General features: G+C 28.7%; 1 protein-coding gene across 2 annotated transcripts; it reads left to right on the top strand.

Annotated features, from left to right (window-relative positions):
• Positions 1–64,557: 64,557 nt before the first annotated feature.
• Positions 64,558–128,108, top strand: LOC107453364 (uncharacterized). 2 transcript variants are annotated; one of them, XM_087168927.1, is made up of 8 exons: positions 64,558–64,714; positions 72,970–73,077; positions 79,720–79,938; positions 84,731–84,997; positions 102,399–102,468; positions 116,335–116,402; positions 119,244–119,338; positions 127,784–128,108. In XM_087168927.1, exons 1-8 carry the CDS (start codon positions 64,688–64,690, stop codon positions 128,070–128,072), a joined length of 1,143 nt encoding a protein of 380 aa, XP_087025053.1. In that variant the 5' UTR covers positions 64,558–64,687; the 3' UTR covers positions 128,073–128,108. The 2 variants fall into 2 exon arrangements, with proteins under 2 accessions (XP_087025053.1, XP_042896471.2); XM_043040537.3 differs by lacking the exon at positions 127,784–128,108 and having other exon boundaries at positions 119,244–119,342.
• The last annotated feature ends 12,641 nt before the right edge of the window (positions 128,109–140,749 follow it).

Below are 140,749 nucleotides of genomic sequence, written 5' to 3'. Positions count from 1 at the left end.
AAATAACATTTTAGTATTTTAATAATGTTTTTATGAATAAACTTTTTTGTATTAATTTTAGTTTAACGAATATTTGTTTGAAATATGTTTATAAATTAATTTCAAAACTGACTCAAGTCGATTTCATTATAAAATTAGCATTTTGAGCATTTATGATGAAAGGAACGATTCAATTTTTTTAACAATGCTTTATTTTATTGTAATTTTTCACCAAAATTTGGTATTAACCCTGGATATATTTTAAATTTAAGCGAAGATGTAAAATAAAAAAAAAGGAATTAGTTAGGACAATTTTTTTTAAATCTAAAATGCTTCATAGATTCCACTATATCTCAGACTTACACTTACTGAAAATTTGATCGATATGGCGAAATGCAATGTATGAAATGGAACACCTAAAACAACGTATAAAAAATTGATTATTTGTTTTTTAATATATTTTCTTAAATTTATAAATTTTTGAAAAAAAGTATCGCTTCGTAAAAAATGACGCAAATATATTTAATTTCTCTTTACGTCAAACAACAAATCAGGGTCTTTAATGATCAATTGAGGATAAAGACAGTTCATATCTATATTAATACTTTTTTTTTACTTGAAATAGTTTTCATGAAGAAAACTATCTTAGAACTTCGTTGACTCTTTTATATATATATATATATATATATATATATATATATATATATATATATATATATATATATATATATATATATATATATATATATATATATATATATATATATATATATATATATATATATATATATATATATATATATATATATATATATATATATATATATATATATATATATATATATATACATATATATATACATATATATATATATATATATATATATATATATATATATATATATATATATATATATATATATATATATATATATATATATATATATATATATATATATATATATATATATATAAAAGTATATATAATAAAAAGTATATAGTAAAAGTATATAAAGAGTATATAGTATAATTTCTAAAACTCGAGTCGAAACGGAAGACGTTTCTTTAAACGAAAATAGGTGAGCACTTTTTTTAATACTTTTTTTTTAAATTCATCATTTTTTCTTAAAAAAAGTAGTATAATACAATAAAAAAGTAAGGTAAATGTAGCTGATTTTCATCTATCCACAAATTAGGTTTTTGAAGGATAAACTTTGGTGAAAGGCAGTTCATATCAAGATTAATTAAAATATTTTAATTTGCATAAAAATATTTTTATGCAGCAAACTATCGAAACACTTGACAGTTTTTTTTATAGAACTGCAGCATATTGTCTAAAAATTAGATAGAATCGGAAGGAACCAAGAGTCAAATATAATTAGTTTTTTCTTGTTTGAAAAATTAAAATCCCTTGAATAAGCAAAAGTTACATTTATCTCTCCTTTTCATGAAAAATATCTGATATACTTTAGTCTTAATAGAGTTTTAAAAAAAGGGTAAAATAATAAAACCAAACATGTATAAATAGTCACCACATAATGTTTAAAAAAACAGAATTGTGGAAGTAACTGTCTCAATATCTTTATAAGTAAAACATTAATTAATTAAATAATCTCATTAAATTATTAAAATAATTTGAAAATAATTAGAGGAATAAAACTAATTTTGTAATAAAATGACAATGTTAAGGGCTGGTTATTTCTCGTAGAAATTCTTACATGCAATAATATTTAATACAAATTTTAATTTTTAAACGGAAATTTTTAAAATTTAAATTTTTTATTATTGTTTTCTTACTATTAAATCCCAGTACTTATCTTTATTTGATAACTATTATAATTTCCTGCTCAATTTTCAAGTTTGATGTAGTAAAGTGCTGGATGCTGGTTTTTAATTATTATACATTTTAGGAAGTTAAATGATAGTTTCAATACTCAAATTTAGATAAGTACCTATTTAAATAATCAATTACCAATACAATTTATTAATTAATTACCTCTACAATTAATTAATTAATTACACTACAATTAATAAATTAATTACCTATATTTCAGGCAATAGAGGAGGTAAGTAATTGAGTTTTAAATTAATTTAAAACTAAATTAATTAACCCTTTATTACCTAAAATTTAGGTAATAGGGAGGGGGGCCCAGTGAGGACATGGAGCTAGAACAACATCTTGAATAACTTTTTAATTTATAGGTCAAATTTCCTGTGTGAGATATCGTAGATTGGCTTCATCAATATACATTTATAATTGTAGTTGCATTATCACCCTGTAAATTCTTTAAAAGAAATTTGTAAAAGAAGGTTTTAAAGGTGCAAAAGTAGCTTTAAAATTATCTCCTTACTCTTTTAACTGCATATTTTTTTCAGAGTTTCAACAAAAGGTGATAACGTGTTATGAAACATACGGTTTTTCACCTAGTTTGATAATAACTTTTGCTCTGTGTAGTTTCAATTAAACAGGATTAGGCATAATCAAACAGATATCTACGTAAAACTAGTGTAAACACATAGTGGTGGAGCTTGTGTGGATATGTTTACACTACACCATTCAGCGTCCAATAAAAGAAATATAAATTGCTTATGAATTTAGCGCATCATTTGATATCATTTATTTTCTAAATAAATTTTATTTTCTAGAATAATATATCTTTATCTATAGTGATTTCAATCTCTAGTAGCAAAAATTACCACAAAACATTTATATTAATACTTTTTTAAAAGATTTTAAGAAAGTTTAAAGAGTGGATATTATATGATGAATTAACGAAGTAAACTAAAGCATTAAACTAAAATAAAACGTCACTGAATGTTCCCGTCTTCTTTCTTGAAACGTGCTCCTATTGCTTCTAGGAAGATGAAGTTACATTTCTCCAGAATTGTCCACTTAAACCATTTCATCATCAACTTAAAAATAGGGTTATAAAAATTGACTCAACTTAATTATTTATGTACTTTAAAACAATACAAATTGAATTTGATTTTCAAATACACTGATTTGCTTTCAACATGTCTTCCTTAATATAGCAAAATGCTCTTTTACAAATTAGTATTTTAACTCAAATAGATCAATGAATAGATATTGAAATTAACTTCATTATAGCCTTAAATATACCTTTAAGATTTATAATAAACGACTACTTAATAAGTTATCAAATCTATCTACACTAGCTTCATAGCTTGCCCACATTAACCCCAAAATTCCAGATTTAAATGCAAGTAAATATCCAAATTATTGTTAAAAAATATTTCATGAGTTAAAAATAAAATTAAATATAGTTTTTTTTTGGCAAATTTGCCAGAAATGTCTACAGTAGCCACTCTTTCCCCTATTAGTATATTAAATCCAACCTTCGAGTTAGATATCTTACTTAAGCTTTTTAAGTTTTCGAGGAAATATTGCATATTTTCTTGCTTTAATTTTGTGTTTATGGTTAATAAACATTTGAGAATTGTATTCATTATACATAAACTACATTCACCAATGTATTATTCGATATTCATTGTACGATAATGTTCCATTAATTTTAATATTTTTCTAATGCACTCATCTTTTACTTTTCAAAAATAATATTATAAAAAGACATTTTATTTAATGTAGAATAAGACAGAAATAGCAAATATCTAATCAAATATTTTTATAATGATGTCCCTCTTTCTCCTAACAGTTACTTGAATCTAAACTTCGAGTTTGATATTGGAAATCTAAAACTTAAGTTCTTTAAATTTTCGAAAAAATATAGCACATTCTCTTGCTTTAGTTTTCCGTTTATGGTTTATAAATATTTGAGAATCATATTCGTTATACGTAAACTACATTCGCCAAGGTATCATTCAATATTCAATGTACGATAATAATCCATTAATTTTAATATTTTCTAATCCATTCATTTTTTTTTCCTTTGCAAAATAATATGTTAAAAAAGGCATCTTTCTAACGTAGAATAAGAAAGAAGGAGTAAGTATCTAAACAAATAGTTTTATAATAATGTCATTTATACAGAAAAACAAGTTACTTTTGAAACAAGTTTACTTTCCTTAAAACTGTAACATAAAATGCGAATATGATTACAGTTTCTATTTCGTTGTCTCCCTTAAAAAAGTTTAAAAAAAAAACACACACACACACAACAAAACGCACACACCAAGCAAAACGTTCCCTCTGAAAAGTCTAGAATAAACAACTGCTTTTAAAAAGCATTTGATCATAAGGCAACGAAACTAAGTTTTAAAATCTTTCTGGTTGAAGGAATGTTGAAGAAGGAAAAAAAAAGATAAAAATCTGGAGAAAAAATTGGATGTCAAGTAAGAAACTAAGATGATTTAGTAGAGAGGGCACGAGCTACCATTATGAAACACGATAAAGTCTAATGGTCTTTTCGTCTTTAGAAGTATTACAGGGGAGGAGGGGATCTCGTTGGAATTTTCTAGATGGAACCAGATTTCTTGCTCTACCCTTAGGCTTATTTTGCATGTTCTTTAATCTCCGGACCCCCTTTACCCTGAAGAAGAACAATTACTGGTCAATCGATGGCAACAGTCTCGAGTGGGGACTACGCGCGCGACATCTGGGGACGGCCATTGGAATTTTTTTCTTTTTTTTCCTTTTTAAGATTCTCTCTTTTTTACATTTCTTATGGTATTTCATTCGCCGTCCCCTCTTTTGACTTTTCTTTAAATAACGGCGTTTCATCTTCTTTTCCAATCTCGGTTTCGCCCCTCCCCCATGAAAAAAAAATTTTTTAGTCTCATTTTATTTTACCCTGGACAAATGAGAGCGAGTTTGAAAATTGCATTTCTTTCATTTCGTCGTTTTTCATTTCATTTCTCTTGAAACGTTTCACTTAAATTTTTATTTTTTTTATCCTTTCTATTATTAATTTTATTTCTTTTTCATTACGTAGCGGTTTTATTTTAATGGTAAATGCATTTTTTTTGCCATCCGTTTTGAGTTATTTTTCGTTTTATGCTTCTTTTTTTTACTGTGAGGGGAAGCAACCATTAGCTTTTGTTATTTAAATGTTGCAAGGATATGAGATGAATTCATTCCATTTTCTGAATATTCTAATGAACCTAATATGGATATTGTTTAAATCCCTTCCAGTTGATATCTTTTTTTCTTCTACCATAAATATGATTTGAATTTCTTCATATGCTGATGAAACTTTTTTGCATTTTTATTTTTTGATGCCTTCATCTATTTTGCATTATTTAGCTGAATTGCAAAAATATTTTTCTTGCTTTCTGAGATTCAAGCTATTATGTAATCCTTATTTTGCAATAAAAACTCTAACCCCGTCCATAAATTTTTATCGATTTCAAAGCATAGACTTGCTTTTGTGAAACCTTTTGAATAAATATCTCCAGTAGCATTCATATACAAACTTATATGTCTTAATACTTCAACATAATAAAAAATAAAAGTTTCTGATAATTGCTTTACTTATATTACAAAAGTAAAAATTTCAAGAATAAAATTAGTCTTAAGAGTTCTTATTTTTGCATAACTACTGCTTTTGATAATTTAAAAGAAATTAACTATTCATACTTAGTTTTTAAATACTAAATCATGCGATTTTATACAATTAAGCGTAGAATTAAAAATTTAATAATTGATGTAATGATTCGACTTCTATTTCAATATACATCGTGGTATGTTTAATATACATCGTATGTTTAATATGCGTCATAGAACTTGAAATGCTTGAGTTCTGTTTATTATACATTCCAGAAATGTGAGAGAATTTTATCCCATGTAAAAATAGTCCATATTCCTGATATTTTATCGTATGTAAAATAGTCTACGTAGTTTTACGTAAGCAGTTTTATCTCTTTATTAAAAACTCGTAATCGGCCGGACCGAGTTTTGATTTGTCTACCATACGATACATTTTGTTTTACTTCCCGAAAACTAAAAGATTTCAGAAAATGAAATACCGAAATTACGTTTAAAAGTGTACTTTACTGTACTGTAATCTCCACTCTAATCACCAGTATGATGAAATATTAACAGCTAACATTCAACAGTTGGTTCAACTGTTAAACTTGTTGTAAAAAATATTATTCGGCTCGTTTTGCAGATCATAGAAATTTAACTACAGAGTTGAAATGTGAAGAAGTAAAAGGGCCAATTTTATTTCTAACGTGAGTTTTTTTCTTCCAAAATTCCAATTTGCTTGAAAATTGTTGCAAGTGGTCCTTTCGTGAATTTTTTCCCACTTTTGCCTTTTAAAGAATGAGTTCGTATAAATTGTTATAAGAAAGTTTATTTATCTTTCTCCAGATCTTTATTTTAAAGGCATTCAATTAAAAAAAAGTAAAGGAGTTCATATCAAATGTAATAAGTAAGAGAAAGATGAAACGATATTTGATCTTGAAAGGTATGAATCTTAACATTTATAAATGCAACTTTAAAAAATGCAAAAATTTATTGCAAAGAAAAAAAAAATTTCTATTTGATCTGTAAAAGTCTAGTTAACAAGTAAAACTGCATCTTATTAATTCTTTATTATTATAAAAAATAGTTTTTATTCATAAGTTTAATTTTTTTTGAAGTTCAGTTTAATATTTCTCTAATTATTAAAATTGTTCATTTCGATAAGATATGAAATTAATTATAAGAAAAAAATTAATTAAGATAATTAATTATATATTTTACTAACAAAATTTAATTTGCTTTTGGAGAAAATATTGATATAAGAAAAAATACGCGAATGAGAAGTCATCATAGGGACTGGTGAAATCAGCCTCTTAGCTTTTCCTTTATTTCACTTTATTTTTTTCTTTAATTATTGCATTACTTCTGATTTGGTGTACATTACAAGATAGGGAGTTTTTGAAGTTTTTAGTCGTTGATGATTTATAAGTTTTTTAATCCTTAGTTTCAAAACTCAAAGTAAGTAAATTGTTTTAAGCTATATTAGTAAATCCTTTTAATCAAGTAGGGAATTTAAGCATTTTCTTAAATCAATTCAGTAGCTTCTCTGAAAAATATCACTAATTTTAACCATTTCAGCAATAGTGCTGACCCTCTTTGCTTGAGTTACAGAATATTGGCATTTTTAGATTTCAGAAATCAAAGAATAAGGGTTTGAGAATCTCAAAAAGCTTTTTTGTGCATTTTAAACTAAAATTGCCATGCTCCATTTTCTACGATTCTGCATTCTATGCAACAGTTTGTTTAGCGTGTGTGTACTCATAAAAATAATATTCCTCCCAATAATATTATATAAATCCTCCCAATAATATTAATCTCGTTTTATAGTTTAAAATGCAAAATGTGAAGTGATTTACTATAAAAAATGTGCAATGATTAAATTGCATGGGTCATATTTTATGGTTATGTGTGCAACCATATTTTGATGATCTAAAACTGCTTAAATATAAAAAAGTTTTTTTTTTGTTTATAACGAATAGAAATTGCGACTATTTTGTCAATTATAAGTTTAACTATTTCATACTTATTGCAAGAAGATTCCTTAAAAGTGCTTGAACGTGATTTTGGAGATTGAAATTTACCAAAATTGTCTTAGAAATCATTTTTACTTTTTTTTTTTATCAAAAACAATCTTTGTTTCTCCTGGAGATTTACATTAAAAGGCCTATTTTTTTTAAAAAATAATAGTAATAATTATTTTTACTTGTATAATCCACGATTGAAAAAATTAATGAATCTAAGAATAAATTATAGAATATTAATCTTAATTCTTATTGAGCTATGTCTGCAATCATTGCTGTTAAATAATTTATCGTTTTCGCTTTCGTCGCAATTTGAACGTGTTTTATTGTCTAGCTGATAAAATAAATATTATAACATTCTTCGAAAATACTTGCCTGTACTTACATTTACTATTGCTATTTAAATTTTTTTTAAATTAAGGAGCATTTATTTATTAATTATTTAAAGATAGAATATGATTGATAATTCCATGAAATAAGTATAATTCTAGTTCTTATCTGCATATTGCGCCATCTACCGGACAAACCATCGTGGTGAATCTGCTTGAGACGTCTAGGGTTAAAGAAAAACTCCCATCAATCATTTGAGGTTCTCAGATCTGGCTTGCATATGCTCAACCACATGCAAATCAACGATGGCTGGTGCTCTATCAAACTGAAACGTGCACTGACAGAACATCTTGTTTAACCTGACTTTCAAAAGCTTTACTGAGATAGAAGAGTTTTTTATTGCTCCGTCCGCCATTGGGTTTCCTGCATGTTCCGTTCCTTATGCCGAAGTTGAAGTAGTAGTGCTTTTTTCCTCTTTTTCCCTCATGTCGTCGTTTTTAAGTTTATTTTTCTTCTTCTTGCTATATCAATTTTATTCCGACGACAGGAAAGCTCGATAAAAGTGAAGTGAAGTGGTTTAAAATGGCAGAAAGTTTATCGGCATTTTAGGCGCGTTTAACTGTGACTGAATGCGAAAATAAATTCCGATACATTGACTTCGCCTATCGGCTATTCAAAAACGTATTTATACTTGGCCATGATCCCTGTTTCCGTTAGAGGAGTATGCATAGGCAAATATTTAGGGTAAATGCCGTGTGAAAAAGTGAAAACGATATCTGTAGTTTAATATGATGGCATCATGAAACAAAGTGTTATATTAGATAAAATGGGTGAACGACATCAATGAGTTATAAGACTTTATCCATTGTTTCGCTTGAAAAGGGTTTATTGTTCTGATTCTTCCTTTTCAGAAATGAGTTTTTATTCCTAGATATATGAAACTAAAACACTAAAAATATTGGAATCTTATATTATTACATTATTACGAATCTTCAAAGTGTTTGGGGGAAAATTACTAAGCGAAAAATAAAATGAAACTTTGAACATCAAGATTCAATATACCGCTTTCGAATGCAAATCATCGCTACGTGATTTACGGTAAAAAGAGAGCTATCAAAAAATTGATTCACTGTTGAAATATGATGTAATAGAGTCATGATACTGTTAAAATGCAGAAATCATGATACCGTTAAAGTGCAGAAATCACGATACCGTTATAGTGCAGAAATCATTTTGAAGATTATTTAGGAAAAGAGCAGATTAACTAACCAGGGTGATCATTTTAAGTATTTCTCAACATATCTGGGCAATATGAACATTACCTAGATAATCTCGCTCGTAAAATTAAAAGTTTAATCTTTGCTTTAACAGCAGTAAAGTTTGCTTTAACAGCAGCAGTTTCCAAATGCTTTAATTAACGTAATGTAATTTGTTTATTTTAATGTTCTGATATCCGAAGAATCTAGTTAATACAATCGAACAATCAACAAATCATAACAAATATATAAAATACAACAAACAACTTTTCGAACTTTAGTGATACGGCAGCTGTTAATATGCGCTTTACCTAGAAAAAAAAGCGTTACACTCCTTATTCGCTCTTTAACGCAGCTTCAAAAAACAGTTAATTTAAAGATCAGATGGGTAATGTGCATATTAAAAGCTTTCGAACTTGAATGGTAACATATACTTTAAAATTTAACAAGTTTCAAATTCTTTTCAACTTTAATAACGTGTTAAATTGAGTTATGCTTTTGTTTAAAATACAAGAAGTGTCATAACATTGTTTAACTTAGAGCCATGCTAGCGTTATTATGGTTCTAAGCATAGAGCAGAATCGAACGGTATAATAGTTCAACATTCTACGGTATTTGAAACAGAGCAGCGTTAAAAAAAATTAGATTAACAATTTATTAGATTAACACAGATTTAGATTAACACAGATTAGCAATTATGTGAATACTATTACTATTACAGCTTAGTTTATCTGCAGATTAGCTTGGTAATATGAATATTACAAACTTTCGAGCTCATGCTACAGCTCATGTGCAGTATTACTTTAATCCGAAACTTGTTAGTCCTTGTAACTTTTGTTATTTAAATTTTTTATTTATCCCTTTCTTTTGATTCTGAGAAGGAAAACTACTTACCTCAGAAATCTTAAAACAAAGCAACGCCTTCCACGTTTTAATATTTTCTTAGTCTTCTTTTAACACCGTTTTCGACTTATTTTCTTTCATAAAATTTCGTATTTTAATAATTTTTTCACTATTTTGTGCTATTATCATTTTACCTTTCATAGCTCTTATCCCAAACATATTTTATCCATAAATATACGACAGTCAGCTTTTATAATTTATTATTGGCAGAATTTGACCATTATAATGTTTTGTAATGCGTTAATTTTGTTCAGATTGTGAGTTATATGGGAAATTATATGCCCAATTTTCTTTACAATTGAAGAAATATGTTTTGTCTTTAGATAGATAACTTGTGTAATCAATTGTCCCATCAATTTAATGATATTAATATTAGAAATATAAATATTATTCTAACAAAATTCATAACTTAATTATAATCAGAGATTAAATAATTTACATATTTCCTTACACAAATATATTTATCTTATATACATTATCTTATATACAATTTATTATTATATACATTTTTAATCTCCTACTATTTTTATTCAGAAAAAATTTTATATGTTATTTTTCCTGTTTTTAAGGAGTACAATTTATTCATTAATCAAAGGCTGTTGGTTTTACCTTACGACTTTGTTCGTTTGTTTGTTTTTAATTTTTTTATGCATGTTATAACCGAGACAACGTCGTAGGAAAATTATCATGACAAATTACTCCGAAAAAATTCCCAAATTGAATTCTAAACAGTTTCCAATATGAAACGCATGCAGCATTTGAACGCGGTTAAAAAATGGAGTGAAGTTTTTCAAAATCTCAATTTAAACTTATAAATACTATTCAAACAATGTTAAAAAATAGAAATATCACTGATTGAAATGTGTAAATAATTAACTAAGTATAAAAGTAATGTTTTTAATAAGATTTAAAATGAATATTGCAGATAAAAGTCCTTATAATTTTAGTATAAATTTGATATTGGCATTACCCTCTCAAATACTAATAAAAACCAGAATTTTTTCTGATTTTCCTTCTGATTAAAGAAAATCAGAATAATAAGTAATAATAGTAAGTATAAAATTAGTGTTTTTTAGCAAGATTTTAAATGAATATTATGGATAAAATTCTCATAAATTTAGTTTAAATTTGATAATAGCATTACTCTCCTAAATACTGAAGAAGAAAAAAACAGAAATTTTTCTGATTTTACTTTTGATTTAACAAGATCAGAATAATACGTAAGACTCTTTCTTGGAAAAAAAAATATTCACCAAGGAAATCCTATCCTAAAAACAAACTTTTAACCATTTTTTTTCTTGCTAAATTTGTAAATGCCCTCTGGCTAAATATATTACCTCATAAATCAGGAGCGTTTCAAAAAATATATAATCATTATTCCTCACAGGAAAAAAAAAACTTAACCAGTTTTATGCTGACTAAAAAAATAGCTTGCTTCTTTCCATCTTTAGCCGCCATTAAATCGTTGAAGCACGTGGGGCTATAAATTCTTTTACAGATGGGCCTCGGTGTTCGATCACAAGCTGATTGTTTCTCTCTTATGTTGAGATCGGGTGCTGTATGTAACCTCCCACCCTTACTTCAACTATGCTCTTGTGCATACTTCAAACGAACTACCCCCACCCCCTCTGCTTACTAACTTCGATATATAGGCTTGGTCACCGGGCATTTAGTTTTTATAGTCTTCGGTTGCCCACCTTCTTCCCCGTGTATACGTTTTAGGGATACACACAATTTTCTGAATCTATGGAAATGCTTTCGACACAGCTGGACTCTTGAGTGTGGGGAACGGCATATTAAATAAATTGTGTGTTTGTAGATAGTTTGTGCATGGGCTGGCCCCTTGGCGTTTACTTTCGTTAGATTTTGTTGTAATAATTTGTCTATTCTGAGTGTTTAGGGATACATACACTGTAAAAAATGGATACTTAAATATCGCAAAATTTTCTTCGTTTTTGAAGAAACTGATTCCTGGTATATTCCCCAATCAAACATTTCATCAAAGAAACGCGAAAACTATCGTCACTTCTTCGAAGAAACAAAATTCGTCAAATTAAAGAAATATTTTGCCATTCCATTTTTTTTCAAAAAAAACAAAAAAAACAACAACAACAATCTCAAAGTGTATGTAATGCATGTATTAATGCATCTAACGTTTCTAATAATCACTTTCGTCATGGGCATTATATAAGTGTCACAACACAACAAATACAGATGGAACAGACAGATAAATTGCACCCATGGCCGAAGCGGCATTCAAACCCCGCACACCAGTCATATACTCCGAGCAACATTTCATAAAGGGGACGAGCTAACTATCGTTACTTCTTAGAGAAAACGAATTTCGTCAAAATTAAAGAAATATTTTGCCATTCCATTTTTTTTTCAAAAAAAAATCAAAAAAACCCTCAAAGTGTAAGTAATATATGTATTAATGTACCGTAAACCGGGGCGTGTCTACCCATTTTTTCAGTTTGTCAACTTTCAAGTGGTCAAACTTTTGTAAATATTAAAGAAAAAAGGCTTTTAATAGGTGTTTCGGAATCGCTATTTATCCAGCTGTGAAATCGATTTCAGAAAATATTAACAGTTACGCTGTTACTGTATATTTTTATAGAACTGCTGACAAATCTCTCGTATGGGGCGAGTCTACCCATTCTACTAAAATGAATGTTAACATTGTAAAGAATCAAATTTTACTATTAAATTGTTATTTTAGTTACTATATAGGATATTTATGAAGTAAAATTCATAACTTTATTATATATTCCATTTTTTTATTCATAAAATAACACAAATTGAGTATTTGATCGATTATCACATTTTGATCACAGTTTTGTTTTTATAATCATTAACATTATAAAATAACATTTTTTTCTGATTATTGTTGATAAAAATAAATTAAAATTAATATTGTTATTGTTTGGCTTTTATCCTTTGGATAGCTTTTTCCATCTCAGGTGGCATTTTTTTGTAACATTTAAATCCATTTGTTTTGCGAATATAATTTCGAACCATCTGTAATAATAAATAATAATTTATTTAACTTGCATTAAATAAAAAAAGTTAATTCTGTAATATAAAAATTTAAAAAATAGGTAAAATAAACATATTTTATATTTACATTTATATTTAACCTGTAAATTTTCTTATTAATTATAAATTTATCAATGCAGAATTAAAATAATATACTCAAATTAATTTAAAATGACTTAATTTTAATATAAACAAAGTTCTAAATTATATTATTATGCTTTATTAAAACTAAATACGAATGGGTAGACTCGCCCCGCGAATTCTGGCTTTTTGTTTACAACAGCAAAACTTATATTCTTTTTGTTTTTTTTTCATATAAAATTAATGTAATCTTAGTCTTAGATAAGTTTATCACTTAACCAAAGTGAAAATAGTAATAATAATAATATACTTACGGAGCACCAACTAAAAGTTTGCTGATTTTCAATACAAATCTCTCAAAAGACGTTTGAACAGGTCGGTTAAAAAGACACAAAATAAATAAAAACGGATCAAACTACTACAGCGCCATCTTCCTTAGAGTCTGAACTAAGTCCTCCGTCGGTAAAATTTTTTTTATTTGCAATTTAAAATAGTGAAAATTAAATAAAACTAAAATGGGTAGACTCGCCCCGGTTTACGGTACATAATATTTCTAATAATCACATTGCCATGGGCATTATATAAGTGGCCCAACAACAGAAGTGCACATAGAACATAGAGATAAATTACGCCCATGCATGTAGCGGGATTTAAACCCCGCAAGCCTGGCATATACTCCGAGCAAACATTTCACAAAGGGGACGAAATAGCTATCGTTACTTCTTGAAGGAAACGAATTTCGTCGAAGAAATATTTTTCCCTTCTATTTTCCCCCAAAAAACCTCAAAGAGTCCTAATGTAGCTAACTTTAATAATAATCACTTTGACGGTGGCACTATATAAGAAGCGCAAAACAACAGGTGAAAATAGAACATTCAGATAAATGACACCCATGGCCGAAGTCTTAATATTGTATGTGCTCTTGTAAATCAATTACATAAATATAATTTAAATGTAGTAAAAATGATGGGTGACCACTAACGATGTTGAACTCGCATGACAGAAGAAGTATGAGAGTAGTCCTCATTTTCACCAGGTCTTAATATTGAATGCGTTCTTGTAAGTCAATTACATAAATATAATGTTTTTTTAATTTTTTATTTCCAATGCAGCAGGCGATACAGACATTATCCTAACACCGTACAGAGATCAAAAGAAAAGAGAAATACAAATACAGAAAGAGATGAAATATACAAAATACAAAATCAAAACATCAAACAAAAAAATGAAATCATGAATTGAAATTGAACAAAAGGTCTCTGGCCTCCCAGTATCGGGAGTAGATACAGTTCTTTGTGAGAACTGAACAGTTTAGGAGATGCTCAGCATTCATCGTTGCATCACTGCGGCAGAGGGGACAGGCAGGATTATCCATTATTTTAAGACGAAAAAGATGAGCGTATCGTGCTTGGTAGCAACACGAAAGACAGCACTGCTTCTTGGGCAATCGGGGAGCTTAAGGATGCCATTTCTCCACGATTTTTCTATTGTCCGTTCTTTTAGCAATGATATATGCGTTGTCTTAATTGCATGATGTGGAAGTGGACTTATAGCTAACCAAGTTACTTGGGGCTTGATGAACAAAGCAACCTTTTTTGGCCAGTGCATCCGCTTTTTCACATAAATATAATATAAATGTAGTAAAAATGGTGGGTGACCACTAACGTTGTAGGACTCGCATGTGAGAAGAAGTATGAGAGTAGTCCTCACTTTGACCAGGTCTCAATATTGCATGCGCTCTTGTAAATCAATTATGGAAAGCACAAAACTCAAAGTCGGAAGCTGAAATTACCAATGACTCTTTTCAATCTTCAATATCTGTAACGTCTGAAATGAGACACGAGATTCAATTAAATTTTTCATTTATGCTTAATTCGATTAAACAGTCCTTTTCATTTTCTTGCCTTTCATCATGTTCTTGTGCGAAAAGAAATGTCTGCTACTTAACTGTATAACAAGAGACACCCCATTTTCTACTCAAAATATGACAAAGAATCTCTCCTTTTATCTTTACGTACTTTAAAAAAATTAATGCAATTAATGGAAGTATGTAAACGTGGTGTGTAAATAAAAATGAGAGACAGATAAAAAAAAAGGAGAAATAATCTTAAAAGTTTTATGTAATTTCTCCGCCAGATAAATCCGTTTGCAATGTTTCTTCTTCTTCTGCTAATTGTGTTAAATTTACCACCTCAGTAAGTCTATAAATTGTCGCAATTGATCTTCGGAATCAAGCATCAAGAGGCCAAAAATAATTGCATTGCATTTAAATACTACCTTACCAGTCTAAATAGTAGTACAGTAAACTTAGTATACCAGTCTAAGTCATCTAATTGCAGCCTCTGAAATGGTCAGCTTGCATGAGATTTCATTGTTTGTTTCCTAAATTAAACCAGTTTAGCTTATCACCATAATAGCATGTTTAATGGTCTAAATTAACTCCGATAATCAAACGTCAAACTGATGAAAAGCAATTTCATCATCGCTCTATATTATCTACACCAGTTTGAATTTTTTATCAAATTGGAAGATAATTAGCGATCAACTTATTCTGGTTCTATTGTTTTCACCTGCATTTAAATTTCACAAGGCCGAGGATTTATTATTATTACATTACTGAACCTTGTGAACATCATCATAATAATAATTGCTTTAATAGCTATCAAAATATCACATGCTAAACGATTTTATATTTTTAGATCCTCACCATTAATGCGATAATTTTAATTGCTACTAATGATACTTATTTCGGGCACGTTTCCATGAGATAAGGTCAAAAATATTTATAGCATTCAGTAAACTAACCAAACCAATCTCTTTAAAATTTATTCCAGATATATTTAGAAATATCTTTTTCCTTATCTAAAAAGATACCTCTATTACTATTTTGAAGATTCTCTCTTTTAGAAAACTTATTTAAGACAATCACACAAAACGATAACGATAAGCGAAAATCCTGGAACTTGCCGTCTCGAGGTCTGGAATGGCTTTTTAAAGATAAACTCACTTACTGTGCAGCCAACCAAATTACCATAGAATCCCTAGAGAAAGCTGATTTGTACCAAAAGGAAAATCCCCCGAAATAGCATTTTAATATCTAATCTAAAATAGACGGGAGCCATAAAAACAATAAGAAGAAAAAAAAACTGTTTTCCATCGCCTTGCCCATATTTAATCTCTATTGCATCCCTACACCCTCCTAAGAACAAAAACTCAAAAGAACAGAAATCGAAATAGTGGCAATAATAAGAACTCCTTTTCAAAATACAGTGCTTTTCAATATATCTATATACAGAAATAAAAACAAAGCACAAAAATTAAGGAAAAAAAGAGGGGGAGGGCATCAGCACTTCATACCCCTCATACTATTTCATGTTCCTGTAGATTTTCTAAATTCGTGCTTGACTTTATTCTGGGGTACCCTTCTTTACTAACGGCTACCAAACAAGAAGAATGCCAATAACAAAAGAGAGCCAATTGATAGAGAAAATATATGGGGAGCAATAGGAGAGGCGCGTAAAAATGCTCCCATGTACAAAATTGAACTATAAAACACTACAGTCGCACCTCCCCCATACCCCTGTCTCAAAGGCAGTTTCCTCATTTCTTTTATCCCCCTTCCACCTCCCCTTTATCCCCAACATATTCCAAACTCTAAGCATATTCTAAGTTGTATTAAAAAACAACGAAGCGTTAGAGCTAGTTTTCCATCTCTTGCTTTAGATTTTTCTTTTACTTTGAGTTTATTATTTCATTTGTTGAATGTTATTTGATAAGGATTCTATATGATTATTCTACGAGGCATATTTATAGAAATGGAAAGCAAGTTGTTTTTTTTTTAATTATTGGAGTATTTGAATTATGTTAAAATTGAAGCTTCATATATGCTAATGATAAGAATAAAATGTATTTTCCTGATCTTTTTCAAGTTTTGTTTCATCTCTTTTGAGTGCCATGTCATTGAATTCATTACATATTTCTTAGCTATTTCATGTTTCTTAAATTTCTGTATAACTCTCTAATTATTTACTCAATAAAAATGAAAATGTCATCTTTTCAACAGAAACAATATTTTAGTAACTGCTAAAAGAGTGAAGTAAAGATTTAAGACCGATATGGGATTATCGAAATTTGTAACGTAATTTAAAATTTACCTATCGGAAGTAATTTCATTTTTGCAGTCCTTTTTCAAAGCGTGATTTTTTTTTAAATTTCCAAATGATGTCTACATGCTGTCAGTGGCGACTGCTTTTTTAATAGTCTTAGTTTCCTTAGTCGCAAGGATTCTTTGTCGCAAGGATTCTTTGTCTCTTATGACCTGTTTCATGTAATGCACTGTGGGCCAGAAGACCATGATCTTTGGCCATAAGTCAAAATCAAATTTTTGACTAAAACATGTGTAGGCAGTTTTAATATCTCCCAAATCAAGTATTCATATTCATTCCAAACATTACAATTTACTTTTTGGACCGACAAGAGTACAATGTAGTGAAAAATATGCTTAAAATTTTTTTTTAAAATGTAACATTTAAATTTATATTTCTGAAATATATGTAGGAATTTCACCTTTCTGTTACATTTTTATTAGAGTAATTAGTCTGAAATTATAGTACAATTTTTCAATTTGTTGGATTAGTTAATACTCTTGACAAACTTATAGTTTATATCTTATCATTTGACATTTTACAATGTTTGAATGACTTTCGAAACTTAGTTCCAAAAAGTTCCACTAGGTAATAAGCGAAACTTTTTTTTTGTTGTCTTCTTTGATGTTTCTTCTTTCGAAAAACCTGCACCATTTTGCTCATATTGCAAAGGTGAACTAAATATACCGAAAAACAAAGATTATGTTCTTTTTTCATGTTTTCGCGTTATTTTGTAATTAATTTGCTTTATTTTGTAATATTACTTCGGAATTATAATTTGCGTTTCATTTTTAATATAAAATTGCGAAAATTATTATATTTTCATTGCTATATTTGCTTATTTAAACGTACTATATATATATATATATATATATATATATATATATATATATATATATATATATATATATATATATATATATATATATATATATATATATATATATATATATATATATATATATATATATATATATATATATATATATATATATATATATATATATATATATATATATATATATATATATATATATATATATATATATTTTCCCTCACCATATTTCAGACGCCATTTTTTTTGTTGGTATTTTTAGTGTATTTCAAAATTTCAACTATGAATTCAATTTACCTGCACATAAAAACCCTAAATAACCCCCCCCCCCCAAATTTTGAAACAAATTTTATCGAAATACTAATTTCGGCCACGCAACCTTGGATGCTGGCCCACTGTGTAATGATGTTATTTGCAACAAAAATTTCAATTAAAAAGTGTATTTTTTGTCAATTTTTCATGCTTAAAAAAGTAAGATATATCTTTGTTCATCAGCAAAGCCTCCTGGAATAATATTGATTTCGAAAAAACTATATTAAGGATGATTTTTGAAAGTAATTTAATGTAACGGTATGTTCTCTATCAGCGTTTTGGTCCAAAACTTGATTAAAAGATAATTTTTACTGACAAAACTATCATTATATTGAGTTTTACTAAGATTACTAAAACATCAGTCGAAATAAAGCAATAGTTCTCTTAGTTTAATTAATAAATACAATAAAAACACGGTAATTTAAAAAAAGTATCGAGCATTTATTTTTGACATTCCGTATAAATGTGAACAAATTACATGTCCGTATAATTAACCTAATAACATAGCATAAAGCAGCTGTATCAGTACACATAGTTATAATCTAAAAATGCTCTAATAAGCATAAAATGTCAGCATTCCAACCCTTTTTTCTACATTTAAGACATGTTAAGTGTAATTTAAAAATATTTCGCAAAAAATTTTGAGTTTTGATTACTTTAAAGCTGAATGACAGCAACAAAATGGACAACAACTAAGTTCTTTAACAGTTTAACGAAATAGTTTAACACTTTTAGAGGATTTTAGAGTAAATGTCTCCAATTGCGTTGTCCAATTAATATCAAAACTACTTGGTGATTTTAAGAACACTTTCATTGCAGCGAAATTAGAAGAGTAAAAGTGCATCACCTTAAAATTGAGCTTAAAAAATAATCCCTTACTTTATTCAATGAACGAAAATTCTTAAAGACAATCCACGCTGATGTCATCTCAACGTTTTTCTAAAAGTTTCTCCTCGCCCAATGAAGGCGCCCTCTAGAAACAATAAAAGGGACTGATTAGTTGAAACTGTAAATTTTAATAGTTCACACTTTATTACTTATAATGAGTTGAATTTGTTATTCTTCTATCTTTTTGTGCTTCTGTGCAGTTTTATCACAAAAGAATGAAATTACTTTGTGTGTAATTTAAAGAAGTTTTTTTTCTTACTTCATTCTATTAAAAGTTATTGTAAAAAAGACTTCGTGAATTTATGTCAGTATTTTGAAATTTCTTCACACTATAAATTTCTTTACAATAATGCATGGAAATAAAATAAAACAAATAAGCTAGCTATAACAGAAAATTTCTCAATTTCAATTAAAATTATGAAAGAGGTGATAAATTCATTAATATTGTAAGTAGTTAAGTTTTTTATCGTAATGTGTTTGCTAAAACTATTTGATCCAGTGTTGGCATTTTACCAACAATTGAAAGAAATGTGTCACTGTTTTATATGCTGTAACATCGGAATAGAAACGCTTTATATGTTTCATATATATGGATGGCATCTCAGATCCGAATAAGTGTTTTTAAAGTTTAAGTGTTTAATTTGTTTATAGTTGCACTTTTGAAACTTTTTTCCATAAAATGAAATTTAAAATCAATTGTAGAATTAAAAATAAAACTAAGTTCTGTTCTAAAAACAAAATTCATGTAGAAAAGGAACTTATTTCTTTCTTGGGTAAGAAAAAATAACTCACTGTATTATTATTGGTACCATTTGCACTTAATTTTAAAAATAGGAACTACTATTATTGTAGTAGTTGTTGCAGTTTCAATGTATACCAACTATGTTAAAAAGACTTAATGTCGGTACCAAAGTATTTAAGATAGCTACTGTGCACAGTACCTAAAATAGCTTAAAAATATTAAATGTTTACCCATGTACAAATAAATATGGGCAATGGTAGTTGTGCGCTTTAAGTTTAATCATAAACAAATATTTATTTTGATTAAATGAGATTTCTAAATAACATCTTATGTAACTCTATTTCTGAGATGAGGGATTGTTTTCTTTCTCTTGGGCACTAAAACTTCACCTCTTGTAAGAAAATGTACTTAAAATATAGTAGTATCTTAAAATCTAACAACTGTTTAAGAAGAATATTGAGTATCAAGTGGTTCCGTGAAATTTGTAATGCAGGAAACCTAAGAAGAGCAAAACAGAAACCGATTAATTTTGAAATTAAAAAGCGTAAATGGAAATGGATTGGTCATGTTCTACGCAATCCTGAAAAATTTAAAGTAAAACAATTTTTTGATTGGAACCCTTTGGACAATATAAAAAGAGGGAAGACCGACCCAAGAATACTTGTCGCAGGAAGATTGTAAAAGAATTGAAAGCAATGGGAATGACATGGAGAAAGGCAAAAGAGCCACAATAGAGTGACCACAAATAGAGTGAGATGGAGAGATATGATAGATTGCTTCAATTTGGTGTAAAAAGGAATATGCATGTATATGCTTAAATTCTAGAGTCAAGACACAGAAGCGTCCATTTTTTTAATACAATATTTGTATAAAGGCTTTTGATGTATGCAACAGCGTTGTGTCCAATAATACTGAAGGAAGTTAGCCATTATTTTGATAAAATGGACTTCTGAAAAGGTATAAAAGGTATTTATTTAACATAATAACCAAAAATAAAATAGCGTAATAAGGCCACCGAGAGGAGCAAATTAAAAACTCTAAATTATTCTTGTTTTATTATTTGTATGACTTTCAATTTCATGCACAGCCTTGATTAATACCAATTTATTACTTGCTGTTTTTCCGCGTTTGAAATATGGGTATTGAGTTATTAAGTTCGTAAACACCAATGATTTCGACTTTTAACGTGTTACATTGTAGTGATATACCACAATGCCTCATACCTTTGAATATTTCCTTTTTATTATGCAAACTTGCTATTTCGAATTTCTGTTATAAAAGTTCATAAAAAAAACCATGTTTTCGCTTTTAAAATTTACCTTCACACTCAGGCGATTTTTCAGATATAAGCGTTACTTCTAAATCCTTAACTTAAAGAAAAAAAATTGTAAAATATTAAAAGTCATACAAGAGTTAGGCGATGTATCGTCAGGGGAAAATTGTCCATCAAGCTCCGCCCTTGTTTTCTATTCGAGAACTTTTTATTAAAAGTAAACTTCTGCCACGAATCTTAAGCCTGAGTTATGAAGGGATTATTGAGGCCCATCATAACATTTTGCAACGAAAACCTTTTACTTTTTCCATCCCTTTTTACAGCAGCAGACGAAGAGGGATGATACCTTAGGGGGTCATAAGACAACCCTAGACCCCCTTGATTTACAGCTAGTCGAAGGGTTCAACATTGATCCTTCTTTGCTTGCATATGTGAAGATTACAATAAGCTTTTTGCCGTGGCGCATTTAGACACGTTAAGGTTGCGTTACACCTGCGCGCAAGGTGCTTGAATTTAAGATGGTATTGGGATTGGGGATGCTCTGGGGCTGCAACCACTTTTCGCTATCCCTTAACCCTTGCTTTATTTTTTTTCGCCCCACCCTCTAAAAACAGTTCGTGATGCATAACCGTTAAAAATATCTGTGATGCAGTGAAAATGTGGGATGCTTCTTTTCCGAAATGGATACATTAAAAAAAATCTTGATGGTCGCCCAGTTCCGGAGGGAAAGAGGAAAGGAAATTCTGGGAAAGGGAAGAGCGATTTTACGAGAGAATATTGGAAAAGTGATAATGAGCCAACTTTTTCCATTTATTTATTTAGGTTTTTGTTTGTATTTATTTTTACAACATGATAAACAAATTTGTCATTTTAGAATTTGCAAAATGAATACACTAATTTTGCTTGCATAGTTTACTAATATGTTGATTGTTCTGGGGAACAAAATTTTTATTGCATTTATACAAATACCTGATATTTTCCAATTCGTACGTTTTAAATCTAAAATAAGGTTTGTTCTTAAAGTTGCAGATTTTTTTTAAAATAATATTTTTAGATTATTTTTTGTCAGAATCTGCAAGCTTAAAAACGTAATGTATAACATAGAGTTGTTTAAATGTTGTGACAAACTTCAAGAGGAGTAGGTGCATGTTATCAGGATTAAAAATGCATAGGAATCTATACCCAGAAATGTAGTTGTACGCGACTAGGGGCGTTTCCCTATTATGAACTGTTTAGAAGCACATGAGGAAACCGTTTGTACATTTCGGCAGAAGATAAACTAACAATACCCTTTAATAAAATCTGTTGCTTGAAACCAGATTTGAAATCAGAGATGCAAAAGTATTTATGATATATTAAAAAATTTCATACAAAAAAAAATTGTTCCTCCGCGTTATTAGTTAATAGTTCATAAGAATCTGTTAATTACTATATAGTGTATTAGTTAAAAGGCCTATGATTTAATATATTTAAGGAACTTTTGTTTAATAAAAAATTTATGCATACTGCAATTATTTTAATCAACTTTATTTATTATGAAACTATTGCAGTAGTTTAGTGTTTTCCACACACAGACATGGAAGTGACGCAGCAGTTAAAATTGCGCATTTGAATGTTAGTATCAGATTCATTTTCTGATAAAAATAAAGAAAACTTTGATAATGATATTTCGTTAAAGTTGCTACAAAATTAATATTACTAACTTTTAAAATTTTTCTTGAGTCAATTTAACAACCAGTTATATGAACTTTAGAATTACTTATATTTTGCAATGCGGGATTCAATTGAAACTTGCTTCATATTAAAAAGGGAGAGTCATTTTATTTCAAAACAACCATATATATCAAGGGATATACATAAAAAAAAACTTGTAAATGGGGCCGGGATAGCCTGGTTGGTAGGGCACTGGGCCCAAGTCCAAGAGGTCGTGGGTTCGATCCCTGCCGGCCAAAAACTCCCCGTGTAGTAATTGGTGACTGATGCACGATAAATATGTCGAGTCTCAAAGTCCTCCTTCTTCCCATAACAAATCAATACCTCTGGGGGTACTGAATTCGAGATTGATCGCTCCTTGATTTAGGTCAAACTTACGATTTGTGGATGAATGAATGGGTCCGCCCTGTAAACGGGTGCGAAATATAGGTGTGGCAGAAGTCGAATTATCGGCCATAGATGGCGCCACTGGAAAACAAAAACAATCCCACCCCCTCTGCCGTAATGGCATACGTCAACAACAACAACAACGAACTTGTAAATCGAATTTGTTTTGTCCGAGAACCGAATTGCAAAGATTTTATATATACATTGAGTTGGAAAATTTGTGAATATTTTTTTATTTCCTAATGGAATTCCTTTGAAACTGGTTTCATATGAAAATGTTATCGTAATTTTGTTAGAAAACACCCATATGTTTAAAGCAATATTTCCAGAAAACTTTTTAAAAAATTTTATTCTGAAAACCGCTAAATAAAATATATGTATATCGTTATTAATGATGGCTATGGTTTAGTCCAAAAATCATCAGATAAAGCATGTTATATCACTTACATATGGAAAAGAAACTCACTAAAACCTTGAAAATCCTGGAAATTCTATTGGTTCCAAAATTCGGAAAACGTTTTATAAACGTTGTCCCTTGTTAGCAGCATTAGTTCCTCACCGCAATTACATAGGGCGCAGAAATACATTTTACCTTGATTCTCCCCTCTCACCCACAGTGATATTCCTAGTTCAGTTTCTTCATCTTTATTTTTGTCCCGCAGTGGTCTGATCGTTAAGACACGGTTCTCAGCAGATCACCGAAGTCAAGCATCACTGGCTACGGTCAGTGTGCGGGTGGGTGACCACTTGGATCAGTCTGTGTAGGGACCGAGGGTGTGCGGTATTGGTCCTCCTTAAACTGTGCTACCGTGAAGTGCTCGACTTCGCGCGCAGGTCGTCTGGCTACCAAAGCGGGGGTGCCATCCCCTCCGCTGAGGATCAAAATTGTGATGGCATGTCTTCGGATCATCCTCCGGGATGTTTCCCAGACCGTCGCCAATAGCCCATTGTGCAGCTCTAGTGCGACGTAAATTAACAACATCAGCAATCATCTTTATTTTTGTTTCACACTCGGCTACGGCGGTTTCAGGCTTTGTTTTTCAGCTTTATTTGGTGAGGTTTCTGTGGCAACTTTACGATTTATATATTTCAAATCACTTTTATATCTTATTTTATTCACGCTTGGAAAGTCTTGATGAGAATGGGTGCCTTTTTTTAACCCTTGAAATTGATTTTCTTCCGATTTATATTTTTGAGACCAATTAAGTTTCCTAATCAAGTAATAAATGACCACTTTACCTTCTTAGGATTACTTATTTAATCTAAAGTTTAATGTTTTTCTGAAATATATTGAGGAAAAATCTCCTACAAAATAATAAAACATTGTAATGAAACAGTTCCATTAACGGAATCAATTATATTCTATTACTTAGAGTTTCAAAATTTTAGCTGGTTTTAAAATTTTACAAATTTCTGGTTTTCAAATAGAAGAAATTTTATTATACTCAACATATGTTATTCTCTTCCAGCAAATAAAATCCTTAAATTTAGTACGAATCCTTTGAAAATATGAAGTTCTCAAGTAGTTTTTGCGTTTTTCCATTGTATTTAAAAAGGCATGATTATAATTGTTTTTTCCAAGAACTTTAATTATTTATTTGAATAAGTATGTTTTGAAAGTTAAAAATGACAGTCGCACCAAACACCCAGAATCAATTTCAATTCGAGCAAAATAATTATTTTGCGTTTTCCTACGTACTGTTAAAAATTCCCCCCCCCGTAAAAAACAGTTAAATGTCTAATTTAATTGTTATTTTACCAGAATCAAACAAAACAGTCAAATAATCGTAAATAGGGAGGTATTTAAATTATTAACTGTGAGAAAAACCGTTTATTTACTGCTGTGACCTAATACGATTAAGCAACTAGAGTTTTATCGCACTAAACTAAAGGGCTTCACTAGACCCAACTAATGAAGCCCTTTAGTTCATTGTAGAAGGGTACATATTGCAACCAAGAGGTCCAATTTGTCAATCTCATGACCGACAGAACGGGAGGTAGAGTCCCAGCGTTGACACCACAATATTTCCTATATTTTCTTCAACTCATAAAGAGTTTTCAGTGTTTTGCATTCCCTAATTTGTGACCCTGGACTATATTGGAATATGATACACTTATTCACGCATAGATGGCAGCACCATAAAGCTGCTAAACTATGCCCAGTAAAATGTCTTTTTTACGGTTTTGAAACCATGCTAGTTATGAATTGTTAAGAAATCGTACAGTTTTTTAATCATGATTTTTGAACCATACTAGTTGCAAATGGTTTAAAAATTTTAAAGGTAAAAAATTTTCGTTACCTTAAACTTTACGGTTAATTGGATGGACAGACTTCTGCCAGTTTTTTTTAATCATAATTTTAGAATGAAAATTTTAAGTAAGTGGGTTTTACTTCATAAAATTAATACCATTAAACTGAATGAATCTGTAATCATTTAAAGCGAATACTCTGAAACTAAAACCATTAAATTAAATCAAAAGATGAAGTCATTAAATTAAATCAAAGGATAAAGCTATTAAATTAAATCAAAAGATAAAGCTATAAATTAAATAAAAGGATGAAGCCATTAAATTAAATTGAAGTCATTTGAAACAGATCCATGGATAGTATTGAATAAATGATATGATGGCCAGTGATTTATCATTAAATTATAAGTTAGAATTACTTATCTCTGTAATTATTTTCTTATAGAAAAATAAAACCATTTCCTTGAAATCAAATTTTCTATCAAAATATCATAGTCACAGAGTTGAACTATGAATAGAAGAGAAAAAAAATCGAATATTCTATAAGATTTTTCGAAATCTGGGTAAATATATTTTGAATAATACTAAACTATATAGCTATTTCTTCTATATAAAAAATTGAGCCATTAAATTGAATCAGAATCCTCCGAAAAATAGTAAATCATGGCAATGAAATAAAAGTAGTTGCGAATCATCATTCACAAATCCTTCTTTTCCAGATCTTGGACTGTTTATTTAAAAATTCTACTCCTTAGTGTATTCCCTGGGGGGGTGACCCTCTCCATCAGTTTTCGAATATTTTCCTCTCTAAATGATAGTGGGATTTTGATGGGGACCCCCTGAGGGACGTTTTTGAAGAAGAAGAGTATCAAATGATGTCTAAAATATATGAAATATGGTCTGAGTCATTGAGATTTAAATTTTGGGGCAAAATTCATTTATATGAGATATTTGGAAACTGCAGATTTAATATGGAATCTTAAAGTTTAACTTTTAAAAATAAACCAAATTATATTTTGAAATAGTTTTTCATGGTAATTTAATTTATATGGATATAAATTTTAGCTGCCTGAATTATTGCTGTATGAGTTACTTGTCTTGTATTTAATTAGTGAATAAGCAATAACTTTCGTTTTTTAAATCTTACATACTATTTACACTGAAATTTCGTGAAATGTAAACTAGGTAATTTAAAATATATTTTATTCGAATGCGAATCTTTTATACGATTCTCTCTTAAATAAAAGAACTTAATTGTCATGTTCAGTTCATTTATTCAGAAATCCGAATACCAGTTATTTCACCTTTATCTAACATAAATTATGCTTATTATGAAAATGGCGAAATTCCGCAATATTAAAAAAGTCTTGTATTTAACGCAAACAAAAAGAATTTATTATCTACGATTCTGAAAAATTATCTCCACTCATTATTTATTTACTTATTTATTCATTTGTGCTCATAAGATGTATTGATCTTGATGAATTTTCATCAAGAGCCGAAACTGACAGTTCTTAAAAAAGTTTTATTTTTACTTAATAAGTCAGCTATTTATCTTTCATCTGCTTTAATCATGTTCCATTGCTTACATTTACGATAATAGCTTTAATTTCGTATAAAACTATTCTTTATCTTATTTTAGTAGATTTTGCGAAATTTCTCTCTTTGGGGTAAATAATCTCCATAATTGAAGTCAAAATCAAGCATCCGAATATGCAAAAGTAATCTTGATACAATCCATACGCAGATGGCAAAAACCTGATGGCAAACATTGTATTAGCGGTTTTTCCAAATTGACACAATACAATCATAATGATCATTATCCCTATGAAGCAAAAACGCTACAATGGCAATATTCTTTTCTTTTTTTTTTTTTTTGAGATTGTATAATGCCACGCATAAACTCTAAATTATTTATTATATGTTGGATGGCAACAGCTAGATGAATAAAATAGAACAGCAACGGTGAAATAAATACTTGCTAACCTTCTGAATAAGTCTGTCTTGTATTAAGGCGATAAAACAACACTTCAAGTTTTTATTGCATACCTTATTTTTACACTTAATATTCCTTTGTATCCTAAGGTTCCAAACGCAACATTTTTTTAATAATTCTGATTAGTGTTCATGGATTCAATCTCCATATTAAAGGTGTGTTGAAGCAAGCTTAATGCATGCCTCATTGCTCGTCCCAACTAGTATAATTAAACTTAACCTTATTTCAAGCTTTCATGGTTTATTTGGTAATCATGAATAAATCTTGTTGAGGTTAAGTTCATTCATTTCGAATTTTAGCCTATAAGGCGTAGATTGGTAAATAGTTTAGTACAATAACTGCCTTTTTATGCGAGTGAGATCAGACTTGAAATATCTTGTGACCTATTTGAGACATTTACTTAATAGCTGTCTAAGTCTTGTCTGAGTTTGCGAAGTTATAGTCTAGGAAAATGTTTTGGAAGAAAGATTCTGTTCAAAGGAAATCGTTTTGAAATCATGATTTTCAACATTTAGAGACGTTATGAAACACTGTTAAAAAAAGTCCATATCAAATTATAATTAAAAATACAGGCATTCAGAGTGCCGATAGTTTTTTATATAGTAAAATCCATTTTACCGGATTCTTTCTAAGTCTTACCATAGAAAATATCTTATGAAATCAGGATAACCAACTCTTGTGAGCTATTATTTGTGTAGAAGTTACGTTTTGAGCTTAAGTTCTGAGGACACATTCTTGGTAAAAAGCTTGAAAAAAATTTTAAAAAAGTTAAATCACTCCCTATAACCAGGAAGCATTGTTTCAGACATAAAAAAAAAATTTAAACGAAAAAGCTTGTAATTTGAAAATTATATAAAAAATTCCTTTAATGCTTTTTTTTATGTTGCTCAAATTTTTCTGAATTTCTGGTGTTTTCTTCTCATTCAATTATCTTATTTGAATTCAGTAGACAATGTAAGAAACCAAATTTGTAATTAAAAAGTTTAGTTAATTTTTTTCTATTGTGATTAACTGTTGATTTAAAACGTTTATAATCACTCAATTTATAATTTTGTTATTCAACTTATTTCTTCAATGAAAATTATCTTGAAATTAAAAAATTAGCCCTGAGAAATACTCATTTAAAAATCGCATAAAATACATACTAATACATGCAATAAAAATGGCGTATTACGTGATATTTCTACTCAACATAAAGCTACTCAACATTTTTATAAAGCCGAGAAAGTGTCAAAATATATTTTTGCTAAAACAGACGTATAATTAATTCTATATGAAAAATTCTATATAATTTTTTTTAAGACGCAAAAACGCACTTAAAAATGCAAACTGGCTGCATTGGAATATCGAAAAGAACTCTCTTTAAATTTCTAATTCCAAAATAGTCTTTTTAACACGTCAAAGGCAAACACGAATTTTTAATGAAGATACGTGATAACTATTATAGTATAAAGTTAATTGACTTTAATAAATAGTAGTGTAGAGTTAGCTGTTATCGACAATGTTAGCTGTTATCGTCAATGAAAAGGTACGCCAACATAGAATTCGATAAACGGATACAACTAGTTGATTCATTGCTGTTTTGAGAGAAGCCGGGTGAGCTGTATTGAGATGACCGTACTTTTTGAATGCTGATCGTGAGAGCTAATTAAGTTCACTGTCATGGTCTCTGTTGCCTTTAGCATTCGAGTGTGTAAGTTGTGTGAGAACGAGACTGAGTGGCAACAGCGTGAGGAGGTGGATAATGTCGCAGTCACAAGAAGCAAGTCAACTGCTCAATGTTAACAATCCATCGAAGTAGGCGTGTTTCGATCGAAGTGGGCGTTACTGTCAAGATAGGCGTGTTCATATCGAAGTGGGAGTTTCTGTTAAGGTAGGCATGTTCACATCACGTCCGAAGGTCACCAATGTGGGGAGAGTAAATATTGACAATGTCAAACTTCATCTATGAAAAGGTACCCCAACATAGAATTGAGTTATTATGTCTTATACAACAGTGAACTGGAATTATATTTTTGTAGTGGTAGATACACTCAAGTTAGATAACAAACACAATATTTAAAGATTAAAAATAATAGTTTGTACTAATTATTACTGATAAAAAAATTAAAAATTGCATTATTCCGTTTCATTTTAAAAGGGGGCAAAGCAGAGAGACGTATTTACAATAAAAAGATAGAGATAACGCGTTCGCCTTCGAATGAGTTGAACTGGATTCGAATCTCATCGGTGGCTGGTGGATACTAAATCCGCATCCTGCTTACACCGACCACAGTGCTGACGTAAAAATACCTTCAGTGGTAAACGGATCATGAGTCCTCTTGCCATCAGGCAAACCATGGGAGGTTTTCGTTTTTTTCCTTTTCATGTAACGCAAATACAGATAAGTTCCAATGAAAGGTCCTCCATTAAGGCAAATTTCCTCCAATACTTGATCCAGGACTTCTCTTGTCTTCCGGATTGGGTACAAAATAACAAGGCAGAGATGTTGAACATTAGGAGTCACAAACTCAATAAATTGCGTCGATTGTTTTACGACGGTTGTAAAATAAAATATTTACCTTTAAAATTAATTTTTTTACAATGATTCCAAACAGTGAAATATGTTGTTGTTGTTGTAGGCCATTAAGGAAAGGGATGTGATTGTTCTTGTTTTCCAGTGGCGCTATCTATGGCCAAGAATTCGACTTCTGCCACATCAATACGCCACACCCGTTCATAGGATGGACCCCTTTATACTTCCATTCATTCAACCACAAACCGTAATTTTGACCTGAACCATCGAATGACCAATCTCCAATTCAGTATCCACAGAGGTATAATTTGTTATGGGATAATGGAGCACTTGGTGACCCGACAGATTTAAAGTGCATCAGCAGTCACCATTTACAATACGGAGAGTCTTTTGTGGTCTGCTGGATTCGAACTCCCGTTCTCATGAACGTGAGCTTCCAACCAGGCTATTCCGGCCGGCGAATTTTGTCCGTGGTTTGAGCTTGGCGTTCTCAATTTTGAGTTAGAAAGAAATTTTCCAAAAATGAGAAGCTTGCATTTGAATGGATGGGACAATGAATATTTGTAAACCAGATCAGCTGAAAAATTGCAAAATAGACATGTAAACTGAAATGGATGAAGTTTTATTTAAAAAATATATATATAGAAGTGCATTATTGCTCAATTAAAAATGAAATATACTTTAAGGGAAAAGTGTAAGTCATAGATAGATTTGTCATACTATCATAGATATGACATAATTTTATAGATAGATATGATAAAAATAGATATGTCGTAAGATTATTTTAAGACGACTACTATATAAAGCTAAGCAATTACTATTATAACACAGCAAGTATATTGTAAAACATCTGAGTTTCGCCTTATACAGTGAAAAATTGAGCAATTTATTTTCTAAAAACAATTTTTTATTAAAAAAATGACTCGTTTTTCGTTTAATAATTTATGTTTTTAAAACAATTTTCAAATATATGACTTTTTTCTTATTCTAGTGCAGAAATCAACATAAAACGTAAACATGCATGAGTAGAAAAATTTTGATCTACTAACAAATGCAACAAAATAATGCCAATTTTTGTCTTTAGAGTATTACCGAAGTTCAAAAATTCAGTTCGTTTACGAACCAAGCAGAAATCGCATTTCTCAAGAGAAAGAAACATAACGAATTATTTTCAGCAAAGGCTAAAATGAAATCTTGGAAATGAAAGAATGCAAATCTCCGAGCAAAAAAAAAAAAAAAGCTACTAAAAACGCGTAGGAAGTGAAATTTAATTTTTCGCCAACAAGTTTCCTTATATAATATTCACGTTTCAAATATTCAGAGATTTCATTTCATTTTTCGAACGAAAGAAAAAAAATTCTCGCATTTCGAACTAGTGCAAGAAAGACAATAACTTAAACAAAAAAAACTGAATTCTTGCTTTGCATTGATGCATAAAGAATGCATCTTGGGAACCATCTTAACAAGATCCCTCTCAGAAAGTCTGAAATTTTAGTCGTGCGTGCATATTTGAAGCTATTTGCATTAAAGTAGAACAAAAAATCGTCCCATGTCAATTTACCCTTAGTCCTCATCGGGGGTAAAAGGCGCGACGCCTATATGAGAGTCGCATATATGAAACCGTAGCGCTCTTGTTAGAGAACGAAATGTCGTAGGGGGTGGGGGCGAATAACGGCAAGAAATTTCGCTTGAGACAAAAGGACAGACAGCCAAATGAAAGGCATAGACTTGTACAACCGTTATAAGTTCGCGCGCGCATGCAAATGCTGATTCCTATTTTCCCCCTGACCCCCCCTACAAAACACTCCTCCAATCCAACTCAGGTGGAAAAAAATATAAAAAAAAGGGATAAGAAAAGGTGAATAATAAGGCAGAGAAAAGTCGAAGTGCGTTGTCAGGAAAGAAGCTCATTCCATTTGCAAATACAAATGGGGTTGCAGTACGCGCGTCTTGCATTCTGGCACGACCACTTTGGAACCTCCATCCTACCCAGTCCCCCGACTCTCCCGACATAGCACCCCTTTTTCCTTACTTTTCTTTTAGGCAGAAAAGAGAAATAGGAAAAGAGATAGGGAGAGGGGTAGTAAAAAAAAAGAAAAGCAACAAAATGGTTGCTTAGAAAATGCACGGACGAAAACGTAGCCTGAGTGAAAAATCAGAAAGAAAAAGTAGAAAAAGAATTGACGTTGAAATAAATGCAATGATTTTTTTTTTTTGTTCTTTTTTTTGTGCTTTTTAGTGGTGACCATAGTAACAATGCTGCTGCAAGTGAGAGTGCTCTAACGTTTCCTATTCTCATTTTCTTAACGTGACAAATTTCTTGAAGTGTGAGAGGGTGAAATTCTATCTTTTATCCTCCTTGTCCGATTTTGGGTGAAATAAATTGGATCGAAAGTACGGGGGGTATTGATCCGAATTTCGCATTAATGTATTCAGCCTGAAGAAAAGGGACGTTAAAGATATGCTTTAAGTAAGGGAATTCTTGAGAAAAATTCTGGCAGGAAGTAACAAGAAATTAAGTTCTTTTTAACGTATTAGGTTCTAATGTTCCCAATGAGGGAACACATGTCTTTTTTATTTGTAAGAAAATAAAGATTGATTATTCAACTATTTAAATATTATATATATATATATATATATATATATATATATATATATATATATATATATATATATATATATATATATATATATATATATATATATATATATATATATATATAAAATCTTAATTATCAGTTTTACTTCTTACTTTCGTGTATCAATTGGTTATATTAGACGATATATAGTATTATTTCGACGATTGAATAATTTAGACGATATATTTTATAAATATAGAATATTTATTATATCAGGTATTTTATTAATATATTATAATAATTAGACCTAATTATTAGGCATATAGTTTTTTTGATAATTACATGTTTCGTGCGAGTTTATATGCAGTACTTTTCTATCTTAACATTCATGTAATGGGTTTTTATACAGGAGATTTTTAGATTTTTTATATACTTCCTATTTGTATTTATTTTTAACGTATTGTCTTACAATGTTAACCAATTGATATACAAGCGTAAATAAGTGAAAACCGATTTCAGCCGCTTATAAACTATACAGCTGTATAGTATCACTTGATAATTAAGATCCAACATAGAATCTTATAGTGCGTCTAATAATTTGACCAGGAACTGATATACATAACTTACTTGGATTGAAAATTATAAAATTGGGATTCTTTTATAAATTAAAGTCTAAGCTATAACTGAAAATATATTCACTTTGCTTATTTGTTTTTCATACCACTTTTCGAAGGAAGTTACTTTCTTTACTGCAATAAAACGACGGATTTCCCCCTACATGACAGGTAATGGGTTTATTAAGGGAATCTTAAATGAGTATGTCATTAGTTGATGAATCATAATTGATAAATTAAAAATGATTATGTCATAACAATAATGATTGAATCGTAAATGAGTACATCACTAATTGGTTAATCATAATTGGTTGAATCAAAATTATTATGTCGTAACAGTAACGATTAAATCTTAATTGGGACATGCCATTAATTGATTACTCATAATTGATTAAATAAAAATGATTATGTTATAAGAATAATGATTAAGTAAGAATTATTAAGTCGTAAGAATAATGATTAAATTTCTAATGAGTATGTCATTAACTGATTAATGATAATTAATTGAATCAAAATGATTATGTCATAATATAATGATTAAATCTTAAATGACTATGTCATTAATTTTCATAACATTCTTTTCCACTCTATATTTAAACGTATATAATTCATATTTAGTTAAAACTATATCTTTACCGGACATTTAACTATGAAATTAAATCAAAATGTTCAGAAAATAAAAATGACAGTAACAATAAGTATCAATAATGATTAAATTTCTAATGAGTATGTCATTAACTGATTAATGATAATTAATTAAATCAAAATGATTATGTCATAATATAATGATTAAATCTTAAATGACTATGTCATTAATTTTCATAACATTCTTTTCCACTCTATATTTAAACGTATATAATTCATATTTAGTTAAAATTATTTCTTTACCAGACATTTAACTATGAAATTAAATCAAAATGTTCAGAAAATAGAAATAACAGTCACAAGAAGTATCAATAATTAAAAATAATTAGGAATTTTCTTTTTCATTATTCTAATGAAAAGAAATTTTAGTTAATTTCTTCTTTTAAATATTTTGGGGGGAAAGTTTTACCGTCATTAAATATTAAGAAAATTCAGTAGAACATAAAAAAACGAAATTGAAATTTTAAAAAGCATGAAATTTTCTTGTTAGAGGTTAATCTATTCGGAATATGTCTATAAAGATGAAAAAGATCTTAAGTTTTTTTCTTTCCTTAATTTTTCTGTTCATATGGTACCGTTATTACGTGGAATTTTGATTTTCAAAGTTTTTATTGCCTAATATTTTGTAAGAAATACGAAACTGAAATGCAAATTTAACCGAATAAATAAATTTTATGCCACGCTCTAAGGATACACTAACAAAGAGATTACATTTTATCAAGTAGTTAACTTAAGATAAAATATTTCTATTTATTTTGAATGGTGCCACTTAAAATTATTAAATGGAACAGTTATCCTTCAAGCAATAAACTTGAAGTAAAATGTCTATATTTTTTTAAATAATGCAAAAATACACAAGCAAAACAATTAAATTTTATAGACGTTCATTGAAAAATTATCATATTAAGAAAGACAGTATTTTTCTCTATTGCTTTCGAAATTCAAGCTCCATATTATGCAAACAAAAGAATTACATTTTTTTTTCAAGTTTTTAACTTATTATAAAAATTTATAATCCTGAGGAAAAATAAGATATTTCGCAGTATTTTTAAAATATGCATACATTATTTAAAATCGAGAATAGAAATTTTTTCAGCCACAATTGTTTTTCTTTCTAATTTTTAATAAAATATTAACATATGGACAATAAAAAAATGTAGAAGCATAAATTACCAATAAAAAGATTTGAAATATTATATTAGCATTATACGATAATAATAAGGATTAAAAATATGCTTAAATTTATTTTAATTTCTTAATATTTAAAATAAATTTCTTTCAAATAATGTAAATAAATATATTTAAATCCAAAATTAAAAAGCTCTCTAAGCTTTAATTTATTTTATTTTGAATTGCATACGTCCTTTAGCAAGCCAACTGGACAGTATCGCTGTCAGGGAGATGACCTCACGTCAGAAAGGTTCCAGGTTCAAATTCGGGATAAGACATTGATGTTTCTTCCTACTCTTCTCTGCAATAAATATCTATTTTACTGTGGAAGCAATGTTAGACCACCTAATATGGTTTCCCTGAGAGATTGGTCTAACCATTTTGCCCTTCTGATACCCGAACGACGAATGTCAATATCCGTGAGGGAATTGGATTATTTTTGCGAAATGACTGGAAATTGAAATTTAAGATAACTCAATTTTCTCGTTCTGATTCTGTGCAAATTTAAATTTTTCTTATCTAGTGAAATTTTAAATATTTTTGCAATTATTACAATTCCGAAAAATTTTTACAAATTATTTGAGTTTGAAGACATAGAGATTACTACAGAGATACAGTGAGCAAGAGGTGGCTGAGTTGATAGAGCATTCGCCTTCTAATGAAGTGAACTGGGTTCAAATCCCAGCGATAGCTGGTCGATACGAATTCCGCATCCAGCTAGCACCGACCGCAGTGTTGACGTAAAATATATTCAGAAGTTGAAGGATCATGGGTTAGAGCCCCCTTGTCGTAAGGCTAATAGTGGGAGGTTTCAATGGTTTTCCTCTCCATGTAACGCAAATGTGTGATAGTTCCATCAAAAATCCTCAACGAAGGCAAAATTTCTCCCAATACTGATGCAAGAGTTCTTTATATTCTGGAGTAGATTCAAAATTACAAGGCTATGGAGTTGAACACTGCTAGTCGTAAATCCAAAATTGGGTGGGTTGTTCAACGATGGTTATAAAATATACAATATGCCAGAAAAATTTAAACTAACACAAAAATTTTCTATAAATTCTAAATTTTAAGATACAAAACAATACGTAAAACATTAAAACAGAAAAAAATACTCACCTTTTGACCAATTTTAACTGCCATAAAAGTTTAAGTTCAAATGACAATATTTATTTCACACTTTTTTAGAGCAACTAACACCGCATCTAAATTTCACTGTTTTCTCATCGATACATAGCATATTCATCGATTCAAAGCCATATGATATGTACTTGCAAGTTTAATTTAGTCACGCTTGTTTATGACTCATTTTAACTCAAGGAATTCAGTCCAACTTCCGACTTCTGTTGTATCTAGCCTTATGAGATTGTCTAAGAATGAGATTTTTTGAAAAATATGGCCCATTTAATTTTTGATCTTTCAATTAATGACAATTGAAAGATTTTGGTTTGTCGATTTTTGAATTTTTCTATCTTTGCTATAATTCGTGTTTTGTGGTTTTTAACATCATAATTATGGTTTGCAATTCTTACCATGGACTGAAATGAAATTCTGAATGTAACTCAGTTTGAGTGATTTATTTAAACTAAGATTCATGAAAACTTATTTTCAAAATTTAGTCCCCGAATTCCGGAATTTCTTCGTGCGCGAACTGCTTTGACTTTCGCATTGTGAGTAAAATTTAAAATGACCCCCAAGCAAATAATGTTATGACTTAATGACAGCTAAAAATGTTAAAACTTTCCTATTTGACGATATTTGTTAAATATTTGAATTTATGCAGTCCTGTGTTTAAACTTTTGGAGCAAGTAAAATTTCAATTTATTTTGTTTTGTTTAAATTTTAGCCCATTATTTTTCCTTTACTTCGAATTTTTTCGTGTATGTTTTAAAACTCTTGCGATAAAAGAAATTGGGAAGAGTTATTTTCAAATTTATAGATGTAACTGTGCCTGAACTAAGTGTGCCTAAACTTTTTCGGCGTACTGTGTTCGGCATATTTATCCCATCGAACCGTTTTCAAATTTGTGCCCTGCACATCTTTAATGTTTCTTTTCCAGCGAACAAAGTTTTTTTCGTATATTGCAGAATTGTAAACGTTCAACAAAAATCAGGATTTAGCAGCTCTGTGATTAGAAATTGGAAAAATGATTAAAAATGTACAATTAAAGCTGAATTAGCGAAATACGTTTCATGAGAAGTTTTTTATTAAACAGGTTTAAAAGTTTAAAAAAATTCAATAGAATTCGAGAAAATATCTTAGTATTAGAAATATTACGAATAATTAACGAGATAAATTAAACGAAAGTTTATTTTATTCTTACTCATACCGACATAAAAAGTGCTCAATGAATTGCAACTTTATATGAGTTTGAACTTTTAATTTTAAAAACATTTTTTCAAAAGTGCATGGTTAAAAAAAATTTTCCGGAAAATTTACATTCATGTGACCCAGTCAAAAAAAAATTAAAGCAATTATTTAGACAACATCAAAAATCCACAAAATTCATAATTTTTTTTTAAAAAATTCAGATTTTCATTCACAGTTTTTAATACAATATGTAACAAATGTTTTGTCAATAAAGGAAAAACAATTTTGAAAATTAAGTATTGGATGGTTAGCACAGGTACTGCAAATAATTGGTTTGCAAACAGTTTTTTATTTATTTTTTATTTTTCATGTTTTTTAAAAAACTGATCTGCCCATTCAATGAAAAGCCCTATCTGTTCCTTCATTTACTGAATCACAGATTTATTGATTAACTGATAATATGATTGGCTGATTCATTAATTCGTTGCCTTTCTTCCCTCAGCCTTATTCATTTACTCTTCATTAAAGCTCTCAGTCATTAACTTTATATTTCAAACGGAAAATATGAAATAATATTTTCTAAATAAAAATATTTAAAATAAAAATATTTAAAATAAAAATATTTAAAATAAAAATATTTAAAATAAAAATTTTTTAAACAAAAATATTTAAAATAAAAATATTTAAAATAAAAATATTTAAAATAAGAATATTTAAAATAAAAATTGAATCATCTTCATAATAATCATCTCCATATTGAATGATCTTCATAATAATCAGCTCCATATTGAATGATCTTCATAATAATCATCTCCATATTGAATAATCTTCATAATAACTGTATATGGGAAGGTAAATTATCCGATTAACGATTGGAAAAACTCTAAAAATTTTAAATAAATACATTAAAAGAAACAGATAGTTCTTTTAGTTTAAAATGTACTTTAAAAGACTCATTTCATTTAGTGATATTTGTTAGAGTCATAATCTTATCCAAAATTAACATAATTATGTAAGACTTTAATAATCGCAGTTTCACAAAACATAAATTTAATGATTTCAATTAAGAATGCTAAAATATTTACTAGACATTAAATTATACGAATTAATGAGGAAAATTATTACTGAAAGTTAATAATAAATAGTTAATAATTTGCTTACAGTAAATTTTGTTTGAGATATTATTTATCAAATCAATTTTTTTGAATAACAATAATAAATTAAATTACAAATTAAAATATATAATTATTAATTTTTTTCTATAATATATACACCAATGGATGCTTGACCCACGTTTGAGAAAATTAGATTTCCTCTTTTGAATTCAAAATAAATCTCCAGTATTTTTTCTATTTGAATGTGTTTTAATTAACTCGCGCTGTGTGTTGCAATAAAGTCTTTATAATTTCGATCACAATTGCTAATTCTTGTTACAGCATTCTGATTTCTACTGGAGCCAATGCAAGTTTTAATCACTTCCTTATTGATATTAAAAGAACTTATAGCAAAATTATTGCCAAAACAAGTTTATTGTCACTCAAAAAACCTAAACCCTAGCTTGAACACTCAATGGAACTATATTCCGGATTTAAAAAAAATAAGCATAAATCGTTTTCTGACTGTTGATAGCAAAACATTCCACAATATTACTGCCAAATAATGTGTATCATCTCATGTGTATCACAATTACTACTTCAAGACTGTCTTGAACACTAAAATTTTGACTTATGCTCCTTGCTGAATTGCCTCACGTGTTTAAATCGTTTTGTGGCCACTATAAGGAAAACTTTATTGTCCTGTTATCACCAATCAGAAATTATCATTAATAGAAATTTCAATAATTTTTCGACTGTTAAAGTGAACAAATTTTAACTTGAATTTAATATCTAAGGACAATGTCTGCTTTATTGGATATCTGACTATTACAAACATAACAGTGGTAAAAAAAGTTTTTGTTGTTCTCATACAAATACACTGCTCAAAAAAATTAAAGAATTTGAGAATGTGGGATGATCTTGGAACTAAAGAATGGTTTGGATGATTGATACATTATCGACAGATATAGTAGATTATGTGAGGTAAAAAATGGCATTTTTGGGCAGAAAAAAATGCGTTTTATTGAGTATTTGGGTACAAAAGGGAACAAAAACAATTTGTATATATATGAAAAGCAGATTTAAAAAAATATTTCCTTACAAGAAAATAGTTTTCAGTAGAGGGTATGGTTTCCCCGGACGACCATCAACGTAGAACACCTTTGAGGCATCGAGTCTATGAGGTTATTAATGAAAGGCTGGGGTATTGTCCCCCACTCTTCCAGAAGAGCTATTTCCAGCTCCTAGAGAGTTTGTGGGGTGGTAGGCACCCAGCAATATGTCTGCCTAGCATCTCTCAAATATTCTCTATTAGGTTCATGTCCGAAGAATGCGCTGGGCAATACATTCGTATGATTCCTTCCTCCAAAAGGAAACCATGTTAGCATGATGAGGTTTGCAATTTTCGTAAATTAACATGAAGTCATCTCCAATTTCTGCAGTACTTGGTACTACAATATGTTTCAGGATCTCATCCCAATATCGCCAGTCTGTCAGAGCTCCATTTCGAATGATAAGGAGATCGGTGCGCACGTCAATGGATATGCCGGCATAAACCATCACCCCCTCACCACCAAATCTTACACTTTCGTCCTCAAACGCAAAATTGTTTCTAGTGACACGTTCCCTCCAGATGAAAATACGCCTATTATCAGGATGAGCAGAAAAACGGGAATAGTCAGAGAAAAGAATATCACACCATTCATTTCTCCTCCAGTTCACATGCTCTCTTGCCCACTCCCTCTGAGCGAGAGGGTGCCTTGCTGTTAAAGTGACACACACCATTGGTCGGCGAGCATGCAGACCTACAGCGGAAAGGCAGTTTCGGGCAGTCAGTGTCGAAACTGTGGTGCCAGTAGCCAAGCGAAGGTGTTGTTGAAGAAGAGTGGCATTCATATCTGCCGTGCCTCCGGACCGTCTTCATTGGGCACTGTTTCACGTCTACGCCCTTTCCCTGACCTTCGATCAGCATTTCCAGTCACCATAAAAAGCAGTTCCAGATCCTGAGAATTCCACTTTGCGAAACTCCAATGACTTCTGCTACTTTGGCTTGTGTTTGACTCTCTTCCAACAGGCCAACAACTCTACGAGCTTCTAATTCAGTTAAAGGACTTCGTTGAGACATCGCGCTCAACGAAACGATATGCTTATTGAATGTCGATCATTCTTACGTTAAGTCGAAAGCCAAATCAAATTCGCTGCCGCTAAAGCGTCTTCTTCTACATCAAACTCAAAATTTGCATACTGCTAAGTTTGAAAATAAGTGTAAAAATTTAAAAACGTTATATATAACTTGGTTATATATATATATAATAGGTTATAGTATATAATTCTATATAATTATAACTGTAAATATAACGACAAACTTTTAGGAAAGCTAAAACACATTATCAGACACACACAAAAATTCCTTTTTTTATATCTAGACTAGCTGAATGCCCGATCTACGCACAGGGTGAATTAAAAATAAGTAAAAAATCAACAAGCTAAAATAAAGAATCAATTTTTTATATTTAATATGTTGCCTTTTTCGGTGGCTTTACTTAATTGAGGAAACAAAACTTTTTGTTTGTTGTTCATCCCATTAGAGCAAAATATATTTATCATCACTTGGCATGATGCTATTACTCGCAGCCAACTCATAATACTAGAAATTTACCACCATCGCGTAATTTACACCGGTACATATTCCTTCCGAGGGGCCGTAAAACACTTATCTCCAAAGTATCGGTATTAAAACTCCTTAGTATCGGTGATGTTGCAATAGTCACCAAATATATCAATATAATATTTTTTGGCCTAAATTAGAATATTTGGTACTTATTAAGCAGTACTTCAACTTTTGAGTTTTGAGAAAAATACAGCCAGTGACAGTCAATTAATGCCGATTTTTTTTAAAAAATTATTAGAACTTTATTATTATTATTAGAACTTTATTATTATTATTATTAGAACTTTATTTTTATTAGAACTTTATTATTATTATTAAAAATTTATTATTATTACTATTATTAGATTTTTATTATTATTATTAGAGCTTTATTATTATTATAACTTTATTATTATTATTAAAACTTTATTATTATTATAAGACTTTCTTATCATTATTAAAACTTTATTATTTATTATTATTATTATAACTTTATTATTATTATAAGAACTTTCTTATTATTATTATAACTTTATTATTTATTATTATTATTATAACTTTATTATTTATTATTATTATTATAACTTTATTATTTATTATTATTATTATTATAACTTTATTATTTATTATTATTATTATAACTTTATTATTTATTATTATTATTATAACTTTATTATTTATTATTATTATTATAACTTTATTATTATTATTATCATAATTTTATTATTTATTATTATTATTATAACTTTATTATTATTATTGTAACTTTATTATTTATTATTATTATTATAACTTTATTATTATTAGAACTTTATTATTATTATTATTATTATTATTATTGCTATTAGGACATTAGAAGAATTTTGGAGCATGACCGTTTCTCTATCTGACCATTAATTTAGCGTTATAATATTTATAAGTTGTGGAGGAACATAGTTCTTATAATTATAAATCATTATTATATTAATACATCATCTTTGCTACTACTGTTATATTAAAACACTATACTAAAATATTACACTAATATATTTTCTAAATACTACAGAAAACCAGTTGTTGAATTCGTATCAAAACTGTATCAATTATCATTATACCAGTAGTACTGTGCGCCAAAACAAATGACTACCCTCAATAACTTTTGAGCTAATGATCAGATATCCAAGTTCTCAATCTCAATGGCTCCAGAGGATGACCTCAAAAATATTGATTAATTAGTGCAGACAATATTTTAAATTACGAAATCAGACAAAAAAAGTCACCTTCTCTGAATAAACACACCTTTGTTCAACGGAATCGAATTTCTGACACCAGCAGTATAAGGGGCAGCAGCAATCTGGAAAAGATGGCCCCAATATTTTGGTCTGAAAGCTCTCCTAAGTTTGAACCTCTTAATGCTAATTTTACTTTTTGCCTTTTTCGCTATATCTCGAGAACTTCAAATGAGTCAGATACTTAAAAAATCAATTTCTCAGGAACTATTCGACCGACTTGACTCAAAATTTGTATTTTGCCATGCTTTAAAATGATGAAAACACTGTATGCCTTAAAATTAAAATTTTTTTGATCACTCTAAAATAAATAATAATAAATATTTACTATATGTTATTTTTTTGCATGGAATTATCTTTGGATAAACAAATTTTATACCTGTGCAAAAAAAAAATTTCGATTCGCTTAAAAAGTTCTTGAAACATGGCAAAATAGGCAAAAAATAAAATTAGCAATTAGGTGTCCTAATTTTAGAGCACCTTCCTCCTTTCCCAGATTGCGGCTATCTTCTATATTTTAGAGGTACGAAATCTGAATACATTGAAAAAAAGGTGTGTTTTTTAGAGAAAATACGTTTTTGTGTCTTTTTTCGTAACTTGAAATATTGTCTGCACTTATTAATTAGCATTTTTGAGGGATGTCACCCCCTTGATTTATTAAGATTGAGTTCTAAATAGAAAATATCCGGCTATTAGATCAAAAAGTTATCAAGTTAATCAGTTTCTTTTTTCTTTTTTTTCTTTTTTTCTTCTTTTTTTTTCGCTCACCATACATATTAGTACATATTAGTTGAGCGTCATCTCTGAATGGAGATTTTCTACGGTTGTTAAAATTTCCTGTTAATTTTTTTTTACTTTGTAACACATAGCTCATTTTATTTTATTTAAATCAATATACATAATCAATATTAATAAAGCATTAGTGTCAGTAATAATATGGCCATATTTAGGGCTTCTGAAAATTAATAAGTATCTTTTCTACGTAATTTTTGGTTTCTCGCACAAAAGTTCCTTATTTATACCAATTAACGTATTACCAACATTAATTAAGCATCATTGTCGTCAATGATTGTATGGCGATTTCTTACGGTTCTTCTAGACAAATAAATATCTTTTACTCCATTACTTTCGATTTTTAGTACATAGCTTATTTTTTTATTTCAATATGCTTATATTACCTAAATTAATTAAGCATCATTGGTGTCAGAAATAATATGGCGAATTTTTACGTTTTTTCTAAGCGAATGAGTATAAATAAATGATATTTTAGAAACACGTTTTAAGAGAAATATTATTATAAAAAAAAAGCGCTTCATAGTCATATCAGACAACTTTAAAAGTATAAATTTGTGGACGTTAGACCATGCGTGCTACCACATAATGTTGTTCATTAAATTTATCTGAATATAGAATAATTTAATTACTTAACTACGTGCAATAAATAATTTTTTTTTTATCAAACAGAGTTATAAGCTAGAAATTATCACTGATTTTCTCTTTAAAATATATGAAAAATTGAATTGTCTTACAGTTAAATCTTAAAAAATGGCTAATATTTTACCAATCAGAAAATTCCATTTCACTTTTAACTCATCCCACTCGAACTGTTCGTCGTAGAATGTTCCAATATCGATAGTGACTTTCCCCGTGCTTCAAACTATCTGTATTGCAAGTTTCATCGAACTCGGTTGGATGGTTAAGGAGTCTATATATGTATATATATATATATATATGTATATATATATATATATATATATATATATATATTAATATATATATATATATATATATATATATATATATATATATATATATATATATATATATATATATATATATATATATATATATATATATATATATATATATATATATATATATATATATATATATATATATATATATATATATATATATATATATATATATATATATATATATATATATTAAAGAATGTAATTTTGCATGGCAAAATTGAACTGAATCCAGAAAACTATTTCTTGTGAAATCAATTTTTAGATATGTGACTTTTTTTTAAATTTAATTAATCAGAAACTACTTGAACGATTGCTCTCAAATTTTATATTTTGCCATTCAAAATTATATTCTTTAAAATGATACCAAAATGTTTAAGTCTAATAATTCAAAATGTTGTATACTACTATTAAATAGAATAATAAATAATTATAAAATGTGTTTTTCCAAGGATAATTCCATGAAAATGATATATTGATAATTATTAAGCTTTTGATGTGATTAAGATTTTTATAATTGTGTTACAATTTTTTGATGTGCTTAAAAAATACATGAGATATGGCGAAGCACACAAAAATTATAATAAAGCTAACTTTAAGGGTTCTAAACTTTCGACCGTTCTTCTGCCTATTGGGATCATATATATCAGATTACGGCTACCCCCCCCCCACTCTATATTTCAAGGGGTCAGCTGTAGTTATTCAGAAAATTAACGTTTACATGTCTCATTTCGTAATTTAAAACATCGCCAGCAATTACCACTAATTAATTAGTATGTGTGAATTAATTTGCGGCAAAACTAATTATTTAGCATTAGAACTTCTGCAAACAATTATGATATAATCTCTAATAGAGTCCTGAATGAGAGAAATAATATGATATAGTTCGAGCAATATGATGTAAATTATTTATTTTAATAAGATGAAAGTTATTCTTATTAGTTTATGTCATTATTCTGTAAACTTCTATCTTTATTTACAGTTTTTATTTATTTCCTCTTTAGAACTTTTCTATTTATAGTTTTAAATTGTTTGATACAGTTATGCAAATTTACAAATTATTGATCACTGTGTTTGTCATATTTTATTTTAATTTAAAATCGTGTGAAAATGCTCTTTACGAATAATTGGCGTTAATTTTAACTCGTTTAACTTCGGAAAAGGATTCCTAATGAGGTAGCACTGCCATCTGTTATTGATATATTGTACTAAAATTCGATATGAGTAGTGTTTATAAAAATTCTCTATCCGATTTTATCGCATTTAATACCAAAAACTACTATACATGCCCATATAAAAGTGCTTATTTTTTTTTAATTTTTAAATTTTTGTATAAGTTAGATCACATCTCCATTAGACATTAAAGGGCAATATTTTAAAATCTCACGGTGTACGTGTTTTGTACTTCACTTCTTTCTTTTAAATAATAGCAAAATTTCAACTCAAAAAAATTTAGAGATATGAATTACTATTAAAATTTTGACAATAGTAACGTATCTTCTGATTGTTGGTGTACAATTTAGCTTTTAAAATATATGTTGAATGAAGATTCAGATTTTATACTAAGATTTTTGTTTCCACCTTTGCACAATAGATGGCAGTACCATATAGATTGTAAATTCTCAAAGTTCCAGGAAGGTAAATATTTCTTCTTTTCCTGGCTTTTCCTGGCTGCTAATTAAAGCTCTTCGTTCTTTTCAATAACTAAGAATTCAAAACGGAAAAGTATGCAGGTTACTTTTACTGGAAATATAAAATTACCATTTTATGAAGATATTTAGTTATATACGCGGATTAAATCATGGAATTATTTTTTTAACTTCTATGTTTAATGTTATAAAATTTGGATATGTGGAAAAATAAAATGTTTAACTGATGAATAAATAAGAGGATAGACTGATGAAAAAAAATGTTTGCTGAAATTCTGTTTCTTCATCAAAAATCCTACTATTGTTGTGAATTTTTAGGAAGTAAAAAAAAAAGAAAGTTGCTATGTCATTGTTTTTATGCAGTTAAAAATTATCTTTCTTTAATGTCATTTTCTATGCAGTTAAAAATTATCTTTCTTTAAAATCAACCTATATATTCTAAATAATTTTAGAAATTAAATTTTTCGCGAGCTTTAAATTAATTATTATTTAAAAAGATCCTTGGTTTTTCAGTTTAAAAAGTTTAAAAGTTTAGTTTAAAAATTTAAAAAGTATTTATTTAAAAAGCTCTCTATTTTATTCTAAAAATAGTGCGAAAGTTGTCTTTCTTGAATCTATCTACCCAATTAAAGCTCCCTAAATTTAGTAAACAAATAATTAGTTTTAAATATATTTAATTTTTATTAAAAAATATATTTAATTTCATTATTAGATATATTTTTCTCACTAACTGAAATAAAATTAGCAGATGAAATTTAGAATCTATGCATTTTTGGCAAATTACTGTAATTTACATCTGGCAAAAAAAAAAAAAAAAAAAAAAAAAAAAAATTAAGGAAATTTATATTTATGATTATGAATTTCTTTTTTAAATAAAATAAAAAGGAAGCGATAATGCAATTTTAATTTTAAAATTTTTAGAAATGTTTTTAAAAATAAAAAATGGCAAATAATGATGCGCATAATTGTTATTTTTATTCATAATTATGAATTTCAAAATATATATTCAGTTAAACTGAAAATTAAGAAACTCAAGTTATAAAAGTTTAAATTGTTTAATTTTTTTTAAAAAATAAAATAGGAAAAAACTTCGAGCATTTTTATTTTCTTGTGCGGTATTACTAATTTATATAATCATTTGATTTTATAAAAGAGCCTCTATCTTTCTCTAAATAAAAATAAAATTCCATGGAATATGTCAGTAACCCCTTAGTCTGTTACTTAAAAAAAATATTTAATTTATTTAGATCTTTGTTATCTTAGAAATTATTTTGATTTGTTCTTATATTTTGTTGCTATGGATTGTATACTTCAAGAAAAAGAATTTTATTGAAACCTTTTAAACAGTTTTCAATTTAAAGTTGTTGTTTTTTTTCGCAACTTTTTACCTGTTTTCTCTATTTATACGTGAAAAACCAATCACTTTTTTCCAAATCTGGAAAAAAAAAATAAGAGAAAAACAATTATAAAGTCTCAATTGTATAATTTCAATTATAAAGTAAATAAATATAAAGCACGTATAATTTTTAACCTTTTTCCTGTAAATTTATAACAATTTCGTAAACGTTATGTAGGTCATTTAATGCTATGATATAATGTCAATCAAAAATATGCTTAATATATTTTCCATAATTTAAAAACTAAATAAAATAAATAAAAATCATTAAAATGATTGGTAATCTTTTTATACTACAACCTTGAATTGAATGCAGAAAAAAATCCAATTATATTAATAACCAATTTTATTATCTTTAATTTTTTTATGCCACTATCTTGAATTGACTGCTAAATAAAATCTGTCCAATTATATATTCTTTAATCTTTTTATACCAGAACCGTAAATTGAGTGCAGAGTAAAATCTAATTGTTTTAATGACCAATTATATTAACTTTAATCTTTTTATACCACAACCGTAAATTGAGTGCAGAATAAAATGTAATTGTTTTAATGACCAATTATATTAACGTTAATCTTTTTATACCACAACCGTAAATTGAGTGCAGAATAAAATGTAATTGTTTTAAAGACCAATTATATTAACTTTAATCTTTTTATACCACAACCGTAAATTGAGTGCAGAATAAAATGTAATTGTTTTAATGACCAATTATATTAACTTTAATCTTTTTGTATCACAACCGTAAATTGAGTGCAGAATGAAATGTAATTGTTTTAATGACCAATTATATTAACGTTAATCTTTTTATACCACAACCGTAAATTGAGTGTAAAATAAAATCTAATTACATTAATGACCAATTATATTATCTCTTATCTTTTAATCTTTTTTATACCACAACCATGAATAGAGTGCAGAATAAATTCTAACTACATTATTGACCAATTTTATTAATGATTTATTACAAAGGATTAAATGAGATAATTATTCAGTTTTTAAATGATAGGAAATATGCTATGTATATTTTTACATGACAAACCTATTAAATAAATAATCTACTATTTAACATTTTCAGATCAATCTTAAAATTTTTAAATTCCTTACGAAACTACTGAATAGTTCCGAAAACAGGTAATAGCCATAGGGAGTAGACAGCGGTGTCCTCTCCTGAATGCATTGACTCAATATTCTGATATTCGAATTATCTCGCTTCAGAGTTTCTTTCACTGCAAACAAAATAAATTAAAAATTGAGAAAATCGATCACCTCTACCATAAGAATTTTTTTTTTACCTTTCATAAGTTAAATTCTTATTTATAAAATAATTAATGCAGTTAATAGAGCAGAAAATTTATCATTTTTAACATTAAACAATCTTGCATTTTAAAGCTTGCAAACCTACCTAGTGCAAATATTTGAATAGAAATATTCAACCTCAAATTCAGCAGATAAAATTTAAGTATTTCTCGTTTCTAAAAATCAATGCAAATGTTTTTGCTATTGAGATTATGATCCTATTATATTATAGAAGCAATTAATAAGTAAGGTACTTAAACATTTTGAATTAGGCACACAGGTCTAGTATAATAAAAAATTCTGACGTTTTTGTTTGCTATGTAAGCAAAACATTTATAGAAGAACTATTCATTCTTTTTTTCCCATAATTATCCTCAATAATTAAATACTTAGAGAAGCAAAACCATTCAAACTATAATATTTTTCCATAAAGTACGAAAAATTAGCTTATCGTACAAATGATTAAAGAATTATCCTTCCCACAGATTAAATTAACAACTTTAGAACTATTAAGAAACAGAAATCCATTATACTTTGACCATTAACTTCACCCGAAGCATTATTTCTGAACTAACAAACTCATAATCATAAAAAAAACCTGAAAGAACGAGAACTTCCTCGTAAAATCGCTTTTCACCACAAAGAATTAATGTTTGGTCATAAATACAACTCATCTCATTTCGAAAATAATCATAATAATAATAAAACGTGACGAAAAAGTTAAAAAAAAAAACGTAAAAGTTGAATAGGGAAAAGGGTAGCCCTGACTGAAATGCTCACCACTCAACCCCAAGCTATAACTCACACTCCAATGGATAAAACCGAAGAGGCAAAAATTTTCTCCACTTTCTGTATAGTACAGGTAATCAACAATTACAACAGATGACATAAATTTTATCCAGGGCTCTTATGTGAATTGCATATCTGACGTTTTTAAAAAGATCCTTCAGCAAAAGGTATGGATAAAAATGTATGGATAAAAAATAAATTTATTAAATATGATAAAATTATATAAAGATAGATCTATAAGGATAAAAATATGCTTATTATTATTTTTTTCATCAATACCAACATTGTGAGTGATTGTTTTTTTAATTGTTTTTACTCTTAAATGAACTCTTAAGTGTGTATTAAGCCTTTGATACAGATGGGACACCGGTGACCTTTTCATACATTATTTTCGGATGCCCTAATACAAGCAAAAATATATTTTGATATTTGTTTTTAAAAAGATCCTTCAGCAAATGGATAAAATTTCTATGGATAAAAATATATTTATAAAGATGGATCTAAAATGATAAAAATATGTTTATTATTATTTTTTTATCAATACCACCATTGTGAGTGATTGTTTTTCAAATTGTTTATACTCTTAAATTAACTCTTAAGTGTGTATTAAGCCTTTGATACAGATGGGACAACAGTGACCTTTTCATACATTTTTTTGGATGCTCTAATTACAAGCAAAAATATGTTTTGATATTTGTTTTTAAAAAGATCCTTCAGCAAAAAGGATAAAATTTGTATGGATAAAAATATATTTATAAAGATAGATCTAAAAGGATAAAAATATGTTTATTATTACTTTTCATCAATACAACCATTGTGAATGATTGTTTATTTAAATTATTTCCACTCTTAAATTAACTCTTAAGTGTGTATTAAGCCTTTGACACAGATGGGACACCGGTGACCTTTTCATACATTTTTTTCTGATGCTCTAATTACAAGCAAAAATATATTTTGTTATTTTTAATTATATAAAAAAACAGTCTAATAGGTCTTAAAACAATTAATGGACTTTGCAATTAATTTTACAATTACTTAAAACAATTAATGGATTTTGTACTAAAGTATAAAAAGAAGTTTGAAAAAAGACTTTTTTTCATTCATATTCCAGAATTTATCAATAATTGATTTCATAAATTAAAGAATTCCATTCTCTTAGCTCTAAATAATTTTGAAAATTTAATGTTTGGAAGCGAGCCGTGGTTGGAATATTTAACATTTAACGCGGGAAAGACACCGACATTTCATGCTGTGGTTCATAACCATAAACTATTAAAATTGTAATTGTAATATTTTTAACATATTTTTATCTAAGTAGATACAAAATAAGGGAAAATATGTTTGATAAAAATTCTGCTTCAAATGGTTAAAATGAAAAAAATAGTATATTACGTTATTATCAACTATTCCACTAATTTAGTTTTGATCTGATATGATCCAACTAAATGATCCAATATTTATAATTAATCAAGAACTATTTATATTATTTGTGTTACGTGACGTTATTTATTTCTTCATAATACAACAACCTTTGTGACGTCTGTTTTCATTTCAGTGGCAAAGGTTGTTGCATTGTGCGACGTCTGTATTAATATTTCAGCCGAGATTTCTCAGAGATTTGAACTCAAAGTTTGCTTCTTAAAAATAATTTTATGCATTAACTAGTTAAGCCTCACATTTAAAACATGTATAGGATTTTTATATAGAAGTTAAAATACAACTGAAAAGAATCATTGCAATCATGAGAGGTTTTCATATTTTTCCCGTTTTTTCCTACAATTGCGGGTAGATTTTGCAATAATATCCTTCCTGAAAAGTAGGTTATCCTACTACAAAATTAGGCGTTCTCTTGTCTTATGAGTTTAGATAAAATTTACGAAATTAATGAAGACAACATTATTAATGGCGCACTTGATAGAAAGGTACCATTTATGCTCATTAAAGAATATAAAAATAAAAATACATATCAAAAATGTCATATGGAATTAAGTCATTGCCATTAGAATTTTTCCTAAAATTTTGCAAGCTATACAAAGTAAATTTAATATACGGTCCCTTAAAAAGTCTTTTGTAGGAGAAACTCATAACTGGATATTTTTGATGTTTAAGATGGCTAGATTTGCGAGTTGGGTCCTTTTCTGAAATTTCATTGCTATCCCCCACTTCATTGACCAATGGGGTGTAAATACTACAGAAGCCACACAAACGGACCAATGAGCAACGAGCGCTAATTCCTAGACCAGTTTCCACTCCATAGACCAAACAAGTGAGGCTATAAGTGCTGACAGTTCAAGTTATGCGATTAGCACTACCATTGCAAACATCTGTTACAGTACCTTAGGTATACTTTATGTCTCTCTGAGTGCCTCAGTTATCCCACCCGGCACCCCCCTCATCTCACAATTTCCAACGATGCTACCCTCTTTATTGATCAGCCAGTTAAAGAAAATGTCTTATTTTACTAAGCAAAATGATCTTAAAACTTTTTTCATTTTCAACAGTTAAGAGAAATTGTGATTTATAACTGTTAGTTTTTTCTCTGTATCAAGAAAGAAAATCTTTTTTTCATATTTTAATTCTTTCAATTTTTGAAATATTATATAGTAAGGTATAATTATTGTGAAAATTTGAAAAATTTAATTGAATTGAATTTAAAAAAATTTACAATATCCATTATATTAACATGAGTCAATCATTTATCAATCAAAAAATGAGTGCTCCATGCTACAAAGATTATAGAAAACTATTAGTTTTTACTCTGTATCAAGAATGAAAATGATTTTTTTTCATATTTTAATTCTTTCAATTTTTAAAATATTATATGGTAAGGTATAATTAATGTAAGGAAGAAATTGAATTTAAAAAAGTTACAACATTCAGCTTATTAACATGAGTCAAACATGTGTAAAATTTTATTTTCCATTTTCTTAAAATAAAAAATGAGTGCTGTATTATCTGCATGCTACAAAGATTATAGAAAACTATTACTTTTTACTCTGTATCAAGAAGGAAAATAAATTTTTTTTCATATTTCAATTCCTTCAATTTTTAAAATATTATATGGTAAGGTATAATTATTGTAAGGAAGAAATTGAATTTTAAAAAAAATCCAGGTTATTAACATGAGTCAATCATTTGTAAAATTTTATTTTCAATTTTCTTAGAACAAGAAAATATCTATGCTACAAAGATTACAGAAAAAAATTCCTCAAAAAAAAACTCACTTTTTTTAGTTTCAAAGAATTAAAATTTGTATAAAGAATATTTGCTTAGACTATACAAAATAAGTTTTATAAAATTTAAAAATTTTCGTTTTTTCGTTCGCTTAAAAACGTTTTGAATTAACGATATAAATTGAGTTTTTTTCTAATTTCCCAACCTACCGATAATATTGAATTAGCTTTAATTTCGTTTACCATTTTTTTATCAGATTTATTTTTTTGTAAACTTTCATTTCCTTTTTCTTATAATGAAAATTAGTACTGTTGAGTTTTAACTCCCTGCAATAAAAATTATCTAAAAAAATTTTTTCAAAAAAGCTAATTTATTTTCAGTTGAAAAGAATTAAAACTTCTATAGAGAAAATTTATAAGTAATTTGTAAATAACTTTTTTGTTTTATGCATTTTTTTTATTTCATACATTATTAATTTTATGCATTTTTCTTCTTTTACTTCAATTCCCACGTTTTGAATATTCTATATTAGTTGCAATTTTTTTTATTTTAATTTCCTACATTGCTTAAAATATTGAATTAGACTGAAATACAGTTCAATATCTCAAAAAGCAAACTGGATTGCGCAGCACCAAATTGCACAATTTCAAATTAAACGAGGTAGCTAAATTTTGACGTAAGAGAAAATAAGGAAAACAAAAGCAAAAAATACCTGAGTCTACTACCGACTATATGCCACAAGACTATACCATAGCATACTATAGAACCGCACCACAGTATACTGAACCAAACGACCTGAACAACATTCGGGATCCGTGCACCTTTCCCTTCAAAAAATTACAAGAACAAGATAAATTTCTCCTTTTAATTTTTTTCATTAACAATATAAAAAATCATTATTATTTGGAAACCTCGGAAGTTCTAGCCTAAATCAACCTATCATATTGAAAAAAATAAGTAATAAAAAAAAGGAATAATTATTTGAAATTTTCATATAATATATAATATTAATCAGTTTTAAAAAATATTACCTTAACTTTTTATTTTTTTTAGCTATCATATTCTGTCACATCGATTAAATTTATTTAAAGGAAAACATTTTGACTTTATATAACAATAATTAAGGATTTAAAAAAAATTTTAATCAGTATTTAAATCAAAATTGAAATAACTTGTATTAGATTTTTTTCAATTATAAATAAAAAAATAATTAACAAATTTATCTTTTTATTTAACATTTGGAGTTATTCAAATATTTTTTGAAAATCATATTTTAATACTCATTAAAATCCATTAATTTTTCTCATATAAGTATTTACTCATTTACTAATTTTACTTACAAGTATTTACTAATTTACTCACTTATGCACGCTTACTTTTCTGATATTAATTACAATTAGCACATATTTTGCATCACTTTTTAATTTTTTAATACAAGATTTGATAAAAAGAAAATTCTGTAAACCTGCTTTTCTTCGGAGGAAAATAATAGGAATAATAACCTTATGGAAAATAATAGGAATAATAGGAATAATAATAGGAAATAATATCAACGCATAGTAAACATAAACATAAAAAAATCAACCACTTACAAACGTTGAAGAGAAAATGTAAATTCCTGTAAAACTGTTTCTCTGCCCTGTAAAAACCGAAGCAGTGAAGTCAACTTTTTCCCTAACAGCTGTGTTAAAAGGTTTCAGAAGAATTCTTCGATTTTAGTATCCATGAACAGACTAAGCATTATTAAGATAATTATTCCAAAAATATTTAAATAATTTGTGATATTAGATAATTAATAATTGCACCAATTATTAACTTGATAATTAATTGAAATAATATATAATTAATTTGCAATGTAAAATAGTTTTTTTTTTATTACTTATAATTAATTGTGTATTATTCTATAAAATTTGTAAAGCATTCAATCGCAATCAAACAATGCCAAAGAATTTTTCTTTATATTGTTTGGAGAAACTACTGCTTTACGATTATTTGTATTTTTCTATTTATTTTATTTATTTGCTAATTCATTTATATCTACCTAATTTGCCTAATTCATCTAATAATACCCCTTATTCCCATATAAAATTGAGGAAAATTTAAGTTAGTTTTATTTTGTGTTATAAATATTCACAAAAAGATGTCTAAGAATTCTATAGTGAAATCAATGTTACCTGCGGTATATTCCTAGATATAATTTTAATTAATCTCATCTGTGTAACCATAAAAGGCAAAATTGAATAAAAAATTGTTAAAAAAATTTCGTTCGGAGTCTTTTTTTTTTTGGAAATAATAATTTCCCACCGACATGAACCAAAGTTTAAATTAAATTAAACTTTAATTTTACGTCAAAATTTTGCTTAATTTCTATTGAGTTAAATTTTAAGAAACTTTTGTTTGGGGAATTCAATTATTCAATCAATCAATTCTCTTTATTCTCTTCTCAATATAAAATTATTTTTAAAAAATCAAAAACGTTTGGAAGAACTATTTGAAGAACTATTTTGAATGCTCATAAAAATATTGAAATTACGGTACTGCTGACTTAGACGACATATATTTTTCAATCAGTGAGGTACTACCGCCATCTATGAAAATCAGTTGTAACTAAACATTTTAAAAGTTGACAATAAACGCAAAAGTGACAAGCATTTAGTTAATGAGTAATAATCTTTGTAAGGTTTCATATTGATAATTTAATAAATGTTATTATTTTTTCAAACACTACTCACGCAAATATTAGTAAGAAAGCAGAAAAAAGGTGATATTTACGTTTTAACATGTTAAAAAAGCACTTCCATTGTTTTAAACCTACCTGTATTTTAAAAAAAAAATTTTTTTTCGTTTGTCACAAACTTTCATATCTATTTTTTCAACAAGCAAGATGATCAGAAATTAAAAAAATATTTATCAAAAACTCAAGAATACTTATTTTGTAAAAAGAATTTAAAATAAAAAAAACTTTAATTTTCGTTTCATGCTCAGAAAAAAGCGTATCATATTTATTTTAGGTAGTCAGAGAAATATTTTATTACAGCAGAAAAATTTCATAGTTCAGTCTTCTTCTAAAAAGCAAAATAATGTATCGAGAAACTATTATCATACCAATCCTAAAAAGCATTATAAGAGCATTGCAAAATAATTTATTCATAGAGGAAACTTTTTTTTTAATTTTAAACATATATTTTTCTAGTCATAATTCTTTTTTCAAAGTAAAACTGTTCCATTTTATCCATTTTCTAGTTAGTAAATTTCCTTTATACAATCAATTTGTTGACTTATTTTCTAAAACGGTAAAATATAGCATGTATATGCATTAGATCTTAAATTTGGCAAAATTTAGCTTCATGGAATTTAAACGAAACAAAGTCAATAAATAATATAATAAGTATATAAAGAGTAATATTTACATAAAAATAATGTAAAATGGATGTGAAAATAAAATACACGTATAGGGCGGAATTTTTTTTCTTTCTTTTTTTGTATTTTTACAAATACTTGATCTTATCTAATTCGGGTGAGGGAATTTCTACTCTGAGAATTAATTTTGTATTATATATATATATATATATATATATATATATATATATATATATATATATATATATATATATATATATATATATATATATATATATATATATATATATATATATATATATATATATATATATATATATATATATATATATATATATATATATATATATATATATATATATATATATATATATATATATATATATATATATATATATATATATATATATATATATATATATATATATATATATATATATATATATATATATATATATATATATATATATATATATATATATATGCATAAGGGGGTCACTTAAATGTTGCGATTTTGAGAGAAACTGTGATATAAATTAGGAGTTAGAACACATCATCAGAATTAAGTTCATGCCTAGAAATGTTGTCGTGCGAGGCTTGGGGCAATTATCTGTTTAGAAGTATACGATGAAACAGTTTATAATGAAAAGAACAGTTTATAATGAGAAGTGCTCCCAGAAGTGTATGGTGACATTGCCAGACATTGCTCCGAGGCAATTTTTAATCCTGATAATATGCCCCAAGAAGTTTGTCAAGAAATTTATGCGACCTCTTGGTAAATTATACTTTCTTTAAATTTGTATATTTTGAAAAAATAAACTAAAAATGACATTTAAAAAAAATTGTAGCCTGAAGATAGAAACCATTTTCATATATATTCGAAATAAGTGATGTTAAAATATCTAAGATTTGTTAAAAAAAATCTCGTGCTACAAAAAACAAAAAATGCTCCCCAGTGTAATTATCCAGATGTGATCACTATTAAAATAAATTCATTTTAGTTAAAAATATCTTATATTAAAGGTTTTTATTTTTTTTTTTTAGCATACCGAAATCACCTTTTCCCCCCATTTAAATAACTTATGCTAAGGCTATTTCAGTAAACTTTTATACTAAATAAAAGCATCTTCAATTTACATTTTAATAAAAAGTGTTAAATCTTTTAATTCCAATTTCATAAATTTATATGTTCCATAAAACGTAAAATACCCTCATTAATCACATTTTGTTACAGCACTAACGCATCTGCTATCAACTAACCTCTTCCCTTTCTGTTAAAATAAAATTTCCCATCCATCTTTTTGTTCTCCTAAAAACTATAATATTTCTATTAAACCAAAATTTAACTTCTTTTGAAATGGCAAATAGTAGCTTGAATTTATAGCAGTTACATTAAACATAATATAATAAACTCTACAGAAAAAAAGAAAAAACAAATAACAAGAATTCTGAAATCAAAATACGCTGAAATCAGCCGATTTTGAACGACTAAAGTTAAAGTCTGGAAGCTTTGCATCGGTTTTAAAAGGTAAAATATTGACATTTCAGTTTTTTTGCGAACATCGGCATGTTTGGAAAAGGGAATTTTCGATTATTTAAACTTCTACATTGTTAGCTTCCTGTAATTTTTGGAGTAATATATCTGGGGTTTTATACGTAAATTAAGAATAAATGTGTCAAATAATATAAGAATAAATGTATTAGTGAAAATTAGGAATTTAAGTTGAATGCAAAAAAGAAAACGTATATCCAGTTTTTGTGCAGATATAAATGCATGATGTGTATATATTAGAGAGAACTAGTAAAAAATAAATATGAAAAAATGAAAAGTTAAACACAAAAAATAAATATAAAATTACTTTTTTTGGTGTTTATTAATGTAATTTTAATAATTTTGAAATAATTTTTTAGACAATGAAATTTGCTGATTAAAAATATTGAATTACTGAAAAAATATAAAATAAACATTGAACTAATTATTTTACTAAATTTAAACAAATTTCTAAAATGTCGTGCTATAGATTTTCCGATTGCCATCATTTTTTATTAAAATCAAATATTTTATCAACTATTGTGTTTTTTGTTTAATAAAAACTCGATAGTTTTGCAAAATTTTTATTAAAACAAATTCCAAAAAACTTCCTCATGAAATTTTTAAATTAATTTTTTTTGTGCATTTGAAGAATAGAAAATCCAAAAAGTACTTTTATACTAATTTAAGCACTAAAATTGCTTTAGATCTTATTTAGATGAAGTAAGTAGTTTGAATAAAATTGTGTTTAAATCTAATAATTTCTGAAATATTGTTTTTATGTTTGTATTGTTCTTATGTTCGTGTAACGAACGTACCGCATTTTTTTAAAATATTCCATCAAAAATAATTTTTTTTTTTTTTGAAAATATAAGAAAGATGTTCTTATGACGCACATAAATTTAGCTAATTTTGATAAACTAAAAGATTAAATATTCCAAAAAATTACAAAAATGGAAAGCTACTGTGTTTTTTTTAGCAAAATTTCTTAAAAATAGACAAATCAGATGCTCGCTAATGAATAAATAATAGATTGAAATTACTAGAAACTAAAAAAAAATAATAACTTGTTAAAAAATAAATAACAGATAGAAATTACAAGGAATGAAAAATCGAAGAGTTACAAAGAATTTTTTAAAAGAAACTGAAAAAAAAAACTGTTTCCCAGGAGATTTAAAATACCAAATGCCTGTTTTGCTTCTTTCCCTTACATAAAGATAAAGTTCAAAATCGAAATATTAATTAAAATTTATCGTAAAATATAAATTTATAAACTCAAGAGAAGTCAGGTATTTTTCATTCCCGATATTTTCTCCTTCTAAGAATAATATATAGCCCAATATTCTTAGTTAGCATGTTATTCTTAGCACGAGAAATGCTTGCTGCAAACAAACAAAAATATATTTAACTATAAATTAGAACGGAGAAATCATTCGAACATTATTTCATTACATAAATTAATAGAATAAAAAAAATAATTATTTTAAGTTTTGCTTCATAAGTTATCTATTATTAATATTTAGTTTCATCTGCTACATTTCAAAGTGCAATTAAATACAAAATACACTTATTAGATATAAATTCACTGATTAAAATAATTAAAACGTCCTATTTTTTTTCAATTAAAAAATAACAAAGTAAATAATACCAAACCTGGAAAAATATCAGATCAATATGTGGGAAAACGAAATTAGGCACAATCTGTGCCCTAAATATGGTAACTGGTCACTTGCCTAGCATAGAAACTGACCGGCACCCAATTATTCAGCAAAAAGCATGTCTAATAAGAGATACATACTGTTTACAGCAGTCTTTAATACTGTTTACCTCTCGCACTAAGGCACTTTTGAGCTCATTGAAGGTCATTGAAATTGGTCTTCGAACTGCAATTGAACGTCCAAAGGCGTCAAATAGGTGTGCGATGAGATTAAGGTCATGAGACATCACAGGCCACTTAGTGTACCTGTCCATGTAAGCTACTATTTGTCACTATATCTATACTTATCCGTGAACATTATGAATTTATTGCTCATACAACCTTTTTTTTAAACTGTTAATTAATTTCAGACGTAAAAACTTATATTTATAAGAAATTGAGGCACATAAAATTATTTTAAAGAGAAAATTTTATTTTGTTTAAATTTTGCTTGGTTTTCAAGTTTTATTTGTTTCTTTCTTTATTAATTTTTCCCCTGCGGTAGATAAATTTTTATCCATACGAGGTCAAAGTATACTTCGTGCATCCAAATATGAATACTTCAAAGTATTCATATATACTTCAAAGTATATATGAATAAACCTAAACAACGCAGGTAATGCACAAATGATTATTTGTGCTTGCTTTATTCATTTTGTCCTTGCTTTATTAATTTTGTTTAACTTTATTCATATTTTATTTAACTTTATTCACTTATTCAGCTTTATTATTTTTTATTTTTTAAATAAGTGATAAGCTTGAAAGTCTTGATAATAGGCGTTATTTGTACAAGCGTAAATTATTTTTTAAAAACTTTATTATACTTAATTCAGCAACATTCATTTAAAAGAACTTCAAAACTTCATTCAAGGCTTTTATTAATTACTGTAATAAAAAACGAAACAAAAGATTTTAGATTATTATAATTAGTATTAATCTACTATCTTTATAAGTCTGTGATAAATCTTGGTAAAATAGACATAGTTTTGCATATTTAATAATTGCAAAACCTTAATCTTGATGTCTGACACAAATCCATTGCCTTGTAATTCATTCCAGCGGAAAATCTCGTTGAATTACCATATAATAAAACTTTGCAAAACCTTCTACTTAAAAAACCCCGGAAATGTATTTAAGAGAACAAAGTTCTCGCCTACACTTTTGCTTTCAAAATCAAATTAGCACTAAAATTTCAACACAACCCTTCAGTGTAAACTAATACATAATTCATAAGCGCTGATCCCTCCATGCTAAGTACCCCATAAACAACTGATTTCCGATGAACGCTGTTGAAAACCTGCTGTTACACAAGAAAGCAGTAACCTTTTTAGATCTATCGAAAATTTAGATAATGGTCCAAAAACTTCAGCAACATCAAAAAGCTTCATCGGTATTTGAAAGAAGGTACCACGTATATAAATGTATACAGGTATAAATCATCCCTTGTTCTAAAATCGGAATTAATGAAGGCCAAGGCACTTTGAAGTACAATGTATTGATCTATTGAAAGAAAAGTTGCAGCTTGGCTGTTAGGAGTAGGGAAATTTGATTTTGTTTTTTTTCCCTATACCTACAGAACTTTGTTTTTATGGAGGTTAAATAATCCTTTGCCGAGCCATTTTTCCCTGGGATAAGGTAGGTGGAAGATATTACTTTTCTTGTAGTACATCGATTTAATGTAATCATCGATAGTTGGGAGTTTTTCATCGTTGCCATTAGGGAAGGAAATTTATTCATTCAATCATGGAGAGTCTGCTTTGATTAAAAGGAAACACGTTAATTTGATTTATGTTCTGATGCGAATAGAAATGAATTATTATTCTCTACTAACGCAAGTCTGGATAATAAGACTTGCGACAAAGAAATAATGTCCGATATTCCATTAGGGTAACATTAATTAATTCTAATCGATGCAGCAGAAATATTTTTTGTACTTTTTTTCTTCAGAAGCATAAGTTTTTTATTATCATAAAAAGATAATCAGCATAATGGTTTAGTTACATATTTAAATAAAAAGAATTTCCTGGCAGATATTTTAAACTGAATAGTAAATAAATATATAATTATTCGTTTCATTGAGACGTATAAAAATGTCAACTCCTCCTGCAAAAGCCAGTTGTTGGCCAAGAAATTCATGAATATTTTGGTTCAATAATTTTAGGTGGACATCGACCACCTTTATTTCCCAGACAAGTGGTACATATTTATCTTATACTGAATGAACTTCAAACCAATGACTTGATAAAGCTAATTCCCTCACAAAGATGGCTCAGTACCTTTACCACCGTGCCATTATGACCTAATTGTGACATATATCATAAGAAAACATTTTGACAAGTGTTACGAAAAAGTGTAGTTAGACATATGTCACATATTAAATAAATATTCCCAAGAAACTGAAGCAGTGAGATAATATCTAATTGAAAATTTCATTTGCTTAAGAAATAATAATATATTTGTTTTATATTTAATGATATATTTGTTTATTTCTAAGTGTGTTAAGTTCTCAATCAGGTGTCATATGTCACATATCAAAGGATTTAAATCGATTAATTAACTCCCAGAATTAAAGAAAAAATCAACATTTGCATTTAAAATATATCCGAAATCTAACATTGGATCTAAGATGAATCTAACCATTGACCAAGACAAACTTTTTTACTCTAACAAGTTCGGCTTAAAAAGTTTTCTTTTAAAGAAATTTTAATTCTTTTTACAAATTAATTGTAGAGGAAATTTTTAAGTTTGAAAAAAAAAATTTATGAATTTTTAAATTTTTGTGAAACATTTAAAATTAAAAAAATTTAAAGTTGCTCTTTAATAAGGAAAAAGTATAATTTTTTTTAAAAAAAATTTTGAAATTGTTTTGTGAATTGAATAATTCTGAGATTCTGAAATATTTGTATGAAACAATATTCAAATAGAAATATTTATATAAAACAGTAAAATAACCTTATAAAAGATGGTAATCAAACTGTTAACTGTGAGAAAAACTGTTTATAAATTGCCTCCACTTAATACCGTTGAATAAAAAGAATTTTACTGTACCAACTCAGCCCATTTAATAAAGCTATTTAGTTTCTTGCAAATGTTTACATATTATAACCGAGCGGACTAATCTGTTTGTCTCATGTTCCAATCTGTCGTCTGAGTCCTCCATTCCCTTTAACACAAGAAGCGTTTCCAGTGTCCAGAACTCCCTAAGTTGCGTCTTGAATCCTCCAATGCATTTTACCTAACAAAAGGCCTAGCTCTAATGTTCTGTTTTAATTTATTTATTACGTTACTGAAACCATGATAGTTTTAAATGGTTAAGAAACCGTAGAGTTCTCTAGTCATGGTCTTATAACTTCACTAGTTGTAAGCGGTTACAAAACCGTAAAGGTAAAAATGTTCTTTATCGTAAACTTTATGGTTAATTGGACGTATATACTGCTACTGGTTGTTCTACAGTAATTTTAGAATGAAAATTCAATCGATGCATGCTATAGTCATTAATATAATTTATAAGTATTTTATCTAATATTTGAACGTTTATGCATTTTTAGAATTAAAAGTAAGATATAATGTTTTCAAAACTATTTTTTATCTTATATTTTCTTATATAGAATTAAAAATCTTATATAGTATTTAAGATACATTTAAATATAAGTCTATGAACAAGTGTCTTAATGTTTAGTGATTGGCAATACATAATTTTAATTAAAAAATTATTTAATAATCTAGTGAAATAATATTTTTTATATAAGAAAAGTAAGACTAAACAATTCAATACATCATTCCATTTATTCTAAATAATTTTTGACTGTAAAAGTATTATTTACAACAACCATACAAATCAAACTAAACATGCATGCGAACCAAAACAACCATACAACAACCAAAGAATTATTTACAGAAAAATCAGCAGATTTTCATTAGAAGAAGTAATAAAAATTTATTACATGAATTATATTTTCAAATCCTGTAAATGAATTTTCGATTTTATAAGCTCAGAATAAAAGTTTATCGGTGGAATTTGCATGATACGTGACAAATACTAATAAGAGCTAATTAACGTTTCATATCTTTATTGTGATTTTTAATTTCACTTATCTGATTACATTTCTGTAGTTATATTGAAACCGTGCTATGAAATTCCTGATTTTAATAACACTGAATGAAGGTTTTTCATCATCATCCTCATCATAATATAGTTTATGGAAAATATAATTAGAAATATTTTTAATTTTAATTTAATACCATTTATCATTTTTAAAATTAAAATAAACAACAATTGCACTAATCAAAATTTTAAAAACAATTATATACTCCATAACTAGTTTAAATTTGCATCATTATTAGGATGTTTACATTCCAGTAGATAAATAGTTTGAATTAAACGATAAAAATCCTGAATTTAGTTAAAGTTAAAAAAAGATTTACGATTATTATTATTATTATTATGAAATACGTTGAATAAACAATAATCACTCTTGTGCTGGTTATATTTTAGTAAAATACCAAACTTCTTGTTTTTAGTTAAATGATTTTTTAATGTTTTAAAAACGAAATGCGCGCATTCTTTTAAAAAATTTTCTATTATTTAAAAAGGAAATTCTTTGCTCAAATTTCCAGTGAACACTTAACATTATTTTTAAAATTAGAAACCTTAATATCACTAAAAACTTTCCCTTATGAGTGTCAGGAATAGTGTTAGAGTGGGGTCAATTTTCAGGGTCATTAGATAAGTTTTTTAAAATTTAAACACATAATTTTCTTTTTTTTCGATCCATATGTGCATTCCTCGATCTTTTTATCTTCATTCCCCTCTAAACATCTCAAATTAAAATGATTTGAGCCTCAATTTTGTTTTACGTTTAGAGCTTTCTCTCTCTCTGAAAGAAATTAATGAAAAATTTAAAGTCAAATTGAAGTATTTTTCCAAAAAAATCCAAATCTGCAATAAAAAATTGATATTTCTGCACAAAAACTCTGATTTTGTCCTAAACCACACCCACAAGGGGGAGGTTGGCCGTCAATTTTGGTATCATTAAATAATTTTTTTGCAAATATTTTACACTCATATATTTTTGAATGTGTGTATTTTTCGAATTAGGAGGCATGCTTGACCATTTCTATGTTTTATATACATCTCGTATATTTATTTATAGTTCTTTTTCGTATTTTTACGAATATTTTTATAATCAACATCTTAAAATGAATTGAAACAAACAAATAAATAGTGGGGGACATATTTATTTAATTTTCAACTTTTTTCGAATTTCATTTTACTTTTACAAATATAATAAAATTTAATAAATTTCAATACAGACATTAGACTTCATTTATTGTATTTAAAAGGAAACTTTGGAAACAAAACACAAATATTTTTTTCAATTAAACAAAACAAAAAGTGCCATATAGCGTATTGCCGTTTCTCTCAATCAGATAATTCTCCCCTCTGATTCACGATTTCTCCTCCCCACTTCCCCGGTCGTGTTGTTGTTTTCACTGCGGATTCTCTAGCAGGAAGCGTCAAACGCTATCTTTTTTGAATGACTTTACACAGAGCTCCTGCGATCTTGATTTGGAAGGAAAACATGATCGACACAGGATAGCTTTGATTCATGTATCGGAAGTACTATTTAGTAGAGGTAAGCACAACTCTTTTTCATTTACACATTTACATGGAAACATTGATTTCAAGTATGGCCATTGAACCGAGTGCCAGTTAGGCTTAGCGAGTTTTCGTTCGCAAATCCAATCGATACAGCTTAGATTCCATATGTTTAGTGTTTCTCAGCCTTCGTAATTTTAAAATGTTTATATTTAGAGTTTATTTTGAAAGAAGTTTGATTAATATTGCGATTTCTGAGCTCATTTGATTACATTTGGCAAGAAAATCAATAAAACTCTGAGAGAGAGGAAGAAACGATCAATAAAGGAAGGAACGTATAAGCTATGACAGAGTAATATCAAACAGATTGGTGTCTTTATTTTGACCCTTATTTTTTTAAACAACTTTACATGATAAAATCAAAACATTTAAACTCTATGAAAGTCAAGTAATTCTTTCTTAATTTTCTTACAGATATTTAGAAGGTCTCTACCTACCAGAATAAATTGCAATATTTACTCGAAACATTGGAAAAAAATATATCGGAGTATTTATATTTAAATTTTAATGAATATATGAAGCATAATGTACAAAAAATACTCTCATAAACATTATTTTATATATACTGACGTGTATAATAATATGTGGCATAATAATGGTAAAAAAAAAATTGAAAACATAAACATAGTATATGTTATAATGCTACACATGCATTATTATTCTATTATTGTAGTGACTTGTATATAATAAAGAATAATGAAATCTTCGGTGATATTCCAGTAAAATTTAGTAAATAAACTATAATTTGTATAAAAATGCTACGTAACAGTTCATTAACAGCTGTTTATAGGACAACATTTTTCTTCTTGGGAAGTCTTTTTATTATAAGATATAACATAATATATTGATGTTTTATAGTTATCGGAATCCAATAAAAAAATTTAAAACAGAAAATAGCACTAAATTTTTTATTGTTTTTTTATATACAGAATTATTTAACAATGCGTTCATAAGGTTGTGGGTTTATTTCTAGTAAATTAGTGAAATAAATTAAGCCATTTGTAAGTTTATTTTTACTAGATATATAGCAAAATGACCGTATCATTTTATAATATATAAAACTTTTTTGAATGGCTGTATGCTAAGATTCCATGCATATATTACTATACTATTGTAAAATAACGTATTTAAAATAACAGAGCAAAACTTGTTCAATGATATTTAGAAGAAATTTAAAAAATAAGCTTAAATAAGCACAGATATATGCGATACAATCTCTAAACAACTGTTTATGAGATAATTGTTTTTCGATAAGAAATCATCTTATTTCTGGATACCACAGAATAAAGTAGCATTTTACAATTATAGAAAATCCTACCAATTTTTACACTTATAGGAGGAAAGCGCTTTTAAAATGATAGCTAACACACTGTATCATTAAATTCAGCGTTTGTTATTGTCATCTATAAAGAATTAATTGAAAAGAATTTCATACGATACTAAATTTATTTCTAGTAAATTAGTAGATGAAATGAAGCCATTGGCGAGATTATTTGTTCTATATATATTTAAAGCAAATGAATAGTTCCGATTAAGTCAATTCTGACCATATTTTTAAAGCGGAAAATTTAAGTTTTATTTTGTAACAAGCTGATTTTTACAAATGACTGAGTAAAATTAAGGCATTGACAATTTTAATTAATCAGTTTCGTTTTTTTTAAGTTAGTTGATCAAATTAAGTAATATCAGATTTGGAAGCAGAAAATAGGGAAGTTTATAAAATGTTAAGTTTACATACCCTTTCACCATATTCTTAATGTATATTTTTGTTATTTAGGAAAATTTAAAAAAAAAAGTTTTTATACATTTAGCTTTATTTCTAGCGAATTAGTAAATTAAATTAGGCCGGTAGAAAAAATTAATTTATTTTAGATATGCTTACAACAAAATTTAAGAACTAATAAAATCTTCTTATTACTTGTTTTTAAAATAACAATGAAAATACTTCTTCACTAAACTTCTCATTCGTGTTATTTTTAAAGACATAATTATTTATGTAAAAAAAGAACTTTAAAATCAATAAAATCGAATTTGCTAAGATTTAAAAACACAATCTCAGTGTAATTTCTACTCTACACTTAACTGAATTGCTATGCATTTAGCATCAAAAGAAACATACCATCTTAAAGCTGATTTTTATTATTTTAGATGATAAATGACCTGACTTTTTGTGCAATATCTACACATATACAAAACTGTAACAGTTTTCAAAAAAAATTTACAAATTTGGAAGATTCTAAAACAAAATCTTTTAAAAATTAAATAGAATACGTTAATTAGAAAAATTAATTAAAGAAAAATAATATTAAAAAATTTATCGCAAAAATATTAATTTAATTAAAAGTATTATTAAATTAATTAAATAATAGTTATGATAATAATAAATCAATTAAAAGGATTAAATAAAAAGTCGGATAATGCATCAATAAAAGAATAAGATACAGAGAATGCGCATAATTAATGAAATATACGTAATAAAAGGTTTTTTAAATATATATAACTCTCTAATTTCTAAAAACAATTTCAATTTATTAATTATTTAAATGCAATTAATGTTTATATTGAATGTTACGGTAAATACTTTAAAAAAGGTGTGGTTAAAGAAAATAGAGGCTATTTTTTTTAATTAAAAATTGTTTGTATAAATCATATACGCTTGCACAAAACACATGCTTTGAAATTTTATCCAAAAAAATACAGGCATAAAAAAGGTATTTATAAATTTCACAACAAAAAAATATTGCATAAAAATCAGTTTTTAGAAATTATATAAGGAAAAAAAATCTGTCTGAAAATTTAATTGCAAATTGACAGTAAGAATAATGCTTAAGACAAAAAAGTTCATGGATTAGAATTGTTTAAAATAATTAGTGATTAAAATAATTTTCAAACTCTGTGCCATTAAAAAACTGTTTTACTCTTATTAAAGTACTCTTATTACCAATTAAATTACCCTTATGCTAAAAGTGTGATTCAAGTTGCAATGAAAATTGGTAACAATAATTTTTTAGGTGAGAATTTCTTAGAATTTCTCTCCAAGAGAGAATTTTTCAGGTTCGATGAATCTTTAAAAAAAAATCGAAACAAATTATACATTTATTCTGTATTTTCATTTGGCTTGTACTTGGTTTTGTTTATCGATTTTAAAATTGAAAATGTAAAATTAAGTTGTAAAAATGATTTTTTCTTTCCCCACCCCCTTTCATATGATATTGCAAGTAAATCAATCCATAAATAATTCAAACACCACGAATAATTAGCAAGAACATGAATAACAAATAAGAGAAAATAATAACAAATACAAAATGTACGCCAAAGAAGAGTGTTATACTCAATGCGGTACAAGAAATTTTTACTGAGGATTCATAACGTTTTTAGGGTCTCAATATAATTTCAATTCGAAGCTCTCGATTGAACCCCAGAAATTTTTTTAAAACTAAAAATCGATTTCAATCGAAAGAGATATAAACAGATAATTTAATTATTCAAAAAAGACTAAGAAAATAACATTATTTTTCTGTTTCATATTTAAATTATATTATTCACTTTATTACCAGCTGAATACCTGTTCTTCGTACAAGGTGCAAAAAATTATACTATTAATAAATCAATACTGACTGAATAGCAATACAAAATCATACACAAAACTGAAAGACAATTGACAACAAAATTAATAACGCAAAAATGACTCTTTTTTTCATTTATTATTATTTTCAGTCTTTTCCAGTTGGCTTTACGTTATTAGATTAAGCAAATCACGTTTTAAGTTACAGGATGTTAGTTATGTCGTGTTACTTATGACGTGTTAGTTTCATCTTATATTTTATAGGATGTTAGTTATTCCTGCTATCAAAATAATCATTACCTATATTCAGTATCATTAATGCAGTTTTGATAAGCAGCAAATATATTAATTTTTCTTACATTAGTATATTTGGCATTGATTAAAATTGCTCCATTTACCAAAATACCGAAAGTGTCTATTACCAAACTTCATTGGCGTCAATAATAGTATGACAATTTTTTATGTTCCCCCTGAACGAATTAATATCATTTCTCCATTAATTTTGATTTTCAGTACACAACTTATTTTTTATTTCAATTTTTATATACTACCAAAATTAATGAAGCATCATTGGTGACAATAATAGCATAGCAATTTTTTTACATTTGTCTTAAGCGAATTGTAATCATCTCCTCTTTAATATTGCTTTTTAGTATATAGCTTATAGTTTTATTTTACTCATTACTTATTACCAAAATTAAGTAAATTAAGGAAACTTCAATAATAGTATGGTAAATTATTACTATTCTCCTAAACGGATGAGTACCTTTTCTTCATTAATTTTGCTATTTAAAACGTAGCAACCCCAAATTAACTAAGCACTATGGGTATCAATAATAGTAAAGCGGCTAACTGCGCCTTTCTTAAATGAATTAGTCCCACTTTTCCATTAATTTTTCTCTAAATAAATAGCTTATTTTTTATTCCAATAAGTAATTTATACCAAAATTAATCAAACATCATTGATATCAATAATAGTAGGACGATTTTTTACCTTTCTCCTGGACGATTTAGTTCAATTTCTCCAGTAATTTTGTTTTACAGTACAAAACCTTTTTTTATTTCAAATACCATTGATTTTAAATAATTTAGTTTTATAGAGATATGTTTTAAATGTATGGATTATAAAATATTAAATATGTGGTTATTGCTTAAGAAATTTTAATATAGTGAAGTAGTCGGTCTATGCTACCACGCCCACAGTTGAGCATTGAACTTATTCTGACATAACAAATAATTAACGAATATATATATATATATATATATATATATATATATATATATATATATATATATATATATATATATATATATATATATATATATATATATATATATATATATATATATATATATATATATATATATATATATATATATATATATATATATATATATATATATATAAACTGCTGTTTGTAGAAAATGCAACACCATGAAAGAATCATCAGAATCAAATGAAATTTAATGCAGAAACGACTTGTACTGATACAAATAAATGATGAAATTTTCAAAACAAAAGAAACAAATTAAGCGTCCGAAATCAGTATTTGGTGCAGCCACCACGCGCTGCAATAAGTGCTGCTATACGACGTGGCATGGAGTCAAACAGATGTTGAATATCTGCTTGAGGAAGAGAATTCCATATCGCTTGTATGCGCAACCAAAGTTCGTCTTTGGAAACTGCAGGACGCGGATCACGAGTGAGACGCCGACCAACCATATCCCACACGTGCTCAATAGGCGACATATCCGGCGAATAAGCAGGCCAAGGAAGAAGTTGCATGCGTTGTGCTGAACAGAAGTCTCTAACAGTCCGCGCAACATGTGGGCGTGCATTATCCTGCTGAAAGATAGCTCCAGGGATGCCTTGAAGGAAAGGAACGACTTCGGGCTGTAGCACTTCACGGACGTATCTGTTGCTATTGAGATTACCCTCAATTCGTATCAAATTGGATCGTCCATGATACGAAATCGCACCCCAGACCATAACTCCGGGTGTTCGACCACTATGTCGTTCAATAATACACTCAGGAAGGCAGCGTTGACCGGCATAACGTCTAACACGAACACGGCCATCATGGGTCCACAAATTGAAGCGTGATTTATCTGAAAAGACAACTTGGTGCCAATCAGCTCGCCAGTCTCTGTGCTCAAGAGCCCACTGCCGACGCAGCCGTCGATGATCCGCCGTGAGGGGAATCCTGTATAATGGCACCCTTGCACGCAATCCACGGCGCAGCAGACGACGACGAATTGACGAAGCCGACAATTGTACACCTGTAGCAGTAGACCAATGTGCTGCCAGCTGCCTGGAGGAAGCTGTGCGATCATTCACCGCCATGCGGAGCAGGTGTCGATCATCGCGCTCTGACGTCACCTTCTGTCGTCCAGTGCCTGTTTTTCGAGTTGTTCGGTGCTCGTCGGTCCACTGCTTCCAAACTCGCATCACTGTGGAACTGTTCCGCTGCATACGAGCTGCTATTGCGCGATAGGAAAATCCTCCTTCTCGAAGGCCGATTATCCTCCCTCGTTCAAACTCCGTAAGTTGCTTGAATTTCTTATTCTTCCGTCGTGGAGGCATACTCAGGTCTCACTAAACGTTTGCCACTAACAAATAATCATAGACTATTTTCAACGTCCCGCTACAGCACTTTATTTATACACTTTCAGCATCAATTCAGAGGGCGCTGCGCGCGCCACGCACGCGCGATGGCTCTGAAACTTTATTAATTTGCATAATATCCTATAATTGACATTTGCTGCGAATTTCATTTAATTCTGATGATTCCTTCATGGTGTTGCATTTTCTACAAACAGCAGTTTATATATATATATATATATATATATATATAGTGTTTTTTAGTTTTACATAAGTTAAGCATTTCCGTAATTGCTCATAGTGAGCCAAGTGGTTGCGATGGATATAAAATCCACAATATTGAGACCAATGAAAGGATGGTTCCAATGTAGTCACTGGTTCCTTGCACACACTTATAATGTCTACTTCCTAGACAAACTGGTATCCATCGATCTGAACGAGATGAACTTCCGCTGCCAGGGATAGAACCCCAGTCTTCCACATTAGAAGCTTTACCACATAAAAAGTACTTTAACCACAGTGGCATTTCTGCTCCAAATTAAGAATGCTGCTCCAAATTAAGAACAGGAAATCCGGTTGTTGTTGTTGACGTATGCTTGCTTAGGCAGAGGGGGTGCGATTACTCTTGTTTTCCAGTGGCGTCATCCATGGCCAAGAATTCGATTTCTGCCACATCAAATATCACACCCGTTTATAGGGCGAACCCATCCATACATCCTTTCCATCATCCACAGATAATTTTGACCTGAATCAAAGAACGATTCAGTACCCCCAGAGGTAATGATTTGTTATGGGAACATGGAGGACTTCTGCGACTCGACAGATTTAACGTGCATGACAGGGCTCGAAAAACCTCAGAAATTTTACCCGTCCCCGAGGACGGCTTGTCCAACAATGTACCCGTCCTCCTTTGAAACTAACCCGTAGCTTCTAAATAAATAAAAATATAATTTTCTCTTATTTATTACTAACATTTATATAAATTGCACAATGAATTAATAGTTACTTGGATTACAAATACTAGGATTACATTATACAGTAATAAAAGAAATACTAGGTTGCTCAAGCCAATGATTTACAGAGGTTTCTGCACAGAAATCTGGGAAGGGTTTTCCATTTAGGTAGATGTTCATAATTGCATTTAACGCTTCTTGTTTCAGACCAGTACGCAATGTGCTTTTTTTTTTTTTTTTTTTGTAAGTTCATTGGTGAAAAGCCCCTTTTGACCGCTGCAGTACTCCCAGACAGAGAAAACATCAATTCCACCATGCGCAGAATGTTCCTGTATTTCTAGATTAGAGATTCATTTTAGAAGTGAGGGGCTAGACTCTTATAAGGCAACAAAACTTGAAAATATATCACGGCCATTAGCGGGAAACTGGTCGTCCGCGCGGACGTCGGATTCGAGAAACTCGTTGTCCGCTGGGAATTTTTAACCGCCGAGGACAGGCGGACGGGCTGTTTTTTGAGCCCTGGTGCATGAGTCACTTTACTACACGGGGAGTCTTCGACAGGCGGGATTCGAACCCAGGAATTCTCGGACATGGGCCCAATGCCCTACCGACCAGGCTATCCCGGCCCTAGGAAATCCGGTAATTTCAATATGTTCAAACAGTCACTTAACATAATTTTTCATTTGCATAGTAAAACAGTCCGAATCAAACTCCGTTAAAAAGTACCGGAACTCTTGGTGCATGATCGATAAAATTAATTTTTTCCGTGAAATACATTTTTACCGTTTTAAAACCGTAAAATTTACAGCAATAATTAGACTATGGTAATGCAATGATTTTACAATAAGTATTACCGTAAAAGACGCCTTTTTTTGCTACGTAAAATTTTATTGTAAAACTGGATTTTATTTTAAAAACACGGGCACCACGGGTGCCGGTACATTTTGAAGTACTTTTCTTCAGTATAAAAGTTAAGATTGTTTTATTCTGCATTTTATTCATATTCTGCATTTGTTCATATTCTGCATTTTATTGCCTCACAAGCAGAAATTGTCTGAATTTATTACAATAGATTCGTTATTTAACAATAATTAAATTTTCTTTCATTATAGGTGGTAATCCTGCTCCTTCTGTCCCATGGCGGCTGGAACGGACCCTCCGTTACTTTACTCTCATGTACTTCTGAATCCTCAAAACTCGTTCGAGATATCGTCCAGAAGGTATATTTTTTAATTACAAAGTCGAATATATGAGAGTAATATTGTTGAGTACTAGTTATTGTAAAATTTGCCAAAACTCAAAACCTTATTTTCTAGTGGGTGAAAATTAAAATATAATTAGAAGTCCTTAAACTAGAGGGAAAGTTTTAATCTTAAACTAAAACTATTATCTATCTGGTTGACAAAAATTTTTTTGAACTTAAGCATTTAAAAACTAAACATCTTAAATATTTAAATAAAATATTGAAATTAAATAAATATCACCAATTTAACCATATTTTTTAACTAGAATAAAATAATTAAAATCAATGAAAAGACATGAAATTTTTGCATGTTTTTATAAACTCATATGAATAATTCAGTGTCGAAAAAAATTGTCACAAATAAAAAAAAATAGAACACAAGCTAGATTTCAATAGTCTCTGATCTAGTTTTGTTATGTATTTCTATGTGTGAACACTAGATTTCATTTTAGAAAAGCTGTAGTATTTCTTTATATAGACTATATGAATATTACCGTGTAAAAAATTCCGGGTCATATTATTTATAAAATACTGTCACTTTGAGCATTGGTACTTTTCACCGTAACTTAATCCAAAGCTTTTTAAGTGTAGTTCGTGAAAATTTTCATTTACCTAAATATTTTATGTTTGGTTTGTTTTACATTTATACAAACTATTATTGAAAATCACTTTTGAAATCGCCATTGACTATTATTGAAAATCGAATTTAGATTTTAAAAAAACCCAAAACATACGTAATTGTAATTTTTCCACTCATCTGGTAATGGTTTACGGGGAAATTCCAATTTTCAAAATTATAGATTTTGTTCTTACACATTTAATCAAAAAATATGAATTAAAAAGTAAACTTTACCGTATAAATAGTTTTGATGCCGTCATGATAAAATTACAAACTTTTAAATCATTTGCTAAATTTTATCACATTTTATAAAACAATATTTCCTTGTTAATTTTACCACTGTTTTGACTGAATCTCTCTTCATGGTGGAAAATATAACATTATTGTACACTGAGAAAAAAGTATTTTATTTTATTTTATTTATTTTATTTTATTTTATTTTATTTTATTTTATTATTTCATAACCGCCTTTGGACAGCCAACTCAATTGTTGGGCTTACGACTACTAATGTTTAAATCCACACCCTTGTAATTTTGAACCCTACCCGGAAGACAAGGGAACTCCTGGATCGAGTATTGGGAGAAATTTGCCTTCGAGGGGAACTTTTTGATGGAACTAACCAGCATTTACGTTAAATGGAGTGGTAAACCATGAAAACCGATAGAATTCGAATATTTTTTTTTTGCCTATAATGTCATTACCTTACAATACGGTAATCTTATAAGAATTGTTTTTTTCTTCGTGTGATATTACAAAATATTCTGTGAATAGTTTAGTTTGATCATAATTGTCCCAACAATAATTTTTCGCTTTGCATCAGCCTGGCAATTTGAAAATTTTTAGCAGGTAATTATTAAAGTTCATTTCGAAACATATAATTTATTACTTTTTTAATTTGAATTCTGAGTAAAATAAATCTTGTACTGTACGAAAATTTTCTGCAATTTTAGTTAATTTTCTGTATACTGATTATTATTATTCATACTGTGTTATTAAATTAAATTTTTTTACGGTTGCGTCATAAATAACTTTCGCATTGGATGTATGCCAAAAGAACAGCACATGAACATGTAAATTAAGTTGTGTTACTAATGTAATTCATATCTTAAAGTGAGGTTTCAGCAATTATCATTTTACTTATTTAAAAAAAAATTTTTATATACTTCCATATCGCATGATATTGTTTTCATAATTTCACGATTACTTTTATTCCTTCATTTCCCTTCGTGCTTTTTATTGTCCTATTGAGCACAATATAATCGAGCATTATTGTTTTTAAATTAAAATGAAAATTATTCGTTTTTAAAATCAGTTTAGTTTGATCAGTTTGTATATTTTCGTATTGTGAAGTATCGTTTTTGTAATCAGATGAATTACGTTTCTTAATATGAAATAATGCTAAATCTGAATAATAATTTTATAGTACTCCAAACAGAAAATGTGAATAAAAAGTTTTCAAATAACATTGCAATTAGCGACCTTAACAATAACCTTAAAAAACAATCTTGAAAAAAGTTTCATAATTTTTCTATTAAAAATGGCAAGGAAATAATATATATCCACTGGCATAATAATTTAGTGAAAACCATGAATTTAAAAATAACTATTGTTTCACCATATTTATGTCATTTTATTAATCTCTTTTAAAGCACAAAATTTACGTTAACGGGAAGCATTTTTTTAAACCAAGTTCTTCAAAATATGAAACAAAATTTCAGATTATTTCTCTTAAAATATATACAGCATCCAAATTTTTGTAAAGCCACCTTAATATTTTCTTTAGCTATCTGCGGTACCAAGAAGTATGAGCTAAAAAAATATAAAAAAGTTGGCAAGTAATTTATGTAAACCTCTACAGTGACCCAGAAAATTTCAACAAAATAATCAAAAGTAATTTTTATCTCCTTTTTCAATATTCTGCTCAGATCAAATTAAAACCCATTGACTAGAACTCACGCCATTTATGATTTGGCAAACAAACCAAATGGGACGCTTTTTATTTCATAAAGAGAAAATGAACAAAAGGAAAAAACGCATTTATTTATGTGAATGGGTTTGGCGTAGAAACGAACGCCAGCTTTGGCTTCTCACAAACGAACTAATTTTCCTTTACTTCCATTTACAGCGCAAGGACTCAATATGCATTTAAATGAAAATTCTCCCTGGAATGTTTTTCATGCAAATTCAATTTACCAATTCGTAGAAAAAACAGCGCCAAGAGTGAAATTATTTTTCTCTTACAATTGTGATTACAAACTGTTTATTTTTTAAGTTGCCAATGGTAATAAAAAGAACGCCAAGATAATACATATAGCTTTTTTAAATGACATTTCAGAAACGCATTTTAGAGTAAAATCTGCACTCATTTTATTTCTTCGGCTCAAAAATTGTGTTCCATAGATAATAGATTTAATTAAAAGGTTCACAGAAAATGACATTTTTTAGTGTTGAATTGCCTTTTTATGTCAATTCAATTTACTGGAAATATTAGTTTGTTTCTTTAAAACAACGTTTAAATGGAATTTAAGTTATAAAATACAACTTAAAATGACTGTAAAAAGAATTTTAATATTAACTTTTTACTTTTTCGATCATTCTTTATGTATAAAAGGAAACTCCAGTTTTAGTATTAATAAATATATTTATATGCTCTTACTTCTATTCCGTATTTTAAATTTTCAGCATGTTAAGGCTCTAAATTTCCTTAATTAAACCTATATTACTTTAAAGCATACATTTCTTTTCGAAATTTATATACATATTCAATTATGTATACAAAATATTTTTACATTTTATTATATTGAACTTTATTTTTAACTATTGTTTCTCTCTTTCTCAAAAATATTACATTTCATATGCATTTTATTGTGTAATAAAATGGTAAATCTATTTTACGAATTTTAAAATAACAGTGAACGGGTAAAATTTGAAAAAACTACTTTCCTTATAAATCAGTGAACAAAATTTTTTTTCACTGACTTTTTACTGAATTAAATTTTTACATTTTTTTGAAGATTCATAACGCATTTCAGAATTCTGTCTTAATTTAAAATAAACTTGGAAATTGTTTTGATATTCTGGTTTTTATTTTTATATTTTTGGAGAAATTTCAAACTTTAATTATAAAAGAATAATAATTATGTTTATGTTAATAATAATAATTATAAAATTTTAACAATAATAGTAATTATTAATATCATTATTACTATGGTAATTAAAACTATTATTCTTATCATCATTATTACTATGGTAATTAAAATTATTATTCTTATCATCATTATTACTATAATTAAAATTATTATTCTTATCATCATTATTACTATGGTAATTAAAATTATTATTCTTATCATCATTATTATAGGAGTTAAAATTTTAATTAAAACTATTATTATTATTATCTACAATAATAAATTAAAGGTTTGTGTGTATGCCTGTGTAAGTCTCTTATAACTTTTGAATCGTTTATTCTTTCGTTCGAAAATTTGAACAGTGACTCCAAGAGTCAATTTTAGCTCTTGATTCTAAAATTCATTCGAAATTTTTAATTAGGTTGTTAGAGAAAGTAGTTTGAAAAATAAAATTTCCTCATAGGGTAAACGTTTGCTCCTATTTTAAATTATATTATAGACAATTCTATTTTTCCAAGTACTTTAAAGATAACATCAGTGATATTTACTAGCGTATAGCTTTGTTTGATCAAAAAAAGAGTTTATTTCACGAACTTTAATGTTCAATTATTTTTTATTCGTCATGACAGATAAACTAAATAATCAAATTAAACTTGGTATCATTGGAGGACTACGTCACTGAATTAGTATTCTTAAAGTTATCAGAGCCCTGTGTTTATTTTGTTTGTAGTAATTCTTTTGAAACGTGTTTCTATAAAAGTAAATAACTTAAAAACATCGGTAATTGAAATGAATAAACATTTGTTATGCATTGAATGGCGAAATTAATGGGAATGGGGAACTAAATCGTTTAGATGAAAAATCACCATACGATGCTTAATTAATTTAAGTAATGGATGCTTGTATTGTATTTAAAAAAATAATCTAAGTTAAAAAGAATTTATGCTGTAAAGAATTTATGCTGTAAAGGTAAGTATTTGGTAGCCGTAAAAACGGACAATACTATTATTGGCTCCAATGATGTTTAAAGAATGTTAGTAATATCTTCCAAGTCCCCGTAACAAATCAATATCTCTGGGGGGGGGGGGGGTACGGAATTGGAGATTGATCATCTCTGGTTCAGGTCAAAATATGTGGAGGAATGAATGGAGCATGAATGGTTCTTCCTGTAAAATGGGCTGTGACGTGAGTGTGTCTGAAATCGTATTCTTGGTCAACCACTGAAAAAAAACAAGAAGCGCACCCACTGCCTTTAAAATTCACTTGATTTCAAGCATTCTTGCTGGTATTGGCAAATGTCATAAGTAACAACAGCGAGAAATAGCGCAAATAAGCAAAAAGTGAACTAAATATTACCGATCTTATGACTAAGCTATTAAGACCTAATTTCCAAATTGTAACCATTTGAATCAATGAAATTGGAAATTATTTTGCCATGAGGTGCCATTGCGGCAACCATTATTTGAATCTTCCTAACTCTCTCTGAATTGAGACGAGCAAATAGGATGGTTAGAACATCTCACTGCGAAATCGGAGGTCCTAGGTTCAAATATTGCCTGCAACTAACTAATATTTCACTTTCTCTCTCACACACACATTACTCTCTGCACATCAAGTGCATTACTTCCAAAACTATGAATTTTGCTAAAAAATGAGTATATGTTGTTTCAATTTTAAATACATGGGGTTTTCGAGTTCGACTATCACTTGCTTCGGAGCTATTTTGTGACACTTTTCCTCGATTGTGAGAAACCATTTTTTTAGAATAAAATCCTCACATATCTGCTATAGACATATAAGAATTACCGGCTGTGGAATTCCTGTTCAACAAATTAGGTTTTAAAATAAACTAATGAAATAAAATAGCCCTAATTCGTCACCTAACTAACGTTAAAAATTTTATTTTTTTGTTGAACTTGAAGACAAAATAAGTTACCGACAAATAAAGTTTTATTAAAACATAAATTGTAAAGTAAACATCCTGCACACTCAGTGCTTTCTAAGCGCGTGAAAATGGAATTAATAATACCGTTCTCTCAGACGTGTGCACAGATGTTATGTAGTTGATTCCCTTATCGGGATATCGTAGTCTACATGACTTAACATGTGCAACATACCTGAAAGGTAAGAAAAATAGAGTTCGTCGCACATTTGCAACAAATGGAAAAAAATTACATTTGTTAACAAAATATTGCGAAGAATTATATTAATTAAAATAATAATAAGCACCGTAAATAAAAACAATACGAATACTTAATTATTCCTATTTCATGATATTTTTCTGCAGTTTTTGATAATAGATGGCGCTTTCAATTATTACGGATATTGCATTTGAAATGTTCGTGGAAAGTTTTTATTTTCCTCGACAGAAAAATCGTACTCATAATCACAAAGATTGATAATATTAATAATTATCATAAAATGAGAACCTTTTTATTTGTTTGGAAGGAGATCAAAAAAATTTCTGAAACACTAAATAAAATGTTATTTTTGATGATAATTTTTAAAGAAATTTTTTTTTTGTTAATGGCGGGCACTTGGGTTTATTTCCCATTGGCCTCAGAAATACCAGAATTGCTACTCTCTTATCGTAACCCAGTGAGCACCTATGGCTAAGTCACGGCGGTGGAGTAGCGTCGCCCGTGTCATACAACCTCAAACCCGTTCATAGAGCGGGTTACATTCACACAATCACACAGAAGAAAGGACATAGAACACAGAGAGAGAAAGAAACATCCATGTTCTAAGCTGTATTCGAACCCGCAACCATCGGCCACCTGGTCGGCTTAAAGAAATATTTATACTTGGTATTTTTTTTCCTGTTATACTTGACAGAAGTTATTTCAACAGATATTTGATACTTCTTTGCAGCGATTTCTTTCAGTTGTGGACCGATACAGAGTTTCCTTACCCCTTGAATGCCCCTTACATCCTAGACGAGATATGTTTTGGTGGTTACAGACAGAGCTGGAAGCAACAAAAATCGAAGGAGAAGAGACTTGGAACTGTCCCGTGTGTGGACAGAAATTTCGCTGCGAAAACACATTCGCAACACATTGGGACTCCTCTCACTCCAGAAGCATGGGAATGGTAAACTCTTTAAAATTAAATATACCTGTTATTGTGATATTGTATATAATATACCTGTTATTGTGTTAAATATACCTGTTATGTTATTGTGATAAAAGTACTTTTATACGAATGAAAAATCTTGAACAATATAGTGACTGTGATGCCACAATCGGCATTCATATTTATTTCCTATCCTTTAAAATGTATAATTAATTACTTAAGCTTATTTTATTAATCGAATTATATTTAAAATAAATCAAAGACTTAAACTTTTAAGGCGAACATAAAATATTTATTCTTTTTTTATCAATCAATGTAGCGTATACTTTTTATTTCAATACTAATGCAGACTCATGCGCCTAATCGAAAACCAAAATCTATTTATAACTTTTTAATTCTAAATTTCTAACCGCAAAAGTGTTTCAGTTGTATGGTTGTAATATTTCTCATAAATTTGTTGGCGACTCGTGATCGCCAAGGTATTTTTTAAACCCAATATTGATATGCGAGGTTGCCTTTGTTTTGGCGATGTTATATTTTAATAAATCGCCAACTCTGGATCTCCCATCCATGCTTCTCCTGTGTCCGTTTTGGCTTTTGAATAGGCAGGTCATGTGACCTTGTCTCCCATGGCCAGTTCTTGTTAATATTATTATGCAAAATTTATTCAACTGAAATTCTTATGGATAATATTTACATCTTGTATCTCGAACTCTACAGCTAGATTAAATAAAAGCTTTATATTAGTTATGATCCGGTTCTCATTTTCAAGTGTTATTTTCATCATCCTCTGTTTTCATCACAATCTTCAATTAGTCAAGAATACCATATAAAATTTCAACAACACACTGACTATTCCATCTTAACAGTAACAGCTCTACTTAGAAAGAAAATTTTTGCTAACTATAACTCATTATTGTTTCCAAAGATGTACTTTCAATTTCTACTAGATGGCAGCTCAATATCCAGAAATATCTTATTTTCCATACGATCGTGGTAGTTTTTGACCGAAAAAGCTTTTAAAAAGCATGCCAAATGATTTAAAAACAAATTAGTTTATTACTTTACGTCCTCATTCTCTTCAAAACAAATTTTAAATCTTCGAATTTATATTAAGACTGCTCATTTCGTCAAGCTGTAAGGAATAACAATAGCTAGCCGACATTTTAAACATTACAAACAAAATGTCTCCCATTTCATTTTATATATATATATATATATATATATATATATATATATATATATATATATATATATATATATATATATATATATATATATATATATATATATATATATATATATATATATATATATATATATATTCTCATAGATGGCAGCACTAATATTTTACCTAAACATTTTTTTTCTTCTTCTTCGATCAAATGTTTTTTTAATTTTATTATATTCGATTCAAGCTATAAGCAATATTTTACATCTTCGCGATTTTTGTTAACTGTTTTATTATTGTACTTTTAAACCTAAACCGCGTTTTAATTCACGCCGGTAAGTTTGATTTCCTTTTACATTTTGCTTTTATTTCATGTTTTTTTCAAAATAAGGTTTTTTGCGATATCGACACATATAAAGAATAATTTTTATCTTAGGATAATTATTCTTTATTCAGAAATATCGCATTATTTATGGCAATTAGATGTGTCTTGACAACGACTATTTGCTTATACCATTCTTCTTTCTCTACCATTTAGTTTTTTATTTTTATTTTATTCATGTTTTTCATGTTAATTTGTGTGTATATATATATATATATATATATATATATATATATATATATATATATATATATATATATATATATATATATATATATATATATAGTTATTAATGTTCATTACTACTAACATGTACAGCTTCATGCTCTAAAAACCTTTATTGGAATAGTTAACTCACTATTAAACGTATAGAAATCTGAAGAAAAAAAATGATTTATAACAAAACTCGGAGAAGCATAAAATTTGTTCTTGAGTCGTGGCTATAATCTGTAATCAAAGTCTAGAGCTATTTTGGGTTTATTAATAAAATGTATGAATGTCATGTGAAAGTTAAGACATTAAATGTAAAATTAATCTGATTATATCAGTTGCTTATGGTAAAAATATTCGAAAAAATTATTAATAAAAGGGGAACAATAATTAAAATGTGCAGGTTTTCGAATTTTATTTTTATTGGATTGCATACTTTATTTATTAAATCTACAAATAATTGCGAATAATTTTTAAAATTTTGAAAAAATCTGAATTCTATGCAGTTTTTTTTTTTTTTTTCGTAAATATGTCTTCGTAAACTATCTTCTGCCCAGATCTTGCTTAAAAAGTTTCCAAGTTGTATGATGTAACAATTTATTAAGCTACGGATAGTTTTCTATCTTTAATAGCTTTATTAAAATATTTATTTTCTATTATACTCTTTGAATAGTTATTATTCTTTTTTCAATAATTTATTACTGTAATCTAAACAAATTCTAATAAAGCATTTTTTAAAACTCAATTGAATGAATGCAAAAGTATCAAACAAAATTTCAATTCGAATGTACATTTTTTTTTCAATGGAATTTACATTTGTACAATTAAACACAATAGTACATTTTTTCAAAAAACGAAAAAAGAATAGTAAACGAATCAAATATGTTTGGTAACACATTGCGAATTCTATTACTACTTGGTTTTGAACCAATTAAATGACTCTTTCTTAATCCTAATGAAAAATATCTCTTGCGTGGTTATGTAATATCCTATGGATGTACGAGTTGATTTACTAGATCATGCGATTTAGATTAAACGAATTATCGCTCTAGATTTTATTTTTTTTTAATCGGCGTAGAACAACCGACTCTATAGTGAGTTTACGACTAACAATGATCAAATCTGTAGCCTTGTTATTCTGATCCCAATCCTGTAGACAACCTTCCTGGGGAAAACCTTCTGGATCAAGTATGAGGATTAACTAACCTATATTTGCGTTACATTGAGAGAGAAACCATGAAAACCTCCCACTGGTTGGCCCGACGGCAAGGGGATTTTAACACATGATCCGTCTGACACTAAGAGATATTAAAAGTTAGAGCTGTGATCGGTTCAAGCTGGGAACAGAATTCGTGTCTACCAACTAATGCTAGGATTTGAACCTGGGTCACCGCTGAACGGACGAACGCTCTATCTCTCTATCTGCCGTGGCTCTATACCTCTAGAATGCACAATTTAAAGGTGCAGTGTCAATAAAGGATGTCGAGGGTATTTTATTTTATTTTATAGCCATCGTTGAACAGATGACCCAATTTTTGGATATACGACTGCGAATGTTCAACTCCGTAGCCTTGTAATTTTGAACCCAATTCAGAAGACAAAGGAACACCTGGATGAAGTATTGGGAGAAATTTTGGCCTTCATGGAGGACTTTTTTTGATGAAACTAACCCGCAATTGCATTACATGAAAACCTCCTATTGTCTGTCCGACGGCAAGGGGACTCTAACTCATGATCCGTCTACCACTGAAGATATTTTACGTCATCACTGCGGTCGGTGCGAGATGGTTGCGGAATTCGTAACGACCAGCCTCTGCCAAGATTTGAACCATCTTATTCCGTATATCAATAAAATCATAAAAATCCAAGCTTCGAAAAAGATAATTGGGTACTGTTACTGTAATATCTCTAAGATGCAGCCAGAATTATACCAAATCGTAATTGAAAATTTTCGTGTAAGAAACTCAAAGGAGAAAGCAAAGTAAAGACGAAATTGCATTTTATTTTCCCCTCCAGTTAATACATTATTGTTTCAAGCTATTATAAAGTCTTAACGTTCTAAAATACTTTTTTTTTTTTAAATTATTCTCTCTTGAGCTTTGATGGCACAGGGAATAGAGTGTTCTCCTTTCAGTGAGGTGAACCGGGTTCAAATCCCAGCGATGGTTTGTCGACATGAAGTCCGCATCTGACTTGCACCAACCACAGTGCTAACGTAAAATATCCTTAGTGGTAGACGGATCATGGGCAAGAGTCCTCTTGCCGCTAGGCTAACCATGTAAGTTTTTCGTGGTTTTCCTCGGCATTTTTCGCAAATGCGTGTTAGTTCCATCAAAAAGTCCTCAACGGAAGCAAATTTCTCCCAATACTTTCCCTTGCTTTCTGGATTGGGTTTAAAACTACAAGGCTAAGGGCGTTGAACTTAAGTAATCGTAAACCAAAAAAATTAGGTCGAGTGTTCAACGACGGTTATAAAATAAAATAAAAAATAAAATATTCTCATTTATTGAGATATTCTTGTTCCAAACTTTGGCACTTTCGTTACCAAATAAAAAAAATAATAATTTCGTCGCAAAATAAAAAAATGTTTTAAAAAATAAATGGAAACGTTCCATTTTTATTTTTTTACAATAATGACAATAAAATGCTAAATTTTTTTTAACAATGATAAAAAAATAATAATGAAACGTTACATTTTTATTTTTTACAACAATGTCAATGACGATGAAACATTACGTTTTTATTTTTTACAACAATGTCAATGACGATGAAACGTTACGTTTTTATTTTTTAACAATGTTAAAAAAATAAAACTGAAACGTTACATTTTTGCACTTTTTCGTATTAGTAGATTTTTAAATTAAGTTTTAAAGCTTTACAAAAATTAACAAGGGTGTCGATTCCTACCAGAAAAATGCTAAAAAAATATTTTTACGATTAACTCTCGCTTTTTTTTCTGCCTAGGCAATATTCGATTTTACTCAGCCATAAAAAAAAAGTAATTAATGCAATTTTAAATTATAATTGAATTTTAAATGCGTTTGCAGGCGGAAGAGACAGTGTGCCTTGATGACTACTGTGATGTCTTCAGATGTGATGTACTCAAAAGACGAGTCCTGAGACAAAGACAAGAAGATGAAGATAGTATAAAGAAGATCTCGTCTTTTCAGCCCTCTTCCCTCAACCTATACTCCTTATCAATCTTCAAAAACGAGCATGCGCATTCCAAGCTTAGTGAAGACGATGAAGAAGTCAAGAAAATGAAAAAACTCTGCAAATCTGATGAGATGAAAAGGAGACATACTAAATGTAGGGTAAGTGAGAAAATAAAAATCCTCAATATAATAGCTTTCAAATATAATCCCTCATAATAAATAGTTCAATGAGATCATTGGCTTTCGATTCATCATTAAAAAAGTAACAGCATCACAATTCATACCAAAGTAATGTGATAGTGGACAGCTTTTATAAGTTACTTTCACTTAAAATAGAGAGATTTTGCATAAAGTCTGTCTTATCGAAACGCTAGGCTTATTTTCTACCACTTAGATACACGATGATGTTTTAGGAAATTTACGCGCATGCGCTGAAAAGCACAGATAGCGTCAATGTTACAGTTAGGGGAAACTGTAAACCTTTGCAAAATATCTCTGATAAGAATAAGGCAAACATAACTTCCTCAGATAATGAGAAATGAAAGTGTTACTTTATTTAACTTGGTGATATGTTGTACTTCAAATACTGATCTGAAATTCAGTATAGAGATTACTTTAAGGCTGGAAATAATGTGACTATTTCGAGCTGATAACAGCCCCATTCTCAAGGGGATTTTTTGTTACCAGTGGTATAATGGTAGTAATGTAGTCAGCATTGCGCAGTTTTGAAAGATAGGTTGTTAAAAATGACTACTTTTTAATCTAAATATGACTCCCATTTTTAAAGACAATAGCTAAATAGCAGTGTAAAATAATGCTTTAATTTAATCATAATTTTCCTTTATGTAGTGATATAACCAAATATGCTACTAAATTTTACAATTATTTTGAAATTGTAGTTAGATATATTTTGAGAGAGAGATTTTTACCACAAAAGTTGGAAAAATAGCTGTATTTTATTAAGAGAGGAAAAAAAAAGAAAATAGCTCATACTTTAAAGCTAAAATAAATAGAAAATAACAACAATAAAAATTAATAAATAAACATTTTTTTCTGCAAATGATTACAGATGAAGTATCTAATCGTTTTTTGTATTTATACATGTACTAAAAAGCCAGCTTAGGTCTTTATTAATAATCACTATCTTTCTTAGAAAGTGATATTCAGATTATTATTTACTTTAGAAATTTTTAATCGCTTAAAACAAAAGCACTCATTATTTCATAGAAATAAATAATTTCTTTAATTTTAATTACGTGTTTTCTACATTTCATTAATTTTTGGTTTTTCATAAAACTTGGACGACCAAAATTAAAAATGAAGCAAAGTTTTAATTTTCAGAATAATACCCTAATCCATGTTTGCACAGCGTCTCATTGGCCAATTTCTTTGAAAAAACACTCTTTTAGCTACATAAAACATAAAAATTTATTTAATTTATTCCAGATTCTCTTGCAGTTATTTTTTTTTCAAACTTATTTGTATACTTTAGAACATTATACTAAATCCGAATAAAAAATAATGCTTTGAACCGAAACAATGAGTTGATAGTTTAAAAAAAAAACGTATTAGTAAAAATAATTGTATAAATAATAACTGTAACTGAACATAAAATCTGCCAGATTCTTTTTCGCTCTTCCCAGCATTTTCACTAAAAAAATGAAATATGATATAAAATCAACACAGAGAATTCTTTCAGTTTTATAAAGCTATCAAACAAATGAAATAAGTTCTCAATTGATCAAACTGCAAAAAAAAAATCGATGTTTTAAAGGGATTTACTTTTACGATGTCTCTTTCTGTATTTAAGTCTTCTCTTTTACACTCTTAAAAGATAGAAAAGAGAAAAAAAACTATATAAATGTACTGTAACAAATAACACTGTAAAATGCAGTACAGTTTCTGAAAGAGAGATGTTACAACGCATTAAAAAAGAAGTGTATAAAACAGATTTCCCTCTGTTTTCCCCTTTTTATTTTTATGTTTCTTACTCAAGTCCCTAAAAATGAAAACTTTCAGCGCCTTTCTAAAACTAATCTGACATTTTTTGATTGATGATGTTAAGCAGGGGATGGGGATTGTTAAAAAGGATAGGGGAAAAAAAAGAAGAAGAAAAAAGGATGCAAGGGATAAAGATAAATACCTCTTAGTTTTCCTGTAAATGTTAGAAGCACTCTTTTTCCCAAAGCTCTGCATTGATTTCTTCTCTACTCTTGATTGTTCCCCTAAGAGATGATTTTTCATTGGCAAAATACCGCGCGCTGGCAAGTTGTCCTGAAAGCGCTCTTAATAAGCACTTATAAAGCTTATGCAGAGGGTGCTTGTCTGAAAGTCAATTTGAGATATTTCTGCTAGAATGGTAAAAAGCGATCGTCTTTCAGACTTTTCGGGGGATCGTCGAAAAATGAATTCGAATTAAAGGATAAAGAATATATCTAATCTCACACTTGGTTTGATATTAAAAAAATGCATAAGTTCGAAGAAATACATTATAACGGAAAAATATTATCTCTAATTTCGTAAATTAATTTATATGTTTAATTTGCTAATAATTTGTTTAATTTTTTGATAATTGTAATTTTCTTTTGATGTTTATAATAGTGTATTTGGTGATTTCGTATAATTCGTTAATCATTTGCTGATTTCTTAAAATTTGTTAATATTTTGACAAGAAAAAATAGAAAAGTAATTTAAAATAATTATGAGAAATTATGATGAATGGTTTCGTATAATTTGTTAATCATTTGCTGATTTCTTTAAAAAATTTAATATTTCGGAAAGAAAAAATAGAAAAATAATTTAAAATGATTATGAGAAATTATGATGAATGGTTTCGTATAATTTGTTAATCATTTGCTGATTTCTTAAAATTTGTTAATATTTTGACATGAAAAAATAGAAAAATAATTTAAAATAATTATGAGAAATTATGATGAATGGTTTCGTATAATTTGTTAATCATTTGCTGATTTCTTAAAATTTGTTAATATTTTGACAAGAAAAAATAGAAAAATAATTTTAAATAATTAATTATGAGAAATTATGATCAATGGCTTCGTATCATTTGTTAATCATTTGCTGATTTCTTAAAATTTGTTAATATTTTGAAAAGAAAAAATAGAAAAATAATTATTCAAAATAATTAATTATGAAAAATTATGATCAATGGTTTCGTACAATTTGTTTAAATTTGAAAATTCATAATCTATCAAAATGAGAACTTAAATTAAGAAAAAATAATTTATTACAAAAAATTACGATAATTGATTTCGTATAATTCGCTAACAATATTGTCTGTTAGTTAAGACTATAGAATTAATTTTTTTCAATTTAAAATTGTTAGAAGTTAGAAATCCCTTACGTAGAATTCTTTAATTACTTAGTTTTATAATTAATGCATTAGTTATTAAATGAAGATTAGTTTTATAGTCATTTGATGAATGAATGTTTAACCTCAATCAATATAAAGATTGTTTAAGTTAGAAAATATATTTTATGAAGTAAAAATAACATAGAGAAAGAGATTCTGGTGAATTTACCGTACCATGTGGCAATAATATTTCTGGGGCAAAAAATTTTTAAAAAACATAACCTTGATCAAAAAAAAAAATACAAACTGAAATGTAAATTTAATCGAATAAATTATTTTTATGCCATGCTCTAAAGTATCATGATAAAATTGCGAAATTTTATCACATGTCATAAATCAATATCTTATTATTAATTTTACTAGAATCATTACCAACGAGCTTCGGAAAAAATTCCCCAGCTATTTAGTATTCTCTTAGAGCCAGAAACATTATAAATTTTTCCGGATTCTAGTAATTTTGAACATGTCTTCTTTTATCTCGGTGTAGGATTATAATTTCGTTTACTTATTTTACCTGAATAACTTGAACTAAATACAATAATTTAAAAATTGTAATTGTTTTGGTTTTTCTTTACCTACACAAATATTTTGTGAATACAGATGTACAATTCCTCTGTTTCAAAAAAAAAATTTAAGAAATGAACTAGAAAAATTTATATTTGGAAAAGACATTTTATGGTATATGTATGAAAAAATAAATTATAAAATTAACATTTTGATAAGCATTGTTGCAACAAGCAATTTAAAGAAAGGGAGTGAAGTTAAGGTATTTAAACTAAAGTCCGCAAATGAAATGTTTGAATTTTTAAAACGTAAGACGGATTCTCAGTGGTATAAAGATAAAGGAAAAATTAAAATTAAAGAAATAAAAAACAATATCTAGATTATAAGACGACAATACTGTAGTATTTATATCAAAATTCTAAAGAAAAATCAGAATTCTTTTACCAAAGTATATTGTACTAGACAGTATTCATCACATTTGGCTATTAATATTGTTGAAAAAAAGTTATTTTATCCTTCTATCATCTAATTAAGTTTTATTTTTAAAAAACTAATACCTTTGTAGTTGTATTAAATATTTTAAAATAATTTCATTGATTATTGTTTTCCTTATCTCCCTACCATAAATCAGAAGTTCCCAAAAGTTGCTCTGAGGAACCCCAAGTATTCCCTAACAGTTTTACTAGGGTTCCGAAATTTAAGAGATTTTTTAAGCCTGTGCCGATTTTTTAAAACTGTAATTATATTTATATTCAATCATTACTTATTTAATATTTGGGTTGAATTTGAAAATAAGTCATGTAAGTAATCAGTAAGAAAGAAAATATTATATTTAAAAAAATCGCTTTAATTGATTTAGTATTTCCCATCAAACAATGCGAAGAAAGTAACTAAACTCAACAATGTGTTTCTCTGATAACCATTCTAAATGTTTACAACAGTTATTTTTCATTTTCATTTCAAAGGAAATTATAACTCAGTTTATTTTATTTATTTTCAATTTATGCATACATCAAAAACAATTAATTCAGAATTAGACAAAACGCCTCTCTAGATTCGCCAATTCAACTGTCCAACATAGCACCTAATTTTAAAACAGATGATAAAACTGTTAAGACTGGCTGTTGCTAAGACTATACTGATAAGGCTATAAAAGAATGAATTTAATTCCTCACAGAATGCTTAGTATTGTTTCTTTTGTAAATATGTTTATAATTGCCATATAACTTTATTTATTATAGTGGTGTTTCCTATAAAAGAAGGTTAATCAGTTAGGGTTCCATAGCTAAAAATTTTGAAAACAACTGTCATAGATTATTTTTTCCTCATTGGTTTGATATTAAACAATAGATTAATATATTTTTTTCTCCAAACAAACACAAATTACAATAATATACTTAACTCGACAAGTTGGACTTTTAACTAATCATCAATTTAAATTTCGAATCATTTTAAAAAAGTATCAATTTGTCAACGATCCCTTAACGGCTTTTTGTTTTAAAGATTCCAACAATAACGAGAACGTAAAATCCAATGAGGAGAAGGTGGTAGGACACCCGAAATGTCTGGTGTATTTCCCGATCATCGAAGCACAAATGGCGTTTAAATTATTCTTTTCATCAAGGAATTCCGAAATGCTCTTTCTCTTCATTTTCCTCCAATAAAAAAGTAGAAATAAGAAAATGATTCGATGCCACTTGAGGTTTGAAAGTCGCTCCACTAAAATACTAAAAGGAATCGATTTCAAGTAAGAAAAGAATCGTATTTATTTGCGATTTCGGTAACAAAATCATTACTGATGCTTTTAAGTCAGGCAAAATCGCTTCTTTTTCTTTCCTCTAAATCCTTTGAAATCGCCAACATTGAGATGTTTTTGTGACATAAATTGTTGCTTTATGAGTACAATCGAGAACACTTAGTTGAAACAGATTTGAGATTTCGAACATAAAAGAATATTCGAGAATAACAAATATCAGTGGTAATGAAAGTTGGAATTTTTTATGGAAAAAAGAAACCGTATTTTATGGATAGTGCTAAATAGCTTGAGAATTGTGAACTGGATCATTAAAATTGAGAAAAGCGTAGCATCTTAAGATATTTTTCAATAATGACACAAAAGCAGTGTTTTTTTTTCCTTTCTACAATATCGAAAAGCGTGAGCTTTTGAATGACTTGTTTTTATTTAAAAAATCTTAAATTTAAATATAATCTGGTGAAATTTATTTTTTGTAAGTATGGTAACCGGAAAAAATGTCTAATCATAATTAAAAAATTTAAAATGAATGGATTGCAATATTGTCCTAGCTTCCTATGATAACCAGCTTGTTTAAAATTCCAGCTGGCTAAACTTTTATAGCACGTCCTAATATACAAGCCAATTATAGTTTCTTAAAAAAGTTTGTTTTTTAATTTTATTTACTTAAGGCTTAACAATGCTTTTTTATGCAAACAATACAGACATTTCTATGATCCTTTTGTTTAGCATTACAATTTTCATATCTATTGTAATACAGAATTTATGGTAAAGCAGTTATAAAGTTGAAAAATTAAAAAAAAATCTTAAGGATGCTTTAAATCAAACTTGCGCCTTTGCCATTAAATTTTACAACTATTTGAATCATAAAGTAGAATCTAGTTAAAAGCCGTGGTCAGTGATAAAGATGGTAAAGATTTAATGAACACTTTGATAAAATTTTATATAAAAGAGCTTATCTGCTGAGTTAAAAACAGCGTAATTTTCTTTCATTCAAATTAAGGAATAGACTGTAATGTAAATTAATAACTTTCAGCTGAACTTTGCTAAAATTTGTGTGGAGGAGGTCAATGTTAAAAATTCCGGATTATATTATGACAAAAAGCAGTGGTCAGAAAAACTACATTACTTTTGTTTTTAATGTGGTGACTACAAGCTACTTTGGAATTGCAGTAATTACTTCACTATTTTTAGGAGACGAACTTTGCTGGAGAATTAATGTACACCTATGTTCAAAGTGGTTGAGGTAAAATTGAAAAAATTGAGATGCAATATTTTAGGATAAAAATGGATTTTACAGATAATGCACCCGCAATGCCGGTATTTTATATCGTAATTTAATCCTTAACTTTTTGCAGTACAATTTCATTTTTATCTGACTTATTTTGCTTTCTTTAAACTAATTAATGGAAGGGGTGCAGAATTTAATGAATCAAAACTGGAATTGGCTACACAACACTAAATACACTCATGGACAAAAAAATTAGCGCACCAAGAAGGAGTCGCCAAAATGAAGCGAAATTTTACATACGTAATGACTACTTTGATGTAAGTAAATGATTAGAAAATCAAAGAAAAACGATAATCTTTCATTTTCTAATCATTTACTTACATCAAAGTAGTCATTACGTATGTAAAATTTCGCTTCATTTTGGCGACTCCTTCTTGGTGCGCTAATTTTTTTGTCAATGAGTGTATAAAGGGCACTAAAATTACACTGAACCAAAATTACCTAAATAAATCAAACCCACTGAGTGGCTCAAAGTGATAAAGTGATAGTAGGTTTATAACAAACAATGAGTATCATGAATAAGAATAAATAATAATAAGTAACAAACTACAATAATTAATAAATGAGGTGAACCGAGTACGAATTCCACCGATATCTGGTCGATTTGAATTCCGCACCCGGCTCGCACCGACCACAGTGCTGACGTAAAATATCCTCAGTAGTAGGTGGATTATGGGTTAGAGTGCCCTTGCCGCCAGTTTAGCCATGGGAGTTTTTCGTGGTTTTCCTCTCCCTGTAACGCAGATGAGGATAAGTTCCATCAAAAAGCCTTTCACGGCGGCACATTTCTCCCAATACTTGATCCAGGAGTTCCCTTGTCTTCTGGATTTGGTTCAAAATTAAGAGACTACGGAGTTGAGCATTAATAGCCGTATACCCGAAATTGGGTCGGCTGTTCAGTGACTGTTATGAAATAAAAATTAATAACTGAGCAATAATTAATAACTTTTTTAAAAAAACATTAAAAACAATTGTAAATTCGATTCAGATAAAGTATTAAGCTTTTCTTTTAATTTGCACATTAGAAAAAGTTGTTTTTGAACATTAGAACGTCTGCGTAATTCTGTTTTCCATTTCTACTTATTCAATTTTCAATATTTTTCTTTTTCAATTATCTTTCATGCCCCAGCAACTATTTCGTGCATACTAAAACCAATTAATTAAACACTTCGTTGATAAACGTTAGAGCATTTCCAGCCGCTTCTTTGCATGTTAATAAGAAAGAAAAAAAAATAAGAGCGATTATAAAAATATTTTTTTTCCTCCGTCGACTAAGGAGAAAATGAAAAAAATATATAATTGCTTAACTGTTCTTTATTCTTTTTTCATAACTCATTTCTTCTTTAGGATATGAGGTTCATTAATTTTGAAGAAAATTAACTTTAATGGGAGAACTAAGCCAGAAAATATCACAAAAATGTAAAATGCGAGCCATTTTTTTTTTCTTCCTTCTTCCAAAGTTTCTTACATTATTCAGTGATTAGCAAACGAACAATTTCACTAATTAACGTTATGGGCGATGTAGAATCCAGCTGCCTCTTGCCCACGGGGAAATTTTTTTATGCCCGGCTTTAATCCCTGACTATTTTTTCCCGGGTAATTTTTTTCCTCCATTGTAATTGCGTAATTTTTTTTCAGCTTTAAATGTTGCAATTAATCATTTTTTGTGATGATTAATTCTCATTGTGCTTTACTACTGCGTCGTTAGGCCGGGGCTAGGCTTAGTAAAAAAAAACTGAACTATTTTTATAACCTTACCCTGGAGATATAAAAACAGTTACATGTCAGGGCAAATTTATGCTTCATCGTCCGGGTACGTTAATTTTTTTTTCGTATTTCGGGGTATTATTTTTATTACCCCAGAGAAGCTGATTAAGAATACTATGAATAATTAAAATTAATGGATGTACTCGACTTTTCTGCTTAACAAAGAAAAATTCTAGTTTTTAAGTTTCATGCTTCAGAGCTTAATTTTTTTTCTTATATTTATCATCGAGTGCTCATATTTAATTATAAAAAATTAAAAAGTGTTTTTCAACGTAAATGATTGATGTTTAATTTTAAGGAATTAAATTAAACACTTAATACAGCTCTAAATTCCAGATCCCTTAATCAAAATAGGAAATAATTAATTATCTAAGCATTTAATTTTCTTTAATTTCATTTCATTAAATATTTTTATTAATGTAAAATTTCAAAAAAAAAAGTTACATTAAGAAATTATTTTTAAATTTTAAATTACCAGCATTTATGCAAAAAAAAATATATTTTTACTACGCTTTAACAAAATTTCAGAATACTTCAATACACTTTTATTTTGAAATAAACTTTATCCATAATTTCATCTTTCATTAATCAATTTTTGATAACTAGACAACTAATTTTTCAGTCAAGCTAAATAAATTTATATTAAATGGCGGAAAATTAATTAAAAAATTTTATATTACTAGTGGGCTGCCCCCCCCCCTGCTCACTAACGCTCGCCAACCCCCGAAAATTGTACGCAATCTTATACCAAGCTCACTTCGCTCGCTACTAACTTAGGTACATTGCAAATACACAAAATTCTAAGAATTCAAAACAATCATTCAAATCCATATAACAACATTTTATTTTTAAAAAAAATTACATCTTTTTAGTAAATACTAAGTCATTAAAATAAATTTGAATTCAAACATGTAATTCGTTAAACCTATTAGAAATGTGTTATAGTATAAAATCTTAAAGCGTAACAGCACGACTGAGACTCATTTTTCAATGAATAACTAATAACAATAATAAAACAAATAAATTCGTGATATAAATCAAAAATAGTCAAATAAATTCATAATATATAAATTCGTGAAAAAAAGCGCTTTCGACAAAATACTAAAATAGAAATCTATCGACAAAGACTATTCACTTCTGTCTAGTTTAAGGTTATTTCAGTTTCCGTTTTTAAAAGCGCTATATGTTGCTAGATTTGAGCTAGATTTGGCGTGTGACATTTTTAGCGGCTATCATTGGTCGATATTTTAGCGTTGCCATTCGGGCAGTTGTAATAAGGCTTTTTTTTTGTCGCCGTGTAAGAGAAATATATATATAGATTTTTATACTGGCATTGAACAGCCGACGGAGTTTACGATTCTCATTGTTCAGCTCCGTAGCCTTGTAAATTTGAACCCATCCCAGAAGACATGAGAAATTCTGGATAAAGCATTGGGACAAAGCCTTCACGGATGACTTTTTGATGGAACTAAACTAAGTTTGCGTTGAGTAGAGATGAAAACCATGAATCTCTCCCCCCATGATAAGCCCGCTAGGAAGGGGATTCTAATCCATGATCCGTCTACTACAGAGGATATTTTGCGTCGCAACTAATTAAAAAATTGAAGAAAAAGAAATCTTCAGTTAAAGCTTTCTGTTTTCTTTCAATAAGCTTGAAATATTATTTTAGTTTAAAATATAACGGTATTTTAGCACACCAATTTACTTCCTTTTATTTCAATCCCAAACAATATATTACACATATTGCTTTATTGCACATATTGTTTTACATATTGCATGTAAAAAATATTTTTCAATAATTTTTCTTTCCTGATTTTAAAAACAAAATTTTTTCAGAAACAAAATTTTAAAGACAAGCCGCATATTACATTGATGCGAGAGTGGTTGAAATAGGCATCTGCATACTTTAAACGGAGACTTCTTGGAGCAAGACTTTAAAACCTCCAACTGTTTTTCATCAAATATTTAAACTGCATAATTTTTTGAAACGGAAATAAAAATATTTCTTTTAATACTTTTTTACTCATAGAGAGCGACGAACGACATTTAAGTTGTTGTTGTTAATTTACGTCGCACTAGAGCTGCACAATGGGCTATTGGCGACGGTCTGGGAAACATCCCGGAGGATGATCCGAAGACATGCCATCACAATTTTGATCCTCTGCGGAGGGGATGGCACCCCCGCTTCGCTAGCCCGACGATCTGAGCGCGAAGTCGAGCACTTTACGGTAGCACAGTTTAACGAGGATTGTTACACAGTTTACCGCACACCCTCGGTCCCTTCGCAGACTGATGCAAGTGGTCACCCACCCGCACACTGACCGCAGCCAGTGATGCTTGACTTCGGTGATCTGCTGGGAACCGTGTCTTAACGATCAGTCCACTGCGGGACCAAACGACATTTAAACTACACTGTAAAAAATTTCGTATCAAATTACGGTAAAAATTACTAACACCCTGAGTGCAGCATTCATAAATAATTTACAGAAAAATCCATTTTATTGTAAAATCTATATTTACCGTAGAATTTTGAATCGTAATTTCTACAATGATATTTCTTTAATTACTGTGATTCAATGATTTTACAATATTATTACTATAAAAAATACTGTACATCATATTTTTTTTTGTAAAATTTTACGATAAAACTGGACTTTACGGTTAAAAGTACCAGCACCCTGAGTGACAGTACATTTTACCATAATTTGACACCGAATTTTTCCCAGTGTATTATTCCAAGTCCACTTTAAGAAACGATCTTTGGAAACGAAATTAATCAAACTATTGCATATTTTTTAAAAGTGTGATTATTTATTTATAATTAAAAGTGTAAAATTGTCTCTTTTCCATCCTTCAATAAGTTAAAAGTTACTAATTCTTTAGACAGTAATCAATCATTGCTTTAAATTAACGTGAAATTAAAAAAATTACAGCAAGTAGTATTAAAATTTATTTCATTTTTTTTCTCAATAAAAATGGCAAACTACGTTCATAATGCTAACACAAACCTTTCATAAAATTAATTTTATCGTATTTTGTAAGCATCAACTTTAACAAATGTGTTTTAAACAGGATGTTAAACAAAATATTGCACAGTTATTGAAATAAATATAAATTATTTACATCAAAATAGTCATATTTTATTTTTTCACTTTTCAATATGTTAATCATTACGATTTCGATCAACAACAGGTGGCAAATTAAAAATTTGCTGAAAACAATATTGACATTTTTTTTCTCATTGAAAGTGGTAAACGACATAATACTAACCCAAACTTTCATTAAACTAATTTTATCACATTTTGTTGTACCAACTTCAACAAAGAGGCTTCCAATCAAAATAATAAATAACTGCCAAAAGAACTGCAATTTTTTCCTATTAAAAATGTGCAATTTTTTCTTTTCCATTTTTCAATGTATATTATACCTTTGTTCAGAAGTGATGAATTAAATATTAACAGAAATGGATATTAAAATTCATTTAAATTTATTTTTCCTATTGAAAGTGGTAAACAACGTTTATAATTTTCTTTCTTTCAATGTAATTGTCTGTCATTAAGCTAATTTTATCTCACTTTATAGTATCGACTTTAAGAAACAGGCTTCGGACAGGAAGTTAATCGAATTATTTCGAAATTATTGAGAGAATAACAATTTGAGATAATTATAATTTATTTATATTAAAAAAGAAATATTTTGTTCTCTTCAATGCGTTAATCGTTAGACGAAATCATTGCTTTAAGTAACTATTTGAAAAATTACAGCAAACGATATTAAAATTTATCGTGTCTTTTTTCCCGCATTGAAAGCTGCAAGCAGCATTTAGAATATTAACACCATCCTTTCATTAAATTAATTTATCATAATTCGCAGTATCAACTTAAACAAATAGACTTTAAGAAACAGGCTTCGGACAGGAAGTTAATCGAATTATTTCGAAATTATTGAGAGAATAACAATTTGAGATAATTATAATTTATTTATATTAAAAAAGAAATATTTTGTTCTCTTCAATGCGTTAATCGTTAGACGAAATCATTGCTTTAAGTAACTATTTGAAAAATTACAGCAAACGATATTAAAATTTATCGTGTCTTTTTTCCCGCATTGAAAGCTGCAAGCAACATTTAGAATATTAACACCATCCTTTCATTAAATTAATTTATCATAATTCGCAGTATCAACTTAAACAAATAGACTTTAAGAAACAGGCTTCGGACAGGAAGTTAATCGAATTATTTCGAAATTATTGAGAGAATAACAATTTGAGATAATTATAATTTATTTATATTAAAAAAGAAATATTTTATTCTCTTCAATACGTTAATCGTTAGACGAAATCATTGCTTTAAGTAACTATTTGAAAAATTACAGCAAACGATATTAAAATTTATCGTGTCTTTTTTCCCGCATTGAAAGCTGCAAGCAACATTTAGAATATTAACACCATCCTTTCATTAAATTAATTTATCATAATTCGCAGTATCAACTTAAACAAATAGACTTTAAGAAAACAGGGTTCGGACAGGAAGTTAATCAAATTAATGCATAGTTATTAAAAGAATGATAATTTATTTGTAATAAAATTATAAAATTGTCTCTTTTCTATTCTTCTAACAGTTAAGAGTTATTATTCCTTTCGATAGATCCGTTGTTTCAAGTAACGAATGCAGAAATTGCAGCAAACGATATTTTAATCGTGTTTAATGACATCTCCACTCCACTTCATAAATCACGAAGTGCAAATTATTCCCTTCGGTCTGAAAAACTTCCCTTTTCTGATCGATCAGTACCCAAGGGTTGAGGGAAAAAGTGTAATTTTTAAATAAAACTTCTCAGATTGTGAAAAGAAAGAGGGGAAAAAATTGAGATTGTCTCAGAATCATCTCATCGGCTATAATTATAGAGCCTCCAATATCTAGTTATCATAGTGATCAGTAGCTGACGCAAAAATTAGTCTCATCTTCCCTTTAAAAAAATTACATTTTGCTAAAAAAAGAAGTTTTATAGTAATCATCGCATATATCTATAACAATGACGGAATTATTATCCTATAACCTACAATTACTCAATACATCCAGTCTAGGGTAATCTTTTTTGCTAAGTAAGACACGTTATTACTTTTTATGCCTTACGGAACTCTGATTTTTTCGTTTGTCGTTCTTTTTCTTGAAGGAAATGTATTTGTGTTGTCGTTATTGCTATTAATTCCTTAGTCGAAGAGGTGATTTACAACACAATATAAACTTCTCAACCTTTAATGAGTACTTTCATAAATAAGAAGAAAATAAGCAAGAAGCGTTATATTGCTTATGGACATTTTCTCAGAATCGTAACTGCTTTAGGACAATACGAAAAGGGATGGTCTGGCAATTGATTTTATTCTTGTTCTAACAAGCTCATGGAAAAACATTATAAAACAAAAAAAAAATTCGTATTCAAGTTTATCGGAAAAAGAATTTAAAAATTTATTCTCAAACCCAGAATTGCGCTACATTAAACTGCATTCTTATTTTCAAAGAGTTATTATTTGAATATGTTGTGAATTTATGCTTCAAATATTTTATTACTTATTGGGACAGAATTATAGATATAAAATATGAGCAGTGTCAAGAAATGTCGATTAAAGTATGTTATATTTTCCCTCATTTTAAATAGCAATTTAAATTATTGCAACATAATTTGTCAGATAAATATAAAAAGAACGCATTACTGATGTCGAAACAAAAATAAATAAATAAATAAATGTTGTAATTCGTGCAATTTATTATGTTTTTAATTATTAAAGTAAAGCAATTAATGAATTTACGTTTCAAACAGTGTAATAATTTAAGTTAATCTATCTATTCAGATTATATATATATATATATATATATATATATATATATATATATATATATATATATATATATATATATATATATATATATATATATTAATAAAACACAATAAAGACAAAAAGATAAAAAAAAGAGAGATTAGCGAAGAAAATTAAGAAAAATATAATAATAAGTTTTATTTACTGTGCATAATTTACGAGTACGTAGTACTCATAAAATAAGTTTAAAATATGCAGAAAACATGCTCACAAAAGAGTTTTTAAACGAGAAGAAAAATAAAATATTTTTAATAATTATTTCCCTTCCAGAATATTATCTGTGATAGAATTCGATAAACGATTATCACTAATTTACGATTCGATAAACGATTATCACTGTTTTTTTATATCATTTTTGCTCATTATATTTTTTTTTCATTTTTTGTTTATTTATATCACTTTGTTCATTATTTTATTTTCTTATATCATTTCGCTCATTATTTTATTTTCTTATATCATTTCGCTCATTATTTTATTTTCTTATATCATTTCGCTCATTATTTTATTTTCTTCATTTTTTGTTTATTGGCCGTAAGTTTTTCATTAATTTTACTGATTTTTTTAAGCTATATTTTAAGCAAATCAACTGTTTAATGTGGACCATCCATCGACGTTAAAAAGTTCAAATCACGTCCGCAGGTCACCATTGAGGGGATTTAATTATAGACTTCATTAACTAGTTTACATGCCTTATATACTATTAAATTGGTATTTAATATTTGCAGTGGTAGTTATTTCACAGGTTATCTGATAAGAGACAAATTTTAGTAATTTGAATGTGAGTGAATTCAATAAAATTTTAATTTTTTTTCACACTATGAGAACAGCGGGGGAACGAACTCTCAAAAGTATGATATTATGAGGCCCAATATAATGAAGGTATGTTGTTATAATTAAACCACAGTTTCTAAAGCAGCAAGAAATATTTTTAAAAAAATAATGATATTGGTTATATTTAATTTTGAAATGTGCAATAGCCATAAGATACATTTTTCATGATTAGAATTATTTTTTAATTTTGGGCTACATTGTGACTTTTTTTAAAGTAAAAAAACACAATTTAAAAAAAAAAGAACACAAAAGTTTGAAAGGACTTATTTTTTTCTTCGCATACAGTTAGACCTACTGCAGTTTCATTATTGCTTATATTTTATTTAAGTCATATATACCTTCCTATCAAGCTTAAATTTTAGGGAGATAACAGTTGTTTTGAAACGTTTAAATGTTTTAATATTTGAATATGATATATGATGATTGAATATGATATATGAATATAATATATGATATTTGAAATGTTTTAAGATTCGGGAAACAGTTTCACGTGTTAATTTATACTTTCAGGCACATACTATTTTGAATTTATAGAAGAAAGATAAATATCGACGTTTTTTACTCAAAATGTATTTGTAATCAAATTTTACAATAAAAAGCTTTTGATTTTTAGAAAATATAACTCATTCTATTTCTTCCTTTGTGCTTTCTATTTTCCCTTTGTGTGGTGGATTTTTTTTTTTTTTTTTTTTTTTTTGGTGGTGGTGGTAATAATGTAATGAATCACTTGTTTAACATATTAATTTCACGATGAAATTATTTTATTTTATTTCAAAACAACTCCGTTTTAACGCGGAAATAAACACCACCAAATTAATACAACAATGATGTTTTCAGAAATGGTTAAAAGATGGCGTTATTGGATGAAACAAAATTTTTCATTTTTTCGCTAGTTCAGAAAATTGTAATAAGATGGCAGCACCTATTAAAATGGTTTTTAGTTCTTATTTAGCAGCACGGAACTAGCAACTTCTCTAACTTAGAAGTTTAGAATTTTTCCCAAATATTTTAAGTTGTAATAAAATTTATAATTTAACATATGATTATAATTTTAATTAACTCAATTTATAAAGTTTTTGATCTTCATCATTTATAAATAAGTGAAAGACATTCACCGAATCTCATATAATCGTGCAGCATGGCATAATTATAAAAGCTTCGAAAAATATTTAAGAACATTTCAAAAGAAACAAGATCTAATTTTATGGATTCCAATTTATTGTTTCTGTGCTAAAAATGTATTTTGCTTACATTTTATTTCGTTTCATTGCATAAAGTGTACAAAAATAATTTATAATTTTGTACTTATATGCTCCACGTTATTTTTACACTAACTTTCAAAATTATCTGTAATAAAAATGTGAAAAGATTGTTACAAATTATTGCAAATGTTTCGAAAAATGAAAGTTTTAATAAAAAAAAATGGGAAAAAATATTTTATTCAAATTATTTTTTTTAAATAGAAAATCGGTTACATGTTATCATTTTTAAAATTAAAATTTTGTTCGCAATTTATTAAATAATAAAAAAAAATTTAAATTAATTGGCTAAAAAAAATTGTTTTTTAAGTTAGCGAATTTTAGTAATATATTTTAAGATTTTTAAATTTTAGTAAACAATGTCCGGCGAAAAGCGAAAAAGATTGTTTGAAATTTAAGCAAAATTGCAAGATATATTTAGGAAACATATCTCTAATTGTGAAAGGTTTTTGTTCATTGTTTCTTCCCTTCGTTATCACTAACAAAAAACTTGAAATTCGTTTTGTTCTTAGAAAAATTAGTATATTTATTTTATATATGTAAACATAAAATGAAATTTTACTGTTAAAAAGTATCTAGATTGTGTTAAAATAATACCATATCTTTCAACAATATTTAACAAAACATTCACCTCAACTTTCTGAGATATTTTGTATTAGAATTCATCTTCCTTAAAAAATTAGCATTAATTAAATTTGAATCATGCATGTCATATGACAAGCATTCCTCGTTAGATTACTCAATTTTAAATGTATCTATTTGCATGATATTGATAAGTGTACATAGAATTTTTGGATTTAGTTTACAATTTATGTAAATCTACTAACATAAATTAAGTTTTGATTACAATTTCTTCCTTTGTGACATTTTTTTAAAATTATTTATCACCATTTTTTTATTCTTTTAGTCTCTTGTTCGCCAGTGTACAATTGGAATGTTAGCTAACTTGTCATCTAAAGACTTTCAAGATATAGAAGGTAATTTTTTTATAACCCAAAGAGAAATCAAAAAATTAATTATTATTATTACACACACACACACACACACACATATATATATATATATATATATATATATATATATATATATATATATATATATATATATATATATATATATATATATATATATATATATATATATATAGCTCGTCGCTTCAAAAACAGCACATGCAAATACTTTAATGAAATTTATATCAGGTTTTGCAGGTGAAATTTATATCAGGCCAACTTAAATGAGCCTGCAAACATATTTGTTGCTTAAAAAAATTTGAATTCATTATTTCATTGTTACATAAATTACATTGTTAAGTACATTTTAATTGTTAATTGTTACATAAATTTTAAACAGCTAGAAATTTAGAATATCATTTGAGTTAAAAAAAAAAAGCCATTACATAACATTTTTTGTAAATTTGAAATGAAAAGGCATTTTAAAAATTTTTTTTAATTGTTTTGACTTTTGTGTAGTTCTATGTTTTAGCATTAACTAAACATATAGAGTTGAAAAGTTATGAAACATAATTACTAGGAAAATAAAGAAAGCATCAGTTGGATTTCATTGTAAAGAAAAGCGAAACTAAGCCTTAATCCAAATTCTAATTGATCTAAAATAATCCACATCTTTGCAAATAATTAGTTCCATTATTTTTAAACAGTGAAAAAGAAATAGTTGAAGATTTTTGTTTTAGCCCTCCAAAGATAAAACAACTTCAGCAAATTTTCATTCCCTGTAAAAAAAATAATAATAAATAAATAAAAATAAACGCAGAAAATTGCAAATTATTGTGAAACAGTTTCTGTCAATAACAGTGTCTCTTTGTCAATAATATGACAAAAGTTATTTTCGCTTCCTGTAAAACGCAGAAAGATCGGAAAGTAAGTTATTGTCTGCTTGTCCAAAATGTAGACTCCCAAAACTGCAACTGAAATTATTCTTATTTCCTGTTAAAAGACAGAAAAATATGGAATAAAACCTCTTCACTACCGAAGTATAAGGGACTATAGCAAAAAAATAATTTACAGTTTCGGATCTCTATTTTACTGCTCTATAATAATTCACAATAAGATTAACAAAATATATAATATACTACTAGGGGTCTAATAATTATAGGTACAAGTACGTGAGCCTCAGGTTTTAACCAAGTAAAATAATTCATATATTTCAAATGTTAAATTACCTCCAAAGTAGAAACCAAACATGCATATTGTTACATTATAGCTTATTTAAATACAATAAGGATTTAAAAATTATTCATAAAAAAATACATTTAAAAAAATATGACTTTTTATCTAATTACACCGAAGAGCCATTACATTATGACCACCCTCCATCCAGAACAATGGGCTCGCCCTGGTTTTCATGGTTTCTCGCCCAGGAACAATGTTTGCGTGGGGCACATCAGGACTCATAATCCTCATAGAACAATCCCTGACGTCTGTAAGCTACTTGAACATAGTTGCAGACCAGGCTCACCCATTCATGGCAACAGTTTTTCCTGCGGGGGATGGTGTTTACCAACAGGATAATGCACCATGTCATAAGGGTCGAATCATCATGGATTGGGGCGAGGAACATTCCAGTGACTTTCAAGTCATGCTTTGGCTCCCAAATTCACCTGACCTTAATCCAATCGAGCATTTGTGGTTCTACTTGGAAAACCAAATTCGTGCTGCCACGCTATCCCCTAGCAATGTGAGGGAATTGCAGGACCAGCTGGTGAGCGCTTGGTACCAGATACCTCAGACTACCTATCAGCGCCTTGTGGAATCAATGCCACGGCGGGTGCTAGCAGTTTTGAGGGCTAAAGGTGATCCTACTTGTAATGAGCAGTGTGGTCATAATGTAATGGCTCTTCGGTGTATAATTCAATGCTGGCATTAAATCTCAGTTTTAAAGCGATTTTAATTAAGCAAATCATACAAAATAAACAATTATTGAAAATAATCTAACAGTAACTATAAAAAATATTTAATTCTTTAGGGTAATATTTCAAAATTATGCGGAAAAAAACACAAAAAGTTAAAGCTATTAAAGGCATGTATATGTCTTAAAGTAAAACAGTTAATTAAAATACGCATAAAAATATTACTAAATCGATATAAATGTAAGCAGTCAAATGTTTCAAGGGCGAGCATAAGTATGACTTGTCGTAAATGTTGTTTTTGGAATTATTATGTTTTTATGTAGAGTTTAGATTCGAATACGATTGAATAAAGATATATTTAAAATATACGTTAAATATCTCTTACAATTCAGAAGTGGGATTAAAAGAACGGTAATTTGTAGTTTATGTTTCTTTTCTTTCTAAATTTACGATGTCCTATTTATGTAAAGTTCGTAAGTCAGAGTTACAGGTTATTGCAATGGAACTTGGCGAAGAAGTACACGATGCTTTTAAGGTTGTAGATCTAAAAAACTTGATTTTAAATAGTAAAAACTATGATGAGGATTTGGTACAAGGACTGATATTCAATTTAAATGCGGATAGAGAAGCCGCCGCTGCTGAGAAAGCTGCTGAGAGAGAAGCCGCCGCTGCTGAGAAAGAAGCTATGCGAAATCATGAATTAGAAATGAGAAAATTGGAACTAGGGAACGTTGGCACTGGCACTTATTTGCCTATTGATTCTCCAAAACCGAAAATAGACTGGCAATCTCAGTTAAGATACTTTGATTCGAAAAATGACGACATAAGTTTATTTTTAGTGCATTTCGAAAGAGTAATGAAACGAGTTAAAATGGAGCTAAATTTATGGGTGGCTTGTTTGACTAGTGCTTTACCAAGAGATATAGTTGAAATAATTATGCGAGAATCAGAAGAATTAGCGGAAAACTATTCTCATGTAAAGGAATTGTTACTAAAACGATATAAATTAAGTCCTGAAAAATTTAGGCAGTTGTTTTATTCGCATAAAATTAAAATTAATAGCACTTGGCGAGAATATTACTATGAACTTGAAACATTTTTTGACGGATGGATAAAAGGTTTAAATATAAAAACAGTGGAAGATTTAAAAAATTTAATTATATCAGACAGAATTAAGCAAAGTGCACCAGCAGCAGTTCAAGAATATTATGTCCGTGAGTGGTCCTTGTTGAAGTCACCAATGTTATTAGTGAATAAAATTGACGATTATATTGAACTGAAAGAGTTGTACAAAAATAACTCTCAGGTACCCTCTCTATGTGATCAATATGGAGTAAAAGGAAATGATCAAGTTATTAGAATCAAAGGGTTAGAATCCATAATATGTTATAATTGTTCTGAAAAAGGACATTATTCTCGTGACTGCTCTAAGCCAAAGCGTCCAAAATTTTGTACATTTTGTCGCACAGAAGGACACGGTACGAAAGATTGTCCAAAAAAAATTAGCAAACCGTCAGTAAATGTTTCAACGTTATCACCTCTTGAAAATCTTACTACTAGTAACACTGTTCTTGTACATGGGATAGCTACAAGTGCTTTAATAGATACAGCTGCCGACATATCAATGATTAAATACACATTCTCTAAAGAGATAGGAGTCTATAATACGCATAATGGTGACGTTATGATCATACGAGGAGTTGGTGGCTTGAGAAAATCATTAGGCGCTTGTGCAGTAAATTTAACCATTGACAGACTGGTACTAAATGATGTAAAACTACATATTGTTGCAGACGAAACGTTTCCTGGACCTAACATACTCATTGGAAAAGATATCCTAGATATACCAGATCTAATGATGGTTAGAAAGGAAGGAAAATCAATGCTGTTTAGTGTAAATGAATTTCCATGCTTTAAGAATTTTGAAATTGAAGACTTCAAAGACGCTGTTCTCAAAATATCAGAACCAGTAAAAATTCTGCCAAACACAGTACAAATGGTAGAAGTAATCAGCAATAGTAACCAAACCGGTAGTGAAGAAATTTTTATAAGTAAACATGAAAGTGATTATGCCTACTTGATAAAAGACGGTAAAGCTAAATTACCAATCGCGAATTTCAGTGAGAGCAAACTTCATCTTAAGAAAGATCGCATTCTTCTAAGAGGCAAATGGCTGACAGACTTTACTCCTGATAATACAGACATCTGTGAAGAGAGTAAATTGGTTTTAGTTAACAAAAATATTAAAAGAGAACCTATTCGATGTGACGATATTAAAGTTGGTCCAACTGTAACAACAGATCAGAAGCAGCATATAAGTAATTTGTTAAATGAGTTTAGAATGTGTATAGCTCTGAAGCCTGATGAGCTAGGTTGCGTTAATAATACAGTTATGCACATTGCTGAAAAACCTGGAAGTTCACCAGTTTCTCGGTCGTCATACCGTACTTCACATCATGAAAGAGAGATTATGCGTGGCATAGTTAGCGATATGAAGGAACAAGGTATTGTTCGAGATAGTTCATCTGAATATAGTAGTCCTGTATTGCTTGTAAAGAAGAAAACTGGAGAATATCGAATGGTTATCGATTATAGGAAACTTAATTCTCAAACCGTGAAAGACAAGTTCCCTTTACCGTGTACAGATGATCTTTTAGATCAACTATCAGGATTCAACTTATTCTGCATACTTGATGCTTGTCAAGGTTTCAATCAAATACCTATGGATAATGAATCATCTCGAAAAGCCGCATTTACTACACCTGATGGTCACTTTGAACCCACACGTTTATTTTTTGGATTGTCTAATGGTCCAGCTATTTTCCAACGATGCATGTCAAAGGCACTCGGTGACCTACTGTGGAAAGGCGTTACATGCTTTATTGACGACATTTTTTTCGGATCTGTGGATTTTAAGGATATGATTTTAAAACTTAGAGCAGTACTTCAAAAATTAAGTGATGCTGGAATAACGTTGAAGCTGTCCAAATGTGAATTTGCTATGTCTGAAGTTGAATATTTGGGATTTATTGTCAGTTCAGAAGGAATTAAACCGGGTCCAAGAAAAGTTGCTGCAATTGCAAAATTCCCTGCTCCGCGATCAAAACATGAACTTCGACGATTCTTAGGCTTAATTAGTTTTTTTCGCCGTTTTATAGAAAGATACGCTGCCATCGCATCCCCACTTACACGTTTGCTTAAAAATGGTCAAGCATTTGCATGGAATCCCGAGCATCAGATGGTGTTTGAGAAATTGCGGACCATGTTAACGTCTGAGCCAATTTTGAAATTATTTGACCCTCGTGATGAAACTGAGCTTCATACAGACGCAAATTCTTCAGGATTAGGAGGAATGTTACTTCAACGGGATTCAAATAATGCACTACGTTTAGTTTATTGTGTAAGCAGGCGCACTTCTCCCGATGAAGAGAACTACCACTCAAGCAAATTAGAACTGTTAGCTGTAGTGTGGGCATGTAGTCGTCTTCGACCATTCCTTCTTGGCATTACGTTTACTCTTGTAACAGACTGCAGTGCGATTATTTATTTAAAGAGTCAACGTAATATGAAGCCACAAATGGCTCGATGGACTGAGCAGCTAAGTGAGTTTAATTATGAAGTCAAGCACAAATCTGGTTCTCAAATGGCTCATATTGATGCCCTTAGTCGACCTCCAATAATGAATGAAGAAGTGGAGCAATTGTCTGACATCGATAAAATAAACAAGATGAAAACAAAAATGGAATCAGTCGTATTGTATATTAGTACAGAAGAAGATAAAGTAGCTTTGATTCAAGCGCAAGATGAGGAACTTCAAAATATCATCAAGTGTTTGAAAAATTGTAAGCGTCGGACAAAAACCAAGAACTTTGAAAACAAATACCAACTCATAAATGATATACTTTATCGCCTAGAAATAATTAATGGGAAGTATATGAAATTATTCGTAATGCCGAAATCGATGAGAAAATATCTTGCTGTTCGATTTCATGAACTCTCTGGCCATTTTGGGGTTGATAAAGTAGTCTTACTTATCAAGCAACAATTCTATTTTCCTCGAATGAGAGAGTATATAAAGCAGCATATACAGCAATGTGTTAGTTGTGCCTTTACGAAAGTACCAGCAGGAAAAGTTCAGGGTAAATTAAATCCAATACCACCAGGCAAACGACCATTTGATATAATTCATTTAGATTTTATAGGACCTTTCAATATTACTGTAAATCGTAACACAGAACTGTTGGTTTTCGTAGACAATTTAACGAAATTTGTTTTCCTTCGGCCCTGTTCTAGTTGTTCAACAAGATGCGTATTAAGGTGTCTTGAAAATTTTATTAATGATTTTGGAAGCCCCAACAGGATAATAACGGATCGTGGAACTTGTTTTACGTCTTCTAATTTTAAGGAATACTGTATGGCGCATGGAATAAAACATACTTTAAACTGTAGTCAAAGACCAGCAGCAAATGGGCAAGTAGAGCGAATAAACCGCATTTTAATACCTATGATTTCGTCAAGCTCACAATCCGACACTCACAGAGATTGGGACAAATTGCTTCCAGAAATTCAACGTTGCATTAACTGGACTCCAAGCAAATCGACAGGAAAAGCTCCTTTTGAATTATTGTATGGATTTAAACCTAATAAATTTGATAATTTTCCCAAGGAGTTGCTTCCGACTTCTGATGAGTATACGTCTCCCGAGTTGCTGCGCCAAGAAGCACGAGATAATATTTTGAAATCACAAGAAAAAATGAAATTATCTTTCGATAAAAGACATTGCGACGCACATAAATATTCGGTCGGAGATGTAGTCGTTGTAAAGAGACTTCCGGAGAGACTGGATTGCGTACAAAAACTCAATCTCGCTATAGAGGCCCTCTTGTAGTAATGAAGGTCTTGCCGTCCGACGTATATCAAGTCACAGATTTTAGAAAATCTGGACAAGGCCGCACAAGACGAGCTTACACTACAACTGCTCATGCATCTCAAATGAAATTATTTCATATTGTAAATGATGATGACGTATCACAAAATGATGACTCATTGTTTTACGAAGATGACGATGATAATGAACCATCGATAATCACCGACTCGCTAAATCTGTCTCAGATTTCCGAAGACACATCTAGAGATGAGTTACATGTTCAACAGAAAAGACCAAAAAAATTGCCTTCCTATTTAAAGGACTTTACTTTAGTTGACTCTTTTGATTTTTGTTGTTTTCATGGATGGGGTCATCCATTTATAGGATGGCCGAATGTAAGCAGTCAAATGTTTCAAGGGCGAGCATAAGTATGACTTGTCGTAAATGTTGTTTTTGGAATTATTATGTTTTTATGTAGAGTTTAGATTCGAATACGATTGAATAAAGATATATTTAAAATATACGTTAAATATCTCTTACATAAAATTAAGTACTCATATATTACTATGAAATATCATCTACTGCGCTGATTTCGTCAAACGTGGATCTATATGTTCTTGACTGTACTATTTTTAAATGTTAAGTAAATATAAATTTGAAAGTTTCATACAGATCACAAAACTATTAAGTCAAAAGAAAAAATATTTACAAGATAGCTAAATTATATGATATTTAAAATTACTTACGCTTTCGTGCACGTGAATTTAGCGTGATTTTTTAAATATCACTTCAGTTTGAGTGGAGTTCTACCAAAATAACTTGCATGTTCTGCATCTTTTGAATTCCCTTGGAAACTTAAACGTCCACGAGTGTTTCAGTGAGAGTAAAACTATACATTTTCTTGAAGCGTGTTTTTAGAATCTAAGAGCTGATAGCCCACGTATGTTGACCGAGGTTATATGGAGGATAAGTTACTGTTGCAACAAATTCTGTGTATTAAGACTGTAACAAAAGTTATTTTCTCTGATTAACCCCTTTAACAGTGACACATATTTCAGAAAAATGGACCAAAAATGGAAAAAATTTCTGACTGTTTAATTTTGTTCCTTATGATATTATATAATTTAGAAAAAGGTTTTTATTACAAAAATAAAATTTTAAATGCACTAACTACTGTATTTATAATTTTATACGCATAAAAAATATAATTTTAAAAATTTAATTACATAATTTTAACATGCACATGAAAAGTAATGGATTACCCGCACATCTTATTCAGTTAGAGCAAATTAAACAAAACTTGGAAGCTAAATATAATATAACTAGTATAATATAATATAAAAACACAACAATATGATTTTCAATACACAAATTTTACAAATTTTTCCTCTCCCTCGACTGAAGTCGTATTCGGTGAAAAACTAGACAACTAATGCCATCTATTAGGAAAATAGTGAATTAAGTATCCTAAAGTAGAAACGAATGCAGCTCGGGCATCTCAAAATAGAAACGTCAATTTTTACCTTACTTGATCTTGCCTAATTTCGATGCGAGGAATTCAAATCTTAAGTTTGCTAATAAAGCTACAGGTTTTTTTATCGACATCTTTAGTATATTTTTGGTCGAAATGGGCAAGTTTAAAAAGGTTATATAACTAACAGGAGACGCGAAAATGTTGCGAAAAACTTCTAGACGAGTTCTTCATCGGGATCAAAACTGCATAGATACGGGTCGCATTCATTTAATCGACAATCACTTCATCGACAGGCCATTTCATCGACACCACTTCATCGACAGGCCGTTTCATCGACTAGGTCATTTCGTCGACAGGCCGTTTCCTCGACAGGGTTGTTTCGTCGACAGGCCATTTCGTCGACAGGGTCATTTCGTCGACAGGGTCATTTCGTCGACAAGTCATTTCGTCGACAGGGTCATTTTGTCGACAGGGTCATTTCATCGACAGGGTCATTTCGTCGACAGGCCATTTCGTCGACAGGGTCATTTCGTCGACAGGGTCAATTCATCGTCAGGGTCACTTCGTCGACAGGGTCATTTCGTCTACAGGGTCATTTCGTCGACAAGTCAATTCATCGACAAGGTCATGTCATCGACAGGGTGATTTCGTCGACAAGTGATTTCGTCGATAGGATCATTTCAACGACAGGGTCATATCGTCGACAGGGTCATTTCGTCAACAGGGTCATTTCGTCGACAAGTCATTTCATCGACAAGGTCATTTCATCGACAGGGTCATTTCGTCGACAAGTGATTTCGTCGACAGGGTCATTTCGTCGACAAGTGATTTCGTCGACAGGGTCATTTCTGCGGCAATTGATTTCGTCGACAGGGTCTTTTCATTGACAGGATCATTTCCTCGACAGGGTCATTTCGTCGACAGGGTCATTTCGTCGACAAGTCATTTCTTCAACAGGGTCATTTCTTCGACAAGTTACTTCGTCGACAGGGTCATTTCGTTGATAGTGTCATGCGTAATTCTGAAACTATTTCAGAGATTTAATCTAAATATTTCTATTATTAATAAGAAAAATGCACTTATTTAATCTTATACTAAAGTAAAATTCTTTATGGCTGTTTATTGTTCCAATTGCACTAAAAGAAGTTCGCTTTTTAAATTAATTAATAGGTAGTTGAGAAGCGTTTAAGCGGTTGATGTATCGAAATCTACATTTCTACATCTAAATCGTAATAGCTCGACACTTATTTTCTGGATAGGTAAGGATTGTCTTCAGAACATTACCAAGCATGATATCCGGACCGTGGTCACCAGTTAATATAGTGTGACGTTAACAATCAAATTATTTTTAATATCAAATCAAAATAATAAAATATATTTTTAGAATTAAAAGTAATAAAAATATATTACAATGAAAATTTAGACACTATTTCAAGCAGGGGAAAGCTAATTTTATTGCTGTAAAAATTTTCAACATTTTTACATAAATTTTAACAAAAACATAGACTTCAGTCGAATTCTCACAGAAATGAAAATAATCATAGACCTAATTATTATATTTGCATAAGTAGAAAAAAAATCGTCCCGCAGTTGACTGATCGTTAAGACACGGTTCCCAGTAGATCACCGAAGTCAAGCATCACTGACTGCGGTCAGTGTGCGGGGGGGGGTGACCACTTGGATCAGTCTGCGTAGGGACCGAGGGTGTGCGATATCGGTCCTCGTTAAACTGTTCTACCGTAAAGGGCTCGACTTCGCGTGCAGGTCGTCGGGCTATTGAAGCGGGGGTGCCATTCCCTCTGCAGAGGATTAAAATCGTGATGGCATGTCTTCGGATCATCCTGAGGGATGTTTCCCAGACCGTCGCCAATAGCCCATTGTGCAGCTCTAGTGCGACGTAAATGAACAACAACAACAGAAAAAAAATTCTAGGTTTTTTATGATGGAAAAGTAATTTCTTAATGTTCACTTTAATTGCAATTTTAAACTTTTTGTTCAGCATCGTTAACATTAGGACAGGAATATGCTTATACGAACAATCGAACTGAGTCTTAGTTTCGTTACTACTATTAAAGATTTCGAAGAACAATAGGAACACAAACTTGATGTTTAGGTATTTACCGAGGCGGTTGTAGATTCCCACAATATTTAAAGTGCTACTCACCTTACCAAAAATGTTTAGAAGCACGGGCGTAATGTTGCAAGTGTGTTAGTGTTTGCTCTTCACAAAATGTGTTTTTTCTATGAATAGTGGATTTAGTAATAGTATTAATTATTCAATTCTAATCTAATATTATCAAATTATACTATTTTTGAATTATACTATTATTATAATTAAATAATAATAGTATAATTTAATAGGAATAATAATAGTATAATTTAATAGGAATAATAGTAGTAGTAAATAAATGATGAATTAATTCATTTTTTATTTGCAGGATTTAAATTAGACACATTTTGTTTAAAAAAAAATTAACAAAAAGTCAAGCCTGGAATTTAAACGTAAGAATAAGTAACTCTTACTTTACGGAAAAGAAAAAAACATCTTGCAATTAAAATTTGACCAATTTTTTAATAGTATAAATTTTTAACTGATTTTCTGCACAGGATGAAAACACAATTTTCAAACGCTTACTGACAACTATTAGCACGACTTATCGCCAATCAAAATTTTGATTATTTTCTGCCTGAACAAGCCAGGAGGCTCAAAACTAAAATGCAGAAAAAATGAAAATAAAAAATGCATATATATTTAAAATATCAAATTTGTTCAGTAGACTACAAATGAGAAAAAATAATTATGAAAATTTTCACACATTGCAAAAACCACAAGGGCAAAATTTCACAAAATATTCTATCAACATTCAAAATTCCACTTTTTTTGTTTTGGTACCAAAAATTCACATTTCTTTTTCAGAACACATATCAAACATGATATTTAAAAACATTTCCATTTCCGATTACACTTTCTAAAGGACTTATTGCTCGCCTTTAAAATATATACTCTCAATATATTTTAAAATATATACTTCTTTAAAATATATACTCAATTGCTTTTGCGATGATAATCTACAATAATGTACATTAAAAATTAATCTTAGAAACAAATGTGTTAATTATGACTAGAAAAAAATTGTGTACAACTTAAATGTGTAAAATACAAGTAATGTTTCGTTTTTGCAACGTAATGTGAATAGAGGAGTTGGCAATTTTCAAATAAAAAGCTTTTTTCCGGCAACTTCAACATACTATTAAGATTTTGCATCAGGATAGGATTAAAAAATTTCATCAGAAATATACTAAATTACAAAGAAGTGCAAGGGGCATAACGTCTTATGTAAAAAATCATAAGACTAGTTTCAAAATTACGCATGACATTGCCTACAAAATAATCTTTTCTTAATATTGTCGACGAAATGACCCCTGTTGAAAAAATGACCCTGTCTTCAAAATGACCCTGTAGACGAAATGGCCCTGTCGACAAAACTACCCTGTCGACGAAATGACCCTATCGACGAAATGACCCTGTCGACGAAATAACCCTGTCGAGGAAACAATCATGTCGACGAAACGATCATATCGACGAAATAACTTGTCGACGAAATGACTTGTCGACGAAATGACCCTGTCGAGGAAACAATCATGTCGACGAAACGATCATATCGACGAAATAACTTGTCGACGAAATGACTTCTCGACGAAATGACCCTGTCGACGAAATGATTTGTCGATGAAATGACCCTGTCGAGGAAACAATCATGTCGACGAAACGATCATATCGACGAAATAACTTGTCGACGAAATGACTTGTCGACGAAATGACCCTGTCGACGAAATGACCCTGTCGACGAAATGACTTGTCGACGAAATGACTTGTCGACGAAACGATCATATCGACGAAATGACCCTGTCGACGAAATGACCCTGTCGACGAAATGACTTGTCGACGAAATGACCCTGTCGACGAAATGGCCTGTCGACGAAATGGCCTGTCGACGAAATGACCCTGTCGACGAAATGACCCTGTCGACGAAATGACTTGTCGACGAAATGACCCTGTCGACGAAATGACCCTGTCGACGAAATGACTTGTCGACGAAATGACCCTGTCGACGAAATGACCCTGTCGACGAAATGACTTGTCGACGAAATGACCCTGTCGACGAAACAACCCTGTCGACGAAACAACCCTGTCGAGGAAATGGCCTGTCGACGAAATGACCTAGTCGATGAAATGGCCTGTCGATGAAGTGGTGTCGATGAAATGGCCTGTCGATGAAGTGATTGTCGATGAAATGAACCAGACCCATAGATACACATGCCTGGAAATGTCGTCCTACGCCGCTAAGGATACTCCTCTAATAAGAACTATTGAGAATCACACGAAGAAATAGTTCATAATAGGAACGTGCCCCTAGCGGCGTATGATGCTGTAACCAGGCAGAAGTTCCTATGAAGTTTTAATCCTGATGATGAACCTTAACTCCCCTAGAATTTAATTGCAACGTTCACGCGACTCCGTGTTATATATAACGTTTTTAAGCTTGTACATTTCGATAAAAAAAAATAGATAGGAAGTTTAATGTAAAAAGAAAACTGTAGCTCGTAAGGAGAAACCGATTTCATTTTTGAACTAAGCGATACGAAAGTTATTTCTGAAAGTTGTTGAACTCTTTAAAAAAAATCTCATGCAACAGGAAACAGAAATAAAAGAAATTCTTTCCCTGTGTGACATTAAAAAATTCTCTGATATTAAGTATTGGAATAAACTTACCTAAAGCATATCAGCAATTATATGTTTGAATCATCATTGCTTATCGTCAATGAAAATAATAACTTTGAAATAGAGTAAAACCAAATATATCCAAATGAAATCAGAAAATAGAAATTTAAATATATTTTAAAAAGAACTGATGTCAATGATACATGAAAATCTAAAGAAGTTTCAATTTTTGAGGATTATGTGCGTTAATTTTTGAGGTAATTTTTTAAAAATAGCTGCAATAATCTAAACCAGCATTCGAAAATTTTAGAGATTTTAAATTATACTTGAACTGAATTAATGTCTTGAAATATGATTAAAATATTCATGATATTCAATAAAATTATTTGATTTTAATTATCTAATTATTATTTGATTATTTTATGCTTTTATTATTGTTTAATGTTTATTGTCACTATCTTAGTGAGATATCTTCAACGTTATTAACGTGGATATCTATGCTTACGACTGATCGCTAAGTGCTTCTTTATAAGTAAAGTGGTTTTAAGCATTTTAAAATGATTTAAATCTTTAAGTGATTAAAAGATGTCTTTAAATTAAGTAACCCATCATTTGAATAGAATGTCTTATCCTTTTTCATAAAAGAAATATATTTTTAATTAATTTAGTGTGTTAAATGATGTCCCTAAATTAAGTAGACCATACTTTAAACAGAACGTCTTATCTTTTTATATAAAGGAATTATATTTGATAAGAACAATCATGACATCAAATTTAAACAATAACAATTATTCAATCATATCAATAAGAATATCAATAGGTTATCAATAAGAACAATCATGATAAGAACAATCATGACAATAAAAACTATTTATGCATCATTAAATCAAATAAATCATTTAAATCATTTCAGATGATTTGGATCAGTCCATCTGCTCCTTTCTCACTTGTGATAAATACTGGGATGATTTTGATACGCAAGTAAGTTGGGACTATCTATAAATACTTAATTTACTAATTAAAATAATTACTATATTAATTATTACTATTATAAGCTTATTTTAGCACATTATTATTATAATTACAAGCTTATTTTGATACCATAATTTTTATTATATATATATTTTCTGCAAAACCCTATTATTTTTATTGAAATTGCATTGTAATTTAAAATTGCATTAGAACCCATATCCGGAAATGTCATACGCCGCTAGGGGCACTACGCTATTATAAACTTTTTCTTCATGAGCTTCTGAACAGATCATTCTAGCGAAACGCCCCCTAGTCGCATATGAGGACATTTTCCTGGATGAGCTATGTAATTTTGACCTGATGGTGGACCATAAACCCTTAACGATCGGTTAATTTTCAAGAAAACGATCATAAAAGTGTTTATTTTGCCAAATACACGTATTTGATTAGTGCTAGTATCTAGTTTAAAATAAACTAACTATTAACAATTACCTTAAAAATATCCTGGTACTGCTATATGGTGTGAAAAATGAGAAATAAAATTTTTTCCGGGCGAAAGAAATTAATTAGTTTTATTCTTATTGGCGCATTACTACTGAACACTCCAGCCCGTCAATATCACGGGAGCGAGAAATAGTGAGCTAAAACTCACCCCGTCATTTTTACGGGAGCGAGAAGAAAGGGGTTAACTCACTTAGAAGTTTGTCGGAACAGTTACGAGACCCCGTATTATATATAACGTTTTTAAACTTGCACATTTCGACAAAAAGACTTCAAAATGCCATATTAAAATAAAACTTTAGGAGTAAAACTAATTTGAAATTCCTACCCTCGAATCAAACAAGATCAAGTATTTGTATAAATGAATTAAAAATTATGTTCCCAGTAGTGTTATCTACCACTAAAAAAATACAATTTCCAATTCACTGGTATATAAGACATGTTAACTCGATTCTATGTTGGGGTACCTTTTCATAGATGAAGGTTGACATGGTCGATAACAACTATCCCCACATTGGTGACCTTTTAACGTGATGTGAACACGCCTACCTAGACAGAAACTCTCACTTCGATTTGAACACGCCTACTTCGATGGATTGTTTACATCGAACAGTTGACTTGCTACTTGGGACTGCGACCTTATCCACCTCCTCGCGTTGTTGCTACTTAGTCTCGATTACGCACAATGTCGGCCAGCATACACTCGACTGCCTATGGCAACACAGGAGCAACCACGACTGAGAACTTAATACAGCTCTCACGATCAGCAAAAGTACGGTGATCTCAATACAGCTCTCCCGGCCTCTCACAAAACAACGATGAATCAACTAATGGTATCCTTCATCTAATTCTATCACAGCTATAACCTTTATTATACGGGGGAGAACTTACAAAAATACAATTCCAATTCACTAGTATATAAGACATGTTAACTCGATTCTATGCTGGGGAACTTTTTCATAGATGAAGGTTGATATGGTTGATTACAACTATCCCCACGTTCCCCATTGTTATTAACTATAAACTAGCACAACCAAAAATATCTCTTACTTACAGATTTTTGATACGCTTCATCGGGAGAGAAAAATAATCAAAAGGAAAGACTATCTTTAACTGAAATTAATAATTTAAAAAAATAAATAGAAATTACAAAAAAAAAAACACTTAAGAAAAGATACTTTTCAATCGAGAAAGGTTGATTTGGCTTCTTAGAAGAAACCCTCACTTGTAAATTTTCTCAGTTGCTTATTCAGAACAGTAAAGTATACATAACAGGAAAATTGAAGCAAATAAAAAAGTGAAATGAACCATACTGATAATCAACCAAATTACTTAATTTGGTATAAAAATGCCCGATGTTTCCTAAAAAAGAAATCTAATCCATATTTTGATTTTTCACATACTTATAATTATGATTGCAATTATTATTTACAGTATTACTCCTTGCTGATTGGGATTGTCATTTTCGAGAATATAATCTAATCATTTGCGAGCATATATGTTATAAGCTGTATATTATAATTAAGATTGAAATTATTATTTACAGTATTACTCCTGGCAGAATGGGACTGTCATTGCGAGCATATAATATAATCATTTGCGAGCATATAATATAATCATTTGCGACCTTATAAGTATAAGCTGTATATTATATGATATATAATTAAAATTGCGATTATTATTTACAGTATTACTCCTGGCCAAATGAGATTGTCATTGCGTGCATACAATTTGCGAGCATATAATATAATCATTTGCGACCATATAAGTATAAGCTGAATATTATATGATATGTAATTAAAATTGCAATTATTATTCACAGTATTACTCCTGGCAGAATGGGATTGTCATTTGCGAGAATATAATATAATCATTTGCAAGCATATAAGTATGTTATAAGCTGTATATTATAATTAAGATTGAAATTATTATTTACAGTATTACTCCTGGCAGAATGGGACTGTCATTACGAGCATATAATATAATCATTTGAGACCATATCAGTATAAGCTGTATATTATATGATATATAATTAAAATTGCAATTATTATTCACAGTATTACTCCTGGCAGAATGGGTTTGTCATTGCGAGCATATAATATAATCATTTGCGACCATATAAGTATAACCTGTTGTGTAATACTCTAATATGTTTTCTGCATTTAAATTTTATTTATAAAGTCGATTTATTAATCAGCTATTCGAAATTTACATGAAAAATGTATGTTGTCTAATAATCTATAAATAGTCTATAAATGTCTAATAATATAAATAAATAGTCAAATAATGTCTAATAATCTATTTTCTTTATAGTTCTATTAATGTTTTTATTTTCTTTCTTTATCATAGGTTCATCAAGTACCAATATTAGTAACTACTATTTTTGGATTAATCATTACCAGCATATTTTGCCTCTGCTATTACGGAATCTGGGTCTTAATGGAGTAGGTTTCTTTGCTAGTTTGAATAATTACGCTTTTTTTTCGGCAAATTTCAATTTAGTCAAATATTTTAAAAAACTAACTAGTTTTATTCTTACAAAGCACTGAAATTACTGTACGAGTTTTTAGGGCTTATTACTTTTCGAATTTCAATATATTATATTTTAAATATAAATGATATGTTCTTTTCAACAATATGATTATTGATATTTCTTATTGTTTTAATTATGTTTTTAGAACTATATTTTGTATTAATAATGTGTAGTAAATAACTGTTATTATTGTTCACTGAAATGGTTGAGTGAGATTTTAGAGCATATTACTTTTCGAATTTCAACATATTATATTTTAAAGAATATAATTGATGTGTTCTTTTTAAGAACATGATTATTGACATATCTTAGAGCCGGATGGCTCAGGGGATAGAGCATTCGCTTTCCAATGTGGTGAACTGGGTTCGAATCCCACCGATGGCCGGTCTATACGAATCTGCATCCGGCTTGCACTGACCACAGAGCTGACGTGAAATATCCTCAGACGTAGACGGATCGTGGGTTAGAGTCCATTTGCCGTCAGGCTAACCGTGGGAGGTTCTCGTGGTCTTTCTCTCCATGTACCGCAAATGCGTATTAGTTCCTTTTGAAAAGTCCTCCATGAAGGCAAATTTCTCCCAATACTTGATCCAGGAGTTCCCTCGTCTTCTGGACTGGGTTCAAAATCATAAGGCTGCGGACTTGAACATTAGTCGTAAACCCGAAAATTGGGTGGGCTGTTCAACAATGGTTATAAAAAAGTACTGATATTTTTTATAGTTTTAATTTTGTGTAAGAACTATATTTTGTATTAATAATGTGTCTTAAATAATTGTTGTAATTATTCTAAAAATGTAATTGCTGAATTTTAACAGTGGTTATAATTTAGAAAGGACAAATATTTTAACAGTTATAAATATTATGATTTATTAATTCTAGAATGTGAAATTTTTATTTTTTAACGATCATAATTTATATAATTTTTAAAGTATATGATTAGCGAGATTTGCTATTATTGTAATTATTATAATAACTGTTAAGAACTACACTGTAAAAAGTTCCGAATCAAATTACAGTAAAAAATAACAATTTCTTGCTCAAACATACATTTCAAATAATCTACACCACTGCAACTGAAGCGAAATCGAAAGAAAAAAAAATTTACACAAATTTATAAGCATTAACATAAATACAAGTTTGCGAACTACACTTTGGGTATTTTCCTATTAAGCTTAAACTAGATTTTATTTATTAATTACACTTGTTGATTAACTATACTTTTATATTATTTTTATATCATTAATATCATTTCATGGAAATTAGAAAAACAAGAGAAATTTTTATAAATATTATTCAAAATAGTAACGATGAAATAATATTATTAAAACATATTTAAGAATGAAGATTTCTATCAGTAAATCAAAATAAATAGTTTCATTTACATTAAAAAGTTGTTTCTTACCTTTGTATTAAAAAATGATGAAATGAAATCTTGATTTTATTTCAATAAGAATTTTAAAAAATATATTTCGAGGGTAGTAATTACATGCATTGACCGTTATGTGTTGTGAGTAATAAGGTATACAGAGCATAAATTTTGAAAATCTTGGATATAAAATCATCAAAAACTTTTTTCAACCGGCATTTAAGTTCATTTTTGATTATTATTGTTATTGCTTTTGTTTTAATTTCTCTAACTGATTTTTATGATTCTGACAAAGGTACAAAATTACATTTCAAGAACACTGATAATGACAAGCCACGGTAATGTGCAAATGCTATTAAATATCTACGGTTTTCATCCAGCGTGATATTCCTATAAATAGATTTTTTTTCCCATTGGACACAAAATGTACTAAATTTATAACTTTAAAATAAAGTATGCTCTTCATCATACAAATTTAAAATATAAGCAGTATTTCAAAGCAAAATTTTCAAAAAAAATTTTTTAAGGCAAATTAATTGCTTACCGCGATGTGCAGAACTTCCTAACTTGAATTCTGGTAAAGGTTATAAAAATGTAATGTGCAATACGACACTCGTTCGCATAAATATGATCTAGAAATTCTGAGCTAAGATAATATTTCAAATGTTACGTTAATGCAGCTAACAGATACTTTCCATGTAGGTAACAGATATTTTCCATGCAGGTAACAGATACTTTTCATGTAGATGACAGATACTTTCAAACTTCAGACACAGATTTAATTTATCATTAAATAAAAAAAAGCATTCATGAAACCTAAACAATGACCGAATGTAAATTTTAAACGAATTATTTATACAGAAGTAAATTAACAAAAATAAAAATGAAACGTCAAAAAGAGTTTGTAATGTTCAAAATAACTTAATTTAGTTACTAACTGAAAAAGATTTCAAGCATTTCAATTTTAATAAATTTTTTTAGTGTTTTAATAAATTTTTCATCAAAAACACTCAACTGTATTTAAAATTTGCAGTCAAACGTATTTAAAAAATTCAAACAAGAGCATTAAAAGTAATTTCTATATTTAAATATTTCAAAAGCTTTCTAAATAAGAGTTTAAAAGCTTGAAATAACGAACTAGTAAAATACCTATTTTAAAGAAATGATAAGAAAATATTTGATATAAAAAATACCTTTTATATTACCAAGAACTTTATTTTTATGCACTCCAAAAATATATTTTCAATTTCAATTACCAAAGATACTTTCTATTCAGAATTACATTTAATAATAGAAATACCGCCAAATTGAGGAATTGAGGGAAATTTTGGTGCAAAATTTTTCATAACATTGTATCCAATAACAGGATTTGAGTCAGTCAATTCTTTCCATTCATCATTGGGAGCTATTTCCAATATATGTTTAACTGCAAAAACATTAGCTTCTTCTTTCAAATATTCATCTCCATATTCATACGCGATCTTGAGTATTTCATAGATGTTTTCAATGGATAAGAAAGAGGCAAGAATTTCGCCACATTTTGTTCTCAAAGAACGAACATCATATTTATCGGCAAGTATTAAAAGTTCCTTCACGACTGACCAAGTTTTGTCCTCGATTTTTCCGGAATACAAATACTTCAGGAAACATTTAAAAATTTCAGGTGACGAATCATTAATGGAAATGGTATTTGTCTTGGATTCTGAAAAGTCACTACTTATCATTCTACGTAAAACTGGAGAGTGAGCTGCTAAAATGCATTTGTGGACGGAAAATGATTCATTTCCTATTTTAAATTTGATATCAGTCAAGAGGCAGGATTCGTACATGCAATCGAAGTCATTCACAAATTCTTTCAAGTTTTTCAGTAATCGCTTATCATGAAAATAATCACTCGGAGAAACGAGAATTTCGAAAAACACTAAATTGCTTTTTATTAATAATTCAGAATGATTTCCAAAGCATGGATCTCCTGTTGCCTTATAACCTTTAACAGTTTTATCATAAACAAAGTACTTAAAAATTTCACTCGAAATCGTAACGACGTCCATTTCGTTTACTCTAATTTCGAAATTCTGATACGTCTTCAAAATTGCATTATATGAGGTATTTACAGATACGGTGATATTCATTCTCATGGATTTTGGAATATTTATCCCCGCTTTTTTCACGAACATCATCTTGAAATAGGATATTTTCTCAACACTTGAATTTTCTTGATACAAAATTTCAAAATAAAATGTTGAGCCGGGTATGGGAGAAAATTCATCAGTTTTTATGCTTTTTGATCCCAAAGATTTTATATTCTTTAAACTCCACGAGGTAGAGTATTCATGAGAAATCTTACTTACAACTTCCTTTTGATTTAGAGTCGTCATAGCGTTTTAAGATGAGAAAAGACAAACGGATTAAACTTAATATCTCTTAAATATACAGAAAATGATTCAATACCTAAAAGTTGACTATGGAAACTGCGGTTTTAGAATCAACACAAGCACTCTTGAGATAGTATTTCAACTCTATGCTTCAATTACGTTTTCGAGTTGTAAAGTACTGGAGTCCACATTTGGCGATGCCTCCTCAAAACCATGACTAGTCTTATTTAAGACGTGAGTTATGCTGTGAACTTTTTACTCCGATAATAAAGTTTTTAATCATATTATGATTTTCAAACTAAGGATATTTAATAGTGTAACTTGATTAGAACTAAAGTTACTGTTTAATTAATAATAAATTTTTTAGCAACAATATTCATAGGAGAAGGGTTGCAACAAAAAATTAGACAGGAGAAGATATATATACATATTTTTTTTTTTGGTTTGAACGACGTAAGATGCCTACTTTTATATTCATTTATTTGTTTATTTTTATATATTAAAACAGAGCCTTTGAAACTTCTTGGCAGAGCAGTCCCGTTGTTCTACCAAGTACTCTGTAGTATGAAGGTAACGGGTTCGAATTACTCCATTCCGTTGGGTTTTTCTTTTTATATCCGTTGTTGAACAGTCGACCAAATATTGGGTTTACGACTACTAATGATCAACGTAGCTTTGTAATTTTGAACCAATCCAAAAGACAAGGAAACTCTTGGATCAGTATCTTGAGAGGTATTAATTTGTTATGGGAACATGGAGGACTTTGCTACTCGACTGATTTAACGTGCATCAGTTACCATTTACTATACGGAGAGTCTTCGGCAGGCGGGGGTCGAACCCACTAACTCTTGGACAAGGGCCTAGTGCCCTGCCAACCGGGGTATCTCGGCCTTCGGTTTTTCTACGTAATATCCACTTAGCCCATGTCCAAGAGGTCATGGGTTCGAACCTCACCGGTTGAAAACACCCCGTGTAGTAAATGGTGACTCGTGCACGTTAAATCTGTCGAGTCACAAAGTCATCCATGTTCCCATTGCAAACCATACCTCTGCGGTACTGATCCAGGAGTTTCCTTGTCTTCTGGATTGGGTTCAAAATTACAAGGCTACGGAGTTGAATATTAGTAGTCGTTAACCCAAAATTGGGTCGGCTGTTCAACGATGGTTATAATATAAAATATAAAATATCCATCTCTAACTTGTGCTTCAACATCAAAGGGCTTATAAGCAATACTTTGCAATAAACACATAAGCCGGAATATTTATTTTTAGCTACACCTAGAACCATGCATTCCATATACATCCATGTAATTTTCCATGCATTAGATGATTAACTGTTCATTAAAATAAAAGTTTCAATTCGCTATCTCTTTGTAAATGTGTATAAGAATAAATTTTAAATTTGCACGAATTATAAATTACATATACGTATTTTCTTGGAAAGATAATTAGCAACATGGGTTGTATGACTAAGAGATTAAAACCCATAGACGGAAACAAACTCGGGGTATAGGAGTTACTGAACAACTTTAATGCTAGCTAGGAAAGTTTTTTAAATAGAAAAAATTAACACTTTAAGTTATATTTTTCGGAAACAGACAGCTCTAAATTCAGAGAGACCATTCAAATGTACATTCAAGTAGGCTGCAGGAATCGAACTCACTATCTCAATGCTTTAGATTATTTATTACATTTTTGTTCTCAGTAAATTTCTTTTTAACCAAACAATCAACGGAAGTACATTTAAAATTTTGTTTGAGTTACATTTAAAATATTACACACGCAATTGTTCAGAATTCAATAAACTTGTGGAAACCATGGTTCATAGCTTATCCACAAATCTGCCGCTTTATTCTCATAGCACTCATCACTTTAACGAACTCACAACCCCTTCATCTTTCAATTTTTTTTAACATCTGTGTGTACATTAAAATTTATTGTTTGTAAACCTTTTTTAAGAAAATATTTTTTTAAGAAATTGAAACTAGATAATTTGCCGACCAGGTGACCGAGTGGTTAGCGTGCCTGACTGCGGAGCCGATGGTTGCGGGTTCGAATCCCGCTCAGGGCATGGATGTTTCTTTCTCTCTATCTCTCTCTGTTCTATGTCCTTTCTTCTGTGTGATTGCGAGAATGTGACCCGCTCTATAAACCGGTTTGTGGTTGTGTGACGTGGGTGACGCTGCTCCACCGCCGTGGTGTGGCCATAGGTGCTCACTGGGTAACGAAAAGAGAGTAGCAGTTCTGGCCTTTCTGAGGCCAATGGGAAATAGACCCAAGTGCCCGCCATTATAAAAAAAAGAAAGAAAAAAAACTAGATAATTTTAACATTCATATTTTTCAAAGAAGTATTTTTAAAAAGAAGCCGGTATGACCAAAAGGCAAAATTCCTGGACGGCTACAAAGAGATCACCGGCTCATACTTCAAATTCATTTAAAGACTTCAAGACATAAAATGCTTTGAAGTCGGATTCACATTTGTAAGAAAAGTTTATTTTTTAACCTAACATCTAGAAGCAGGATTCAATGGGGATCAGAAATTAGTCGGGAAAAAAGTTATGTTTATTCAGAGAGAATTCTTTTTTGAGTCTTGTTCAGTAGCTTAAAATATCGTCTGCTCTTAATCAATTAGCACATTTGAGGTCACGCTGTTGAACCGATAAGACTGAGTTCTAGAACGTGAAGGTCCGAGCATTAGGTCAAAAAATATTCAGGGTGGTTCTTTTATTTTTTTTTGCTCACTGTACATGCAATGCGTGCCTGCAAAACATTAGTAACCTCCCTGGCTGGTCTGTATCGATCGCGAAACACTTGTAACTTGGAGGTAGCAAGTTCGAAACCAGCCGTAACATTAGATGCATCTTCGTGCAGTCTTTCACTGAATAGTGCTATTTGTTCTTTTACTTGCCGAAGGCTTGTAAGCCTTTCGTGTGTACTTGAGCACACAAACCTAGAGATGTATGTATATAAATAATCAAATAAAAACGGGGGAGGTCTCCCTGGCCCAGCGGTATCACCCGTCAAACGTAGTGTGAAGCGTGCAGGTGGCGGGTTCGAATCCCGTTTTAACCCTGTGATGTCCTTCTCAGAACTGTTCTATCTGTCCTTCTACTTGACAAAGGTTTATAAGCCTGAAAAGAGCACATATGCTGAATAAAGCTGTTGTTGCTGTTGTAGTTCATTTACGTCGCACTAGAGCTGCACAATGGGCTATTGGCGACTGTCTGAGAAACATCCCTGAGGATGATCCGAAGACATGCCATCACAATTTTGATCCTCTGCAGAGGGGGTGGCACCCCTGCTTCGGTAGCCCGACGACCTGCGCGCGAAGTCGAGCACTTTGCGGTAGAAAAGTTTAACGAGGACCAATACCGCACACCCTCGGTCCCTACGCAGACTAATCCAAGTGGTCACCCACCCGCACACTGACCGCAACCAGTGATGTTTGACTTCGGTGATCTGCTGGGAACCGTGTCTTAACGATTCGTCCGCTGCGGGACTTCAATAAAGCAATAAAGCAAATGAAAACGGGGTATCGCCCGCCAAACGTTGTGCAAAGCGTGGAGGTAGCGTGTTCGAATCCCACTGTTAACCTGGATGTATCTTCATGCTATCCTTCTCTGTATTGTGCTATCTGTCCTCCTGCTTGACAAAGGTTTATAAGCCTAAATAGAGCACGCATGCCCGCAAATGTATGTAATTCCAATAAACCAATATATATCAAATAAAAACGTTATAAGCTGTAAGTTAATAACTAGCATCAAATTATAATTTTGATTTTCAACGAAACAACTATATTATTGATCAGCTCATAACACATGGAATCGAACCAGATTCTAGGCCATGACAATTTTTTTTATTAGGGAAAGGCCAGTCAAGTCTGATCTTGAAGCTTCCAACAACCCCAGTACGTGTGTTTAAAAAGTGACTTTTGGTATACAAATGAGGAGGAGTACTTTTGCTCAAAACTGTAGTACTCGGTACTGCGTAGAGTGCTTCGACAGCCAATAAGCAAATGCATACCTGTGATAAGGGTACCACCGGGGAAATTGTCCAATTTTCTCAGAAAACTATGACCTCTTAAAGCAGCTCATTGTTTTTTGTTAAAACACGAAGTATATTGTTCCATAGATTAACAGTTTTCATACACAAAGAAATTAGAATTATTATATTCATACATTTCAATATCGACCATATAGGGGGTTCATAATCATCGCTTTTAATATATATTTTCAAGCTCCTTGAAGAAGAAAAAATGAAAAAACCTGCTAAAAATAAAAAAATTAAAATGTTTTTCTTTATTTTATTCGTATTCTTTTTCTGTAATTTCTTCTGTTATTATGACATATTCTACAAGAACGTCGTCCAATATAAATTTCGTCAAATCTCTGAAAGTTAATCAAATCCCTTCTGCAATTTCAGGAAAGTGTAAAAGTAATAAATAAATGCCCCTAAAAGTAAGAGATAGAAGTAAATAAGGGTATATCAACTTGCAAACCTCCTCGTTTACTTTCTATCTACTTATTTTTTTTTAATATTTCATTACTTCTCAAATAATAGCTCAATTTTGCAAAAAATTCGTAAAATTTCTAAAAGTTTCTTCTTTTTTTTTTCAGGAAACATCAAATTTACTCGAACCACCAATGCTGCAACTGTCAGAAATCGCAATCCTCGGAGTATCGACACCGGCATAAAAATCGCCATAATGATGTAGACAAGAAAAAACCAAAATATCGGCAAACCTCTCCTGAACTTTATCGGCAAACATCACCTGAACTTTTTCGGCAAACACCATCTGAACTCTATCGGCAAACACCTCCTGATCTATATCGGCAAAACTCGCCCGAGCTTTATGTTACTCAACGAGCGGCTAGCAGGGCGAGTCGAGCTAGTCGATATGAGTAACGAGTCGATATGAGAAATTTAAAATTATTTCAAATTTGAAACACATTTACAATGTGTATATATATATATATATATATATATATATATATATATATATATATATATATATATATATATATATATATATATATATATATATACATTTTTGTAAGAAAAAAATTTTGAGTGCTCCTCACACTATTGTATTAATATATTTTGCTTTGGCTATATTGATGCAATATCAGAAAGCACTCTTTTTTGCGGATATAATCGTGTCGGCTGATGAAAATATTATATCTTTTATTTTCCGGATTTTTTAAAAAAAAATTTTTTTTTTTTTTCTTCCCAGTTGTTTGCTATTTTTTTTATTATTATTTTTCTTTTCCCCCCTTTTTTCCATATGTCTGTAATTTTTCTTTGTTTTATCTATATATATATATTTATCTATATATATATATTTATCTATATATATATATTTATATATATATATATATATATATATATATATATATATATATATATATATATATATATATATATATATATATATATATATATATATATATATATATATATATATATATATATATATATATATATATATATAAAACCTTTTTTAATTTATTGATATTTTTTAAACTCGAAATAATTAAAAAGACACATGGAGAAATTCGAACAAAATGTAAACTATTACTCTTTTTTTTTTTTTTTAACAAACCTAAGATTTTTTTTAGGTTATTAATATAGATGTTGAAGAAGTTTTATTGCTATTTATTTTTCAGTTTTGGATAAGTTAGAGATCAGTTATTTTACGGTAAAATTAGAGAAAATAAGTTGCACGAAATTTAAATGAAATATTACTTGTTTTGATAACCCATAACACTGTCGAATAATCAGTCATTATGTTATGCATCATTGCGCTCACAAAATGTAAATAATCAATTTGACTACAATTTTTTCAGCATAGCTAAGCAATTTTTCACAAACCTATTTTTATATCATTACTATATATGTAATGAAAAAGTTTTCCTGCTATTTTTTCAATTTTGTATAAGTTAATATATAGTTTTGTATAAGTTATGTTTTGTATGAGTTAATAAGTTATAAGTTTAAGTTATTTTGTGACATAATGTGTGAAAATAAGTTGTCCAATATTTAAACAAACAAAATAACCAATTGCTTTGAAAAGCTACAACACTGTTAAATAGTCACTCATAATGCTATGCAATATTGCGATCACAAAGTGTAAAAAAGAAGTATATTTATTAAGTTTATCAAAAACTTGATTACCCTTTTTGCAACAAATTTAAGAATTTCATATCATTATAATAGTAATTAACAAAACAAAATAAAAAATTTTCAATTTTGTATACAAGTTAGGGATAAATTATTTTAATTTATGGTAATAAATTTATTTATTAAACAAATATATATATATATACTTCAATAAATATTAAAATAACTGAAATAAAACAAACGAAAATAAATTATAATTATTCTAACACTTTAACTTGCTACATAACACTTGCAAATAATCATTCCTTACACTATGCATCAATGCGATCACTAATAACATTGTGATCACCATCACTAATCACATTATGTTCACATTGTGATCACTCAATTTGTCAATTGATCTCTCAATTTGTCAATAAGATTCTTTATCAAACATTTAACAAACCACAAATGGCATTCATTAATGCTCTGTTTCATAAAATCAGAGTAATCAGCTGCAAATTAATCACTTAAAATTCTTTCAATTTAAAAATTCTTACATTTTTTATCTTTCTCTGATATCTATATTATTCTCCATTTAACATTCAAAACATATTAAATGAGAAATACAAAATCCTAGATCTACAAATTATTTTTAAGAAATATAATGTATTAAAAAGTATATATAAATATGAAAATTCTGTATTAAATTATAAAAAATCTCTAAATTAATTATAACTTTATTTTCGCATAGAAACTTTCGCTTTAATTTAAAGTAACTGTAAATAAGCATATATTAATGTCAAAAGTTTTGTAATAAAATTTTAGTTAAAAAAAAATTTTTTTTGCTAAGTATGTATATTTTATAAGAATACTGAAGAATACAAGACCATTTCTTCAAATTTCTCATATATTTTTAACTTTTTCTATAAATTATTAAAAATAATAATTTATTTTCTGTTATTAAAATATATATTTCTGTTACAATTTATAATTATATATTAAAACTAAATAAATATTTATAACTGATAATTGCCTGCTAATAAAAATTAATACATGACCACTAGTAAAATACATTTTACTGCAAAGGTTTATCAAAATTAAAAGAAAACCCAATTCATGCTAAAAATTATTTTTTGGTTTCTCTTAAATAGTTTGTTTTTTAATTTTCATATTAGAAGGTTTTATTGATTCACTTTACTATTTAGAAAATAGTAAAGTGAATCAATATAAATTCCACCAACAGGATGAACGTTTTTTAATTTATCTGATGTAAATTCATAAATTTTATTGATCAGTAATAGTTTTACTAATTGTTATGATCTTGAATACAAACATCAGTAATAATTACTTTTTAGTTACGTAATAGTAACATGGATCATTTTGGACTAAATATTTTTCTAACACATTCGAAATTCGAGAAAAAATCTATGTGATTTATTCTGTGTGATTTATGTGAATTTATTCTATGTGAAATCTATGTGATTTATTCCATCCACCATTAGAGTTTGTAAGTAGGGGGTGCTCCTTGTATATTTCGCTATCGGCTTGAATGCACTGTATATTCATCCCTACACATTCGAGCTTTAAACTCATGCTTTCATCTTCTAAAGACCCAACTGAGCTATAAGTTGGGTAAGACATTTTTGGCTATGAGTCAAAACTTTCAGTAGCTTCACAAAAATGTGACACTTCAGCAAAATGCTCGGAGAAAAAAATTCTGGTTAAATTACCGTACTATATTGCAATGACAATTCAGGTAAAAAAAAACATATTCCTGGTTAATAAAACCGAAATATACGGTATTTAAACCATTAATTTGTTAATTTTTCCATTCATAGGGCAACTGTTTAGTGTTTACCGTAAATTCTGCTCCTTTTTTTCAAATTACTGTTTTTAATGCAACACATTTAGCAAAAAGTACAAAACTGAAAAGCAATTTAACCGAATAAATTATTTTTATGTTATACTCTAAAGTATCATGATAAAATTACTAAATTTTCCTACATGTACCAAATTTTTTTTACCGATTATAAAACCATGTTAATACTGCAAAAATCATTACCAAAGCATTTCAATAAAAATTATTGAACTTTTTGGCGTTCAAATAGAGCCAGGAACGTTTTAAATTTTACCATATTCTGGTAGTTTTGACCATACATTTTTTTTCGCAGGGTGAGTAAGAAAAAATATTCTGATGTAATGCAAAAGTGAAATCGTATCCTAAACACATTTTTCGAGGCGTAATGAATTAAAGTGATTATGGAAACCTCATTTAAATAATTGTGTAAATAAATCTTCAATATTCGCATTTCTGTAAAAAAAAAAAAAAGTACTGTTAAATACTGAAATTGACATCGAGAAATGCTTCATAAGGAAATTTTATAATTGAAATAAAGATTAAAAATGGTATTTTAAAGTGATAGATTAAAAGTACTAGCTTAGTCGAAACTTAATATCTAAAAAAAGAACCAATGAATGAATAGACGAACTATTGGATGAGTAGAAGTTATAAAATGAAATTAGTTAAATTGTTAATAGCTTAGAAACGGTATAAATAGGAATTTCATGACACGTGGAATAGAAAAGATATATAAATAAATATTTTCCTGGTCTTTTTGAAATCACTTTAGAATTTATTTAGATACAATTTTTTATTCAAAATATATGAGAAAAATAACAATTTCATATATTGACTAAAATAAGAAGCGTTTTTATAAATAGTAATTGTAATAATTAAGAGTGAAATATTTTATAAATAAGAGTTATGTGACGAGAATTGTCATTTATATGAAACATTATTTATAGGTTTAATGTAAGTTTGTAATGTGCATTGTAATTAGCTTGATAAAAGTCTTAAATCAAAGATTTAAGTCAACTGAGAATAACAAATAAAATTGGCTTTTGCATTATATCAGAATTTGCTATTATGTACGTTACACTTTCGTAGTTATTAGAAAACTTTTAAGCTTTATCTTAAATACAAACCACATTTTGAAATACCTATTTCTCATTTTTTTCTTTTTTTTTCTTTTTTTTTTTTGGACTTTTGACTTTTGACTTTTTGACTTGAAATGAAATCTTTGATTTAACTCAAAAATATAAATAAAATAAGTTTTTGTAGTATTTCCTTAAAAACTTTTCTAGTTAACTCTTTCGACTTAATGCTATTTTATTATAAAAAAGTAAGCAATTATCAAAAAAAAATTGAAATTTTGCACAAAAAAAAGAAGAAAAGAAAACTTGAAAATATTATGGAATGCCTCTTCGTTTTCTGAAAATTAAATGTATAATAGTACAAAAATTTGGAAATTCTACGTAGATAGGAATTAAATATATTTTAAAATTATAAATTGTTAAATTATCGCTAAATTTAATACTTTTAAATTTTTTAATTGCTTTTTAAGAAAAAATAATTAAGGTCTTTGAGTTTAATAAAGTAATTGAATAACCATTAAGGCACCATTATTTTTAATATAAGGAAACCTCTAAAGAAAATATAAAAATCTCCAAATTAAAATTTTAAAAATATTAATAAAGTTAATAGAGTAAATAATAAAGTAAGTAATAAAGTAGAGTTATAATATTTTTTTAAATATCAAACCAGTTTAAAGTATCTAAATTTTGCCAAGTTAACAAATTTAAACACAGTAAAATTTAATAACAAATTATAAATTACGCATTAGCAAAATAATTCCGTGAAACTCGTAAGTATTTAGTTAATTATTTTGTTGCCGAAAATCACTCGTTTAATTTTTCTCTCTTCCTTTATTAAAAAATAAATTCTATTTTGATTTTACGATTCAAGTTTTGTGCAATGTCTTTTTGTTTAATTAGTTTCAATTTATTCGTTGTTTTTTATTTGCTTGCCTCTAATTTTCAAACTAAATTTAGCACTGATTTTAAGTTTATAGACATTTAAATTCTAGAAAAGTTAACAAATTTCTGTTAGTTTGAAAAATGAACAGGTTTACCTTTAGGTATTAAAACATAAAAGAAATAAGGGTGTTGCTATAATAAGAAACAGAAATATGTTGATCTTTCAAAAAATTTGAAACTGTCTATTTTAAAGTTCTCCACACAGCTTTTTATGCAAAATACTTTTATCAAAATGTTATTTATGTTGATTAGAAAAACTATCTAAAACTGTGTTTAAAAAGTTAACAATACATTGATTATTTAATTGTATAGAACTGAAAATTATTTAAAAAATTAAAAAAAAATATTCAAAATTATTTAAGGGCAAAAGAATAAAAAAAAACAATTATCGAAGCAGATTTAAATATTTTTTTTAAAAAAACTATTTGATTGACGGACTTCTTTAAAAAAAATATAACTTTACCAAGTTTTTAGAACACTTTACAAATTAATGAGAAGCTCATGGCTGATAATTATAAATGTAATTAAAGAGACAAAATCTGACCCTCCAAAGAGGTAACCATATAATAACCAAGTAAAAAAATTCGAAAAGACGACAAAAAATAATAATAATATCCTTAAATCAACATCTGTAATACTTTCAAAAAACTAATTCAAAGACATTTATTTTTATAAGTAACTTGAATTAAAAACATATGTTTGAAAAACCAATAACTACTTATATACTTATTTTTTAAAAAATAATAATAATACATAACAAATGTGGAAAAAAACTGTCGAATCAATCTTAACAATAATTGAAAATTCACCTTTGAAAAACCGTTTAAGTGCTTCTTTACAAAGAAAGAATAATATATACTAATCATCTAATTATTCTGATTGTAAGAAAATTGATTTGAAGGCATAATTTTAAAAAACTAATCAGCTATTACTTTATAAACAATATTAAAGCAATATAATAATGAAAAACTATACAAACTAATAAAAACCGCTCTTATCAATTTTAACTTGAAATGAAAAAAACTTTTAAGAAAATTAATGACTCTTTAGCCATTCCTATTTATCGTAAATTGAATGGAAAACATTTTATTGCTACTTTGACTATTACTACTGCTGAATTATTAGCTAATTCTTCTTAATATACATACATTAAATGCATGAAACACGTAACAGAATAATCCAAAAACTTTTCTTTTGTTATTCAATTAAAGAACCTACTTTTGAAAAACAAATTGACTGCTTCTTTACAACTAATATCCATTATTCTTTATCGTAAATCATTCTACAAACTGATGCAAAATCCTTTCTTATTTATTGTAAATTGAATAGAAAACATGCTATTGCTACTTCGACTTTTACTACGTCTTAAAAACTATTAGCTACTTCTTTTAAGCTCGCATTAAATTCTTGAGACACGTAAAATAATAATACAAGAACTTTTCTTTTGCAGCTTCAATTAAAGAACTAATAACCTCTTTATAACAATTATATATTAGTCTTTATCATGTAACACTTTACAAATTCATTCAAAAACCTTTCTTATTTTTTGTAAATTGAATAGAAAACAATTGCTACTTCAACCTTTACTACTTCTAAACTATTAGCTACTTCTTTTTAATGTACATTAAATTCGTGAAATACGTAATATAATAATAAAAAACTTTTCTTTTGTAACTTCAATTGAAAAACCAACTTTTTAAAAACATTAATTAACTGCCTCTTTAAAGCGACTATTCTTAATCTTTAAATTTTTATCATGAAACTCTTTACAAACTGATGCAAAAATCTTATCTACAAAATTCTCTTATTTACAGTAAATTTAATAAAAAGCATGTTTTAGCTACTTCTTTTAATGTACCTTAATTTACAAAACACGTAATAGAATAACACAAAAAAAAAAAAATTTCGCAACTTCAATTGAAAAACCTACTTTTGAAAAACCAATTCCTCACATAAATAACTGCTTCTTTACTACTAATATACATTAATCTTTATCATGAAACACTTTACAAACTGATACAAAAACTTCGCTTATTTACTGTAACTTTAATAGAGAAGCATGTTTTAGCTCTTATTTTTTATATACATTAAATTCATGAAACATACTTCATTAAGTGTAACTTGAATTAACAACCAATTAACTACTTCCTTACAAATCTTTTTAATGCTTCATAATTACGGGCTATGTAAAGGTAATTCTAAAAATCACCCTTGTTAATTCTTTTTGAGGAAACTAACTTCGTGTATAGAGTATTAAATGATAAAATTCGTCATAAAGTTCATTACTAACTATTATAGAAATCACACTTGTTAATTCATTTTGCTGAAATTTACTTTTGGCAGATCAAATTAACAGCTGATGTATAAAACAAGTCATATTAATACGTCATTCCCTTGAAACTCTATACAGACTAATTCAGAGAATACGCTTGTTAATTATAACGTTGCTAACTATAAAGATTATTTTTTATTGTGAGTTTTTCTATAAATATCACTAAATACTTTTCAAACAGCTTAATGCTTGCTTAAAGACTATTGTCTTTCAATAAATATATTTACTCGCAAAACATTTACCATTTTTAACCATAACATAACTGTGTTACTGAAAGTGATGTTTCATATTGATTTTTCATATTTGTTTATCCACATCTGCCGTCCATTGTCCTTCATATAGAAAAACACTTTTCGTTGTTTTGCAATTTCAGTTAGATATATTCCATGATCATCTTCAACCATGTTTAATAATTTCATGTGTATTTATGCCTTTCATTAAATTGTTTCATATGCTACATTAAAGTGAGTTCTTTATTTATGTCCATAATTCACACACATCATACAAAACAGCGTTAAAATTTCAGAAACTTCTTTAATCCAACATAAACATAGCTGACATATTTTACGGTCATTCGGAAAGATTTTCTAAGTGCACTGTACATAATACAACATTCACATATACATAAACTATTCGAATTTTTATTCCAAAATTTGGTAAAATAACCGGCAACAGTCTGTCCATCCAATAAAACCGTAAAATTTACGGTAACGAACAATTTTTACCTTTACGGTTTTGAATCCGTTTACGATTAATATGGTTATAAGACCATTAATATAAAACTATACCGTTTTTTTTAACCATTTAGAACTAACATGGTTTCAAGACTGAAGAAATTCAGTTAGACATGGGAACTGGGCTATTTGTAAGATAATGAGCATTGGAGAATGTAGGACAATGGTAACTCTTCGTGTGTAGAAGGGAGTGGGGGAAATATTCTGACATCAACGCTCTAGGACTCGAACCCCAGTTCTTTAACCGTGGTATTCCAGTTTTTTAACCGTGTAACGAGAAAGCAATTAGTAAACGGTATTTCTCACAGTTAACAGTTTGATTACATCTTATTTAAAGTTATTTGACTGTTTTGTTTCAATATGATGAAACAACAATTAAATAAATTATTATTAAACCATTTTTTTCCGAGAAATTTCCGAAAGTGTGGTAATAAAATATTAATTCGAAAATAAATTCCAAAAAAGTAAACTACTTTGGCAGCACACAAAAAATATAGCTCTCTAAGTAATGGATCTTACTGACATAATTTTGAAAGACTTATCATGATGCTTATGATAAAAATAAATTATTTTGAAACTATAAAAAACATGATTTAAATTTTAAAACATAAATACACCTCAAGAAAATCTTTTTCTTGACAACTGCAAAAGTCGACACCATGTAAAAAAAAATTCTGGATCAATTTACGGCAAAGAGTAATGGCACCCTGGGTGCATCATCCGTAAAATCAATTTTTTCGTAAAATTCTATAAAGTAATTTTTACAGTAATGTTTACTTAATTATGGCAACACTGTAACTGTAAAATACCGTAAAATAAATGACGCTGTGTAATCACACTGTAAAAATTACGGTGTCTCAGTGATTTTATAGTAAATACCACTATAAAAATTACGGTATCTTATTCTTAGTACAGTAAAATTTTAAAGTAAAAACAAATTTTACCGGGCATTTTTACATTGCAAAAAAACAAAAAGCAGTTTGATCCGGCTGCAAACTAAATTTTTATTTAATTGCATCGAAGCAAATTAACAAAATAAAAAACAAACAAGAAAAAATTAAAAATAGACAACAAAAATGGTAGTACTTTTACAAGAAAGAGTAAAAAAAGATTAAGGAAAGATTGGTCCTGATTTGAAACAGTTTAAAATGGCTTTGCTGTGTAAAATTCTTTTCAAAAGCCTATCTCTAATATCCAGGTAAGGGAAACAATAGAAAATGGCGTGATTTTCATCTTCCAGAACGTTGCAAATCAGGCAGAGTTCCAATTTACAAAAATGCCTCTGGTGACTGTTTAAAAAAAAATAGAAAAAAAAAATTCTGGGTAAGTAATTGATAGAATAAAGATGCTCCAAGGAAACAATTTTAATGAGCCTAATATTGTTCGACATTTGCAGCAATGCATATAAATAAACTTTTTCTATGATCCTAAATAAAAGAGAAAAAAAAAATTCTTAATTGAACTATGAATTTTTAGGACATTACCTTTAGTCGGATGATCAACTTTCGTGAACTTGTTCAACCGCTTTTTCTATTTTTAGTTCTCAACTTATCTAAAATATTTCAGCAAGAGGGTTCCCAATATTTGAATAAAATAAAATTTCATTTTATTGAAAATTGGCTTGAAAGGTAAATAGAAAACCAAGATTGAAAACTTTTAAAATTTGAGGTAAAATACACTCTATAACAAGAAGAATTGATGCAATTAATTTAAATGTCTTTAAAAAAGTATATTTCCCCCAAAAAAGTGATCTCCAATTGCTATTTCTTGTAAATATTTACTCTATGAACCAAACTACTTATCAGAAATAACTTAACTGGGACATCAGTTAATTTTGAAAAAAATGTAGAACAAAAAATAAATGCATATTAATTTTGAAACAAAGGAAGATCAGACTTATAATATTTCGCATTATTTACGAATGTAAGATTTTCGAAATAGTTAATACGTGATACCTAAAAAACACAATATTTTTAAAATATATTTAAAATTCTATTTTTGTATCTTATACAGTACAAACAGGTAGAGTAATGTCCTCGGGTATCGAAGACTGAGGTTCACGTCCACAGAGAGTCCTCAGAAAGAGGAAGCAGCGAATGGAATGTGATTTATGGTCTTGTTTAAAGGTCACTTACATTTAATTAAAATCGCTTTGAAAAGAATAATATACTATTTGCATCGCCTTGTGAGTTTGCAACCTTTAATGCATCGCCTAGTGAGCCTCTATTATACATCGCCTATTGTGAGTGTAAGACAGGCAGATAAGCCCTCTCGGCTACAATAAAGCAGTTGGAAAGAAATAAGAGGCTTTATTAGATGAGTTTAGTTGGCTAGAAAATTCTGGTTGCTAAACTGTATTACGTGAAAGCAGTAAATAAGCGGATTCTCACTCAGTTAACAGTTTGACTACCATCTTATCTATGATTCTTTGACTGCTTAGTTTGAATATGGCAAAATAACAATTAAATAAATAAGTCGGAAAAAAAATGGTTAAATAACAATTAAATAAATTGTTATTTCACCTTTTTTTCCGAGAAATTTCTAACAATGTAGCACGGAAAATAATAATCATATTAACAAATACGAAACTATATAATTGCCGAATTTAGTAATTTTAATGATCATTTTTATTCAATTATCCAAATGCTCAGAATCAATCCTTACTCTGAAAAGATAACGGTGAAAGTACGGGCAGTCAGGTGCCGGTAATTTTTACGGTAAAATCAATATTTTCCATAAAATGCTTTGGAACTAAAAATCTGGAATACTGTAATTTTTACAGCAATAATTACTGTAATATCACTGAATCACTCTTATTAAATAAATATTACTGTAGAAATTATGGCATAATATTTCACAGTAAAAATGGATTTTACGGTAAAATTGATTTTATGGATAAGGCATTCACAATGTTGCCACTTTATACCATAATTTGATCTGAAATTTTCACGGCATTTGTAGATTTTTTATCAAAACAAATTGTTTAATAAATTTAAGATGATAAGTTTTATTTATTACTACATCTGAAAGCTTAAAATAAAGTATTTTTAAAAGCAAAGAAAGGCAGCAAACTGTTGTGAGGAAAATTTAGAAACGATTAAGCATTGAGTTGTAATTTTGCTTACGTTATCTTCAATTCTCTTCAATGAACAGGATTTACTATGAATCACTATGTTTTATTTTGGCCTGGATAGCCTGGTTGGTAGGGCTTTGATCAAGATAATTAAGTAATATATATGTGTGATAATCAATGAAATAAAATAAATCAAATAATCTAGATAATTAAATAATCAATATGTGTGATAATTAAATTCTAACTTGAAAATTAATATTGAACAGCCAAAAAGAACAGTTTTCAGAAATTAAGAGCACAATTTCAAAAGAAAAATGTCTTTAAGAAGGAAAAAAATAAATTTAAAAATTTATTACTAACAGTCTTGAATCAATGCTTTTGTTTCTATCACCATTAAAAGATTAAATGGTCATTAAATTATCGATATGTATCACTCAACATCACCTCATCCTCAGGCCAACGAAAAGTTAATATTAATTTTGCTCGTCGAGGACCTTTCGAGTAACAGCACTACAAATGAATTCAAAATACTTGAGACGCCTTACACAAAGAACATAAAGATAATTTTTTAATCGAAAGTTTCACAGATTTATTTTAGCCTGAAAACTACGATTTTAGGCAAAATTATTTTTTTTTTTACCTTTTTAAAATTATTATTATTTTTTTTTTTTTTTTGAGTATTTACTATGAGGCTATATTTGCGGCAGAAATTATGGATCTTTCATTATTTATAAAATCTACAATAAATTCATTTATTTTCTTCAAAATTAGAATAAGATTATAACTTCATGATCATTTTATACTCACAATCATTGGTCACTACGTAAGAATCTTACTAATATATAATGGCGCCATCTATGCGGGTTTTTTCCAAGTTTCTTATATCAATTATAAGTTTCAGACGTATAAAATAATTTTACAATTGAAAAGTGATAGCAATGCTTTTTTTTAAGTTTCGTATGTCAATTATGAAATTTTCCGACATACTAAAATAGTTGATTTTGAGAGGTGATAGCAATGTTCTTTCTACGTTTCTTATGTCAATTATAAAAGTTTCCGACACATAAAAATAGTTGATTTTCAGCGGTTTAAAATTATTAATCCTGAAAAGTGATAGCAATTTTTTTCTAAACTATTGTATTTCAATTGGATGCTTTTCCAATTAAAGTTTCAGACTTAAAAATAATATAATTCTGAATATCGATTTTGAAAGTATCAGTCGCATTCAGTCCTATGGATTAATTTGATAATTTTTGCGCAATAAAATATTTTGATGAATTATTTTCCGTATAAAACTAAAAATGTAAGCAGTTAAATCACTTGGACATTTTTTCATTTCACAATTAGCTATTTAAAGATATTCTGAAAACAAAAATAAGCATAAATCCTTTTTAATTTCGAAATTATAAGATGGATTGCATTTATTAATTGTAATTTTTCGCAAAATTTAATTGTAATTTTTGGG

This window comes from Parasteatoda tepidariorum, chromosome 1 (genome assembly GCF_982258835.1).
Source record: "Parasteatoda tepidariorum strain Cologne lab strain chromosome 1, Ptep-v5.0, whole genome shotgun sequence".
Taxonomy (NCBI): domain Eukaryota; kingdom Metazoa; phylum Arthropoda; class Arachnida; order Araneae; family Theridiidae; genus Parasteatoda; species Parasteatoda tepidariorum.
This window is presented reverse-complemented; position numbering and strand designations above follow the sequence as displayed.

What these genes read in the sequence shown, in the direction of transcription:
- LOC107453364 (XM_087168927.1), top strand. Translation starts at nt 64,688, where the DNA reads ATGTATCGGAAGTACTATTTAGTAGAG. An exon ending in AGACTTTCAAGATATAGAAG is followed by an intron (nt 102,469 to 116,334) that starts GTAATTTTTTTA and finishes AAATCATTTCAG; the next exon opens with ATGATTTGGATCAGTCCATC. An exon ending in GGGATGATTTTGATACGCAA is followed by an intron (nt 116,403 to 119,243) that starts GTAAGTTGGGAC and finishes TCTTTATCATAG; the next exon opens with GTTCATCAAGTACCAATATT.